General features: G+C 47.6%; 2 protein-coding genes, 1 long non-coding RNA gene and 1 pseudogene across 5 annotated transcripts; 1 reads left to right on the top strand and 3 right to left on the bottom strand.

Moving 5' to 3' along the window:
* Positions 1-2719: 2719 nt before the first annotated feature.
* On the bottom strand, positions 2720-3565 carry LOC131513077 (mRNA turnover protein 4 homolog; annotated as a pseudogene).
* A 31065-nt stretch (positions 3566-34630) lies between these two features.
* Positions 34631-60150, bottom strand: IL10RB (interleukin 10 receptor subunit beta). The gene is made up of 7 exons (XM_058732498.1): positions 59992-60150; positions 58462-58585; positions 54730-54887; positions 52068-52234; positions 47541-47688; positions 41668-41822; positions 34631-35315 (listed from the first exon to the last, which is right to left on the bottom strand). The coding sequence occupies exons 1-7, from the start codon at positions 60038-60040 to the stop codon at positions 35001-35003; spliced, it is 1116 nt and encodes a 371-aa protein (XP_058588481.1). The 5' UTR covers positions 60041-60150; the 3' UTR covers positions 34631-35000.
* A 1765-nt stretch (positions 60151-61915) lies between these two features.
* Positions 61916-92950, bottom strand: IFNAR2 (interferon alpha and beta receptor subunit 2). Of its 3 annotated transcripts, XM_058732489.1 has the most exons (10): positions 92743-92950; positions 85678-85785; positions 84466-84553; positions 83325-83366; positions 81073-81196; positions 79107-79279; positions 76529-76689; positions 71797-71965; positions 67638-67768; positions 61916-63722 (listed from the first exon to the last, which is right to left on the bottom strand). In XM_058732489.1, exons 3-10 carry the CDS (start codon positions 84518-84520, stop codon positions 63018-63020), a joined length of 1560 nt encoding a protein of 519 aa, XP_058588472.1. In that variant the 5' UTR covers positions 84521-84553; positions 85678-85785; positions 92743-92950; the 3' UTR covers positions 61916-63017. The 3 variants fall into 3 exon arrangements, with proteins under 3 accessions (XP_058588472.1, XP_058588471.1, XP_058588473.1); XM_058732488.1 differs by lacking the exon at positions 85678-85785; XM_058732490.1 differs by lacking the exons at positions 83325-83366; positions 84466-84553; positions 85678-85785; positions 92743-92950 and adding an exon at positions 82538-82656.
* A 104-nt stretch (positions 92951-93054) lies between these two features.
* On the top strand, positions 93055-118945 carry LOC131513080 (uncharacterized). The gene is made up of 2 exons (XR_009262452.1): positions 93055-93447; positions 118362-118945. It is a non-coding gene; the product is annotated as an uncharacterized LOC131513080 (long non-coding RNA).
* The last annotated feature ends 23919 nt before the right edge of the window (positions 118946-142864 follow it).

Genomic DNA, 142864 nt, shown 5'->3' with positions numbered 1-142864 from the left:
AAGACCAAAGGCTGGGGAGCCACGGTTAAGCATCCGACTTCAGCATAGGTCATGATCTCACCACTTGGGAGTTTGAGTCCTGCATCGGGCCCTGTACTGACAGCTCAGAGCCTGGAGCCTGCTTCACATACTGTGTCTCCCTCTTTCTCTGCCCCTCTCCCACTCATGTTCTGTCTCTTTCTCTCAAAAATAAATAAACATTAAAAAAATTTTTTTAAAGGCCAAAGGCTATTTTTTCCTTTTCAAAAGACCCACAAACCTGATGCTTGTGCACCGTAACTGATGTCTTATTTAGCAGGATAAATTGTGTGTCCGAGGCAATAAAAGGTCATCAACCCCAATAGTAGGCTCTTCTCAGTACAACTGCTGAGACCACAAAATTGTGAGCTGGAGGCACAAAGGAAGCAGTGGTGAGACATGCGTACCCATCTGTTTCTTATCTGATTTCGATCATTCGAAAAGCTTATTTGCTGCTTCAGGAATGAAACAAAATAAAACTCCGTCTCAAGCAGTGGCTCTTCATTTACCAGTTTTAGACCTGGATCCGACTTTATCGTTCGACCTTGCAGGTACTAATGCTATGGGAGATCAATCCATGACACCTGGGATCCCCTTTACTTGTCTGTGTACGTCAGGCAGCATTTTCTGGTGGCAAGTACCTGGACCTCTGTTGGACGGGCACCAGAAGTTCTTAGGAATGACATGTGGGGGTATAAATACCCCAGTTCCCTCACCCCTTGGCCAGTCTATTTCTGAGGAATGTGCTCTACGCCAGTTCCTTAAGCTTCGCCACGGGATGAAGATTTACTCACCCACCTTGAGAGCTGCCTTATTGGCAGTTTTCCCTTCCGGGTATCACTTCCCCTCCCATTCTGGTGCTGTCCGGCACCCCCCAGAAAAACTACGTGATCTCAACTGTCATCTCAGGATCTTCTTGGTTGTGAGGGGGTGGGGCGGTCATCCAATTAAGGTCAATGGGAATATGGGCCAAAGGTTGACACCCTTCCCATACCTCTTTAACACCAAAAGCCCTACTCTCCTCTCTCTAAAAGTTCATTAGGAGATATTGATCAAGAGGAACAAATTCCCACTCTTGTGCTTCTTATAATGTGTTCGATCTGGCTTGTGGCAGGAAGAATTCGGACACCCAGAACCTGCAGAGTTGTCTCTTAGACTGTTAAACCACAACAAACACAAATCTTCAAGACTAGTTGAAATGTAGGCTCCCGCTGTCACAAAGAATCTCTTCTGCTGATGATGGGGTTTCATATCTGTTTATCTCTACTATAACAAGGTACTTTTCTACTCCTGAAAAGCCAGAAAGCTGCAGTAACACAAAAACCTGCACATTTTATACTCGATTAGCAAAGTAGGTATATTTTCAGGCAGTGATTCTCAAAGTTGGGTATGCAGCAAGATTACCTGAGGGCTTATTAAAACACAGATTAAACTACTGGGCCTCACCCCAAGAGTCCCTGATCCAGCATATCTGGGTGGGACCAGAGAGTCTGTGCTTCTCGTAAGTTTCCGGGGGATTGTTCTTGTCCAGGGAACACGCTTCCGGAACAATTGCTGTAGGGCGTTGATGTTCTTCTTCCCCTAGCTTAGACGATTATATTTTACAGTCTGTTCTCTTCAAGGGATCTTCTAATACGATCTATGTAGTTTTCCATATAATTATATTGAAGCTAGTAGATTGTCAAGGTAATTTATTAGTGATGATAGGATATTTAGAGTTTTCTATCTATATAGTCATCTTTGGGCTAGCATATTCTACATTGGCTGCTCTTTGAACCTAGTGAAATATTAACCTAATTCATTTAGTTTTGAGTTTTCATGTTCATTTTTTGTTGTGGAACAGTTTTTATATCCACTCAGAGTTGCAGCAGTGGCTTACTCTTGTCTTTGTGGAAGCTTCCTGTCTTCTGTAAGACTCTTAGCCGTGGGGATGCCTGGGTGGTTTGGTGGGTTAAGCATCCAACTCTTTTTTTTTTTTTTAATTTATTAAATATTTATTTATTTTTGAGAGAGAGAGACAGAGACAGAGTGTGAGCAAGGGAGGGACAGAGAGAGAGGGAGACACAGAATCCAAAGCAGGCTCCAGGCTCTGAGCCGTCAGCACAGAGCCCGACGCGGGGCTTGAACTCACGAACCGTGAGATCCTGACCTGAGCCAAAGTCGGATGCTTAACCGACTGAGCCACCCAGGTGTCCCAGCATCCGACTCTTGATTTCGGCTCAGGTCATGAGCTCATGGCTGTGGGATACAGCCCGGTGTCAGACTCTGCCCTGAGCATGGTGTCTGCTTGGGATTCTGTCTCCCTCTCCCTCCGGCCCTCCTCTGCTCACATTTCTCTCTCTCTCAAAATACATAAGTAAACATTAAAAAAAAAAAAAGACTCTTGGCCCTGGCTTGGGAGGGAAGAAGGGGGGGATGGTAAGGAGTGTGGGGAGGAGGGAGAGAAAGCAAGGGGTAGAGGGGGCAGCCAGGGTTCCTGTATTTCTGGGCAAATGCAAACCCTCTTTTCCAGTAGGGTGGCAGCGTGGAGGGCCCAGGTAGAGAAGTGATGACTGTCACGTCCCCGGCCACCACGCAGGAGCCCAGTGCTGGAAGCTGGCTCCAAGCACACAGAGGGGAATCTTGGGAATCCAAACAAAAGCCCAAAGCCAAGGCCTTTATTCTAAGAAAAGTCCTCTTTGCTGTCCAAAGGGAGCCACCCTGCACTTTTATTTCTTGTAGAATAACAATCTGTCCCCTGCCCTCCTTTGTCTGCATTCACAGCAAAATAAACAGTGAGACAGCTGCTCCCCCAGCGGGGCAGTGGTTCCCTGCGTCCTGGCCTCAAGCCCCTGTCAGCCATAGTCTTACCCCCTCTGATTCTTCTGATTCTCCTGCCAGCTGGGACGCGCTCTCAGCCAAGTCATCTCCCGGCCGCTGGAACCTCCTGGACTGCACATCCTACGTGTATTTGATGGTTACCTTGAATTCAGCCATCTCACACTCAAAAAGCTTCAGCACGCGGGCCTGCTCTGGGGTCAGCACGTCGCCCTCCTTGCACACCTTGGACAGGCCCAGTTGCCTCCTCTGTGGCTCCATGGGGGGGGGGGGGGCTTGCTTCAGCCCCCCCCCCCGCCCCCCCCGGGGTCCAGGGTCATGGTGAAAGTTGCTTTGCTTCCAGCTCTGGCGAAGTCCATTTCCCTGTGTCTCCTGAACCACTTTCACCTCGTCCTGCGGTAGGTGAAAAGGGGACAGACGTCACCCCTGAACCTCTGGCTGACCTGACGCAGGGTGTCTTTGTACTGGTCAGATGGCCTTCATACCAAGGCAGCCATCATCACTTGTGTTTTTGCCAAAGAACGTCTGGCTATGTTGCCCGGCGTTCTGGATGTCCTTCCGCTGGCTGGATCCCTGGAGACCAGCCACAGAGACGCTGAAACGGTACTCGTGCATGTCCACACACTTCCAAAGCTCTCCTGTCAGGTTCTGGTTCAGTTCTAAGCCTTTCTTGGCAGTTTTGGTGAAGGAAACTTTCTTGTCGTGCTTGGATCTGGCCATCGCACCGCAGGTAGAGGCAGCGGAAGGTGGTCTACGTCATTTAATTTCATTTAACTAATTTTTAAAAAAAATTAAAAAGATTTTGTTTTTAAGGAATCTCTACAGCCAGTGTGGGGCTCAAACCTACAACCCCCAAGATCAAGAGTTGTGTGCTCCACCAACGGAGCCAAGAAGGTGCCCCCTCATTTAATTTAATTTAATTTAATTTAATTTTTGTTTAATTAAATTTACAACCTTTAATTTTAAACACCAAGGAGCAGTCTCATTCTTTTCAGATGTAACACTTAATTAGCACATCCGAATATTTTGTGCATACAGTGGGGATTGGTTTCCAGTCTTTTCACGACACTTTTTACACACGTAAAGTGACAGGCTTTGAAGCCAAAGCTCTGATCTCTTCCTTAATCCTGATGCATTTGCGTTGTATTTCCAGAATAAAGACGGAGGTCCCCTGAGGAGTTTCTGGGAAGTTCTGGGGACACTGATGCCAGGCAAGGACGGAGAGAGAAAAAGGGAACCATGTCAGCTGAGTGGCCAGCAGTCGATAGTCAAGAGGGCCACCCGAAAAGCCTAATCACATGGTGGGGACCTGGAGGGTCGAGGCTCTGGGCAGGTCAGAGAGGAGAAGGAAAGCAGGAGCAAGGCAGCTTGGAAGGCAGGGGGCTGGGGGACAAAGGGCGAGGGAAAGCAAAAAGCACGGCCTGAGTTGGAAGAGGCAAAGCAGAAGTCGCCTGCCATTAACCCTAATCATGCAATATCCTGCAGTTTTATGTAAGAAGAGACATCGTGGCATTCAGTTGCTGTGTTGAAGAACAAGGTACGAAAAAGAAGTTTAGAGCCGATTTTACATGAAACATTGTTAGATGGGTGGGGCACGTTCCTTATAGCTTATGTCACATGGGCCATTGTCCATGTGGCCTCTGTTACAAATCTTTTGCTTAGGTTCACTCATAAAAGGAGAAGGGGAAGGGAAGGAGGAGGAGGAGGAGGAGGAGGAGGGGGAAAGGAAAAGGAGAAGAAGGAGGTAGGAGGGGGAGAGGGAGGGGGGAGGCGAAAGAGGAGGAGAAAAACAGGACTTGGTGGAGAAATGTAATTTATCTCATGACAAATACACGATAAGGGATGCTTGTTCTTGGAAGCTGAACTTGCCCAGCGCATTGTAAAATGAACACACTTGTGATATTTCTCCCGCTTCCGGATCTAGGCAGCCCGTGCCACGACCGCACCAGTGTGTCTTTCGATCCACTATTAGCTTAGGGTCCTTTTGCTAGTCAGAAAGCACTGGATTCTAGTCTTAGATTTATCCTGCAAGCCTGTTCAAAAGAACATTGCCTACAGCTACCCAAATGTCCATTGGTGGATGAGTGGATGGAAGCCAGACGTAAGAGGTCACATATTACGTGATTCCATTCATGTGAACTACCCAGAATAAGTAAATGCATAGAGACAGAAAGTAGATAGGTGGTCTCCAGGGACGGGATGGGGGAGTACAGGAGCGATTACTTAATGTGTGGGGGTTTGCGGGGGGGGGTGACGAAAATGGTGGTACTCGAAATGGGTGGTGGTCGCATAACATTGTGAAGGTACTAAATGCCACTGAATTGTACACGTTTCAATGGTTAATTTTATGTGAATTTCATCCCCCTTAAAAAAAAGAGAGAGAGAATATCGCCCGTGGCACATCAGATTCCAATATAATGTGAAGTTCTGTTCCTCCGTGGCGGGCACTCAACCTCCCACTCCCAGAGCGCCTGGGGGTGAGTTTCTCAGATGCTTCTTCCAGCATCTCTAACCTCACAGCCAAGGAGGGAAGCCTGACTCATGGAATGAGAGCAGTCTCTTAATGGCCGTCTCTGCTTTGCTGTCTCGCCCGCCACTTCCTTGCAGTGTATCAATAGATTTCTGTCTCCTTTGTTCTACCTTGGGTGCGTTCTTGCACCGCCTGCCCGCGGGCTTCCACCCCGTTGGGTCACCCCACATTTGGTGGCTCCCATCCGATTGGGAGATCCCACATGAGTGGCCTCCCCCACCCCCAGCATTTGGTGGACCGCACATGGAGAGCCTTGGGCAGCCGGAGCTCTCCCTGGATTCTCCGGGAATTTCTCGGGACTGTCTCTCGGTGGACCGACTCTGGTAGTTCTTGGCAGTTCTTGGCGAACTGATGACCTCCCGCGGAGGTTGACTCCTCAGTGAGGATCCAAAGCGCCAGGGGGATCCAGCTGGCCACGCTTGCCGGAATGGATGAAGGATTTTGCCTTTTGCTCTTGGAAGGGATCCTTCCCTCCCTCTCCTCTCTCTCTCTCTCTCTCTCTCTCTCTCTCTTTTTCATTTAATGTTTATTTTTGAGAGAGGGAGAGGGATACAGAACACGAGCATGGGAGGGACAGAGAGAGAGAGAGAGAGAGAGGAGACACAGAATCTGAATCAGGCTCCAGACTCTGGGCTGTCATGTCAGCACAGAGCCCGATCTGGGACTTGAACTCACAAACCGTGAGATCATGACCTGAGCTGAAGTCAGCCGCTCAACCTACTGAGCCACCCAGGCGCCCTCCCGCCCCGCCCTGCCCTTTCTCCAGACAACTGGAGATCTCTGAGCAGGGCAGCTCTCCGGTGTGGTCTGAAGGTCTGAGAACGAATAAGTTGGACTGTCTACACCTTTGAGGGCAAAGGACCCCTTTGCTCCACTTTCTCCTTCCATCCCCTGAGGTCCATTCTGCAGGTGCGGGGAGGAGGGGGGGGGGGGTGGGCAGCTGGCAGGGGTGGCTCCCGGGAGAATTCGCACATGTTCCAGGCTCGCTTGGGACCCTTTCCTGCCACAGGCTGACTTTCAGCTGCCTTAGATCTTAAAACCAAAACCAAAACCAAAACCCTAATACAAGGTAGACTCCTGTGATGAGGGCAGAGGCAAAGGGGCATGGGCAGGAGAGAGAAAGGAAGGAGGCAGGTAGAACCTCAGCCACGAATTCTGCATTGTAGAACGAATGAAAGAGGATGGATGGGAAAGTGCTAACATTTCCACACAGGGAAGAAGCAGATGCTGTAAAAGTCCTAGCTGTGGGTACAGATATAATTGAGTCACAAATCGAACAGTTTAGGAGGGGTTGTATGTGTGCTGATTCCAAATCAGGTACGTGTGTTGTCCAAGACTCTGCAGATGGGAAATCCTAGAAGTAATACAGCCACCGGGAAAAGGGCCACAGAAGACTTTATCTCTGGATCTGAAGTTGCCACTGATTTACTGGATGACTCCGGGCATTCATTCATTCATTCATGTATTCAACAAGTAGATCTTGAGCACCTATTAAGTGCTAAGAAGCACCCCTCTAAGGGCTAGGGATCCAGCAGTGAACAAGACGCACAAAGTTTCTGCTTTCGTGGAACCTAGAGTCTAGCGTGGACCCAGACAAATGTGCAAAGACATATTTGTTGAACCGAAATGGCCTAATATCATGTCAAGTAGTGGTATGTGCTATGAAAAAAAAGGAAGAGCAGGATGAGAGACGGTGGGAAGGAAGGTCTCTCCCCAGAGGAGACATTGCAGCAGAAAGGCAATGAAATGAGTAGGCTGTATAAGCAGAGCGTGTTCTGGGCACAGAGAAGGCCGGGCGCAGAGGCTCTGGGACATACCCATGCTCACACATTCCAGGCACGGCCACGAGGACAGAGCATATGAATGCAGAGACAAGAAGGCCAGGCCAGTAGTGTGTAGGGCCTGCAGGCAATGAGAAGGGTGTGTGTTTTCAAGCCGCATCTCTGCCGTTGTATGTGTCAATCCTTCACTCCCCGTATTGCCAAACAACGTTCCATTGTACGCATATACCACATTTTACTCATCCATTCCTCTGTTGATGAATATTTGGGTTTTCTCTACTTTCTGGCTACTACAAATGCAAGCTCTTGTACGGACATAGGTTTTCCTCTCCCTTTGGCCACATACCTAAGAGTGAAATCACCCGGTCACATAGTGATTCTGCGCGATCTTTGAAAGACCGGCCAGACCGTTTTCTGAGGTGGCCGCCCCGTTTCACAACCCCGCCAGCAATAAATGAGGGTTCTGATGTCTCCCCATCTCTTCGAACACTTACTGGATGTCTCTTTCACTATAGCATCTTGGAGGGTATCCAGTGGAATCTCACTGTGGTGTGACTTTCCTTTCCCTGATGGCCACTGAGCAACTTCTCATGTGCACCTTGGCCATTGGTTCATCTTCTTTGGAGGAACGTCTATACGGACCCTTTGCCCATTTTCAAATTGGGTTATTTGTCTTTTCATTGCCTTTGAAATCCTCGCAAGCTCCAGTTCTACCCAATGCCACACAAAAGGTCCCTCAAGTTAAGAAGCTCTGGACTCTAGAACTAGACTCTGGGGCCAACCCAGGACAGGATCAGCAGGTGACCTTGGGGAAGAAGAGGTGTGATCACACCCGGTGCTTATGTCTCTCCCGGCTCACAGTGACCCTGGACTTACCCCATTTTAATAGTTTAATGTCCAAAGGGCTTTCGTACACTATGAGGAACCTACACTAAATTGTTATTTGTTTTTAAATTTAAAACAATGTTTTAAATTTATTTATTTATTTTGGGGGGTGGGAGAGAGAGGGAGAGAGAGGGAGAGAGAGAGAGAGAGAGAGAGAGAGAGAGAGAGAGAGAGAGAGAGAAAGCATGAGTGGGAGAGGGGCAGAGAGAGAAAGAATTCCCCGAAGGCTCCAAGCTGTCAGCGCAGAGACTGACGCGGGGCTCGAACCCACGAACCGGGAGACCATGACCTGAATGAACTGGGAGATCATGACCTGAGCCCAAACCAAGAGTTGGATGCTTAACTGAATGAGGCACCCAAGTGCCCCTGTTATTTGTTTTTAGACAGTTAATGGTTGTCTAAATACTCACATTCTGCTTAGATAACTATTATATCAAAAAATGATTTTACAGATTAGAGCTCCGCAAACATTTTAATAGAGATAAAAACGTAATGAATTAAACTCTTCCAAATGAAAACTTGATGCGAATTACAAACCAATACATTGATTATTCTTCCAAATGCTTTACACATCTCAAAAATCTGATACATGTGAAGACGATTATAAAATGTTAAGTATAAACCCTAAAAAGCCTTTTTTGCAAAAAAATGCCAATTGTCATGGATCTAAATTTGCTTCTTCATTATCTTTGCTCATATTCTTATCCTTTTTCATATGGCTTCCCTGGGGTGCTGGAGGCTTTCTATCTGCACCCCCCCCCCCCCCCCCGAACGCCTCTCACCTCATCTGCCCTGCCCTGTGCTCTGGGAGACTTGTATAAAATGCATCAACAGAGTCCTTTACCCCTGTCTTTGGATTTTGTCAGTGGAAGGCATCAGCTCAAGATTTGGGGGTGGCAGAACAGTGAAGTGGGCTCCTTTCCTGAAGGAGTCTCCGTGAGTTGGATGTGTCTCTCAACAAGAAGCCATATATCCTGCCACTGACCCCAACTCTCTGTGGGGTGATGGTTCCTCCTTTTCTCCTCCAGGCCTGGACCCAATAAGCTCCCCATGCTAGTTGACTTGGGGCATCCGAGTGACCTTTGCTGACCCAGTGAGGGTGATCAATACAGATTTAGAGTTGAAGGCACAGAACCAGGGACAGAAGACTTGGGTCCGCCATCCAGGGGATTCTGTTCAAGTAGAATAGGCTCTTTATCTTTTTTATGGCTAGCTTTTGTCCCTTACAGGAGGACCTGCCCAGGTTATTGGCTCTAACCAGTTTTGCTTTGATTTGTGTGGTGTGTCCTTAGTCTTATAATTCTTTGAAAAATAATGCTGTTTGGATGTCTCATCTTTGAAAGGAGAGCCTGATAGAAGACGATGTCTGGTTACATGAGTGTTTGTGATACAACCGACATAAAAGATATTTCATAATTGCTTTTGTCCCCATGGCACTTATGGCAATCTGTCACGTGACGTATTTACGTATGCTCATTGTCCACGGTGTTAGTCGGAGTTCTCTAGAACAGCAGCACCAAGCAGATTAATTGCAGGAATTATCTCACATTAAATCGTGGAGGCTGAGGAGTCCCACGGTCTGCTCTTGGCCAGCTGGAGCCCCAGGAAAGCTGATGGTGTAGGTTTCAGTTCACGTGCAGAGGAAGACCAATGTTGAAGCTCACAATAAATTCTCTCTTTTGTTCTATTTAGGCCTCCAGCGGATTAGATGATCTGCTTTCCTCAGTCTACAGAATCAGATGTTAATCTCATCCCCAAACACCCCACCCCCAAACACTGTGGGGTGGGGTTTGGCTAAACCCAGAATGATGTTTAGCCAAATATCTGAACACCCCCTGTCCCGGTCACGTTGACACGTAAAATTAACCATCACATCTTTCTCCCTTCACTGAAATGTAAGTCTCATGAAGGCAGGGACTCTGCCACAGTCATCTTCTGTTGTATTCCTGGCATTTAGAACCTCACCTGGCACCAAGTAGTTGCTCAGCAAATAGTTGTTGAGTGAATGAATGAAGCTAGCCCCTCTCTCACTGAATTGATGAGAAACCCGAGGTGCGGGACGGTGCATGGTCAGCGGGTTAATGGCTAAGTTGGGACTCCATCTCAGGGGGCTGTATCAGTTATCTGTTGCTGCATAACAAATAACCCCACACTCAATAGCTTAAAACAACACTCATCTCATAGTTTCTGTAGATCAGAATTCGGGCACAGCTTAGCTGGCTTCTCTGTTCAAGGTCTCCCAAGGTATCAGCCAGGGCTAGTGTCCCCTGGCGCAGAACCCATTTTGAAGCTCACACGGTTGTTGGAAGAACTCAGTTTCTCTAAAAAAACCTTTTTGTTACTGTTTTTATTTATTTTGAGAGAGAGAGAGAGAGAGAGAGAGAGAGAGAGAGAGGGAAACTATGAATGGGGGAAGGGCAGAGAGAGAGAGAGGGGGAGACAGAGAATACGAAGCAAGTTCCAGGCTCTGACCTTTCAGCACACGGGGCTCGAACCCACGAACTGTGAGATCGTGACCTGAGCTGAAGGTGGATGCTCAACCAACTGAGCCACCCAGGTGCCCCGAACTCAGTTTCTTTAGGGTTGTTGGACTGAGGACCTCAAGTCTTTGCTGGAGGCAACTCCGGTGCCTTGCCACGGGGGCCTTTCTCCCATGGCTGCTTGCTTCTTCAATGTGTGTGGGCCAAGAAGGCAATAGAGAGAGCCTCTTGGCAAAATGGAAACTACCATCATCTGTAACTAAAATACAGAAGCGGTGTCCCTTCGACTTGGCCACATTCTATCGAGGGATAGGTACCATCCGTACTCAGGAGGAAGGGATTCCTCAGAGGGGTGAACACCAGGAGATGGGGATCACAGGTGGCCTTCTTAGCCCACCTGTCACAGATGGGTACGAGCACAGACGCCAGAGCCAGACCACCTAGGTTCAGATCCCTGCTGTCGCTTCTTCCCTGCGTGATCTCAGGTAAGTTACTCAGTCTCTCCCCGTTTCAGTTTCAGCCTTTGAAAAGTGAGGCAAATAAGAATAACGGGTTCATAGGGTTGTTGTGGGAATTGAGTAAAAAACGCGAACATGCTGACAACTGGGCCTGCGCAAAGAGATTGCCGACTGGGGATTGGCTGTTATCCCGCGCCCCCCGGGCACGGGTGCAATGCGGGCCCCCAAAGGAGGGGGAGCCTCAGCTAGTTTCCTGTTTGTGCAGAATTATTGGATCCAATCTAGGGTCTGTCCCTATCATGGTTTCTCCTGCCCAGAGGCTTTACTCTCATTGTGTAGTCTTTTGGGTACATTTGTAGTCACAAATCAAGGGCAGTGAGTCTGGACTCATAAAGTGCTGGCCCACTGGTAGTAGGTGCTCCGTGAAGAGTTCTGATGGGCCCGGAAACAAAGGCATTGTTGGGGGTCTGCTCGGACTGGGCGGGAGCAGTGAAGCAGCCAGGAGACAGATGCGAACTTGACTCCGGGAGAAAATCACGTGAAGTCTCCATCGCTTGAGACAGACCTTTCATTGAGTTAATTAATTAATTAACTTATTTTCATTTTTTCAAGGAAGTGGCTTGGCTTGAGCATTGTCTGAATTAGAGAGCTCAGGATTTGAGACAACTCGCGGAAGTCTGCGGCTGAAGGGGGGGTATCAGGTTCCCATACGATGAATCGGGACCTCCTGCTCTCGCTCCTTCCCATTGTAAACGCTAAGAAGAGGCTATACCTGGTCAGCCTTTCACCACAAGGTTAGTTTCCTGTGGCCGCCTTAAGAAATCACAGCAAACCGGGGCGCTTGGGTGGCTCAGGCGGTTGAGTGTCCGACTCGTAATCTCAGCTCAGGTTATGATCTCAGTTTGTCGCATCGAGCCCCCCGTCTGACTCTGTGCTTACAGCACGGAGCCTGCTTGGGATTCTCTCTCTCTTTCTCTCCTTCTCTCTCTCAATATAAATAAACACTAAAAAAAAAAAAAAAAGAAAGAAAAAGAAAGAAAGAAAGAAAGAAAGAAAGAAAGAAAGAAAGAAAGAAAAAGAAAGAAAGAAAGAAAGAAAGATTACAGCAAACTGAGTGGTTTAAAATGACAAAAATTTATTTTCTCATGGTTCTAGAGACTAGAAGTCTGAAAACAAGATGTGGCAGGGCTGTGCTCCTTCCAAAGGTTCTGGGTAGGATTATACCTAGTTTCTGATGGTGGCCTGCAATCCTTGGCATTTCTTGGCTTGTAGAACATTTGTTCCAGCGTCTGCTTGCAAATTCACATGACCTTCTTCCCGTGTTTGTCTGTGTATCTCTTCTTAGAAGGACATCAGGCAATGCACTAGAGTCTACCCTCATCTAGTATGACCTCATCTTAAATCAATTAATTACATCTGCCAAGACGCTATTTTCAAATAAGGCCTCAGAATGTGGTTTTGGGTGGACATGAATTTTGGATGGGCTTTATTCAACCCAGTGCAATTGCCCATAAGTTTTATATATTCATCTTCGCTAGCTACAAATCATTTCTCATTATGGCTCTGAGGTCCTCTGGAATCTAGAGCCATGGGCAATTTATTGTATTCTAATTCTAGGATTCATTCTCTCTCCCGCCCATCATGATTTTTTAGCTGAAGTGTAGTCGACATGCAATGTCACGTTAGTTTCAAGCGTTCCACAGTTCTCTACTCTGCGCTCACCATGATAAGTGTAGTTACCATCTGTCACCTTACAATGTCATTACAATGTTATTGACTGATTCTCAGCGCTGTACTTTTCAACCCCATGACTTACGTATTTTATAACTGGAAGCCTGTACCTCTTTTTTTTTTTTTTCAACGTTTTTTATTTATTTTTGGGACAGAGAGAGACAGAGCATGAACGGGGGAGGGGCAGAGAGAGAGGGAGACACAGAATCGGAAACAGCCTCCAGGCTCCGAGCCATCAGCCCAGAGCCCGACGCGGGGCTCGAACTCACGGACCGCGAGATCGTGACCTGGCTGAAGTCGGACGCTTAACCGACTGCGCCACCCAGGCGCCCCAAGGAAGCCTGTACCTCTTAACCCCCTTCATCTATTTTGGCCATTCGCCCAATCCCCTCCCCTCTGGCCACCATCAGTCCGTTCTCTGTATTTATGATTTTGTTTCTGGTTTTTGTTTGTTCATGTATGTTGCTTTTTGGATTCCACATATAAATGAAATCGTATCCTATTTGTCTTTCTCTGTCTGAATTACTTCACTTAAGGGCATACCCTCTAGGTTCATCCGTGTTGTCCCAAATGGCAAGATCTCGTTCTTTTTTATAGCTGAGTAATATTCCATTGTATATATATGTACCTCATTTTCTTTATCCGTTCATCTATTGATGGACACTTAGGTTGCTTCCATAACTTGGTTATTGTAAACAATACTACAATAAACATAGAAGTGCATATGTCTTTTTAAATTAGTATTTTCATATTTATTTATTTATTTATTTATTTTTATTTTTTTATTTTTTAAATTTTTTTTAACCTTTATTGATTTTTGAGACAGAGAAAGAGAGCATGAATGGGGGAGGTTCAGAGAGAGAGGGAGACACAGAATCTGAAACAGGCTCCAGGCTCTGAGCTGTCAGCACAGAGCCCGACGTGGGGCTCGAACTCACAGACTGTGAGATCATGACCTGAGCCGAAGTCTGACGCTCAACCGACTGAGCCACCCAGGCGCCCCAGTATTTTCATATTTAAAACAAATTTTACAGAGAGAGAGAGAGAGGACATGAGCTGAAGTGAAGGGCAGAGGGAGAGAGAGAGAATCTCAAGCAGGCTCCGTGTGGATCCTGACTCGGGGCTCGATTTCACAACCCTGAGATCACAACCCTGAGCCAAAACCAAGAGTCGGATGCTCAACTGACTGAGCCACCCAGGATCGGTTCAGTGTTTTCATTTTCTTTGGGTAAAAACCCAGTAGTGGAATTACTGGAATTATTGAATCGTATGGTGATTCTATTTTTTATATTTTGAGAAACCTCCATACTGTTCCCACAGTGGCTATACCAGTTTGCATTTCCACCAACAGTGCACGAGGCTGTCTTTTTCTCCATGTCCTCGCCAACACTTGTTATTTCTTGTCTTTTTGATATTAGCCATCCTGACAGGCGCGAGGTGATACCTCATTGTGGTTTTGATTTGCGTCTCCCTGACGATGAGTGATGTTGAGCATCTCTTCATGTGTCTGCTGGCCAGTTGTTTGTCTTCTTTGGAAAAACGCCTGTGCAGGTCCTCTGCCCATTTTTAATCAGATTCTTTGTTTTATTGGTGTTGAGGCGTGTAAATTATGTATATATTTTGGAGACTAGCCCTCTAGGATTCATTCTCGATTAGGACAAAACTGTGGGATAAAGTGAGCTCGTCTGTGAGCACACAACCAGTGACCGTGAGTCTTGGGATGGGCCATCTGAAATTCTGCCTCCTCTGAGCATTGAAAATGGCTTTATAGACACCCAGCGAGGTAGGGTATCATATCTAAGGCTCCTTAGACGTCATTGCGTCCAGCTCAAACTGCAACCCAGTTCAGCCCTGACTGATCACCTTCATGCTGGAAGGAGACCATCACCTTCTGAGGCTGCTTGTTGCCTCTAAGGCCAAAGGGATGGATGGATGGATGGTCTTCCTTCCAGGAGCTGAAGTCTGCCTCCTCAAGCCCAGCTGCACTGTTCTGCCTTCTCATTAATCCTTCACAAGACAGCCGAGGACAGGTCAGCCCCCATCACACCTCTGTTTCTTTTAAAAACATCCCTATTCTCCCACCCTTTCCATTTTTTTTTTTTTTTGAGCGTTTATTCATTTTTGAGAGACAGTGAGAGACAGAGCAGGGACAGGGGAGAGGCAGAGAGAGAGGGAGACACAGAATCGGAAGCAGGCTCCAGGCTCGGAGCTGTCAGCACAGAGCCTGACGTGGGGCTCGAACTCATGAACTGCAAGATCATGACCTGAGGCGAAGTCAGACACGCAGCCAACTGAGCCACCCAGGCGCCCCAACTGCCACCCTTTTCACAGTGTGTGGCAGGTTTTCACTGTGGTACCAGGACCAAAATATAATTTTCCATATACGATCTGACAAAGGCCCTGTATACTTAGCGTTTCCTCTTTTTTTTTTTTTCAAGTTTTTATTTTGAAATAATTTGAAACTGATAGTGAAAAAGAACTCCCTCATGTCCTTAACCCAGGTGCACTGGCTGGCATTTCTCTAGAAAACAGGATGGGCCAATGTCAACGCTGTGGGGGGCTCAGCAGGTGGTCCTCGGCGCCCGCACACTGGGATTCAGAGAATGCAAGAACAGGTTACCTCGCTTTCTAGGAGACACACGGTTACCGCTGGATGAGTTTGAGGTCAAATACATTCCCTAGCTCATTCTCAATTCTTGCTTTCTTTGCAGCACTCAGTCATGAGAAACTTCAGTTCAGGGGCATCTGGGTGACTCAGTTGGTTAAGCATCTCGCTCTTGATTTTTGCTCATGATCTCTCGGTGCGGGAGTTCGAGCCCCGCGCAGGGCTCTGTGCTGACAGCTCAGAGCCTGGAGCTTGCTTCGGATTCTGTGCCTTCTTCTCTCTCCACCTCTACCCTGCTCACGCTCTGTCTCTCTCTCTCTCAAAAATAAATAAACATTAAAAAAAAGAAGAAAGAAAGAAAGAAAGAAAGAAAGAAAGAAAGAAAGAAAGAAACCTCAATTCAATGAATAACCCCTGGTAAGGGTATCTTGTTGGTTTTAGTCAACCATTGATTGTCAAAGTCTTGTTGAATATCTCATTTGACATGCTCATTGCTCACCTCAGCTTTGTCTTATCTGCACATTTGAAAGGAATGGCTTCCAGAACGTTATTCTATCTGTGGATTCTTTATGCTGTGTGAAGTCATTAACTATTTGCTTTGTTGGCCACAATTCCTTCTAATTAATTACTGCCTCGGCTATCTTTCCTCCTATTTTCCACCTGGTTCTCACTAACATGTCGTTACATGACCTGCCAAAATCCAGATATGCATTGTCAATTGTAGCAATTTCCAATCTCTGTTCCTTGACTGGCACCTGTATTTATGGGTCCTCTTCCAAATAAGGATCTTATGAAATGTTTAAAAATGATCTGTGCCATATTCGCCTTCTGGGACAATGCCCTGCATGAGTCAGTTTACTATATGCCCTGAAGAATCCCGCAATAATAATATGTTTTCAAACTCATTTTGTTTAACCCAGTGCTTCCCCAGTTCCTCAATGATCACTCCCCTTGTTTTGGTTACCATTTTAAGGAACACTAGTGTTGTGAGAAACCCCGTGAAGGACAAACTGAAAGATCTCACTAATTCACCGTATAAGTCACCTAGTCCGTGGAAAGGAACGAGGCCACGTTGACAGGATTCAAAACCGTCCATTCAATAATTCATCCTCGATATTAACTTTTTTTTCCTGGTGAATCAGACTTAATCTTAACGGTTTATCGTTTCCCGAATCTTTCTTTCCCCACCCCCCCCCACCCCCTTTCTGAAAATGTGGTAACTCTTTGTCTGCGTCCACGGTGTCGGCAACTTCTCACTCACTATAATTCCCCCAGTCTTGTTGACCAAGAGATCGGTCGCACGTTGCAAGTTCTGTTAGCCTGTGAGGCAGTGTCCGAGTCCAGACGTGTTGTCTTTGCCCTGGAGGGCTCTCTGAGCAACTCTTCTTGGCATCTCACGTTTCTCGGTTCGGTGCTGTGTATACAGCAGGCGCTTAATACATGACCTTCCTTTCCAGGCTTGTGCAAGACCTTCAGAAATCTGAGCTGGCTGAGCCTTCCCGATGATGTCTTTGAACTATAAGAAGTGGTGTGGCCGCCCCGGGGCCACCAGTTATTTTTTCCCACCGTGTGCCTCAGTTCGCCTCAGCTGCCACAGCCGAGTCCCACAGCCTGGGCGGCTCCGTCCGACAGCAGACATTTCTTTCTCACAGCTCTGGAGGTTGGAAGTCAGAGACAAAGGTGTTGACAGAGTCGGTCTCTCCTGAGGCTTCTCTCCTTGGCTAGCAGATGACCGTCTTCTCGCTGTGTCTTCATGAGGCCCTTTCTTTGCACACATCCGTGTTGTGTCTCTCTGCGTCCTGATCTCCTCTTCTCCTAAGGACACCAGGCGCATGGTATGGGGGCCCCACCCTGAAGACCTCATTTTAACTCAGTCACCTCTTTAACGGGTCCATCTCCAAACACAGTCACATTCTGAGACACCAGAGGTCAGGGCCTCAACACGGGAACTTTTGGGTAGACACAATCCGGCTTATAACGCGATGTGGTTTTGTTTTTTTCTTTCTTTCTCATTTTATTCCTTTCTTGAATCATTTGCACTTGAATCAGAATTCTGTACCTTGGGAACCCCCCCATCCTGCTGGAGTCAGTAGAATCCCTGATCTTGAAATCATCCCTCTTTCTCTCTAAACAGCCGCCTGCTTTCTTAAAGCCTTGAGTTCGTGCCCAATTGTCCGGTGTCCTGTCCGTCCCCGCTGTGAATTCCAACAAAACACGTGATGTGGGGTGAGCCCTGGAAGCTGTGTCTTAGCCGCCTCATCTGAATATAGGGGGAGTACAACGGGGCCACAGTACACAGGGGGTGGGGGGTTGGAAGGACTTAGAGCAACGCCCGACAAACGTGAGCCCTTGACATACATTAGCAATGATTATATTATTATTCTTATCATTTTTAAAGTTTATTAATTTTTTTTTTTTGAAATTTACATCCAAGTTAGTTAACATATATTGCAATAATGATTTCAGGAGTAGAATCCAGTGATTCATTCCCTACATCTAATACCCTGTGCTCATCCCAACAAGTGCCCTCCTTAATGCCCCTCACCCGTTTAGCCCATATTCCCACCCAACACCCCTCCAGCAACCCTCGGTTCTCTGTATTTAAGAGTCTCTTATGGTTTGTCCCCCTTCCCTGTTTTTATCTTATTTTTGCTTCCCCTCGCTTCTGTTCATCTGTATCATTATCATTAACGTGCATTGTCATCGTTATGTTCTACTAAAAGCTCAGGCCATGAAACATATTACCGGACATAAAATCTGACCAAAAAGGATGCTTTTCAATGATCTCGTGAATATAGATTCTCACCACTTAGCTGATAAACTCAAAGTTGTTCGTTTTTATTTCGGTAAGAAAACCCCTTACAAGAATGATTATGGATCAGATGTTATTTGATGCACTTCCCACATTGAATCCGTAATTATCTCCGAGATGGGCATCCTTTTCATCACCTTCCATGTTACAGAGTAGAAAGCTAGAGCGGCTAGATGTTAAGCATCTTGCCGAGGTCACTCAGCTAGTAATGGCAAAGTCAGAATTGGAACACGAGCCAGGCTGCTTCCCGAGTGAGGTCATTTCCCCGTGGGTATGAGTTTCCCATGATTGCTGTAACAGATGTGAAAATCCATACAAGGAAACCTCATTTCGAACAGAATCAGGAGGCAGGCAAGGGAAGCTCTCATGCCCAGCACTAATCTCATTGCAGACCCAGCAGAAAGGGAGGTACCTTGCCAGTTGATATTACTCAGTATCCCAGCAGGAGGAGGAAGGTTTTCTCCTCCCACCAGCAACAGTGCCACCAATGAGAGACAGCCTCAGCCTAGCCAATGAAAAGCCACTATTACTTCCAGCTTCCAGTTGACTCCAATGGGCTTTTTGTTTATAACGGCCCTTCCCACCTCCCTCCTGTCCTCTATAAAAGAGTGGTCTTCTTTGTTTTCCAGACTTGCCTATGGTTTTGCCACATCTTCCTTGTGCCTGATCGTGATTCTCTGCTATTCCCAAATCAACCCATCGTTTGCTGGTAAAATAACTGGCAGTTTTATTAATTAATTAATTGACTAATTCATTGTCTTTTAAAGCAGGCATGGTGTCTAGTAAGAATCCAATGTGGGGCTTGAACTCACAACCCTGAAATCAAGACCTGAGCTGAGATCAAGAGTTGGACGCTTAATCAACTATGAGGGATAAGCTTAGGAACCCCCCACCCCGAGCTTACACCAATGGGTTAACAAGGCCTAAAGAAATACAAAGTCATAAAATGCTCACACCCGAGTTTGAGTAAATCAGATCGGCACCCCAAGAATAGGGGGTGCAAAGACACCTTGAGAATAGGGAGGTCCAAAGGCACCCCCAAATAGGGGGTGAAAGCCCCCAAAATAGAGAGGGAGAGACAAAGGCCTAAAATAAGAATGGCACAAAGGTGCCCAATACATAGGTATATGAAATAAACAGGATTAGATAATCAGGGTGAAGTCACCTCAATTTAGTACTATAGCTGAAAAGGTGCTTTCACAGGAGGATAGGGCCAGGTTAGGTAAATTGGTGGACTATGGACCACTGCGCTGCAGGCAAAGCAGCCCAGAGCAGAGATGGTTAACAAAAGAAAAGGTGCCTTGTCAACCCTGAGGTTATTGCCGCTGTCTCATCCCTGAGGGTAAGAAAAACAGAGGTGCTGCCTCCTGTGCACTGTAAACAACCTTCCTCCCGCCTGCCCGGTGCCTGGATTTTGTTTTGTATTAACCCAAACCCCCAACCACAAATATCCTCAAGACTCCCTTTCCCTCAAGCCCACAAGTTAATGTTCACAGATTCATTGTCCCTTTGTGCACGTCCATCACCGTGTTAGTAAGCCTTCTGATCCTAATAAAAACGGGGCAAGGACCTTTATTCAGGGCTCTTGTCTTTTCCCGGACATTAGCCATTTCTTGCTTTCAATCCTGCATCCTGCTGTGTTACTAGACAAGAGAGAACTTTAGACCCAGAGTCTATGACAATCCACTGAGCCACCCAGGTGCCCCTAACTGGCAGTTTTATTTTTTGTTTTTTATAATTAATTTTTTTTCTTTTCAAATTTTAATTTAAATTCTAGTTAGTTAGCATACAGTGCAATATTGGTTTCAGGAGAATTCAGTGATTTAGCACTTCCCTATATGTCACACCCAGTGCCCATCATAACAAGTGCCCTCGTTAATACCCATCACCTATTTAGCCCATCCCCCCTCCCCACTTCCCTCCATCAATCCTCAGTTTGTTCTCTACCTTTAAGAGTCTCTTATGGTTTGTTTCCCTCTCTCTCTTTTCCCCCCTCCCATATATTCATCTGTTTTGTTTCTTAAATTCCACATATGAATGAAATCATATGGTATTTGTCTCTTTCTGACTGACTTATCTGACCTAGCATAATATACACTCTATCTCCACCCACATTGTTGCAAATGGCGAGCTTTTATTCTTTTCAATGGCTGAGTAATATTCCCATACACACACACACACACACACACACACACATATGTATATATATATGCCACAACTTTTTCTTAAATTTTTTTATAGTTTACTTATTTATTTTGAGAGAGAGAGTGAGAAGAGAGAGAGGGAGAGAGAGAGAATCTCAAGCACGCTGTCAGCATGGAGCCCGATGTGGGGCTTGAACTCACGGACCATGAGATCATGACCTGAGCTGAAGTCAGACGCTTAACTGACTGAGCCCCCCAGGCACCCCTACACCACCTCTTCTTTATCCATTCATCAGTTGATGGACATTGGGGCTTTCTCCATAGTTTGATTATTGTTGATAATGCTGCTATAAACATCAGGGTGCATGTACCCCTTCAAATCTGTATTTTTGGATCCTTTGGATAAATACCTAGTAATGCAATGGCTGGGTCATAGGGTAGTTCTATTTTTCACTCTTTGAGGAACCTCCACACTGTTTTCCAGAGCAGCTGCACCAGTTTGCATTCCCACCAACAGTGCAAGAGGGTTCCCCTTTCTGCACATCTCATCTTGATTTGTCTTTCCCTGATGATGAGTGATGTTGAGGATTTTTTCATGTGTCTGTTGGCCATCTGGATGTCTTCTTTGGAAAAGTGACTGTTCATGTCTTCTTCCCATTTTTTAACTGAATTATTTGTTTTTTGGGTGGTGAGTAATGCATTCTTCATGGATTTTGGATACTAACCCTTTATCAGATATGTCCTTTGCAAATATCTTCTCCCACGCACTGCCTTTTAGTTTTGTTGTTTCCTTCGCTGTACTGCTGTACTGAAGTTTTTTTTTATCTTGATGAAGTCCTAAAAGTTCATTGTTGCTTTTGTTTCCCTTGCCTCTGGTGACCTGCCTAGTAAGAAGTTGCTCTGGCAGAGATCAAAGAGGTTGCTGCTTATGTTCTCCTCTAGCATTTTGATGGTTTCCTATCTCACAGTTAGGTCTTTCCTCCATTTTGAATTTATTTTTGTCCACGGGGTAAAAGAGTGGTCCATTTGCATGTTGCTGTCCAGTTTTCCCAGCACCATTTGTTGATGAGACTTTTTTCCATTGGATATTCTTTGCTGCTTTCTCGAAGATTAGTTGACCATATAGTTGTGGGTCCCTTTCTGGGTTTTCTACTCTGTTCCATTGACTTATGAGTCTATTTCTGTGCTAGCACCATACTGTCTTGATGACTGAAGCTTTATAATATAGCTTGCAATCCAGACTCGTGGTGCCTCCAGTTTTGTTTTTATTTTTCAGGATGGCTTTGGCTATTCGGGGTCTTTTGCGGTTCCATACAAATTTTAGGATTGTTTGTTCCAGCTCTGCGAAAAATGCTGATGGTATTTTGATGGAGACTGCATTAAATGTGTAGATTGCTTTGGGTAGCGTAGACATTTTAACAATGTGTATTCTTCTAATTCATGACCATGGAATGTTTTTCCATTTCTTTGTATCTTCAATTTCCTTCACAAGTTTTCTATAGTTTTCAGAGTACAGATCTTTTAGCTCTTTGGTTAGGTTTATTCCTAGGTATCTAATTGTTTTTGGTGCAGTTGCAAATGGGATTGATGTCTTGATTTCTCTTTCTTTCTTTCCTTCTTTCTTCCTTTTTTTGGTTTTTGTTTTGAGAGAAAGGGCAAGAGAGAGAGAGAGAGAGAGAGAGAGAGAGAGAGAGAGCATGCAGGGGAGGGGCAGAAAGAGGGAGATAGAATCCCAGGCAGGCTCTGCATTGTCAGTGCAGAGCCAGATGTGGGGTGAAAATCCATGAAGCGTGTGAGATCATGAGCTGAGCTGAAACCAAGAGTTGGATGCTTAACCAACTGAGCCGCCCAGGCGCCTCTTGATTTCTTTTTCTGCTGCTTTATTATTGGTGCATAGAAATGCAACAGATTTCTGCACATTGACTTTCTATCCTGTGACTTTGCTGAATTCACATACTAGTTCCAGCAGTTTTTTGGTGGAGTCTTTTGAGTTTTTGGCATTGAGTATCATGTCATCTGGCAGTTTTATTTTTAAGGTTGACACAAAGTACTGCAAAACTGTGTGGCTTAAAACAATAGAATATTCTTCCACCACAGTTCCAGAGGCCAAAAGTCTAAAATCAGTACCACTGAGCCAAAATCAAGGTGTCAGCAAGGCTGTATTCCCTCCCGAGGCTCTGGGAGAGAGTCTGTTCCTTCCAGCATCTGGTGGTTCCAGACCCTCCTTGACTTGTGGCCACATCAATCAATTCAATCTCTGCCTCTGTGGTCACATGGCCTCCTCCTTTTCTGTCTGTGGAATCTCTCTCTGCATCTTTTATAAGGACACGCGTAAGGGCATTTCGGGCCCTCTACAATAATTCAAGACAATCTTAAGATCCTGAACTTAAGATCCTGATCTCAAGATCCTGAACTTAATCCCATCTGCAAAGACCTTTTTTCCAAATAAAGGCACGGTTCTCAGGTTCCAGGGATTAGGACCTGGATATCTTTTGGGAGTAGGAAGTTTTTAGCCCACCACGGTGTTATTCCCATCCAACAGCCTGATTAATTCCATGATGGAATTAATGCACGATGCTCTTGTGGACCGCGGGGAGAAACTATAGCCTCCATCATGGCCCGGTCATGGAAAAGCCAAGCGGTACAGAAATCATAGACTGTAGGAAGGTCAGTTGGAAATGTTTTAAAATAAATTAAGGCTGCCACCAAGGCACAGTGGAGAGGAAGAGGCCCTAAAAATGGAAATTCTGACTGTACAGTAACATGTCAAGATGTAAGCAATGCTTTCATAAATAAATATTTATTTATCACACATAAATGTATTTATTTATCATAAGGAAATATTTACCCAGTAAGGTTTTTGGAGCCCTGACTCAAATCTCTAAAGATTCTAAGCGGGCACACAGCCAAAGGCAATTGTTTCCAAGTGGCCAGAACCTTCTAACAAGAGTCTTACCAGAGACCGCAGCACCAGAATGAGCCGAGAGTGTTCTGTGAGCTCTTGAGAAGCCGGAAGAGCAAAGAGGGGCAGGCCCTTTCCTCTGGGCAGAAGGTGTATTGTAAGTGGAGACCCAGGAGGAAGCAAAACTATTCACCTGTTATTTTTGCTTCTGGCTTGTCATCACAGAAACTGGAGGGTGGGAACCACGTCAAAACCAGAGATGCGTGGGCGGGCGTAGTAAAGGGGCTGTTAGATGACTTTGCCGAGCCAGCCCCTGTAATAGCTGAGAAATGCCAGGGCTGGTGGGGGAGGGGTGGGGATGGGCTGCTGGACAAGGGCCGGAGGAAAAACCCAGGAAACTGCAGATCAGGGTCCTCGTGTCAAGAAATTCTCTGGTGTGATGCCTAAGGCGGGGAATCCACTCCCCAGGGGCCAGAGGGTAACTTTGAGTGCAGGGAGACCTGCTGGGGCTGGAGACTTTAAGCTGGAAAAGCACTCGTGAGATTTATAAAATACTGGGTATATTGGGCCAGCTCACCAGCCCGCCAGTCTCGTCTTGCAGGGTTTATCTTCTGCCCTTTTCAAGGAGAATCAAGAATTGTGTATCTCTTGAACCCATTGAATTCAATTTTGGGGAACTCCCTCCTACTCTTCCCCCGCCCCCTCCCCCCTTGTTTCTGGAAGCCAGCCTGGATGCAGATTGTCTTGTGTAACCCCCCCACCCATCACTTTTCCCCTTAGATGCAAAGAGGGGGAGCCCATAAAGGGAAGGCCCAGCAGACATCCCTTAGCACCTGTTAAAAAGAAACCACAGGCCCCAGAACTTAGACCAAGTTCCCAAAGTGGGTCTTAATACCTAATCTAACTGCAGTTTCAACCTCCCCCAGAAATGTAGTCTTAACTGGGCAGGGATTTTTCCATCCGTGGCAAGGGGTCTGCCACATGGACACTCTCTGTCCCCCAAAGGAAGATGAGGTAATTTCTATGATAAGACCCCTTGCTTCTCCCCCTTGGGGAAATCCTTGCCTGGAACAACCTTATTCTTCTGCTAATACCTTTCTTGCCCCTCCTCTGAAAACTTTCCATTTTGTACAACTCCTCGAGCTTCTTCTACTTGCTAGATGGGCGGCTGCCTGATTTCATGCATCGTTTATTTGTTTGTTTACGTAGGTTTCACGCTCGGGGCAGAGCCCAACGCAGAGCCTGAACTGGTGACCCTGAGACCAGGACCTGAGCTGGGATCAAGGGTAGGACGCTTAACCAACTGAGCTACCCAGGCCCCCTATGAATCGTGTAATAAAGCCTGCTTGGTCTTTAAAATCTATTCAGTTGAAGTTGTGTTATTTGACACGGCTTTGTGGTTCCAAGTGTTGGGGAGACAAAGATGAGACCAGAATATGGTCCTGCCACTCTAATAATGAACAGTGGGGACGGACGCTGCGGAAATGTAGCCGAACTAACGGGAGTTCGCTCCTTGGTGAGTTCCAGGTAGAGACTACACCAGGTGAAATTGTCGCGCAAAGGACATTTTATCTGCAGCACATAAGGAGATCGTGGGGAATAACTTCCAAAGCAGTGACTCCCTGAGTAAGGGTGGGTGGGTTTCTTCTATTTAGGGTTGGGATGAATCTTCAGAAAGCGGGGTTTTGTCATCGTGTGTAAAAGCGGGTGTAAGGTTCAACAGGCGTGCTTAGAAATCATGCCTATGCACGCATCCTATGTTATGTTAAAGAAGCTCGTGCTCCTTTTTGGGTGGAGATTTTTCCCCCCTATTCTATTCTATTCTAGGGTGCACGTGAGAGAGGGAGAGGAGGCAGAGGGAGGGATAGAGAGAATCCCAAGCAGGCCGTATGCTCAGTGTGGAACCTGACATGGGGCTTGATCCAATGACCCTGGGATTGTTACCTGAGCTGAAATCAAGAGTTAGATACTTAACTGACTGAGCCACGCAGGCGCCCTTTGGGTGGAGATTATAACATTATAATGAGGAATTGGTAACTGAGACACTCAGTTACCTGTGCAGGTGTGAGTCAGTGGTCGAGCTCAAAATGGTCCAGGCCACTGGAATTCTACTTGTTGTCCCCTAAAAGATGAGGTTAACATACCCGTGAAGAAGAAGAGGGGTCGGCGGGGGGTCTTGCTGGTGACAGGTTTAACCTCATTAACCCTATGGGGCATGGTTTCAGAAAGACTGTTACAAAGTGCAAAACTGCTCTGGAAAACAGTCTGGCTGTTCATCAAGCAGCTAAACATAAAACTGTGGTATGACCCAGCAGTTCCGCTCCTGGGTGTCTCCTGAAGTGAACTGAAAACACGCGTCCACACAAACACCCGTACGCAAATGTTCATAGCAGCTTTATTCATGGGGATCAAAAAAAAAAAAAAAAAAAAAAAGAATGGAAGTGTCCCGATTGCTCATCCGCTGGTGAATGGATAAGCAAAGTGGGGTCTCTCCATACAATGGAATGACAACCAAGCAGTAATAAAAACAAATGAAGTTATGACCACACACTACAGAGCTTGGAAGACTCTTGAAAACATTACGCTAAGTGAAAGAAGCCGGTTACAAAGGATCCCATACTGTATGATTCCTCCTGTATGGAATGTCCAGAAGAGGCAGATCCATTGACGCGTCAAGTGGATTAGCGGTTGCCAAGGGCCAGAGGGGAGGGGAGAATGGGGAGGGGCCGAGAACGGGGAGGGGCCCCCTTTCTTGGGGAGATGAAACTGTTTGGCCGTGGATAGTGGTGTTGGCTGCCCAACTTTGTGAATACGCTGAAAACGTTTGCCCTGTACGCTTAACGGGTGCAATGTACTGAATTACATCTCAGGAAAGCGGGTATTATTGTTATTTTTCAGAGTGCTGAAATTGCAGTACACACAGGATGCGGAGGCAGGACCGAGGGGAGCCAATGACTCCCTTGAGGGTTCACGGAGAACTTCCTGTGTTCTTTGCACTGATATTAGCATTGGGTGTCTGCGCGGCTTCCTGGAGGCCCTCCCAGGTTGTCATCAGCCACAGGTACGTCCTCCAGTTTCCAATAGGAACCCTCCGAGTATGAACGTTCCCTGGTTGTATTTGGCAAATGCAACCTGTTGTCCTTTCTTTTTTTTTTTTTTTATTACATTTATTTATTTTTGAGACGGAGAGAGACAGAGCATGAACGGGGGAGGGTCAGAGAGAGAGGGAGACACAGAATCTGAAACAGGCTCCAGGCTCTGAGCCGTCAGCAGAGAGCCGGACGCGGGGCTCGAACTCACAGACTGCGAGATCATGACCTGAGCCGAAGTCGGATGCTTAACCGACCGAGCCACCCAGGTGCCCCCTGTTGTCCTTTCTTAAGACTGAGTTCTACACAGAATGTCTGGAAGGCTAGAAAAAGAAAGGGAAAGCAGCGATTCTTGTTGAGCTTTTCTTCCGCAGTATTTGATCCACCCTCATCATAGCTCTGTTTTTGGCGAGAGTGAAGGTATAAGCTAAATGGCGTGTCTGAGGACTGAGGCTCGAGCAAACACCAGGTGATGATGGTCATCTCAGGATCCCGTCTTGGGAGGAAGCTTCAGAGCCAATCTTTGAGGAAAAAACAAACTTGTGAGAATAAGGTGTTGCTGTGCCCCCATCTGCCTCTAAGGATGATCAGAGCATTCGACGTGGCCTAAGAACGCCTGACTAAACACTGACTCTAGAGAACTCCTTGACGCTGGGCTCATCTTAAATGGCCAAAGCTTAAGGATGGCTTTTAATACTAAGACAGAGTTTACCATGGGGCGTCCTGGTGGCTCAGTTGGTGAAGGGTCCGACTTCGGCTCAGGTCACGATCTCACGGTTCGTGGGTTCGAGCCCCACGTCGGGCTCTGGGCTGACAGCTCGGAGCCTGGAGCTGGTGCCTCCCTCTCGCTCTGCCCCTTCTCTACCTACTTACTCTCTGTCTCTCAAAAATAAATAAACATTGAAAAAAAATTAAAAAACAGAGTTTGGCATTGAGGGCGTGGTTCCTAATGACTTTACCGCTTCTGACTACAATGCAGGCTACATTTTAGCCACAAGCAACAAACGGATGAAAAATGGGGAACGGAATGGAGCTGCTGTAAACTTCTGAGTGACTTCTGATATGCAGCTGGACGTGACCAACGACTCCGTTTAAAAGCAGTCGGGGTCCCCTGACAGAACACCACCCTCTTCTTTCACTTGGAAAATTTTCACTGGTTTTGTTGGGCTCTTTTACGTGTTTTATGGCGTCTTGTTAGCCTCTTTCACGTGAGCAGAGTCAGCTCTGTTTAACCTGCGTGTTTATGACACGTGTCATTGTCACGTATTCAAGAAGGCTTCAGGTTACCACTTTTTATTCGCCATTAAGTCGATAGAGGTCACTTGGTCCGAGGCTCCGTGATGGGTGCTGGCCCAAAGACAGGGGTAACAGCCCCAGAACTGCTTCCCAGGTGACCCCTGGCGAGCCGATCAGAAACCTGAAGTGGGGCTGGAGTGTGGGGCCAGGGTTAAGGTGTCAGCTTCCCAGAGATGCTCACGACCCCAGACCCCAGACGACTTCTGACCTGCCTATGAAAGCTGGGTAGTAAAAGCAAGATTAACCCTTTTGAAGGCTAGAGACCAGGAAGACAAAGGGAGCGCAGGTCAGCGGGTACGTAGGTCATACCGTTAAATAACAAGAACTCCACCAAGTAACTTGGAAGACCTAAGTGGTGTTATTAAATGATTCGTGAATGGTGCAGCATCCCATCTAGCGAGCAGGAGGGTGCTCTGGGGATTTTATAGAAGGAGGCGGGGCAAGACAATTATTAGCAGAAGCAAAAGACTGTTCCAGGCCAGGCTTTCCCTCAGCCCCGAGGGGGGAAGGGGGGAAGCATGGGTTCTTATCAAGCAGATTACCTCATCTTCCTTTGGGGGATGGAGAGGGCCAGGTGGCAGACTCCTTGGCACTTGGTGGGAGAACTCCTGACTGAACAGTTAAGACTGCGTTTCTGGGGGAGGTTTCTGCAATTGGGTCATGTATCAAGCCCCAGCTTGGGGACTTGGCCTAGGAGACGCCATTTTGGGCCTCCTTTTGAACAGTAGTAGCATAAATGCTCTAAGGGAGCCGCTCTTCTCCATCATGGTTGTGCACTGGAATAACCCAGAGGGGAGTTTTATAAAATAGAGACACCCGAATCCTGCCCCAGAGAGCTGGAAGTAACTGGTCAGGGCAAGGCCTGGGTATTGACATTTCTAAAGCTCTCCAGGTGGCCACAATGGGCAGCCACAGATGCAAGAGGGGAAACAATGCCTTGGACGCTAAGGGCAGCAGGGTAGCAGCCCCATGAGGAAGTGCAGTGAGTTCCTTTCCCACAAGGTGGGTCTCCCAGAAAGAGCTGGCAAGGGGAGGGATGGGGGTGGGGAGGGGAAGTGGGATGGGCTGGCTTCCCTCAGGGGAGCCTTTTCAACAAAAATAGGACACACGGTTCTGCCACAGGGTCTTAGAATTATCTTGGCCCACAAGATGATCTGATGAATCCCCTTCTGGTCTCAGACTTTTTGGACATTTTCCTCCCGAGTGGGATTCTTCCCTCCTTCCTGACTGTGAGGTTTGCAGCCTCAGCAGCCTGTCGGCCACATCTGCCTCAGTACAGCCGGGCTCCAGACCCTCGACAAGGCAGCAACCCCCTCCCCACCCCCCCGAACGACCTGCAGGGCTCAGGACACAACCCTTTCCATGCATCCTGGAGGAACTCCTTCTGTCACATAGTTTCAGAGGGTCCTGCTGAAGGCTCAACCACAAAGGATCCATGAGATAATAAATCACAAAGCCTGGCACACAGTAAGCCCTTAATACACGATGACTTGGTCAATATTATTTCTTCATTACAAAGAAAAGAAAAAAAAAAAAAAAGAAGGTTCAAGTCCGTTTGAAAGGAAGACCCCTCAAACAGTTCCATCACGGGAGAAAAAGAGATTTGAACAATTCTGGGGAGAAAAGCCTCTGGGGGCCTGAGCCAACAAAAAGCAAGAACGCAAGTGAAATGGAATCGACCAGGGGCGTCTGGGTGGCTCAGATGGTTAAGCGCCTGACTCTTGATTTCAGCTCAGGTCATGATCTCATGGTTTGTGGGATGGAACCCCGCCTCGGGCTCCATGCTGACTGTAGCCAGTCTGCTTGGGATTCTCTCTCTCTCTCTCTCTCTCTCTCTCTCTCCCTCTCTGCCCCTCCCCTGCTCACTCTCTCTCTGCCCCTCCCCTGCTCACTCTCTCTCTTTCTCTCTCAAAATAAATAAATAAAACATAAAAAAAGAGAAAGGAATCAACTGGACAGTTAGCTAGGACAGGACTCGGTTGCCCAGTGTCCACACCTGCATCCGTGTGGCGTGTGAATGTGGCGTGAATGTCAGGAGCCCCACTGTTTTCTGGGACTCCACCAGAAAGCCCAGAAGGCTCTGCCAGGGACCCCGGCTCAGCCCCTCCCCCTCACCACCAGTGTGGACCCTTCACATCCCAGGGTGTGGTATCCTCTGCTTTTCCCAGTTTGGGGGCCACCTCTCCATACAGGCAGACAGCAACCCCTCAAGGAAGGTCCCCAGCAACACCTTCCCTGTCAAGCCGCGGTGGAAATGTTACCTATCAGACAGGAAGATACTGGGACAGAGTCACTGATAAGATTAAAGCCTCCACAGATTTTTTTTTTTTTTTTCTGAGTCAAAGACGCATTACCTCATTCTGAGCAAATACTATGTATTTTGAACATATGTGGAAATCAAATACTTGATTTGTAAGTATTTGTATATTTATTATAATTTCCCCCAACTATGTCTCGTGAAAACTTTTAAACCTACAGAAAAGCCGAATGTCTAGGCACCCTGCATTCTATTAACACTTTGTCACATTTACTTCCTCTCTGTCTCTCTCTCTCTCCATGCACGCACGCGCGCGCGCACACACACACACACGCTTTTAAAAAAAATGTTTATTTATTTGGAGAGAGCGTGTGTGCACGAGTAGGGGAGAGGCAGAGAGAGAGGGAGAGATAGAATCCCAAGCAGGCTCCCCACTAGCCTGACACGGGGCTTGAACTCACAAACCGTGAGGTCATGACCTGACCCGAAACCAAGAGTTGGATGCTTAACTGACTGAACCACCCAGGCGCCCCCCCCCCCCCCCCCATCCTCTGACTTTGAAACTCCAATTATTATAGTTTGCATTTCTGGAGGGTCTATTTGCATGATGCCCTCCCCCCTCCCCGCCCCGTCCCCCCCAATCTGTTTGGTCATTTCTCAGTTTGTAGCAGATTATAATTATTGCTCCCAATTCTCTCCCTTCCTTGTAAGAGGACTGTGAATTCCTGCTTGTTGCTCTATGACTCACAGTTCCCCTCAGGAGGAGTCCTTCCCCAGTCTCTTGACCTTGGCTTTGGCCATGTCTTTGACCAAAGGAATGTGGACAGAAGTGACATGCTACATGTCCAACCAGAAGCTCTAAGAACTATTGTAGGGTTGGCATTCCTTTCCCCATTTGGCTCGTCCGTCAGCCTAGATCCTAGAATGAAGCCACTGAGATTGGAACGGACTCACAGTTGACCTCTGGCCACACATCAAATGAGTGAGAAACAAGTCGTTGCTGTTACAAGTCACCGAGGTTTGGGATTCATGTGTTACCACAATAAAGCGGAATGATCCAGCCTCTTGCGGTTCCTGATGTTATCAGTGCCCTGTTACTTGTATTTAACTATCCTGTAATATTCTCTGCTGTATATTCTCTGTTTATACGATGATCTGAATGGAGTCTTTGTGGGTCTGGCTCAGCTGCTTGTTGTGTCTGCTGGCTCTTGCTCATGATGCTTTCCTTTTGGGTTTCGTGATTTCTAACGAGTTTTCCTTGACCACCCAGACAGTGTGATTTGGGGCTGCAAAGCTTTGGTTTGAGATGATAACCTTTCAGGGAAGATGTGTTTTGCCCCTTCACTCAGAAAACACAACCAACACCCAAAAGGTTCCCTTGTAATCCCTCGTAGGGGTATGCGGTAGGCTGAATAATAACGCCCAAAGATGCCGGGTCCTAATCCCTGACACTTGCGAATGTGACTTTATTTGGAAATAGGGTCTTTGCAGAGGCGCTTAAATTAAGGACCTTGGGATGGGGAAACTGTCCTGGATCATCTGTGTGGGGCTTGAAGGCAAACACAAGCGTCCTCATACGAGAGAGGCAGAGCGGGGAGCCTGGGTGGCTCAGTCGGTTAAGTGTCCACTCTTGGTTTCGGCGCAGGTCATGATCTCACAGTTCTGTGAGTTCAAGCCCCACTTCAGGCTCTGCACTGCCCGTGTGGACCCTGCTTGGGATTCCTTCTCTGTTTCCCCCCCGCCCGCCATTCTCTCTCTCTCTCTCTCTCTCTCTCTCTCTCTCTATCCCTCCCCCCCACACTCTTTCTCTCTCTCAAAATAAATAAACTTAAAAAGAGAGAGAGAGGAGGAGGAGGAAGACACACACAGAAGGGGGGAAGGTCATGTGGACTCGGAGGCAGAGACTGGGGTAAGTCTGCCATGAACCAAGGGTCACCGGCATTTGCAAGAAGGAATGGATTGTCCCCCAAAACTCTGAAGCACGTTGAATTAGGCCTAGTGATACTGATTTTGGGTTTTTGGCCTCCAGAACTGTGAGAAAATACATTTCCGTTAAGTCACCGAGTTTGTGGTACTTTGTCATGGCAACCCCGGGGAAACAAATATGGCAGTGGGATGGGATTCATTTATTCCTAGTCACCCTGACACAGAAGGCTGGCTCTTTGGGATTTCAGATTCAGGGGAAGGGCTCCTTTAGACCCCACCCTGGGTAAGCCCCGATCTTTGTCTTCTGTCCCCTGAGGCTTCGTGAGGAGCTGATACCTAAGGGGTTTGTCAAACGCCCTCAAAGGGAAAGGTGGCACTAGGTCAGCTTCTGTGGGTTTTGGTCTCTGAATATTCCTTCCTTCCTTGTTAGGAAAACATTTGAAACGGTTTTTTAAAACATTACATCCAGGGGCGCCTGGGTGTCTCAGTCGGTTAAGCGTCTGACTCCTGATTTCGGCTCAGTTCATAATCTCACAGCTCATGAGTTCAAGCCGAGTCGGGCTCTGTGCTGGCAGCTGAAAGCCGGCTTGGGATTCTCTCTCTCCCTCTCTTTCTGCGCCTCCCATGCTCTCTCTTTCAAATACATAATAATCTTTAAAGAAATAAAAAGTAAATAAAATATATTAAAAATACCCATTACGTCCAGCATTTCAGTTGATTTCATCTGAGGGTCAGGGACACTGTACACAATGTATGACTACAGTCAGCCATATTGCAGGAAACAGAAGTCTAAATGGGCATTCCTTATCACCAAGATTGCCAAAGGATAGATGTGTCCCCTATTTACTGTTGCAGAGACGTGAGCCAACTGCATCATTAGCGAGGTGGACAAGAGATAAACGGAGTGCTTAAGAGGATGGGGACTATGTGGGAGGACTTTTCAGCACCAACCAAATATCGACCAGCAGTGGGGTTGGGGCGTGTGTGGAGGGTCCGGGGAGCAGACAACGGGGCTTTTCTCAGAGTGCTTAGAGTCCTCGGTCCCAGAGATGCCTCTGGTTCCACCGCCACCACACAAAATACCCGGGGGGCAGGGTGGGGGGCTCACCCAGAAGCATGGGGCAGAGGCTCCGTTGTTAGCTCCTGGCCCAGGAGGACCCCCACTTTGCTCTCCCTTTGTCCTCCCTCCCTGTGTCTCTCTCCCATTCGAGGTAGGAGGCTGATGAGCCCCCCAGACTCCAGCTAGCCAATCTTGGGCTTCAACTCCTTCCCCTGAAGCCCTTCAGGACCTCCCACCTCTAGAGGGAAGGTGTTATTACCGTCAACTCCCTCTGCTGAGAAGCCAGACAGAGAGAGATCTCATTCCCACCTGCCTCCTGCGCTTGCTCGGTGGATTTTCAGGACTGGGAAATCGACATCCAGTCCGTTTCACTCTTGGAGGCCCGCTCCGAGTCTTAGATGCGAACACCAGAAGACGATTCTGACCGATATAAGAAGGAAAGGAATTTCTCAACATGATCTAGAGGAGCTCACAGATTCTCCGGAAGGCTTGGGGGAAACAGACTTAGCGGGGACCCAGGCAGGAACAAGGTCCAAATCAGACCCAGTCTGATGGGCACGTCGCTGCTGATGGTGTCAGCTCCCCTGGCCACTGGCTACATCTCCCAGGGGCCCTGCCTCTTTCTGCTGCCCGTCTTCTAGGTCAAAGCTGGGCTGGAGCCTGGCTTGTGTGCCCTGTAGCCCAGCGGCGAGGGAACTAGGAAGCAAGCGTGCGGCATTTAGAGCCCCCAGAAAAGGGGAGGGGTTCACATTTGCAAGGTGAGGGAGATTCAGGTGTCCGGTGGGCAAAAAGAATCCAAGTGTCCGCAGTAAGAGAGGGTCGACGACGGGGTGTCTCATTTCTTCCCTCCTGAGCCAGATGCCTCCACCGTGCAGAACTTGGCAGTCGCCCCCTCCCCCCTACTCCACGTGTAGGGAGGAAGAACTCAACCGGGGAAGAGAATCAACATCTCCCCTGTCATGAGACTAGCCTCACACCAGAGGAAGATCTTTGGAGGCACCAAGAACTGAGAATATGGTGCTCGCTCCTTCACAAGGCTATTGAAAACAATGAAATCATACTGAAATGTCAAACGAGAGCCAGGAAGGTCAGCAATCCTCCGATCTCCCTCCGCCTCCCCCCTCCGAATGCTACCCATGATGTTTCTTTTCAAAAATGTCGAGTTATTTGAAGAGTTGTTTCTCCTACCTTTGTGGCCTTCGAGGCAGCTGTTTATTGGGCAGTCCGGCGCAGAGGAAGGGACATTTGTCGCTGACCTAAGTTAGGAGTTAAAGTCATACCCATGACTGGTTATGTTGCTGGTAAGAACAGCTACCATTTCCTGAGTGCCTACTATGTGTGGGCATCGGGAGCAGCACTTTAATTAAAAAAATTTTTTTTAAATTGTTTTTGTTTATTTTTGAAGGAGAGACAGGGCATGAGCAGGGGAGGAGCAGAGTGAGAGGGAGACATAGAATTTGAAGCAGGATCCAGGTTCTAAGCTGTCAGCACAGAGCCCGATGCGGGGCTCGAACTCACGAACTGTGAGATCATGACCTGAGCTGAAGTCGGTCCCTCAACCGACTGAGCCACCCAGGCGCCCCCCTTAGGTCTTTTCATCTCCATGTACAGATGAGGAAACTGAGGGGTCACAGGCTAGAAGTTGCCTGAGGTAGAATTTAAAGCTTTCTAGACTGATAGCTCCCAGATGCCATTAGACCCTCACACCCGGCACAGCTCCTGAATGATGGCAGGAAGGGACTAAGGATTACCTGGCGAATGAATGGACACCAAAAATGGCAGATGAAAGCCTCATTCAATATCTGACAATTACCCAAATGTAGTACCATTAATGCATACAAACAGAGAATAAAACTTTAATAGAGCACCAGCACTATAGAAAATGTATACAGTAGAAAAATAAATCCAGGCCAAGTATCTCTGAGAACCCAAAGTTTGCTGACCACATTTGAGTTGAGGCTGTTTTTCGGAGGCAGTCTATCGGCAGTCTGGTTGGATTTTACAGCACCTTGGTTTTTATTCCTCATTTAAAATATTTTTGTTTCTTATAATTAAAACTTATTCCTTATATTAGTGCCCTAAGAGGCTGAAAATTATACTCCCAGTGGTCAACAATTTTTTTTCTTAAAGTTATTGAGGTCTTTCTAAAGCAGCAAATTCCCAACGTGGAGTTATTTTTGCCAAGTGAGTCTTCAAAAATCTAGCTCTTTCATTGTTTAGATGTTGTCTCGGAATCTTCGAGATCCAGATTTGGGGTTTGCCCAGGTGGTTTCCCGCTCCATTTACCCTCAGACGCAGGCGAGAGAACCAGGGGGGTGCTGTACTCAGCTGGGTGCACTTCCCCTTCGGGGACCAGCCTGGAGGAGCCCTGCCCCGACAGGGTCCCCGGGGTACAGCCGTTGCCAGGATTCTGTGTGCCGCTTTCAGAGACTGGCGTAATGACGCTCAGTTTGTCAAAGACTTCACTGTCATCAGAGGGCGGGAAGGAGAACAGAAGTGTATTGTGATGAGGGCAGCCCAAAAACTGCAGGGAAAAAAAAAAAAAAAGATAGTTAATGATCAAATTTTCCCATTTCTTTTTCTGGGCTTACACAGATTTTATACAGAACTCCTGGCCAGAGAATGCGAGTTTAAAGGATGTGACAATCGCAGAGGAAGAGTTCCTCAAAACGTTAAAAATAGAATTATCATATGATGCAGCAATTTCATTTCTGGGTACATGCCCAGAAGAACTGAAAGCAGGGTCTCAAAGAAATATCTGCACACCCATGTTCACAGCGGTATTATTCACGAGAGCCAGGGGGAGAAGCAAGCCGAGTGTCCGTCAACGGTGGAATGGATAAGATGTGGTCTGTTCATACAGTGGAAAATTATTCAGCTGTAAAAAGGAATGGAGTTCCGACACATGCTATGTGGATGAACCTGGAGGGCATTACACTCGGTGGAAGAAGCCAGGCACAAAAGGACAAATGCTGTATGGTTCCACTTACGCGAAATCCCTAGAGTAGTCAAGGTCATGGAGAGCAGGAGGGGGGTGCCAGGGGCTGGGGAGGGGGGGATGGAGAGTTCTTGTTTAATGGGGGCAGAGACTCTGTTTGGGATCATGAAAAAGTTCTGGTGACGGATGGTGGCGATGGCTGCCCACCAATGTGACCCGCACTGTCAGAGCAGAACCTGACCCGGGGCTTGATCTCCCGAACCGTGACATCATGACCTGAGCCCAAACCAGGAGTTGGCTGCTTAACCGACTGAGCTGCCCAGGTGCCCCCGATGGTTCCTCTTTTAAACTGGGATTTAGAGCAATCACAGTGCTGTGGCACTAACACAGGCCTGAGTGTCATTCCCTCTAGGAAGCAGGATGTTGCAGGCACAGGATGAACGTGTCTTGGAATAACGCAGAGAATCTCCCGTCTGTCTTCAGGCAGGGTTAGGGGCTCTCTTTGGTGTTTGCCAGTACCCGATGCGCCCCTAGTCTGAGCCCTCAGCCCTGTGCCGCCTGACAGCCACGAGTCACATGCGGTTTCTGGCCACCTGAAATGTGGCTACTCGAATCAACACGTGAGAAATGCCACATTTCGAAGACGCTGTATGAAAAAAGAATGCAAATATTTCCAAAATTATAAAGACCATTGATGACCGGTTGAAATGATATTTTGTAAATACTGGGTTACAGAAAGTATACTGTCAGTGCTAATTTCGTCTGCCCTTTTTTACTTATAAACAAATAAACGACAATGTGGCTACTAGCCAATTTCAAATACACGTGGCTTGTGCTGTCTTTCTGCCTAGCGCATCGAATGCACATGGCCTTGTTTATTTCTCTCTCCTAGGGCATGGGGCTAGTTACGAGCAGGAACCCTAGTCTAACCATCCGGGGCTTTCCTGCCCTTTGAAGCATGAAAGATGCCCAGGTGTTTCCTGGAATATCTGCCGACTTCATGTTTGCCGTTTTCCTCCCAGTAGGTCCACCGATGCCCTTGGATCTTCAGGATGAGGTGGAGACAGTCTCAGAGCTCTGCAGTTTCCCTCAACCCTTTGATGGGACTTGGTTTAATGCCGCAGGATTTCCACCTCCCACCTGAGGGAAGGGAGGGGAGGGGCAAGAGGAATTACACCCAGATCTCAGTTTGTGCAAAGGAAGACACTGCGGAGAGGAGTAACTTCCCCAAACTCTCAGATCCAGTGGATTCGTAAGAATGGGCCAAGGCCGCTCTTGATTCTCCTGGGAAAGGGGACAGGAAAGAACAGAGGAAGGTGGGCTGAGTCTCAGGAGAGCACATGTCAGGCTGGTGTCCAGGCGGGACACATATAGAAACGCAACAGATTGGTGTTGGATAAGCCTCCGTGTTGCTCTAACTCAAAGTCCCTGTCCCTGCTGAGTCCCCCGAAACCCAGAATTGTTCTCTCGGCCGCGGTTGGCGAACCTTTACATCACACATCAGGCTGGAGCATCCCATGATGCAATGATCCCAATCTTTGTAGTTTCCCGGTGCTTCCTTCATCCCTCTCCCCGCTGGCCCCCTTCTCCAGCTACCCTGCCCGCATTTCTCAGCCATTACAGGGGCTGCCTCAGCAGGCAGGTGGGGCAAGTCTTCTAGTCTTAGAGCAGGGGCTCGTTCCAACAGAAGTGGCTTTGATGTGCCTTACGGCAGGTGGTCCCAGTTGTCCTTTCCTGTCTGACCAGTCTGTGACGACAAGCCACAAGCAAACACAGCAGGTGAATAGTTTTGCTTCCTTCTGGGTCTCCACTTACAAAATGCCTTCTGCCCAGAACAAAGGGCCTGCCCCTCTTTGTTCTTCCTGCTTCTCAGGAGCTCACAGAGGCCTCTTGGCTCTTTCTGGCTGAGGCGGTCTTGATGAGCTGATTAATGATCTTGAGAGAAGGTTCTAACTGCTCGGAAACACTTGCCTGTGGTCATGTGTCTCACTTTCCCTCCACTGTGGACGGCGTGCGGCCTGGACCGGCCCTCACGGTGCTTCTTCCGCAGCTTCTGGCAACACTGGGGCTGGCCTGGCTCACAGCAGAGTCCGGAAACTGCCCTACACAGAAGGGCGCGGGACGCGAGGGACCGCGTCCTTCCCAGGGGCAGTTGCTACCAACTGACCGGGTGGTGGGGGGACGGGGCCTGACACCAGCTATCACGACAATATGGTAACGGGACCAGAAGAGAAAGAGATGGCAAGGCCTTGGTAAGACACATGTACCTCGGAGCTTGGGAAACTCCCCGTGTGGACATTCAGGGACCTGCCATATCAGTGAAGTTTTAGGGGTCCCCTGGAGTAGGACCCGCTGGACATTTTCTCTAAAGTAAAGGACCAATGGCTGTGTCTCACCCCTCCCACCGCTAACAACTAGCACCATTGCTAAGTGGGCCTCTCTGGGTCTGGAGGCAGCACATTCCATACCTGGGAACCCAACTCCAGGGTGTTTGTAGAGGGACACAGGACAGCTGCCAAGGGCAGGAGAGACCCCGCAGGACGAACGGGCCGTAGAGCAAGCCGCCCTGGCCGCATCTCGTGACCGGCTGACGCAGAGGCACAAAGGCCTGGCATTATCTGTCAGTGACGACGTGTTAACTGGACCCAACGAACACGAGGTGCGCGTGGCCCGGCAGATCCTTGACGGGTCTGTGGTGGGGAGCCACGCCGGGTGGGGTGGATGGCAAATCCTACAAGGAGAATCGCTACGCAGATGACTGCCGTTTGGGGGCCAGGCCCGGCCACTGTCGCAGAGAGTTATGCCCGATTTGTAAGACGGCTCCTGGACGTTACAGGGACCCAGCGGGGACACGGCCCGTGGCGAGAAGCGAGGTCGGAGGCTGCACGTACCCGGGGCTCGGCCTCCCACGCCACCCACCCCCGCTGCACCAGCGCCCCCGCCTCGGTCCGCACCACGACCGCGCGGGGGTCCGGCCGAAGGAGGAGGAAAAGGCCAAACGCGGTTCACAGGGCGGCTGGCGTGGCACGTGGGCACACACCCAAAACGGCCTGTGGCGGCACTGCGGCCCGAACCAGGGGGCCCCGAATGGCAGTGGAGAGGAGAAAGCCCTCCGTCGGCGGAGTTTCGGGACGCACATCTGGTCGTCCTCTCGTGTTGGAAGAAAAGCGGCCCCGAGACCGGGCTCCCCGTGGACTCGTGGGCGGAGGTCGATGGCTGGTGGTCAGGGACCCATAAGGGGCGAGCGAGCCCGCGGGAGAGGCGTGTGTCTGGACTCAGGGGAGCGGCTCCAAGTGGCTCCGTGTCGTGTGTGGACTCTGAGACCGCCACGGGACCCCGTGCCAACCGAGCCCACGCTCTGTCAGACCTCCGCAGCGCTGACCCAGGCCCTGGTAGACAAGGACGGCAAATCATCCCTCCCACAAGCGTCCACTACGGTCAAGTGCTTTACCGCCCCTTCTGGTGTCACCACCGCAGAATGTGACCCAATTTGGAGACGGGGTCTTCACGGAGGTATTCAAGTTAAAATGACCTCCTCAGGGTGGGCCTCTAATCCGTATGCCTGGGGTCCTCATAAGGAGAGGCAACGCGGGCACGGGCACAGGCATGAAGAACACCACGTGACGATGAGGGCAGAGGTTGGGGCGACGCATCTACAAGCCAAGGGATGGTAACGATGGCCACAAACCACCAGAAGCCAGAGGAGAGCTGGGAACGGACTCCCCATCACAGCCGCAGAAGGCACCCACCTGCCGGCACCCCGATATCAGGCCTCTGGCCCCCACAACCGAGGCACAATGACCTTCTGCTGTTTAAGCCACGCAACCTGTGGGGCTTTGCTACGGACGCCCCGGCAAGTTAACAGGGCCCCCGCCTAGTATCGCGTGAGACCGGGGGCCCGCTGACAGCAAAAAAGGCCTGGAGCGGGCACACATCTAAGGGGCCCACTGGTGATACCATGCGGCACACGACCCAGCCGCGGCCAGCCCGGAGGGGCGGCGGATCGACCGGCGGAAGGTTCGGGTGACGCGCCAGCTGGGAAACGGTGCCCTGCGAGAACGGGGCATCGTCCCGCGTCACCCAGGGTGCACCCAGAAGCAAGGACCGTTACGTGACGCTGCACCTTCGATAGAAAACAAGGGTTCAGGAACCAAGGGGGAGAAACCGGAGTGGCCGCGCTTACCATCGCTCTCAGGGACCCACTTAGGGTGCGCGCTCAGTTTTAGGCTGAGTCTGGAGCAGGATCCGCCAACTGTGGGGAAGCCCACGGATTAAGAATGGTTTCAGGGGCGCCTGGGTGGCTCAGACGGTCAAGCGTTGAACTCTTGATTTTGGCTCAGCTCACGATCTCACGGTTTGCGAGTTCGAGCCCCACATTGGACTCTGTGCTGACAGCATGGAGTTTCTGCCTGGGATTCTCCCTGTCTCCTCTCTCTCTGCCCCTTCCTTGCTTGTGCGTGTGCGCACGCTCTTTCTCTCTCTCTCTCTCTCAAATAAATAAACATTAAAAAAACAAAAAGAGAGAGAGAATGGTTTAAAAGTTAAACCATTAAATGATTACCTATAAGTGGTTGTATAAATACCTGCATGATATCTTGATTTTTGCCTCCTGGCCTACAAGGCCTGAAGCATCTGCTTATCTGGTCCTTAAAGGAAAAGTTTGCTGACCTCTGGTCTAGAGAGTTCCCAAAGGGGGAGCCTTCTTACCGGGGGACACAGTAGGACAGTCCTGGTAAACTTACATTATGGCTGCCACTTCTTCATGTCAGGAACCCAGCTGGCAAGGAAAGGAGTCACCGGATGTCTCAGGGTGTCCCCTGCACAGTTCTTTTTTTTTTTTTTTTTAACATTTATTTTTGAGAGAGAGAGAGAGAGAGAGAGAGAGAGAAAGCACGAGATCGCGGGGGAGGGGCAGAGAGACAGGGAGACACAGAATCGGAAGCAGGCTCCAGGCTCTGAGCTGTCAGCACAGAGCCCGATGTGGGACTCAAACTCATGAACCGTGAGATCATGACCTGAGCCGAAGTCGGACACTTAAATGACTCAACCACCCAGGTGCCCCATCCCCTGTGCAGTTCTAACGGCAAGTGAGTCACTGGGTGTCTCAGGGTGGTCTCTGTGCCATTCTGATGGCAAGTGGACAAGTGCAGCCGCCCAGGCTTCTGGTGCCCCGTGACTAGAGACTCAGAACTTCTCAGGGCTGAGGGCCTGGGGCACCAATGAGACAAACAGCAGTCATGGGAGGGGAGTGGGGAGAGGGTCCCACAGGGGGACCAGCAGAGCTGTGAGGCCGTGTCACCTGTGCTCCTGAGACAGGCCCAGAGTGGCTCTATTAACCTTCCTCATGTAACTTTCCCCAGGAAGAGAGTGACTTAAGTCTCGGGGGCGCTGCTCTGGTGGGTTCCTCTATAAGGGGTGGACTGTATTAGACGCTGAGGTGTGTCCCTCCCGGATCTCCTTCTGGAAGGAGGCCCTCGCTGCCCTGGCCACCGGGGGCACTGCTGGCAGCTGTCTCACAGCTGAGTACCCCCCTAACTACTTGGGGCTTCAGGCAGGGAAGGTCAGAGAAGGAACAACGTCCAGGTTGGAGGGACGGTTTGCCTCCTCCCCGTGGACTGTTCCGTGACCACAGACTGCCCTGCGGTGGTGTCCTTCTCCAGGACAGTCCGCCACGTGGGACGAGATGGCCCTGACTTAAAAGGAAGTCCCCTTCCGGGGCACTTGGGTGGCATAGTCGGTTAAGCGTCCAACCCCTGATTTCATGATCTCACAGTTTGTGCGTTCGAGCCCCACATCGGCCTCTGCGCTGACAGCATGCAGCCTGCCAGGATTCTCTGTCTCCCTCTCTCTGCCCCTCCCCTGCGTGCTCTCGTTTTGTCTCAAAAATAAACATAAAAAAAAAGAGGTCCCCTTCCAGTCAGGCCCCCTCTTGGCCTACCTCTTTCAGGTGCTGAGGCAGACAGTTCCCAGGGGAGAAGGCGTGCTTGGCCTTCTTGTACAGGCACCACAGCAGGGCGGAGCAGCCGAGGAGCAGGAAGGCCACACACACCGAGGCGGCCAGGACGACGGCGACGGTCCAGGACGGGGCAGTCTCTGCGGGAACGGGACAGCAGGCTGCCTTACCTGCTGCTCAAGTACACACGGGTCACGTGACCTCAACACCATCCCACCGTCACCATCCAGTGGAAATCCCGGCAAGCAGGGCCAGCCGCTCATCTCGGAAGGGGTGAGAAGGCACCACAGGAAAGCTGCTCAAGCAAGAATCCAGGCGTTTCCAGCAAGGGTCACCCCCTCCTATCTGTTCCCAGGTTTGGTTTCTGGCAGGACCGCTGACACGCAGGGTAAGAGTAGGCAAGAACCCCGAGCAGTGAGCCTCCCCGTTCTGAGAAACCTCTTCTGCCTTGAAGTGGGAAATGGGACTCCCTGGGGCCCCAGAGCCCCAGTAAAACACACGCACTGCAGTGTTTTGTACTGAGAACAGCAAAAGGTCTTGGCATGACGTCTCCACCTGAGCCTCTGTGCCCAGAGACGCGCCCAAACTCCAACGTTGTCTCCTAGTGGCCTAAGGCCACGCTGCTGGGACGGGACGCCCCAGCACCTGCCTTGGGTTTCTGTCGGGGGAAACTCAAGGCTGCCAATACCCGGCCTTCCTTTCTTAGAGCGTTTACCATAAAAAGTTTATGACTGTGAATCCTTCCTCTGCCCCTCTGAGATGCATACGTATCTCGTGAAACCCAGGGGTGTCTTTCTCAAGGACCCACAGGCCATTCCTCTAAACTGCAGCCATCAGGAAGGCAGGCCCCTGTCCCCCAGCCTCCGAAGGAAGGTAGGAGCTGACCTGTTAATGCCAGTTAGCGATAGACACTGATGGCCTAACTGCATTGACTCTGACCGACCCTCTCACCTGCTTTTTGTAATTTTCCTCTTCCCTGATTCTCTCTTCTCTTCTCATTTCCCTTTAAATTTTTTAAAAATGTGTATTTGAGAGAGAGACAGAGTTTGAGCAGGAGGGGAGGGGCAGAGAGAGAGAGGGAGACACAGAACCCGAAGCAGGCTCCAGGCTCTGAGCTGTCATCATAGAGCCCGAGGCGGGGCTCGAGCTCGCGAACCGTGAGATCATGACCTGAGCCAAAGTTGGGCTGAGTCACCCAGGCGCCCCCTTGTTCTTCCTTTAAAACGGCCGGGCAGCTCAGGGCGCCTGGGTGGCTCAGTCAGTTGAGCGTCTGACTCTTGATTTCCACTCAGGTCATGATCTCACGGCTTGTGAGTTCGAACCGTGCATTGGGCTCTGCGCTGACATCACGGAGCCTGCTTGGGATTCTCTCTCTCTGCCCCTCCCCTGATCACTCTCTCTCAAAAACAAACAAACAAAAAAGATAACCTGTCCAGGCAGCTCTTTCTCTCCTGCAGTCCTCACTGAATAGGTTTTTACTGCTTCAATCAATGCCCAGCTTTACCTCTGACCTGGGTATCTGTGATCCTGGCTCCCCTCATGCAGCGCCAGGAGGCTTCCTCTGTCGCCCGGGGCCACCTACCCTCCCAGTGCCCAACGCCTGGCAACTGGCGCTGCCCTCCGATCAAAACCCAAAGCATCTGGTGCTGAGAGAGGAAAGCAAGTGAACCCTGCCCTCTAAGAGCAAGTCATTTTAAAGGGAGTCATTTTATTTGTCGAGAATATGCTCGCACGGGGCAGACCAAGCCTGCTGGAGCCTCATCAGCTGCTACCCTGCCCCCGTCCCCCCCGCACTTAGCAGGATGAGGCCCGCAGGCGCTGTCCTCAGATATCTGCTCCCGGGTGGCGTCTGCAGGGGACGCAGGGGCTGGGCCCAGCCTGCCTTCCTCCCTCGGCCCCCTGTGTTTTCATTCACAACAGTGGCCTCATCCTCCTCCTGGCCAAGGGGAACTCCTCCCAGAATTCCCTGGTGAATTCTCGCTTCATTTGCCGGACCCAGGGGTGGTGCCTTCCGGCCCCCAGTTTCAGCACTCAAACAGGTCCTTTCTCGGTGAATGCAGGGTCACGTGGCGATCGAGCTGGATGCAATGGTCCCGGGGCTGTACCTCAGTGAACGACAGGAGGCCGACTTGGGATCTGCTATCTCAGCTCTTAGGGAAGCCCCAGGCCCCTACTCGTCCACCTGTCCTTCCATCTAGCATTTTGGCAGTTCTCTGTGTGGCACGCAGCGGGCTTACTCACTGAGTGCTGACTAAACACTGCTGGCCTTGACCCCAGACCCTGCGCCGTCGATGACAGTGCCGAGCCCCCCACGCCCCCCCTCCGAGGGCAGCGCCTGGGCTCCTTGTGATCCAGCCAGGATGTGCCGGCATCTTATTGGAGAACGTTCCATGGGCACATCTGGTTGGTGGTGACAAAATTCAAAAGATGCACTTGTGACTCACCCCGAGAGAGAAGGGGTAAGGACAGGTCACTGTGTCACACGGGCTGAGAATTACAGGAGGATCTGTGAGTCAAAACCCTCTGCTCTCTGACCTGCTGCGGGTCAGGAAGGACTCCCTTCCTCTGTGTTACCTGCAGGGAAGTCATGCTTGCGCTCGCCTGCGGAATTCATCTGTAGGCAGTAAAATTACAGGGAAGATAACCTGCTCCATCCCTGGTCATTCACTGGCTGAGCGACCGACCGTGGGCAAGTTACTTCCTCTCTCTGAACCCTGATTTTCCAGTTTGTAAAAGGCGCAGGGCCCAAAGCTCTCAGGGAAAATCTGTCGTGAGGTTTAGAAGAGAAGACTGTGTTTGGGGGCGCCTGGGTGGCTCAGTCAGTGAAGCGTCTGACTTCGGCCCAGGTCATGATCTCGTGGTTCGTGAGTTCAAGCCCCGCGTCGGGCTCACTGTTGTCAGTGGCAGAACCTGCTTCAGATCCTCTGTCCCCCTCTCTCTGCCCCACCCACCCCTGCTTGCACTCTCTCTCTCTCAAAGATAAACATTAATTAAAAAAAAAAAAAAAGAGAGAGATAACTGTGTTTAAACAAACCTAAGATGATGTTTGACAAAAGCAGGTTTTCAGTGGGTGACACTTTTCTTTTATAAAATGTTTGGATTTTGTCAGTTCGTGGGTAATCACTTACAGTCACAAAATATTTGAAATATTTCTCTTGTTGGTCAAATTGTAGGCCTCACACTGTGTCTCATGACATAAACCTTGAGGAGCACCTGACAGTGTGATTGTAATAATGTCATTATTAGTAACCATAATATCTAACGTATTGAGGCCTCACTTTGTCCCAGGCACTGTTCAAGTCCCCCAAACCCTACGTGTGGTGGCAACATACTGCTCTCCCTATTTTGCAGATGAGATGACTGAGGCAGAGGGCAGTCCAGGACTTGTCCCATGGCCCATGTCATGTTAATGGGGGAAGGAGGGGACACCGGGTGATCCCGAAATGTACTCAAGGTTTTGGGAAAGCAGATGACAGGTGTTCAGAGCAAAGGATGATTCTAGACCAGCGATTCTAGTGATTCAAGCAGGATGGGGGCTCCCAAGGTACAGAACTCTAAATCAAGTAAAAATGATTCAAGAGGGGAATAAAATGAGAAAAGACTTAGAGGAGGTCTATAGAAACAATGTGTGGGCTAGCAAATAACTTGTAGCACACAGACAGGAGGCTTTTTATTATTTAAAGGCACTGCAGAGAGGCTCAGCCAGCTCAGACCATGGAAGCAGGGACACAGGCAGGTGGACTTGGGCACTGACCTTGGGCCTACAGATGCGAGGCACTGAATGGGGGGGCTAGAGAAAAAAAACAGAGTGACAGCGAATGCCCTTCAGGGAAACCGCAAGACTTTCATTCTCTGTGTGGCTCTGTAGGCCTGAGAAAACTTCCTACTACAATTGCAGATCTTTGGATGACACCGCAAAGATCATGGACCTGGAAGGTATGAAAGCATCCTGGATTCAGGCAGAGCGCGCCTGGGTGGCTCAGTTGGTTGAGCAGCTGACTCTTGATTTTGGCTCAGGTCATGATCTTGTGGCTCGTGAGTTCGAGCCCCGGATTGGGCTCCATGCTCACAGCTCGGAGCCTGTTTCAGATCCTGTCTCCCTCTTTCTGCCCCTCCCCCACTTGTGCGCACGCGTGCATGCTCTCTCTCTCTCTCTCTCTCTCTCTCTCTCTCTCTCAAAAATAAATAAGTGTTAAGAAAAAGAAAAGAATCCTGGATTCAGGCAATTTGTGCATTTAGAAAACAAAGGGAACAACAACAATAATAAGATTCAAGACACTACAGGCCAGCAAGCTTGATGCTGATCTCCAGAAAACAATAACAAACATTCCAGAATGGAAAATTAAGGGTTAGTTATCAACACTTAAAAAGGATAAGGATGGGGGCACCTGGGTGGCTCAGTCGGTTAAGCGTCGGACTTCAGTTTAGGTCATGATCTCACGGCTCGTGAGTTCGAGCGCTGCATCAGGCTCTGTGCTGATGGCTCAGAGCCTGGAGGCTGCTTCAGATTCTGTGTCTCCCTCTCTCTCTCTCTCTCTGCCCCTTTCCTACTCACACTCTGTCCCTTTCTCTCAGAAATAAATAAGCGCTGAAAAAAAATTAACAACAACAAAAAAGGATAAGGATGATAACTGAAAACAACATTAGGGCACCAAGAAGCAATTAGTTCAAAATGGCTGCCTTTCCTTTTTTGGGCACGGTAACCTGTTGGTAAATTACGGCATATGATGGGCTGGTTTTTCCCAGGCTGTGTTCCTCGGAATGCTAGTCCTCAAGAAAAGGTGGTGAGAGCTCAAATACGCTAAAAATCCTAATATACAGGGTGGCTTTTCTGACTGCGCAATCCAGCGCCCCATCGCTTCTAAGCACCCTCAAGACTACAGGGCTCTTGTTTTGAGAAACATTCATAAATAGTCCTGGAACACAGCTGATGAGGAGCAGAGATGATGAATCAATGAGACTGTTGTTGCATTGCAGTTTTGTCCGCTGCACCGTGACACGGAAGATGAAAAGTTTTGTTCTCTCTGGAGGGAACTCTTTCTGACTCTCCTTGGTATTTCTGTAGCCCCCAGATCAGCGCCTTGCTGCCAGGAGGGCCTCGGTAAATGAAAACGGCCAGGAGTGGACCTGCCTGTATTCACCCTTCCGTGGTCTGAGCTGGCTGAGCCTCTCAACGATGTCTTTAAATAATAAAAAGGCCTGCCGTTTGGGGGCAGACACACAGCCGCAAGTTTGCATGACCCCATATGCAATGTGCCTGTATGTAAATGATCACAGCGTCCGGGCCAATGGTACTCTCCCCTCTCCCTCTTTTCCTCCTTCCCTCTCTCTTTCCTTTTAAGAAACAGGGAGCATGGAGGCACTGTGAGGGACGGTGTTGCGATCCTGGTAGCCAAGACAAGTAGCCTTGCTGGAGACAGTGATAAAGGTCTCCAAACTCTCCCTCATGCATCTGGAGACATGCAGCCTGGGAAGGGAAGGCTCCTGGGGGTGGGGCTTGACCCTGCTGGGTGGTCTTGTGGGGGGGGGGGGTGATGAGACTCGCACCAGGAGGCCTGAGGGCACAGGATGGACACGCTGCGGGTGGGTGCCAGGGGGCAGAGCCCAGCTCAATGAATGGATAACGTGTCCATCCGTCCCTTTGGTCTCAGAGTGTATGAGTTGCCTCGGAAGGTGGTGTGGTCTCCTTCCGGCGGGAAGCAGATCGGTGAGAGCTGACCTGGGCTGCAGTTTGAGCTGGACGTGTTCCTGTCTAAGGAACTTTCCAACGCTAACACTCGGTGGGTGTCTATAGGCTCAGAGGAGGTGGAGGAGGCTCAGAGGAGGCAGAACCACAGACGGTGATTTTCCAGACTCACCGGCATTGGTTGTTGGCTCACAGACAGGCTCGCTCCATTCCCCGGTTTTGTTCCGATCAGGAAGAAACCCTTGAACTTGAACACAGTAAGTTGTCCATGGCTCAAGATCTCTGAGGACCTCAAAGTCATACTGACAAGTAATCGGCCACTAGGAATGAAGACAAAAATGAAAACATGCCTCCGCAGTGAAAGGACACCAGCTCTTTTTCCTCCCCTATTTGCCAGTTATAATCTTTACTTTGGGCTCGAAGCAGGCAGGTGAAGGAAGCGGGTGTTCCTCCCAGTTCACGTCAGGGGGCCCCGAGAGCATTTTAAGGCACGGGGCAAGGATTGACTGTGGTCCCGATGGAACCGCTTCATTTCCTGAGTCCTCTAGTTTAGATGCCATCTAAACAATCCTACTCCTTTTTTAAAAAGAATTAAGTTGTAGGGGTTGAATATGTGTAACCAACACATTCATATGCTGAACGGCTAACTTTCAGTACCTTGGAAAGTGACTTAGTGGGAGCCTGGGTCTTTCCGGAGGTGAAGTTAAAATGAGCTCATTAGGATGGGCCCTAATCCGGTGTGACCAGCGTCCTTACAAGAGGAAATGTGGACACAGACATGCACATGCCACAGAAGGACGGAGGCAGAGACTGGGCTGTCACTTCTACAAGCTAAGGAGCCAAAGAGAGCCAGCAAGCTGGCAGCTAGGAGACAGGCATGGAACAGAGGCTCCCTCATGTTCCTCCGAAGGACTGGCCACCACTGCTGACACCTTGATGTCACACGTCTGGCCTCCAGAACCTTGAGCCGACGCCTTCCTGTTCAATCTGTGGTACTTTGGTACAGCAGCCCCAGAACTGATGCCGCCGGTCATTTACAGTGAGACCCCGTGTGGTTTTCCTTCTAAGTCAAGGGCAGGTTGCCGACCCTTAGCTGCCCAGCCTTCTCCTTCGAATCGCTTCTCTGCTTGAGCCCCCGGGATGCTCTCGTCCAGCGGCGGCCTGCCTCCCCTGCAGGGCACACGTCACAGCCTGCCTCTGGAGGGACATCCCTGACTCAGCTTAGTTTGAATAGAAGGTATCATAATTGATATATTCCTGAATTTGGGAAACCAAGACAGTTTCCGGCAAAAGAAAGGAAACAAGAAGAGTATCTATCAGCCACATCTCCATCACGGTTATCATTTCTGGATAGAAGGCTCCTACTTAAAACGCGTTACAGGCATAGGAACTTCCACAGAAAGTGAGCACAGACTTTTCTTTTGCTTTAGTAATTGGTTCTTTTTCTTTTTTTTAAATTAAAAAAAAATTTTTTTTTTAATGTTTATTTATTTTTGAGACAGAGAGAGACAGAGCATGAATGGGGGAGGGGCAGAGAGAGAGGGAGACACAGAATCGGAAACAGGCTCCAGGCTCCGAGCCGTCAGCCCAGAGCCCGACGCGGGGCTCCAACTCACGAACCGTGAGATCGTGACCTGAGCCAAAGTCGGACGCTCAACCGACTGAGCCACCCAGGAGCCCCTGGTTATTTGTCTTTTAGGGTTGGGCTTGTTGAAAACTTGTCTCTATTCCTTTATTGTACGAGAAAGTTAAGCTCACTGAGGACAAGAACCGGATTATACCATCGACTAATGAAAAGCATGGTGTAACTTCCAATAATGAAATTTATTTTTTTTAATGTTTTCATTTATTTTTGAGACAGAGAGAGACAGAGCATGAGCAAGGGAGGGGCAGAGACAGAGGGAGACACAGAATCGGAAGAAGGCTCCAGGCTCCGAGCTGTCTGCACAGAGCCCGACGCGGGGCTCGAACTCCCAGACCGTGACATCGTGACCTGAGCCGAAGTCGGACGCTCAACCGATTGAGCCACCCAGGAGCCCCGTAACTTCCAATAATTAAAAATAAGAAAACCCTGGCTTTCATTTCTAGAACTCCAATACCCCTAAGACCTTACGGTGCTCTTTTTTTCAAAGACTAAACTCAGGGCTGACTCACAGTGGCAGGCAGGGAAGGACAGATAGGGAGGGCCCTGTTCAAGTCCCCTCTGACTGCTTTTTTCCGGTTGTCTTTCACACCTGGGCAACTTCTCACTTCATCTGCCCACTCTCTCCCCGCAGGAAGAGACAGAATTTCCCGAAGCCTTTTATGCGATTTGCTTAGGGATCTAATGTGGCAGCCTTTTAAGCCTGCATTCGAGAAGGGAACCACACTGTCCTATTCCTTGCAGGCTGCTGTAACAGAACAGGTGGCTTATAAGCAAGAAACACTTATTTCTCGCGGTCCTCGAGGCTGAAGAGTCCCAGATCGAGGCACGGGCAGATCTGGTGTCCGGGGAGGGCTGCTTCCTGATTCACAGCCAGCCATCTGCACGCTGGGTCCTCACATGGCAGAGGGGGAGAAGGGGCTCTCTGAGGTCTTTTATAAGGGCACGAATCCCAAGCCTCCTAAAGGCCCCACCTCCTAATACCTTCACTTTGGGGGTTAGGTTTCAACACATGTGTCTGGTGGGGGACGCAAACACTGAGTCTACAGCACGTATAAGCCAGTAACGGTGACAGGGTAGACACCAGCGAGGGAGGAGCAGGGGAGCAGGCAGCCTCCCCAACACTCGGCATGTCACAACAACAACAACAGGCAGAAGTGACAGGACAAATGTGCAGCCAGACGCCTATCCTGTGGGCACATCCTGGATGAGAAGCTAAAGATAAACGAGGTGTTGCATTTCATGCCTGGTGCAGGAGGCACTCAGGCACGACAGCGGTGGAAACTGATCCTTAATAAAGGTTCGATAACTCCTGTCTTATCTTTGCATCCCGGAGCTTAACAGAGACGCCTGCACTTGGTAAGTGGCTATAAAACTCATTATTCTGGGGGAGTTTGGGTGGTTCAGTCGGTTAAGCGCCCAACCCTTGGTTTCGGCTCAGGACACGATCTCCCAGTTGGTAGGATCAAGCCCTACATTGGGCTCTGTGCTGACAGCATGGGGCCTGCTTGGGGTTCTCTGTCTCTCTCTCTCTCTCTCTCTCTCTTTCTCCCTTGCTTGCGCATGGGGTTTTTTTTTCCTCTCTCTCAAAATAAATAACCTTAAAAAAAAAAACCCTTATTATTCTGTATTGCTTTCTAGGCATACATTTCCTGGGATCTTGACTATAAGCAAAAATCATCTATTCTGTGAAGAAGGCTGATATCCTACGCCATTTAATGGAGCACTTTTTGAGGGAAAAATTAACTTGAGATTCTGGGGGGCCGAGCAGTATGTACCTATAAATTTAATTACACAATTCCTAAAACAATACACATAGGTGACTCTTTCCTCCCAGACGCTTGAGAATTAAGTGATAAAAGCACCATTTAATATAGAAGGGATAACATATACATAATCTAACTTATATGACATATACATATGTCAGTTTAGGACCATGAATGGCATTCGGCTTGGAAGCAGTAAGTATAAGAACAAAACCTGACCAAGGATGAATGAAAATAGCCTAAATGCATCTACAGAAGGGGAAGGGAACCCCATGTATTGACCATATCATTGTTCAGGTAATGGGACAAGTTAATTTTTTTTCATTATGCCATTAAACTCCCCCAAATCCTGTGAAGGAGGTTATTAGTCCCACTGTATTAACGACGTGGGTTTTCATGCCCATTCTGCAGACAGGAAGGAGCTGAGGTACAAAATGTGACCGGAGTCACAATGGCAGGAGCAACATCCAACCAGGTCAAACTCCTAGCTCCTTTTTTTTCGTTTTTTAAATGTTTATTTTAATTTTGAGACAGAGAAAGAGAGAGAGAGAGAGAGAGAGCACAAGCAGGGGAGGGGCAGAGAGAGAGAGAGAGAGAAGGAGACAGAGAATCCGAATCAGGCTCCAGGCTCTGAGCTGTCATCGCAGAGCCTGACGTGGGGCTCGAACCCACAAACCGTGAGATCACGACCCGAGCCGAAGTCGGACGCTTAACTGACTGAGCCGCCCAGGCGCCCCCTCCTAGCTCCTATTTTTAAAGGAACCATCCCCTGGAGAGGAGGAGAGTGATGGGGAAAAGTGGGGTCAGATGGGTAACATGTGACACTCTTCATCTAGCATCCAGGGGTGGGGCTGCCGTGACCACGGCCTTGACTGTTCTGTGGTGTACATGGGGCACAGGGGTTCATACCGTGGAACAGCAGTTATGTAGCACGTCACCTGATTCAGCTGACTCCAACTTCTGTCAGGTGACTGCTGAGTCAGTTCTATCTTTTCCTACAACTTCCCTTCAGGGAGAGGAAGGTTTGCTCTCATTGAGCTAGCACCCTGGAAGTCATTTCCCTTGGGGCCCGGGAAGCAGGAGCCAGATACTAGGCATCCTTCAGACTGGGAAGCTTCTGGCGCTCAGAGGAACTGGCCTTAAACCCTTTGGACCATAAGGTGCTACCACCTTGCAAGACCCTGACCTGGATGGCCTCCTAGCTCCCTTTCTCCATCATCACGGCCTCAGACTAATACTGGGCAAAGAGGGGGAGGCTGCACGTGAAATGCATACGATTTGCCGAGCTTACCTTTTCGTCAGAGCCATTTTTCCAATATTGCACATTATAAGCCCACGAGTTATAAATATTCCTCATGGTCCATGTTTCAGGTTCATTCTCTATTTTGGGGGCTAAGAAACGCATATGTAAGGAATTAGCAAGTGCTTCCACTTGCATTCCAGGTGGTCCGATCATGGCTAAGGAAGAGAACAAAGCAGAATGGCTGTCAAAAATCACATTTAAAAACGCCAACATTTCTTTTTCATAACGGTGCAGACCAATGGTCTACGGAAGGACTCTGCTCTTTGATGTCAGATTGCTAGGACATTGACTGATGTGGCCAAGGAGGGTAGTTGGAGTTTGTTTGTTCCACAGTCAAATGTGTCATAAAGTATGTGTCTATTTACTGTCTGATTTCCCTCATTAGAGTGTATACCCCACGAGGGCAGGGATTTTGTCTTGTTAACTGCTACAGCTTCTGCACTAAGAATGTGCCTGACACACAGTAGGTGCCCATTAACAACTGTACCGTGAATAATAAATATCTCTCGGTGACCGTGCTATTTGAGTCATATCCTGTATTCTTCTCTGGCTGTTGTTACTTCTTTTGAGGCTGTTAGTGGGCCTGCTTCCAGCATTCTACTCTTGTTTTTAATCTGCCGGTAGCTGAAAACCAGATAAGAACATTTATCATTTTTTTTCAAAGCAAAATGTGTAAATAGATTCGACGTGACATCTTGCAGCACTTTCCTGTCATACCAACTTCAAGAGGCAAATACCCAGAGAAGGGCGGTTGTTGCTAAGAGTGTGAAGAGAGCAGCCTGGTTCTCATTCCTTGCTGGGCCACTCCTTACTTGCATGACCTTTGGGCAAGCTGCTCAGCTACTGTGTATCAGTTTCTAAAGGGAATTTCCACAGATGGGTCCCCAAACTGGAACTGGAACCAGTCAGGACCCGGTCAGTCCCTTAGCAATTACAGGAGCAGAAGACTGGACTATGTTTTGAAAACTTGACTACTGTTAAGCTGCTTGTTATTTTTTTTTTAAATGAGATGGAAGAGAAGGGAAGGGGAGGGAAGGGAAGGGAAGGGAAAGGAAGAGAAGGGAAGAAGGGAAGGGAAGAAGGGAAGGGAAGGGAAGGGAAGGGAAGGGAAGGGAAGGGAAGGGAAGGGAAGAAGGGAAGGGAAGGGAAGAAGGGAAGGGAAGGGAAGGGAAGGGAAGAAGGGAAGGGAAGGGAAGGGAAGGGAAGGGAAGGGAAGGGAAGGGAAGGGAAGGGAAAGGAAGGGAAGGGAAGAAGGGAAGGGAAGGGAAGGGAAGGGAAGGGAAGGGAAGGGAAGGGAAGGGAAGAGAAGGGAAGGGAAGGGAAGAAGGGAAGGGAAGGGAAGGGAAGGGAAGGGAAGGGAAGGGAAGGGAAGAAGGGAAGGGAAGGGAAGGGAAGGGAAGGGAAGAAGGGAAGGGAAGGGAAGGGAAGGGAAGGGAAGGGAAGGGAAGGGAAGGGAAGGGAAGGGAAGGGAAGGGAAGGGAAGGGAAGGGAGAATGAGCAGGGAGAGGCAGAGAAAAGAGGGAGATGGGGAACCCCAAGCAGGCTCCATGCTGCCAGCACAAGCCCAATTCGGGGCTCAATCTCACAGACCAAGAGATCATGACCTGAGCTGAAATCAAGAGGTGGACACTTAACCGACTGAGCCACCCGGGCGCCCCAAGCTGCTTGTATTCCTCAATGTTTCTTTTTCTTAACTTTCATAAAGATAACCTTTAGAAAAGATAATACAACTTTGATGACTTCTGACTCCGGAAATAAGAGTTCTGTTGTCCAAGGCTGGGACAGAACTGGGAAAGAGTGGAAGGGTGTCCTAGCTGCATTCCCCACCGGGGGTGGGGGGGGGGTGAAGGGGGCTGGGGGGGGGGCAAAGTTGTGGGAGCCCCGGGGGTCCAGAGCAGGGAGCAGAATAAAGGCCCCACCCCGCACAGACACAAGCCTTCCAATGCTTCTCTCCAGGACTCCTCAGAAGACTGCACTTGGGTCTTGTTAGTGAGGGTACCTGGCCCCTCCTGTCCTCCTGTCCTCTTACTCTCTCCATTGCTATGAAGTGGTTTAATTAGTTTTCAATTCCTGATGTTCTAATTATGTTCATCTTGTGACCTCTGGTGAGTCCCCACGACCCCCCAGATCTAACCTGGGAATATTCTTTTTGATGCTTACCAGCCTGCCTGACTCAATGTACCTGACATGCACCGAATCCGTTGCTCTGTCCTTCCTTCTGCGCAAGCTGGCTGTCTGCATCCGGTCAGCCTGTCTCCACACCTGCCTTGAATAACCTTTATTCTTCTGCCTGCCATGTCACATTTCCTTACGTCCTAACTTCTAACTGATTTCCTCCCAGAAAATGCACTACATTAATCCTTCCAGTTCTTTTCATTAACAACACTGGCCTCAACTCCTTCTTTACCCACAAGCCTTGACATCCTTAGATTTATATTTCATTATCGTGTTGACTTTGTGACTGTGCCTTCCTGTCTCTCTCATAAACTTCTTTATGACCATAGCCCTTCTTATATTCCCTAAGCTCCTTGCGCAAGGCCACCCACTTTGTGGGAGCTCAAAGAATTCTTGCTGATGGGCTACCCCATGGGGACAAAAACCCAAGGCATGATGATGGCATTGTAATGAAATGGAAAACAAAGCGACTTACTGTCATCCACAGGACAGAAGGTGATGTTCACCCAGTCTGAGTGCTCATCTGCAAATTCAGCCCTGACTCTCAAGGTGTGATCACCATACTTGGAAAGACTTGAGAAATCACATTCCATCAAGACAGTACTTGTGCACATATCTTGGAATTTCTTATAACTGTAAAATCAGAAAAATAAAATCGTGAAAGTTCTCACTCTGGTCTGAGTCTGACTGTTACTTTATTAATCCCCACTACCAAAGGATAATGGAGACTAACATGAGAAAAATACACCAAATTCGAAATCATCAGTTTTGATGAGTAGCATGCCTCGTCTATAAGAGCATTTCCCAAACTGTGCTCCATGGGACTTGGGTGATCCTTGAGATATCATAAGTTGTTTCAAAAATAATCTGTCCAAAGTCAAACGACGTGGGGCAGAAACTAGGTTAAACATAAAGAGGCATCTGTCTTCATAACAGAACTTCTCAGTGACCTTTGTATCTTAATGAGCACGTACCTCTCCAAAACAGGGTTGAGTATTCAATACATTTGAGGAAGAAAGCTTCCCTCCTTGATTATGTGGGACACAGTTTGTGAATACTGATATACCCAGAGTAGCCAAAGTAAGTATGTTACAATAATTTCAAACAATGTCCTATAAATGACTCTTGCTGCAATTCCTCTGGAAAAACCATAAAACAATTCATTTTTATACAGATGTCTTTTTTTTATTAATTTTTTTAAATGTTTGTTTATTTTTGAGCGAGAGAGAAAGAGCGTGAGGGGGGAAAGAGCAGAGAGAGAGAGAGGGAGACACAGAATCCGAAGCAGGCTCCAGCCCCGAGCTGTCAGCACAGAGCCCGACGCGGGGCTCGGACTCACGAACCACAAGATCATGACCTGAGCTGAAGTCAGACAGTTAACCAACTGAGTCACCCAGGCGCCCTACTCCTATTTTATAGATGAGGCACAGGTATGGAGGACCTAAGAAACCCTCCCAACGGAACTCAGATCTGTTGGACTTCACAGCCCACAGTCTTAGGAGCCACACCACACCTCGCCACATTCTTGGCGACAGGGCCCAGAACAATCTCCTGCTAAAAGTAGGCAGAGATCATTGGGATCATACTATTCTACAATCTGCTCTTTTCACTTAATATAGCACAAATCTTTCATCAATTGACTCTTCACAGTCGCCTGACATCCCACCATTTGGAAACTCCAGGGGTCACTGCATTAAGGGGGCTTTCTCATATGTTGCCACTTCCTTCACTTAAACTAATGCATCAAGATGCCTGGGTGGCTCAGTCAGTTAAGCATCTGACACTTGATTTCAGCTCAGGTCAGGATCTCACGATCTGTGAGTTGGAGCCCCACTTAGCGCTCTGCGCTGACAGCGTGGAGCCTCCTTGGGATTCTCCTCTCCCTCTCTCTCTGCCCTTCCTTCCTTCCTTCAATCTTTCCTTCTCTGTCTCAAAATAAATACATAAACTTTAAGAAAATATAAAAAAAAATAAACTAATGCATCAACTGGCTGGAACACAGGGTATTTCGAAAGCTGTTCTGCAACAATTTCTCCTTCACGAGTCATTTTTATTGCACTTAAAAAACATTTTTCTCGGGGCGCCTGGGTGGCTCAGTCGGTTGAGCGACCGACTTCGGCTCAGGTCACGATCTCGCGGTTCGTGAGTTCAAGCCCCGCGTTGGGCTCTGTGCTGACAGCTCAGAGCCCGGGGCCTGTTTCCGATTCTGTGTCTCCCTCTCTCTCTCTCTGACCCTCCCCCATTCATGCTCTGTCTCTCTCTGTCTCAAAAATAAATAAACGTTTAAAAAAAAATATGTTTCTCCCCGTGAAACACGTAATATGACCCATTCCCCATATTTACATCTAGTTTTCAAAGACGATTCCATATTCGAATCACCCATACATCCTCTGAAAGTGCCCCTCCTCTGGTCACCCCTACCCAGCGCACATATATGAGAGAGTCTGTGCTATCTAACCCCTCAGGCTAAGTTCGAACAAACCTTTCACAAGCCATGGAACAGTCATCAGATTTTTCAGGGTCAAATTTCTTCCCCAAGGGCGCCCCCAGCACATGTTGTGTTTTCCTCAGCACATCCCATGCTCGGTCTACACTTCCATGCTAAGAACACCTGGAGCCCAGGGACTGACCTTTGTTTACTGGGAAGCCACTGGGAATTCGCACCTAAAAGAGGAACATGGAAACCAAAAGCCTCTACCACAAGGGCACAGAACAGAACTCCAAATAATAAACTATGGGGGAGAGAGACAGAGGGAGAGGGAGGGTGATTTTTCCACAGTGAAATCTCTACCGCTGTCACCACCACAGAAACAGACATGAAATTATCAAACCACTGTCAGTGGGAGAAAATACACAGCAGGGAAAAAGGAGACACAGGACGACCCTTCCTAAATCCTTGAGAAAATGGACAAAGCTGGACTACGGACTGGAGGTCAGAGGGAAGTACCCGCATTAAAGCTGTCAACCTTGACAGCTGCCCTGATGTAAAAGATTATCCTTGCTCTTAGGAAGTTCACCGTGGAACATTAAGGGGCAAAAGGGCATGATGTACGATAGAGAGAGAGGGAGAAACCTTAAAGGAAGGCAAGCCTTAAAAAATGGTGAACTGGATGTAGGCTATTCGGGAGTCCTTTGTACTGAACTTGAAATCTTAAAATGTTCTGTGAGCTGGGAATTACTTGGGATTCACAAGTTACAAGTAAAGACCGTCTTGTCCATCTTCCTACTTCTTCTCTGACTTAGCAGGCCTGGGATAGGTTTGCAAAACAGAGCCGGACGAGAAGCGTGGGATGAATGGGGTCTGGGACCTGGGTTTCCTCCTGCTTCGCCGAAGGCGCTGTCTCCGTATGTTTCTGAGTCACACTGGAGGCAGGTGTGCCGGCTCATCACCCTTTGGCCTCCCGAGGTTATTTGCACTTGGCATAAAGGTGCGTCACCTGCAGTCCAGACTGTGGTGTGTGACGGCAGGCTGCTGAGGGAGGGCTGGCAGAGGGGAAAATCGGCGGGCAGGGCAGGTGCTGGGAAGTCAGAGCCCCACTGAGATAATAGTCTTGGTGACACTCACCTTTCCTTCATAAGCCTCTGTGCTGTTTTCAGAGGCCAGAGCTTTTAACAGTCAGTAGGTGGCTGACTTTCAATTTGGGGACACAGCCACAGAGTAACTGAGCACCCACTGTGCAAATGATCGGCACCCCATAGCACGGGAGTGTTCTGTTATAATCTGCTGGAGGGGGTGGGTGGTCGGATGGCCAGGGCTTTCCTGTTTCGCATACCTCAGTTTTCCTGGATGGCTTCCTCCTCCAAATGGCTGACTTCTAGCAATGCTACTCTAGTAAGTGGAGACGGTATTGGTGACATTTTTCTCTTAAAAAGCATCAAATGTGACAAACCTGATACATTCGCATTGCAACTGCTACCACTGTGGCCAGTGACATCCATAGCCGTGTGATATAAGGTCATCATCTACCGGTGGCCCCGTGATTGTCAAGCTATGGACCAACACGACAAGAAAAAGTAAAAAGGGCTTTCCCTGTCTTTTCTCAGAGAACAGAACTTTCATGAGAATTTCCCGGACAGAATGAAGGCCAGCCGGGAGGCTCCCTGTGGGATATCACGGTCATGCAGGTGACAGCAGTCAGACCCTCTCCTGTCGTCCAGCCCAGTGACCAGCTCAGGGCCTTCCTGCCCAAGGGTGCCCCAGACTCACCTTTGGTACTGAGCTGTGAAAGTCAGATTCCCTTTGGGAAAAGCAGGCACCTCCCACTGTAGAACGTTCTTGAAATTCACTGACTTCATTCTGACGTTTTCGGGAGGTGGCACCATTCCTAAGGCTGGAAAAATAAAAGGAAAAGCTTTGCAACCTGGTTCCTCAAAAGAGTTGCACAAGTAAATGACCACGTCCAACATGCAGGTCTCCCTTATGGCTCCATGCCTTCAAATGGGCACACAGGTGAGGGGAAAAGACACAGCAGGGAAATCACATCAGCTGTGCCGAGGAGTCTGGATTTTATCTGGGAGGTTGGCGGTGGGGTGGGGCAGAGAGTGACCACGAAGAAGGGACAGATGGGGGTGACCTGGATTTGGGTGGTAGGAAAACGGTGTAAGGGGGGGGGGTGGGTACACGGGGTTTTTTAGATATATTTCCAGAGGTATAGACTTGAGACGTTCTGATCCGTTTGGTGTGGAGACATTAATATTCATTCCTGGCTTAAGCACCTGATGCCCTGACTGGGGCTGGGGACAAGGACATCGAGAGTCCCATTTTTAGCTGCATTAGGTTTGAGATGCTGGAGAGCTATGCGAGCAGGGACGTTCAGGACAGCTGGAGGAAGGGGCCTGGTGCACAGAGGAGAGAGCTGGGCTAGAGACAGAAAGCATTTTTACAGGTGCTTGGGTGGCTCAGTCGGTGGAGAGACCACTCTTGATTTCGGCTCAGGTCATGATCCCTGGGTCGTGAGATTGGGCTCCTGGCTGAGCGTGGAGCCTGCTTACAATTCTCTCCCTCTCTCTCGCTCTGTCCCTCCCCCCCCCCCCCCCCCCCACCAAAGAAAGAAACCATTTTTAAACTTTTTAATAGAAAATATCAAACATACACAAAAGCAGAGGGAAGGGTATGATAAACTACCCCGGGCCCACCACCCAGCTGGTGCCAACAGAGATACATGTTTGCATCATAGGCCGGATAGCTGGTATCCAATGCCAGGCTTCTGCTGGTATCCCCTACAGGGATAGTGCAGGGAAGGGGGTAGAGGGCCTGGTTAAGAACTTGACCCGACAGGGATCTGGCAGAGGTACAGGATCCTAGGTAGAAACAGCCTGAGAGGCAGGAGGAAAACCGGGACACTGTGGTATCCTGGAAGTCCGGGGATGAGTTCATCAGAAAGGAAGGGGGGTGGAGGGGGGGGGGGTCCATGGTTATCTCAACCCGGGCAAGAAATCCAGGGGCGGGCACAAAAGGTTTCAGTGGATTTTGAACTCATAAGCCCCGCAGCTGTGAAGGTGAGGGGCAGAGCTCAGGTGCTGGGGTGCTGAGGACTGAATGGGAGGCCCGGACCGGGCACTCGGTCACTTCCAGGTCGCCCATGGGGTCGGCTCAGGGTTGGCCCTGGGGCCATCGCTGCCGGCGTCGCGGCCCGGCCTCCGGGTCCCCAGCGCACGTCGGGCCGCGCTGCGGCCGGGAGCCCCGGAGGGCGCGGCGCAGGGACCGGCCCGCGCCCCCTCCCCGCGGACCCCTCACCTGACACCAGGAGGCAGCCGCCCAGCCAGTTCCGCAGGCCCCGCGCCATGGCCGCGCCGGGAGCCGGGAGGGCGCTCGGGGGGCCGCGGCAGCCGCCGGGCCAGCGCCCCGGTGCCCGCCCCCGAAGCGCCCGTAGCTCCTCCTCCGCCCCCGCCGCGGCCGCTTCCGGGGACTGGTGGGGCGGGGCGACCCGAGGCCCCGCCCCCGGCCCGGGCCCCGCCCCTGCCCGCCCTGCGTCCTGCGCACCCCTGCGCCCCGGGGAGAGAGAGATGTTGGTGGGGCCTGGCGACGGGAGACGCGGAGGGAAGGGGACTTGCTACCCCCAACTCGTGGGTGGAAAACACCGGTGGTAAACCGTTTGCAAAACTGTACGTAAGGTACCCGGATTGGGGGAGACACCCCGCCAGCATTAAAGGCGTGCTCTTCCAAGTTATATAAATAGCTTACAACGCCCACCCAGAGGTTCTATCTGGGGTCATGGGTGGTGGTGGGTTTTCTTGACACCATTCCGTATCCCCCCAACTTTTCTCCAGTGCAAACTGCCTCCAGGGTTTCTCTAGAACCCCCTTTCCCTGAAAGTAAGCTGATTTTAAGGCGCTCTATTAGCAAAGACGGTTTGAAAGAGTCTACGTCACCCCCTCCCACCTAGGGGTAAACGACAGAGACCCAAGTTATTTATTGGGCAAAAACTGGTTTCTCTCACGAGATTGCTGAGAAACGTTTAATTTCCTCTTTCAAGGCTTGGGCAGTGGTGAGGTTGGAAAGTTCAGAGCAGGGTATAAAGTACGTGGTGATGTAAGGCGCTGCTTGACGTCTGACCCTAGAACGCCCCACCATGAGCACAGCAAGGGACGAGGAATGTTCCCTTGGTCCCTACAGGCCACCGCACACAGAGGGACTTCCGTGCAACCCTAGAGATGCCGGCAGAGCCACAAATCATCTGTGTATTTACCCCCTCTAATGAGAAATAACTCCGAAGGCATTACCCAGTTTTATTAAAAAGTATTTATTATCCTTCACCAACTTATGACAATTATACAAAACTGAAGCACACACACCTACATAAACACAGCCATAAAAAGTTTATCCCAAAAGATCACTCTGGAAATCTTTCAAAATATGATAGTTGCTTTAAGAGGACGGAGAAATGGACACTTTCCATCATAAAGTTCCTTTCCTAGGTGATTTCATTAGGTTATTAAATAACCCCTTCCCCTCTCACATCCCTCTCCTTTGAATTACTTTTGTTTTTGAGAAAGGGAGAGAGAGAGAGAGAGAGAGTGAGCACGCATGAGAGAAGGGGAGGGGCAGAGAGAAGGGAGAGAGAGAGAATCCTAAGGCTCCCTGGCCGGCAATGGAACCAGACACCAGGCTCTATCCCTTAAAACATGAGATCATGACCTGAACCGAAATCAAGAGTTGGATGCTTAACTGACCAGGCTCCCCTCTGAGTTACTTTTGAGCAGTTACAAAAATATTCTCTTCAAAGTCCTTGAACTAGGACTCATAATTGTTGTTTTCCCCCCCTTTTTTTTTTTTTGGAGGGGGCACCCGGATTTTCCCCCTTTTGGATGGACCTAGCAGATCTGAGAAGTCTGCTCTTGGGGTGAGGGGAGTGGGATAGGAGGTCCCGCACAATTCATTCACCTTGGGGGCCTCTCAGGGTTGCAGCACCTTCACCGGAGTCTTCAATTCCTGCGTATTTTCTAGTTTTTAAAAAATGTTTATTTTTGAGAGAGAGAGGGGGCAGGGAGGGAGAAGAGAGAGGGAGACACAGAATCTGAAGCAGGCTCCAGGCTCTGAGCTGTCAGCACAGAGCCCGACGCGGGGCTCAAACTCACAAACTGAGATCATGACCTGAGCTGAAGTCGGATGCCCAACCGACTGAGCCACCCCAGGTGCCCCAATTCTTGTGTATTTTCTACTATTTCTCCTAGCACCACAGGATCTTGGAGATTACCTAGTCCAATCCCCTTATTTCCTAAATGAAGAAACTGAGGCTCAGAGAGGCTCAGCAAAGTACCTGGGGTCACACAGTGAAATAGCAGAGTCAGACCTCAGAGTCCTAGTTCTTGTACTGTTCGCTACATGATGTTCTAGAACTTCTCTTCCCCTGCCCCCCCCCCCTCCTTCCACAGGAACTGTGGTCACACATAGGACAGTTGGAATCAGTGCACACAGCTCTTCTTAAATTGCTAAGTAGGACCTCCAGGAATTTTATTTCATACCTTATTTCCTCTGAAGACCTTGAAACGATTTTGCATTTGTTCTCTCGCTTTTTTTTTTTTTTTTTATCTTAAAATTTGGCACTGAGATTCTATCCCTCTCCCTCAGGCAAATATTTCCTAGTAGTCACCTGCCTGACACTAGAGTTATTTCTGTGTGCGAATGTGTCCTCCTCATTCAAATTGAGGACAGCTGAATTCTGAGTGTAGGTGACAGAATGTGACATCGGGGAGGAGCCCAAGACTGGGCTCCACTTTCCCCACTTCCAACTCGGAACCTGTGCTTCTGTTTCTTTGTGGGTCCCCTTTCTTTCCTTCTGGTGGCCTTCCCTTCCTGCTTTTTCCCTGCTGGCCCCTTCCTTAAGCCTGCTGGACCCACCACTGCTGACTGTACCTGCTAGGAACCCTGCTGAGTGTCTTCCTTTTCACTCTCCACTCCCACCCTGGCTAATTTCATTAACTTGCAGGGTCCTGGACCACCCACGAAAGATGCAGGGGACCCTGCTCCTTACTCTGGGAGACAGGATGCAGAAGCATTATAAATGCGGGAGGGTGAAGGAAATGGACAGGACACTTTCCTTCAAAGTGCATCCCTTGGGACATGTAAACAATACACTGCAGGATAGGAGGGTCCCATGTGGCCGTCCTGGGAATCTGCATAGATGACGTCACCAGGAATCACCCAGCAGACTGCAGTCTCCAGCACCTTCCCTCCGACATCGCTGGCAGGCCCCGGAGGGGCTGGTGACCGTACGCAGAGGGAGAACCTCATCGGTCCTTGTTAATTAACTATTCTTGGGATCATCTCATTATATAACCATCCCTGATGTCCGCATCTGACTCGGAACTGTCACTTTTGTCAGAAAGAGCGTCTTCAGGCCACAGGCACTCTGCAGAGGGGCTGGCAAAGGGTGGCCGTGTCCCTTCCCCACTGGCTGCCAGAAAGCTTATTTCCGTTTCATCTGAATCCTCTAGGTTGGCTGTCTCTTCTAGAAAAGATGGTGATGTCGGGGGTACTTCTGAGTCGTCATCGGGGATCCTCACAAACACAGAGTTTAAATTTACATTGAAGGTAATTTTGTCCCCAGACTCCTCGATGGAGCTGTCATCATCCTCGGAGACGGGGTCCTGTGGCAGCCTCCCTCTCTCCTTGTAGGCCCCACTCTTGCAGCATTCCGACTGCCCGGGGCTGGGCCATGCTGCCATCAGGTGCTCGGTGTCAGCCTCAGGTTCGGATTGATCCGGTTCCTCAGCGTCCGGCTGGATGCAGTCTTCCAAGGTGGCCGAGGAGGCGGAGGCCGGACCCAGAAGCCTGCCCGTTAGCCCGTGCATAGTATAACCACCTCCGCTTACCGGAGGGGCCACCTCCTCATTGCTGTCGCTCTCATCGTCGTAATTGTAATCCCACACTTTCTTCTTCCTGTTAACGTGAATCACCTCCACGAAAGCCACTGTTTCCAAGGGTGGCCTCTCGAGAAAGACCCAGGATGACAAGTTATTAAAATTCTTAAAAACAAGAGAGAGAGAGAGAGAGAGAGAGAATCAATTCTGAGTGTTTGCTCTTTATTTTTTGACATAATAAAACTCAGTGAGACGAACTGTTCAGTGACGAGGATGAGGAGGTGAGGCCGACGGCAAGAACAACAACAGCTAACGGTTACACAGTATTTCCCACCTGCCGGGCACTGGTCTCTGTGCCTCACTCGTGTCATCGTTCGTTTTACCCTCATGGCCCTGCCACGAAGCGGGCTTACTATTCTTTTTTTTTTTTTTTTTTTAATTTTTTAATGTTTTTGATTTATTTTTGAGACAGAGAGAGACAGAGTGCAAGTGGGGGAGGGGCAGAGAGAGAGGGAGACACAGAATCTGAAACAGGCTCCAGGCTCTGAGCTCTGAGCTGTCAGCACAGAGCCCGACATGGGGCTCGAATCCACGAACCGTGAGATCATGACCTGAGCCGAAGTCGGATGCTCAACCGACTGAGCCACCCAGGCACCCCGCGGGCTTACTATTCTTATCCCCGTTTCACAGATGACAAAAATGAGGCAGAGAGGTTAAGAAACGTGCCCGGGGGGCACGAACGCTGAGCGGTGGAGGCTGCCTGCGGTAGAGGCTATGTTCCGGCCTCCACTTCTTCCCGCGGGGCTCCCCTCACCGCTTCCTGCTTCTCAGGGGACTCCGGCCACTTAGATCCTGGATTGCCCTCTAAATCTGTCCATTGAGATTCTCCTCGGGCGTGTCCGGGAACCGTGGGTGGGGAGGGGCTCTGGGGAGCCCATTGTATCCGGGTCACAGCCCCCTGGACTGGAGGATCTTAAAGGTGAAGAGGGGATCCTAAAAGAGTTGGGAGGGTTAGAGGAATGGCAAGACCGGGGCTCATTCTATTCCGGCTCTCGGAAGAAAGCACCACCAGGACACCAGCCGAGCAGGGAGCTGTGGAGAACACAGGGGAACAAGGCTGGGTCTTGCCCCGTCGGTGGGTCTGTCTCCAGGTTAACTACGGTGGGGCGAACGAGGAGGTGGTCAGGAGACTCCTTTCAGGGACCTGGGATCGTCATCAGCACCGTCCTCCTATTTTCCTAAGGCCCCGCTGGGGCTGCCCACTTGGGCAAGCCTGCTCTCTTCCCCTACTCGACCCAAGCCAGGCGTAGGGACAGTTTCTCTGTTGGGCTGTTCGTCTGTTTTCCCACAGGATTCCTAGGGGCGCTTCCCATCACCCGGATGCTAATTGCTTGCTGATTATTTATGCCACATGTGTCTTCCCCTAGCCCGTGGTTCACCATTTTACTTTCTTTGTGAGGACACTCGACGACAAGAAATTCTCAGTTTTAACGTAAGAAAACGTAGCGATGTCGAGCCTCTATGGTGTCTGTTTTTTGCGTCTGAGAGAATCTTCCTTACCCCAAGGTCACATAGAATCTCCTACAGTGCCTTTCATAGGACAACCTTTAATATACCTGGAACTGGCATTTGTGTGTGGTGTGAGGTAAAGTTCCAAATGCATTTTCTCCCATGTAGATACACTTATTGACCCAGCCAATCCTGTCCCCATGGCAATATCTACTCATCACTAAACATGTTTCCACACGTGTGGGTCTGTTTCTGGGCTCCCTATTTGACCAAATCTTTGTCAATGTCTCTCAAGAAGCCATTTTCTCCACAAACGACCTGTAACATCCTCTGTTAGATTTATTCTTTAATGTTTTAAAAATATTTTTTTATTACTATTGCAATGGTATTTAAAATAAACTATATGATTCCACTTAACTGTACGATTTCAAGTTCAAAACCAGATAAAACTAATCTATGCTGTTAGTAATCAGGATAGTGGTTATCCTCGGTGGGGGTTAGTTACTCGAAGGTGGCAGGAGAGAGACTTCCAGAGAGGCCGATTATATTCTCTTTCTTGATTTAGGCATGGATTACATGGGTGCACTGAGTTTGCGAAAATTCACAGGGCTTTATACTACGAGTTGTGTACCTACTTAATTTCTTGGAGGTTGAAAAGCAGCTTCATGTTTGTTTTCTGATTATTGCTGGTGTATAAAAACGCAAGCATTTTTTATATTGACTATTTTGTATGTACCAACGTCACTAAACTTATTAATCCTAATCATTTATCTCTAGATTCATGTGAATTTTTTACTTTGCCAGCTATATCATCTATAAATTGTCACAGTCCCTACCCTTAGTCCTCAGACTTTAAGATCTAGGAGGGCAGAAGTTTTTGTTTGTTTTGTTCTTTTCTACATCCCCAGCACCTAGAACATTTAAACACATGGTAGGCACTCGGTAAATATTTGTTAAATCCAAAAAAAGAAAAAGAGAAAGAAAACTTTAACATCTGTTCTCGATGAAACACATATACACACAAATACACGAGGCCTAGAGTGTTCTGCTTTGCCATGCCTAGAGTTTTTACTTAAACACAGAGCAACAATTTTTCATGAAGAAGTATGAGAAAGACACAAGAACAACGCGTCCTCTCAGTACTTGGGGTCAACACCATAACAGGCGTATTTATAATTGGTGTGTAATTTGGACACGCCTTAGGGATGGGAGGAACCCCAGGGAGACCTGGCGCGGGGCGGGGGGGGGGGGGGGGATCAGTAACCATTTTAGGTAAGTCAGGCAGAGAATTTATCTAGAAGGGAGTAGGTGTGGTAATAAGGACCTTTATATCTCAAGACTACAGTGAGACATATCGGGGTAGGATTTGTCTAAGACCTCAAGGCCAAAGGAATAAACACTTGGCAGACAGGAAGAGGTGGATTAAGGCAGCGATAAGGCCGCAACTGACGGCTAACATAAAAGACTGAAAGATACGTTTACACTGAAGGATCAAAACTGTCCGTACTTGAAAGGCAGGGATCACAGTGTGGATGAAACCCAACACAGAGTCCTCTACGTCTAAGGCGTCTAAGGCGGGGCCAAATGTGGGCTGGGTTCAAACACCCATTGTAATTAAAATCTCCCCAAGCACACTCACCACCCCCTAAACAGCCCCCAAACCCAACCCGAAGGAGTAAAAACACAAAGAAAAAGAATAGTACAATTTTATCAACTGGGGAGGAATATTTAAATGTGCAGTTGTTTATAAAAATGAGAAGAAAAAGATGAAATGAGTTTAGAGAAAAATAAGATATCTCTGAATGGAAACTGATAAAATGAATATAGGAAGACAGCAATGGGATGGAGAAAATGACAAATGAGGGGCAAATTAATTCTTTTATCTTTTTATAAGATAAATCCAGGGGTGCCTGGGTGGCTCAGTCTGTTGAGCGTCTGACTTCGGCTCAGGTCATGATATCGCTGGGTTTGTGAGTTCGAGCCCCACGTCGGGCTCTGTGCTAACAGCTCAGAGCCTGGAGCCTCCTTCAGATTCTGTGTCTCCTCCTCTCTCTGCTCCCGCGCACCCCCCCCCCCGCCCCATGCTCATGCTCTATCTCTTTCTGTCTCTCAATAATAAATAAACGTTAAAAAAAATTAAAAAAAAAAAGATAAATCCACCTTGTGTATATGTTCCACTGAAGTAATCCAAATTGAAAGATAATCTTTATAAAATGTTAATGAAACATACTGCATTATTCATAAAGTCCGAAGAATAAAAAGGAAGGAAAAGAAAGGAAAAAGAAGTCAATTCGGATGGCCTACAGCGGGCAAATGATTAAGGGAAAAATAAGACATTAATAACAATGGGATACTATGTGACCATTAAAAGTAACACGTGGGCCAAGTATAAACAGAAAGCATCAAATGTAAATATATATTTATAGGGATGGAAAAGTCACCCAGAGTGATAATGCATCTTAGTGTTTTTAGAAAACGTTTTTTTTTCCTTCTGTGAAAATAGTTAAGAATATAATAAAAATTCTTAAGTTATAAAATAAAGATAGAAATTTAAAAAAAAAGACTACATACCAAAACTTTGGGGAAATCATTTCTTAAGCATATATAACCAACCCGTTTCAGTATTAATATGGTGCTTATGAAGACAGCTGCTATTAAAAACATAATGATTATTCCTCCTATTTTGGCGGATTCTGATGACTCTGTTGATGAAAAATGAAATGACTTTATTTCAAAATAAATTCAATAAATTATCACAGATGAGTGGAATAAGATATCAAAGAACAACAAACTTGGGAAAAACTATTGTTAACAGACAAAAGAGTGAAAGTAATCCAAGCATACATATTCTTAAATGATGAAAATGGCAGATTTATTTTTAAAAGTGAAATTTCTTCCAGTTTATAATGATGTTTTATGACTGCCCCATGCAATACAGTAGCCATCAGCCATATGTGACTACTTAAATTTAAATCATCAAAATAAAAAAAAAACAAACCTGTTTCTCATTCATACTGGCCATATCTCAAAGGCTCAACGGCCACCTGTTAATACGGTTAAAAAGAAAACTCAAGGCCCAAAAAGGAGTCATTTTATGCCTGGCCCACATCACCAAACTGTAATCTTCACTGGTCATTCTGGAATTTCCAACTCAGCACCATGAGGTAATCCACCTAATATAATAAGATCCTTTTGTCCCTCAAAGGGAGGTGACCTCACCTGAAAAGAATCCTATTTTTGGTCTGACTTCCTCGTTCGGCCTTTAAAAACATATCTCTTTCTGCAGCCCTTTGGAGCTCCTTTATATAGATGGGATGCTGCTCAACGCACAAATCGTTCAATAAAGCTAATTAGATCTTCAAAATGGACTCAAAAGTTTGTGATTGAACAGTAGACATGACGGGCAGAAAGAAGTGGAAGAGGGGAGTTTGTCTGAGAAAAACAGCTTGGTTATTCTGAGGCTGGACTTTGGCCACACCAGGGCTCTACAGAGACCACTTTGTCCTACTGAGTGCCCCTCAAGCTTCTTGTCAAAATTCCTTTTGGAGAATTGCAACCTTCTGACGGCAAGTAGCTTTTTAAATTTTGTTTTTCTGTCTCTCTATTGCGATGTGAGTTCCACGTGGTCAGGAAGTGTTATTTTTATTTGTTTTGTTCACTGCTGTTTCCCCAGCATCTACAAGAGAATCCAGCAGACAGTGGGGCCCCAATAAATATTTGTCAAATGGACGGGCACAGCTTTCCCTCAGGGCCTTAGCAAAAGAACCAACCGGTTAATTTGGGACTTGACCAAAGGGGAGACATTTCTCTCAATCTCTGGACTAAACTCCCCCCATACGAGTGATGCCCTAAGCTAGTGGTATTCACCACTGAGTCTGAGGAAGTTAACACTGGTCCCAGGTTGTCTTTCAAGCCCCGCCCCCCCGCCATCCTAACCTGTCTGGTTCCCAAGTTGGGCCAGTTGAAGGTAGTTCAGATGGCAAATCTGGACAGTGAGGAGTCCACATTATGTGAACCTGCTTGGTCCCTGAGTTTCAGACAATAAGAATTGAGACATCAAATATTTGGATAGCGAGGGGTACCTGTCCTTTCACTGTCTGGGGCAATGATACAAGAAGGGGGGCTGACTTCATGTGCAAATGATGTGTTCACACCACGTAAAGATGAAATGACACGACGCCGTGCTATTGCATGACTATTTCTTAGCAGGGGAAACAGAAAAGGCAGGGCAAAAACTGAGTAATCACAGCGCATGTCAGCCTCCAGGGAACGTGTGCCTTTGGTCAGTCTTACATTCATCTTCCAAGTGGGGGCTGAGTGTTAGCCAACCATCGTCTGTCACGTCACGTTACTAATCTGAGTTTTTATTGCTGCTGTTGTGATTTACGATAAAAAATATTTACTTATTTGGTCTTTGTCCCTGGTTCCTGCAGGGCATAGAGCTCTGAGACCCCTGACAACTTTGCCCTGCATGTGAAGTGGTGGTGGAGACAGTCTTGTGGGACTGAGCCCCGAACACCAGGTAGACAGTGCCAGACTTGAGTTAAATTGCAGGACCCCGAGCTGGTGTGGGAGAATTGCTTGGTATAGGGGAAAAGCCCCTCACCGGAGGCAGTACAGAAGTATTCCATGAGGAGACGAGAAAATAGTTCTCTATTCAGCTGGCTTTGCAGTTTCGTTTGTTTGTAAGATCGTCGTCTAATAATAATAATAACAATATAAATATAGTAACAACAGTAAGAAAAATAAAATAATAATAATAAAAATCTGGTCTTTGCCCCTGGTTCTTGGCACAGACCATTAAAAACCCTTGGAATTTCCTGAGCGACAGGAGTGTCTTTGGGGGACCATACCTGAGTTTATGCTAATGAACCAAGGGAGGGTGTTGGATAGCTCCAGGAAGGGGGCTGGTCACCAGAAAAACCAACCTGGTGTTTAGAGAGTGGGAACGGCTGGCCTCTGACTGTTGGGGAGTGGGGAGGGCTGGGGATGGGAGTTTAATCACTAGTGGATGACGATTTCATCAATCATGCCTGTGTAATAAAACCCAGTATAAACTCTTGGACGGCAAGGCTTGGGGAGATTCGGTGTCAGGGAACACACGGACGTATTGGGAGGGTGGTGCACCCTGACTCCATGGGGACAGCAGCTCCTGCACTTGGGACCCTTCCAGACTCTGTGCCTCTGCATCTGGCCGTTCATTGTATTCTTATGATAAAACAGTAATCCTGGGGCACCTGGGTGGCTCAGCCAGTTAAGTGTCAGACTGGCTCAGGCCATGATCTCATGGCTCGTGATTTCAAGCCTCACCTTGGGCTGTCTGCTGTTAGTGTGGAGCCTGCTTGGGATTCTCCCTCTCTCTCTGCCCCTCCCTTGCTCACGCTCTGTCTTTCTCTCTCTCTCAAAAATAAATAAACATTAAAAAAAAAAAAGTAATCCTAAGTATAGTGCTTCCTGAGTCCCGTAAGTCCTGGTGAGTTATTAATCTGAAGGGGGAGTGTGGGACCCTCTGAATTTGTAGTTAGAGTGCACAGAAGTTTGGACGGCCAGACTTGCAGCTGGTACCCGAAGAGGGGGTAGTCTTGAGTCTGAGCCCCTTAACCTGTGGGGCCTGCTAACTCCAGAGAGCGTCAGAAAGGAATCGAATCACTGGACACCCGGCTGGTGTTGGAGAATTGGTATTAGGGCATACGTATGTAGATTTGTTTGGGGTTCCCATTTTCCTAAGAGCTACAGGCATAAGGAATTTATAGGCAAGTTCAGGTTTGCCCATATTTGACCGACCCTACACTAATGATTCAAGCTAATGCCTTTTTCCTTTAAAGATACTTGAAAGGAGCTACTTTTTCCTTTAAAATCGCTCCGGGCGTCGTTGGACCCTGCGGAACACGGGAGAGTCAAATCACACTGAGCATCTCCAAGCACTAGGCGCCAGGCCTGTGTCCACTGAATCCCCAAGGAAGCCATACCATTGCGGTTGCTTTCTTCTGTCCCACCTGATCTTGTCTGTACTCTGGCAAGTGAGACCATTAAAGAAACTCTCGTCGGGGTTGGGAAATTCAGAAAGGCTTCTTTGGTGGAGATTTTCACTTTTGGCAAAACACTTAGGGGCCTCGTCACTTCCCAAGCAAATAATCAGCAACGAACGTCCCTAAGCCTGACTGTTCTCACTGCAGATTTCTCCACTCAGAGGAAGGTTCGGGGACTAGGCTGTTTCCCGTTCTGATGCCTTCGCAACAGAAGGACTTTTTAGTCTTCATGAGGGACTAGGTCATACGCACTGGTGAGGTTCCCTTCCATCTACAAGCTATAGAGAACTTTCCTGCAAGCTGGCCACGTCCGTGGGCCACACCCCACCTCCATAATTTGACCCTCTGATACCTGTGCGTGCAATTGGTCCCGGTAACCCTGCCTCCTCCAGCAGCTAGCTTGAATAATGGCCAACCCAAGGGCACCCAGAACTGAATTCGATCCCGACTCCCTGAGCTAAACTAAAAGCGTGGCACTTCAGAGGATCTGACTTTATAAAGACAGACACCTGATTGTCCCTCTGCTATGGCAACTTAAAAGTGACTTCACCGCATAGTAGAGACTGACCAACAGAAAGCATCTCTGTGATGGGCTTTTCGTGGAAGGAATACCTTCAGGGCTCCACGACTTTCAGATTCTTTTCATTAACCAGGTTTTCCCTCGGAGTGAAAGCAGAACATGACTTTTCAAACACTTATACCTGTTTCCTGTCCAGGTTGAAGGAAGGTACATTTGACTGGAGATCTATTTATCGCTCCCATATCTTTAGACTTAAAGTAGACAGACACACAGTAGTTTGTGTTTGGAATCAGCTTGTCGATGACATAAGTGACATTTCCAATGATGTTTCCATTTAGCTTGGGGTGATGCTGTAAAAAAGAAGCAAAAAAATCAGGAAGGCTTTGAGTGAGAATTTCATTTGCAGGCAGGCCCTTCAAGCCTCCTTGGGGATTTGTCCTCAGATCTTAAATGGGGATAGAAAGATCTCAGGCTTGGAAAGAAAAAGTATTTTTAAGTCATCTGGGGCCAGCAGTTTAGCACAAAACTAGATGCACATTTTTAAACCATGAAATCTACTCTAGCAACTGCACTTTATAACGAGTAGAAAAAGTTTCAATGAGGAATAAAAGTTTCCATGATGTTTGGGCACCTGGGTGGCTCAGTTGGTTAAAGGGTTGAGAGATCCACACTGAGCATGGAGTCTCCTGGAGATTCTCTCTCTCTCTGTCTCTCTCTCCCTCTGCCCCTCTCTCCCACTTGTGCTCTCTCTCTCAGGCAAATAAAATGAAAAAAAGAAAAAAAAAGAAAAAAATGTTTCCATGATGTCATTTTTACAAGATTATTTTGTCATGCATTAAGATAATCTTGCAAAACTAAGAACATAAAAAAGTGAGATTATCTTTTTTCATTAATGATATGTGTCTACTCTTCAGGAAGTGCCTTCATACATATTAACGAATGTGATTATGAAAACAGTCCACAGAGTTGCAATGATCTCCATTCTCCAGATGAGGAAACTACCACTCAGAGTGGTTAAGTAACTTTCCAAGGCCACACCTTGCCCCTTCTGTTCCTGGGTAGTTCTGTTCCATTTTGGAATTAGAGAGATGATATGAAGTTTCTTTCAAGAAAAACAACTTCAGGGCACCTGGGTGGCTCAGTCGGTTGAGCATCCGACTTCGCCTCAGGTCACGATCTCACAGTTTGTGAGTTCGAGCCCCGCATCGGGCTCCGTGCTGACAGCTCAGGGCCTGGAGCCCTGCTTCGGATTCTGTGTCTCCCTCCCCTCAGCTCTTCCCCTGCTCACGCTCTGTCTCTCTCTCAAAATAAATAAAGATTTAAAAAAAATTTAAAAAAAAAAGAAAAACAACTTCTGCGTGAAGTTTTATGGTTTTCAAAATACTAACAATTCTACGAATCAGGATTTTCCAGCAGTTCATATACGGCCTTCTGTAATAATGTTTTTCTGCAAATTTCTATTTGGAAGGAGGAAGAATTGAAAGAAAGAAAGAAAGAAAGAAAGAAAGAAAGAAAGAAAGAAAGAAAGAAAGAAAGAAAGAAAGAAAAGAAAGAAAGAAAGAAGGAAAGAAAGAAAGAGAAAGAAAGCTCTAACAAATTAAACTCTCATGCAGTGCCACTAAGCAGTGAAGAAGAAAAAGAGGGCAGAAGTAGAAACAGTGTCACGGAGGGAGGGCTCTTGCCTCCAAGAGAAATAGCCAAAAGTAGCTGAGAATCAGACTATCTGGGTTTCACACCTGGTGTTGCCATTGTGTGATCTTGATGAAGTCTGCCATACTTACTTCCTGTTTCACCAGGCAAACAGAAGCTCGCCTGAGTATTTCGCCCCCCGCCCCCGCACTCGCCTTGGATGCACAGTCCCTGCTCTGCACTAAGGTCAATCCCTTCTTGTGCTTATGAGATTCCATCCCTCCTCACTTCCTCAAGCACATGGTCCAGCAATCCCTTTGGAACATCCCATCTGCATATGAACATGCTGTAACTTCTTCCATTTTCTTTTTCTTTATTTTATTTTGAGAGAGAGAGAGAGAGAGAGAGAGAGAGAGAGAGAGAGAGAGAGAGAGGATCTTAAGCAGGCTCCACACCCAGCATGCGGCCCGATACGGGGTTCGAACTCACAACTGTGAGATCATGATCTGAGCTGAAATCAAGAGTTGAATCACCCAGGCACCCCATAAGTTCTTCCATCTTAAAATGTCCCTCTTATGGGGCACCTGGGTGACTCAGTTGGTGAAGTGTCTGACTCTTGATTTTTTTGGTTCGGGCCATGATCTCATGGTTCATGTTCCAGCCCCGACTCAGGCTTTGTGTGCTGATAGTGCAGAGCCTGCTTGGGATTCTCCCTTTCCCCTGCTCTCTGCCCCTCCCTCATTCTCTCTCTCTCTCTCTCAAAATAAATAAACTTAAAAATAAAATAAAATAAAATAAAATAAAATAAAATAAAATAAAATAAAATAAAATCCCTCTCTCTTGACCCCAGCTTCCCCTATAGCTACCACAGAGTATCTCTCCTCTTTACAGAAAAACTCCTTAGAAGAATTAGTTCTCCTCACTGTCTCTGATTTCTCTCTTCCTTCTCTTTCTGGAATCCATTCTTACCAGGTGCTCACCCCATCACTCCACTGAGATCACTCTTATCAAGGTCACCAGGACTTCCATGTTGCTAAATCCAATACCCAATCCATAGGCCTCAACTAACGTGTCCCATTTATAGCATTTGATTCAGTAGATCACTTTCTCCTTCTGGAACTTTCTTCTCTCAGCTACCAGGACATCATTTTCACCTAGTTGTTCTCCTACCATGCTGGTTGCTCCTTCCCAGTCTCTCTCTCTCTCTTTTTTAAGGTTTTATTTTTAAGTAACCTCCACACCCAACGTGGGGCTTGAACTCACAACAACCCCTAGATCAAGAGTTGCACACTGTACTGACTGAGCCAGCCAGGCACCCCTCTAGCCTCTTTTGCTGGTTCCTCATTTGCCAGATCTCTCTATTTTGGGCTTCTGGGGCTCTGACTTTGGACGTCCTCTTTCCTCTCTGCATATCCACTTCCAGGTGATCTCACCTTGTCTCAAGGTATCAATACGCACCAAGAAGCCAACAACTCCCCAGGACGTCTCTCCAGCGAGGAGCTCTCCCCTGAACTCCAGACTCAGAGCATCCAATTCCTGCTCACTATATCCTCCTGGATGCCTTATTGGCACCTCAAACTTAATATATCCAGATCCAAGCTACTGATACCCAATTATCCACCTCCTCCATCCGTGATCTTCCCCATTTAAATTTTTTTTTAATTTATTTTTGAGACCGAGAGAGAGAGAGAGAGAGAGAGAGAGAGAGAGACAGAGTGTGAATGGGGGAGGAGCAGGGGGAGAGGGAGTCGAAGTTGGACGCTCAACCGAGACACCCAGGTGCCCCTGTAATCTTCCCCATTTTAATTAATGGAAACTCCAGCCATCCAGACGCTCTGGTCTCTTTCTTCACCCCATGGCATATCCAACCCATCCAAAAATACTGTCAGCTCCACTTGCAAGATATATGCAGAATTTAACCACTTCTCATTACTGCCAAGTGGTCCAAGCCACCACCATCTGTCACCTGGATTATACCAGTAGTCTCTTCTTTTTTTCTTGGTCTAATTTAATCTAATGATTACTTTTCTTGGGGCACCTGGGTGGCTCAGTCGGTTGAGCTTCCGATTTCGGCTCAGGTCATGATCTCAAGGTCCGTGAGTTTGAGCCCCGCATCGGGCTCTGTGCTGACAATTCAGAGCCCGGAGCCTGCTTCGGATTCTGTGTCTCCCTCTCTCTCTGACCCTCCCCCGTTCATGCTCTGTCTCTCTCTGTCTCAAAAATCAATAAACGTTAAAAAAAATAAATAAAGATTACTTTTCTTTAATGAAGAAGATGCTTATTAACCGTCATTTTCCTCTCATGGTGTTGTCAATATCCTAATACCCATAACTTTATTTTAAAAATAATAATCTCAAACAGAGTTAGTAGCTCACGGGTTGAATATCAATGAGATGTGACTGGTTTATGATATTTAAAGAAGCTTCGTACAGTCTCTGAGCTACATAAGCTGATTTTTCCCCTCTGTTATTTTCATTTTGTTTTGATTAGGGCGTTGATTATATCCAGGTAGATATTACAGCGAAAATTGTAATTTGCCATTTCCTACTAAGCAATTACCATCTCCACAGCCTCTTAACTGGTCTCCCAACCTCCACCTTTGGCTCCTGTGGTTTATTCTCAATACACCAGCCAGGATGCCCTGTTGAAGCCTCCGGACCTCCAGCAGCTTCATGGTACTTCAAAGCCTCAGACCCACAAAGCCCAACAAGACTGGGCCCCACTGCCTCCCTGATCTCACCTCCTTCTAGTCTCCTGTCCCAGTTACTCCATTCCAGCTCCCTGCCCTGATTCTCAAATCTACTGGGTCCACTCCAGCCTCAGGACCTCTGCTTCCTGTGCCCTCTGCCTGACATGCCCCTGCCCCTGGTGACCTGTGGGCTGGTACTTGCAAGGGTTTCTAATCGGCAAAGGGCTATGCACATGTCAGCTGCTGTTCCGGGAGGGCCCACTTCCACTCATCCCAGCACCCTGGAATTTTGCCCTAGCGTGCTGAAATTAGCCTGTTCTCTTTGTCCACACCACATTCCCTCCCTGTGTGCCCCTCGATGTTGCGCATGTGGCCTCTTCTTTGAAAGAAGACCACACTGCTAGGCTAAGTCAACATATTTCCACAATGAATGAACTATAGAGACTTCTTTGCTTAAAGTCAGACCCCGCGGATGCAGACCCTTGAGGCTCAATTGCTCAAATCATTACAAATGTCTTTTTCCTTGTTTTGTTTTGTTTTTAAGAAGACGGTCAAATATATTCACTGCCAGCTCAGAACTGTTTCAGCCACTCACCTTCTTAACAATCTTCCCTGACTGTTCTTCGATGACGAGCGGTAAGTAATACTGTAAGATCTCGCCATTCAGTATCTTGGGAATGACTGGTGGAAATTTCACTATTACGTTGATGTGGTTGGTAGAGCCAACAATATCAAAGTCCGGTGGTTCCAAAGACACTGTGGAGGAAACGAAACCAGAAACAAACCCCAATGATGTCAGCCAATGACTGCATCGCAGCAACGCTCCCGTGGCTGTAATACAACCTGACCTCTTGACAACCACCTTCTCTCTAACCTACGGTCTTAGGTGAGGCATGGGTTGTATTCTTTTTTTTTTTTTTTATTGGTGAAAAACTGAGACTAAAAGCGATGTGATTTGCTTACTCTTACCACAAGAAACGGAAGGTTCCAGGATGGAAGTCAGTCCTTTTGGAATTTTCAGCCTGTATTCTAAACAAAATGACTTCTTATCATATCACAGTAACAATGATACCCAACCATTGCAGAAATATCAGAAAATACAGTAGGCAAGTGTCCCTGAATGTGGTTAATCATGTTTTGTCTATATCGTATCAGTGTAAATATATACACACACGTATATAAACTGAACTAGTGCATACACACACACACACACACACACACACACATCTCATCTAAAATTAAATCATTCTTACCTATAGCTTTGCATGGTATATATTTCACTTAACTCAATTCACAAACATATCCATGCATATTTGTCTACATCAAGGGGTGGAAAATGGGCCTGTGGGCTGGAGTTTTGCATGGCCTGCCAGTTCAGAATGGTTTTTATATTTTAAAGGGTTGTGGGGCGCCTGGGTGGCTTCGTTGGTTAAGCCTAACTCTTGATTTTGGCTCAGGTCATGATCTCATGAGCCATGAGTTTGGGAGCCCCAGCATTGGGCTCCATGCTGATGGCGTGGAGCCTACTGGGGATTCTCTCTCTCCCCCTTTCTCTCTTCCCATCAGCTGCTTGCTCTCTCTCTCTCTCTCTCAAAATAAATAAATAAATAAATAAATAAACTTACAAAATAATAAAAGGGTTGTAAAACAACTGAAAAAGGACAGCTGATATGGTGTATGATATGTGGCCCATAAAGTCTAAAGTATTTCTTTTCTGGCCTTTACAGAAAGTTGGTTGACCCTGGATCTTCATCGTTAACTTTTTAGGGGTGACTCTATTCCACTAAGCATCTGGCTGCACTATAATTTAACTGATCTGTTGCTTTGATTAATTTTTTTTTAACGTTTATTGATTTTTGAGACAGAGAGAGACAGAGCATGAACGGGGGAGGGTCAGAGAGAGGGAGACACAGAATCTGAAACAGGCTCCAGGCTCTGAGCTGTCAGCACAGAGCCCGACACGGGGCTTGAACCCACGGACCGCGAGATCATGACCTGAGCCCAAGTCGGCCGCTTAACCGACTGAGCCACCCAGGCGCCCCGATCTGTTGCTTTGAATATTTAGATTGTCTCTACATTTTCTGAATAGACCCACTGTGTCAATGAGCATTCTTAGAGCTAAATCATTACATTTGTCCACACTTATTTCTGTAGGACAAACCATTAAAGAGGAATTCTGGATGAGAGCAGGGACATGGCAAGATTTGAATACATCCTGCTGCAGATTTTCAGATATTCAAAGTACACTCTCCGCATTTCCCCTAAGCCTGGGTATTTACATGTGTTTGACATTTACCATTTTGAGTCTTGACAAATGACGTCTCATCCTTACTTTAATATACTTTCTGTAATCGTCTGAGCGCCACGATCTATAAGTTGTGCGTTTCTTTCTTTTCTTTTCTGGACGCACACATAAACATACACACACACAAATCCAGGGAATCTCGTCAGCACCTGAGTTGTCTGCGACAGTGGGATTCGGTTATTGTCACTTTGCTAAGCACGTATGTGTGAACGCACATCCACACAGCCTTTAACAGGGAGCTGAAACCAAATCTTTCTCTTGGAAACAGGTTGCAAATGAGGACATCGAAGAAGAGCTGGAGTCTGGCCGAGGGCCACCAGCAGCCACCCTGGAGCTGTTTAACACAAGTGCCACGGGGAGCTGCCTCCAGTCATAGGGAAAGAAAGATAGGCAGACCCACTCTCGGGCTCCGGTCTCCGAGTGCCCCGGGTGCACATGTGTTTTGGGAACTAACATAGATAAGAACTATTGGGTTATGGTCTGGGGGAGGGGGTACCGTATTAAGGAAAACATTGGCCCAAAGAGTTGGGACAGCTCAGATACAGGCCTTCTGGACCTCCCGGCCTACTTCCTGTCAGGCTGTGACAGGAAATAAACCGGAACAAACCAACCATTGCTGCCGGAACGCCTGCCTTAGACAGGCAGTGAGGAATCGCCGGCAAAGGACAGATTATCGTCCCACTTTTTGGATAAGAAAACCAAGGCTCCGAGAAGCAAACACTTCACAGGTCCAGGGCCGCGAAGGGGCAAGGCCAGCTGGTAAACATAGCCCTGAGTTTCAGACACCTCTGCAGACCTATGTCACGGGAAAGCAAATAATGATGATCTTGATGATGATGATGAAAATGATAAGCAGAGATGAACTCACCGTGTGTTGCCAGGAAGAAATCGCTGATACAGCTGACCAGCATTGTGTTTCCTCTGAATCCATCAACTCTGGGGATGTATGTCTCTGGCAGGACTTCCCACACATCGGTTAGGTCGCAAAATGATGCTGTGATATTTGAACAGTGCTCCACGATCTTCATATCGTCTGGTTTACTTTGAAAGGAAAAGACATGAGAAAAGGCAAACTTTAGTATTTATGTGACGGAGATTCCGTTAACTGCATGCCTCACTTCCTCATTTCTTTACGTCTCTGCTCAAGCATCACCGTATCAGGTCGCCTGTCCTAACCACCTTATTTAAAATGCAACACCTTGGAAGATGCCTGGGTAGTTCAGTCGGTTAAGCGTCCGCCTTCCCCTCAGGTCATGATCTCACGGTTCGTGGGTTCGAGCCCTGCGTCAGGCTCTGTGCTGACAGCTCAGAGCCTGGAGCCTGCTTCAGACTTTGTGTCTTCCTCTCCCTCTGCCACTCCCCTGCTTGTACTCTGTCTTTCTCCCTCTCTCTCTCTCTCTCAAAGATAAACATTAAAAAAATTAAAATAAAAAAATATATATATAAAATAAAATGGAACACCTAGGGGCGCCTGGGTGGCTCAGTCAGTTGAGTATCTGACTCTTAGTTTCAGCTCAGGTAATGATCTCATAGTTCATGAGCTTAAGCCCCGCATCAGGCTCTGCACTGACAGCACAGAGACTGCTTGGGATTCTCTCTCTCTCTGTTTTTCCCCCTGCTTGTGCCACTCGTTCTCTCAAAATAAATAAGCTTAAAAAAAAAAAAAAAGGAACACCTTACCCCATCATGTCCACCCTCTCTCTCGCTTGTCTTCATGTTCCTGCATTCCTTTACCATCACCTACCACGTTATATCTTTATTTGTTTTTTTGGTATTTCTGTCTATTTTCCGAATGTCTGCTCTAGGCTCCAGGAGACCAAGGGCTTTGGTTCATGGTTGGTCCCCTCGCAATGTAGTCGGTGCTCAGTAAATATTTGCTGGGTGAATAAATGAGCAAACATTACACTTTCATGACAGAAGTCCCAGATCTCTCTGCCCCTACAAGACCATCAGGAGTGTCCTCCCTGAGACACATTCTCTCTCCAGCTGAAGATCACATGGTCCAGGCCTAAATCAGCCTGTTCTATAGGGACAACACAGATGTCTGATTTCTTGAACCTCAGAAGGGTAAGTAGGTGATACACGTGACCACCTAACGCAGAGAGAAACTAAGACTTTGGCAGGCACCAGAGAAACTCACAAGAGGGCCAGTCAGTGGTAGTAACAGCTGTTAGCCAGATAAACAGCAAACAAAAGAACGCAGCTACTAGATCAAAGTGACAACTTATAAGGGTGATGTCAGACGTCGGAAAAAGAGAGCCATAGAAGGCTCCCTCCATTATGTCATTAATCTCTGCAGCAACCTATAAGTAGGATACTGAGCTCAGAGAAGCCGAGCTCTGTGCCTGAAGGTCACGGCTGATTAGTGATTAAGCCAGACCATGGACCTGGTCTGGGCCAGGCAGCTCTCTGATGTGCCACCGCCCGCCCGCCCCGCCCCCCACCACTGAGTAAAGAAAAGTGAACACCACATTGATATGGTCACCAGATCTTTGGACTCCTGTCCTCAGAAAACAGTGCTTTTAAACATTCAGACTTACTGAGTCAGAGAAATAATTATAAAAACCATACGCCGTAATTATTTTGCGTCTGAGGCTTTGACCTGTAGAAATGGTTATAAATACAAGTTTTGTTAGAAGTGGTTTTGGAATATGACAGTATTCAGCTTAATTAAAAATGGACTTGTGTCTTGTCTTTGGACTTTTAAAGCTGTGAATACAAACCAGAGAGAGGAGGAGAGAGAGGCTTTATCACAAGATGACGACTCTTCCCCACTCCCCAATTAGTAGAAAGATAAGACCTTTAGCAAGAAAAAAATTAAGCGTCAAACCAACCTCATGACTGTGTACCATAACGTATAGTGAGTTGGTGCAATCGAATGGTTTTTTAATTCCCATGACAAGATAAGCCGGAAGCTGCGAAATGTCACCTTTAAAGTGCAAGATTCGTCTGACAAATCTAAAGGAAACAGGAGAAAAAAAAAAAGAAAAAGAAAAAGAAACGGTGAATCTGGAACTCAAGGTATAGCTTGGCTCCTATCCCATCTGTTCCTTGGGATTTGGAGCCCACACTCCCAGCACAGAAGCCCAGGGGCCTTGGAACCACAGGAAGGAAATGGTTCTGGTGGACATGAAAAATAAAGTCATATAACTAATTGATGAACAACACATTGTTAGGGCAGGCAAGCTTAGGATGCAGGAACTCGGCACTGTGCAAACAGAATTTCGGCTCACGCTTAATTATCATGGACTCTCAGTGGCCCACTGAATCAAAATGATCTATGTTATCCTGTCCCGGGCCACCTCATTCTCTCAACTCCACTCCACCTCTTTCTGTAGTCCCCTAAGCAGCTCGCTCAGCCCTCTGCCTGCCTTCCCTCCACTGAATCTCCCACCGCACTTGTCCCCCAGTCATGGAAGGAAGGGACAGATAAATGTATGCCTAGACTGGCCCTTTCCAGGCATTGAATCTGGGCAGCAATGCTGAAGTGGGTGCTGTTAAGAGACTCATTCTACAAACCGTAAGGCTGAGAGTTGGGTTATACAATATTATGCAGCTGGGAAGAGGCAGCGGTAAATGAGACTCTGAAGCTATACCTGTCGGGCACCTGGGTGGCTCAGTCGGGTTAAGTGTCCAACTTTGGCTCAGGTCAAGATCTCACAGTGTGTGAATTCGAGCCCCATATTGGGCTCTCTGCTGTCAGTACCTGCTTTGGATCCTCTGTCCCCCTCCCCCTCTCTCCCGCCCCCACTCCCGCTTGCTCTCTCTCTCTCAAAAATAAATAAAAACATTAAAAAATAAATAAAGCTATAGTTGTCAAATCCTGTTTATTTTTTATTTATTTATTTATTTTTTTTCTTCAACGTTTTTTATTTATTTTTGGGACAGACAGAGACAGAGCATGAACGGGGGAGGGGCAGAGAGAGAGGGAGACACAGAATCGGAAACAGGCTCCAGGCTCTGAGCCATCAGCCCAGAGCCCGACGCGGGGCTCGAACTCACGGACCGCGAGATCGTGACCTGGCTGAAGTCGGACGCTTAACCGACTGCGCCACCCAGGCGCCCCTGTCAAACCCTGTTTAAATGCAAGTCTTTTTTTTTTTTTTTTCCAAATTCACTTTTTATGATTCTTGAAGCTTCCAGTAGTTAGGACCTAGGGCCTTTGCTTCTTGACTTCGAACTCTTCGTCCTCTGTGCTCATCACAAGGTTGGATATATAGTTAATGCACAGTGAGATTATGGGGGCGGATTTATATATGTAGGCAAGGTGTTTAGTTCAAAAAAATTATTTTCCTTTACCTGGCACCAGATAACAGGTGTAAGAATGCAAATTAAAGGGAAATTATGTCCGGGTTGTTTTTTGTTTGGCATAGTCTGTCTCCTCAATCTTCGATGAAGGGGTTTTAAGTTGAAAATTCCTTTAAAAATGTTTTTAAAGATTTTATTAAAGATTTTATTCTTAAGTAATCTATACACCCAACATGGAGCTCGAACTCACGACCCTGAGATCCAGAGTCACACGCTCTGCTGACTGAGCCAGCCAGGCACCCCTGAAAATTCTTTTAAGGAGTCTTAAAATGATCTCTGGTGTGGGGCACGTGGGTGGCTCAGTCGGTTACCGGTCTGACTCTTGATGTCGGCTCAGGTTGACCTTGCAGGTCACGGTCCCCTGGGTGGTGATCTCGCGGTTCGTGGGTTTGAGCCCTGAGTGGGGTTCTGTGCTGACAAGGTGGAGTCTGCTTGGGATTCTCTTTCTCTTCCTCTTTTTCTGCCCCTCCCCTGCTCACAGGCACTCTCTCTTCCACTGAATGTAAATAAACAAACATTAAAAAAAATAAATAAAATGATCTCTGGTGTTAACTTCTTATAAGAGTTTTGAGAGACAAATGAGAAAATGTGGCTACTGTTGGCTCCTTTGACAGAGAAAAGGAGAGTATTTGAGAAAATCTGGGAAAAAGGATTCAGACAAAAATGGGCAACAGATCTGGGATCAGAAATCAAGCTCCCCGCATTTTAGACTTCTGAATGGTCACCCCAATCCTCTGTCCCTTACACGAAATTCAGCCAAGCCAAGAAAATCTCTTACCAGGCCATGCCGATACCACACCAACCATGAGGCCGATATACACTAGGAAGAAGAAAAAAATATTAGACCAGCAAAAATACTCTCTCCAGGCTCAATTTGTAATTATTGCTCTGGGTCTGGCATTCTTTTGTACACATGGCTTAATTAACGTTGGATTGCGACATCCATGTGTTAAGAAAAAAAATGCTCCAGTAAAGGGTTCTTAGAAGGTCACTGTTTGTATCAGCAGCACATGGCCCAAGGCTTTCAACCTGAGTGAATCCAAAATAAGCTCTGTTTGGGAGCTGGTGCTAATTCCAGGGCTGGTTGGTTGAGAGAATGTCCCGAGAAGCATTTACCTGCCTGGAAAAAGTCTCAGAATATGAATTCACAGGCATGTTGTTGGTTAAGAAACGTTAAAGGTAAAGGTGTTTGCCAAGGCTGGTGTAGGAGGCGTAGGAAGAAAACTGATGGGATTTGGGGGCCCTCATTTGTTTTCGGGATGACACAGTGACTTGGGAGGGGAGGGGTTGCAGGCATTTTTAGGACGCGGAGGCCAAGGAGGTTACACGCCCCCGTGCCTGGGCCGTCTGCTCAGGGGAGAAGTATACCGCCCATGGATCCCCTACCTATGAGCTATGGAACAGACGACACGGTGATAGTGAAATAGAATCAAAAGAAAGGTAGAGAAAAAGTGGACCAGGATGACAGAGAGAGAAAAAAAAATCAATGATAGAAACACGGAAGCCAAAGTTCAGGAACGACTTCTCAGTCTGGTGACATGGTAGGAGATAAGGGGTTTGGCCTCCTCCTAAGTATGGGAGTCGAGTGATAAACCCCTCCCTGGATTAGAATGAGGGTATTAAGAGAAATTGCTCTTCCGGTTGCTCACGAGGATATTCTCCGTCACTGTGGAGCCTGAAGTCACTCTTATTTAGTTGTTTGTTTTCCTAAAATTAACAGTAGGGCAGGTGCTCCTACTGAATCCAGACCATCAATCAGCACAGGCTTCCTATCTACGTTCCATTTGGCTCTTGGCACCGGATGGGCTGATACTGGGCCCCTCATCAGGGAAAGCCGTTTGCTACCCCCAACAGGGCTCCGGGTGGTGGGGTGGCTGCTGGCTTGGCCCTAGGAGCACTGGGACAAAAGTGACACTTACCCACGGGATACAAATCATGGGGTCTAATCCAGGAAGTATTCTGGCTCCAAAGCATCTTTGGTATCAAGTCTTTTCTTTCCTTTCACATCTGAAAGGAAATAGATATCAGGTGATCCAAATGCTGAAGTGTTTACTTAAATTACAAAAGATAAAAAAGGACAAAGACAGGACAACGTGGGAGGAACAGGAATTTTCCTATTCCAGGCTTCCTCTGCCTTCCCAGGAGCTGGACCTGGGACCAGTTCCCTATCTAGCTCTGGGAGAAGTTTTAAATTTAATTTTTGAATGGGCGACAGAGTTACTCGCTTCCAAAAATACACAAAAGCAAAGAGCAAAGGTCTTGATTCCTTCAGAAAACTACTTCTATTAATTTTTTGGTGAGTCCTTCACATCTTTATGTATAAGCAAAACCAAATATATATTATTTCTCCTTCTTGTTTAAAAATGTTTTATTTTATTTTATTAAAAAAAATTTTTTTTTCAACGTTTTTTATTTATTTTTGGGACAGAGAGAGACAGAGCATGAACGGGGGAGGGGCAGAGAGAGAGGGAGACACAGAATCGGAAACAGGCTCCAGGCTCCGGGCCATCAGCCCAGAGCCTGACGCGGGGCTCGAACTCACGGACCGCGAGATCGTGACCTGGCTGAAGTCGGACGCTTAACCGACTGCGCCACCCAGGCGCCCCTAAAAATGTTTTATTTTTGAGAGAGAGAGAGAAGAGGGAGAAACAGAGCATGGGGGGGGGGGGGCGCCGGGGCGGAGGCAGAGAGAGAGGGAGACACAGAGTCTGAGGCAGGCTCCAGGCTCTGAGATGTCAGAGAGAGCTAGCGGGGGGAGGGGCAGAGAGAGAAGGAGAGAGAACCCCAAGCAGGCTCCATGCTGTCAGCATGAAGCCTGATGGGGGGGCTCAAACTCACAAACAGTTGAGATCACGACCTGAGCCAAAACCAAGAGTCGGATGCCTAACTGACTGAGCCACCCAGGCGCCCCTAGGTGTTCCATTTTATTTTATTTTATTTTAATTTTTTTAATGTTTACTTTTGAGAGAGAGAGAGAGAAAGACGGAGTGCAAGCAGGGGAGGGGCAGAGGGAGAGGAAGACACAGAATCCCAAGTTCACACATTAGTTTCATGCATTCGTTTCTGAGTTGTCTGTTTTCAGATTTAAAGGTATTTTCTTTCTTGGCATCCGCATTGTGAGTCCTAGTTACCTTCTCTGCCTCAGGGCTTTTGTCTCCATCCAAGCAACTGAGCCCCATAGGTTCTGGGTGTCCTGTCCTCCCAACACTTGTAGCAGGCATCAAGCCCCCGTGCTGAAACTGGAAAAGGGCCACGGGGTGGCAGACCTGAGTTCAAGCTCAAAACATGAAAAAGTCCTCTCGACTATGAAGTAACAGGTCCCATCCGGGTATTCTACAGGAATCCGAGAGATTCCAAGTCAAAGATGCCTTCCCTGCTGCAGACTCCCCCACCCATGAGCTATCTAGGCTCCTCTGCTTACAACCTGTCCCACAAGACTGCACCCATTTAGAGTGTCTACAGGGATCTTTGAGACACAAGACGTCATCTCCCACCATTACTCCCCGAAGGAGGGCCTGCAGGGCTGTGGACACTCCCTAGAAGCTGGCCGCAGCTAGAGTGTAGAATGCCACAGGGGGGTGGAGGGGGGGGGGACGGGACTCCCTTACACTTGAACATCTGCCCTGCGGCTTCTCAACCCTGTCTTTGCCTGACGGTACGTCTTCACCTTTGTTCTACATCTGTGGAACATTCGGGTTTATTCAATGGCTGAGACACACACACACACACACACACACACACACACACACACACACAATTACACAATTAGAAGTCCTCACCCCCTGTGGGCCAGGGGATGTCACCTCCCCTTTATTCCTGATGACCCATACTCTACTTCGAACCCAATGACTAGTAACTAGATTTCCTGCTTGCTTGGAAAATCTCATTTCCTGTCTTGGCATCCTGTCTGGGGTTGTTAATGAGGTGCCTTAAACCTCTCCCTGACTACAAATCAGCTTTCTAGAGCAAAGCTGTTGCCATTAGGAAGGGCTGGCTTTGCTCTTCCCCCATCTCTGTGCCCAGGTCCTACATGAAAAAGGGTCCACCCTCGGTTTACTGCTCTCCAATGGCTGCCTTGAAATTCTTAATAATTGTAGCGTTGAACTTATGTTTTGGTAGTGAAGTCTGATGGGCCATTGGACACATGGTGAGTTTGTAGTCTCAGCTCATGCTTGGTCTCACCCCCTGCCCCCCGCCGCCTCTGGACGCTGGGCACCATTGATGCCCTTCGTGTGGGGTGGCAGCTGGGTCACACTGTTGGAAAGTCCCACGTTGCACTGACGCCCTCCTGGTGTGTAAGCAGACAGAGAAGGGGCCAGGCAGAGTGGAATTTGCTCCTGCGCCAGGCTGGCAGGGCCCTGCTTTGCCCAGGGCGGTGGGGGGGGTGACTAGCTGGACTGGGGGTGGTAAGCATCTAGGTCAGCCTTGATCAGGTACCTAGCATGTCCAGGGGCAGAGGTTTAAAGACCTTTGGGCATTGCCAGTGAGCTATGGGTTGAGATAGCAGGTCCTTGGGAAGGAGAGATTCAGGGCTGGACTTCCCAGAGCCCACCCCAGGCTGGAGTGCAGGGCGGGTAGCAGAGAGCGATCCTGGCAACCTTCAGGCCCAAGTGCATGTGTGCCCAGAGTCGCAAGGGGCAGAGTGGCATCGGGCACCTGCAGGGAGCCTCACTGGCCCTGACGGTAACCCAGGGAATGCTTCTTGGGCTGTGTGCCTGGGGGGGACCTCTCTTCTCCTTGCCACCCTCCCTCGTCTGGCTTGAGTTTGCTTCTCCTGGCTAGTTCGAGGTACCCTCTCAAAATGTGCTTGAGTTGCCAATTGTGTAATTCGGTGACTCCCCACATGAACTAAACGTGCTTATGTTTGCATTTAGATCTGTGCGTTTGCACCATACAAAGCAGAAAGGTTGAAGCTCCTGCTGATAATTTCAAATTTTATTTATTTTTTTACTCAGGACGACATTTAAATGGCAAATACCAAAGTGACCAGTTGAGAGAGAAGGTGGAAGAAAAGAAAAAGCTTTGTATTTTAATGCCTTCGTGATGCTTCTTGCTTTTTAAACACGTGGGCCCTGCATTTTTATTTTGCTCTGGCCCCTGCAAATTCTGTGGCCAGCCCCGTCTGTAGCTCACTGTCACCTAACAAGGCATCAAGCAAGTGTCGCAGGTTGAATTCAAGGCTGTCATCAGCCTTTCTAGGTTTCCCTGGAAATCACTGTCCCCTGCAAGCCAGCTCTGGGTGCGGCTCGCCCAGAGCAACCCTTGCCTCTGACATGTCAACAAACACTGCTGACTTCCAGGGCCCCTTCTCTGAATTCCAGCTCCTCCTAGGCAGAGACAGACAGACAGACAGACAGCTCCCACGGAACTTGCTGCCTCAGTCTCCTGAAGGAGAACATAACGGTCTTTTCTTCTATCTGGCCTGACGCCTGGTATATCATTGGTCGTCAGGGAGTCATGAATGAACTGAATTCAGAAATACTACGCAAACACAATTACATAATTTTTTTCCTGGAAATCAGGGGAAAAAAACCCCAAAAAAAGCACAAAGAAGAAAGTAACAATCATCCTTATTTCTACCACCCAGCATGAACCACTGTTAGTATCTTGGCATGTTGGTTTCCAGTTTATTTTTCAAACGTCTTTCTTGTTTCTGTAAAATTTCTTTTCTGTGCTCATTAAGAAACATTAAAAATAATGTATGAAAGTGCAAATTCCAGCATCCAGATGTTTCCATCATTAAGTTTAGGTGAACATAATCCCAGACATCTTTCTATGCGCATGTGCGTGTGTGGGCGCACACACACACACACACACACACACAATTTCTGTCTAAATTTAATTGTACTTGGAACAAAACTGAAGGAAAGACCGAAGGGATGGTTGAAATTTAAATTATTCTCTTCTGTAAGACAGAGTAATTTCCTAAAATATTCTTCTAAGGTTTAGAAAAAACAGTTATGGAAGACATTGGGAAGTTAGGATATCATATGTTCCCAGCACTGCTTACTATGTTTTTTTATTTAAAAAAAATCCTTATTTATTTTTGAGAGAGAGAGAGAGACAGAGCGCGAGCAGGCAAGGGCAGAGAGAGAAGACGCAGAATCCAAAGCAGGCTCCAGGCTCTGAGCTGTCAGCACAGAGCCTGATGTGGGGCTTGAACTCACAAACTGTGAGATCATGACCTGCGCTGAAGTCAAATGCTTAACTGAGTCACCCAGGCGCCCCCAGCACTGTTTACTATTAAACCGTATTTATTGATCCGTGCTTTCAAAGATGAGAATGTTGCTACTCTCTTTTTTCCTCCCATCTGCCTCCCCTATTTCCTTATTCCTATTGTTATTTTTTTTTTGCTTTATTGTTTTTTGTGTCTAGATTTATATAACGATCACATTTTTTTCTACCTACAATTTTCAAACATGTCTGGTATTAATTCTACATTTAGATCAATACTCACCAACAATCCTTTTGAGTGTGAGTTCTCTACGTCTGGGGTCTTTAGTTTGATTTATTTCTTAACTTGTTATTTGCTGGATTTTTCTAATCCAGTAGTCCCTCCCTCCCCCAAAGAGAGTTCACTGGGTCTTGAATTCCCTTTGCTCTTATATATTTGAGAAGGCCTGCCTATTGATTACCTTGAGTGACATCTAAGCTGGATGAAAATACCCTCCTGGGGACAGTGTCCTCCATTTAGAATGTTTCTCTCAGAACCATCATATTCTGGAATTTAGCACTAGAACGTCTGAGATCAGCTTGATTTGGCTTGCCTTTCTTTTATTTACTTTTTCTTCCTGGATTCCTAAAAGAATTCTTCTTTTTTTAAAAAAAAAATTTGAAATCACTAAAGATATCTTGGGGCTCAGCATTCCCATATGAATATTTGGAAAATGGCAATTTCCTGAAAAAATGTTCTTTTGACCTACAGGCCATTTTTTCTTCATTTCAAGAAAAGTTCTTTTAACTTACTTTTATTTGCATCTTCTGTCCCATTTGCTGGTTTCTGTATGACAGGGATCCCAATTATCCTAATGTTTGACTGTTTTTTTTTTTTAATTTCCACATGGAGATTCTTCCTAATTGACTTGATCTTTTTTTTTTCTTTTCATTTGCATTCATTGGGCTTAAATCAAACCTTTCCTCTATTAAAAATGTCTTTACTTTCAAAAGTATCCTGTTCTTTCTTCTTATTTCTTCTGCAATTATGTTTCTAGGGTGCTCAAATTATCTGCTTAAGTTTGCAACTCCATCTCCATCACATTTTAAAATATTCTAACCTTTGAGTTTATTTTACTGAAATTCGTATTTTTACCAACTCGTAGGATATAAGGCTATTGGAAACAATTTTCTACCAATCTAGGAGTAATATTATTTTTTTAGTAAGACTCCTTGCGGGCTATGTTTTTGTTTTTGTTTTTCCCTTCCTTTTTATCCAGCCACCACACCCCACTTCTGTTCACCTTGCTGGTACTTAGATGGCTTTGTCATCGGTTACTGTGATGGAGTGGACTGAAATTTTAATCTCCTTGCCTTCCACACCAGATTCGAGTTTGTTCTGTAAAGACCGGGCAGTTTCTAGAGCCCCAAGGCCTGACGCTGGGATGGGGGAGGTGAGGTAGGGCCTCCCTCTGGTGGGGGTGGGGGGATGGGGAGGTGAGGCAGGGCCAACCACAGGGTCCTCGGAATGGTTTTGCTTCTGGCACTGCCTTTCTCCGCGACCCCCTCCCCTAGCTGACAATCCCCATCTCACTGCCTCTGACCACTGCCCCTTGCTCAGAAGGCCCTGTTTGCTTCTTTCCTGTGTATTAGGGAGCCTTTTTAAGATTGTTGTTGACTTACTAGGAAAGTTTCTGGTGGATGGGTACATTCAAATTAAAAAAAAAATTTTTTTTTAAACCCTCAGCATTAGAACAAGAATGATGCTTAAGCGTCTCTCTCCTATGTACCCTGGCTTATGGGGAAACTAAGTGCCCTCGTTTTCCTGCTGGCTCCAGAGACAATGTTCAGTGGCTCTCAACTGCTCCCTTCTACATTTCTCTCTCTTTTTTCTCTTCTTTGGACTTCTCATGACTGTTACTAAAGCCCATCTGCTCTCCCAGGGAACTACTGTTCTCTTATTCTTCCCAGATCGCGTGCCATTTAGAACATGCAGACAGACAGACAGACAGCCCTCAAGGAACTTGCTGCCTCCAGTCCCCTGGTGGAGAACATAACGGTCTTTTCTTCTATCTGGCCTGACGCCTGGCATATCATTGGTCGTCAGGGAGTCATGAATGTCTCCGAGGTTTCATTCTCGTTAGGAATGAAGAGCCCTCAGGGAAAGTACTGTCAGGCTCTGCTTTCGTGCAGATTACCTTTTACAGATTATAAAATGTGCATTTCTTTCTGACATCCAAACCCCTCCGAAATCAGAATGCATGTTTTTTTTTTTCTTACTTGGTTACATAAAAGCGCATCCTATACTCAGTGGCATTTAGGTTTAGTAAAATAGGATGACTGGTAGCCAAGAATATATATGCCGCTGGTTCTTTAATAGGCCGAGGGTTTATCAATATAATGGGAAAATGAGTTCACCACGGCTCTGTGTGCAAGTAGGAGGGATGAGGTAAGTTTCACTTCTAGGGGCGTCTGGGTGGCTCAGTCGGGTAAGCCTAACTTGGGCTCAGGTCATGATCTCACCGTTAGTGAGTTCGGGCCTCGCGTGGGTCTCTCTGCTGACGGCTCAGAGCCTGAAGCCTGCTTTGGATTCTGTGTCTCCCTCTCTCTCTCTCCCCCTCCCCCACTTGTGCCCGCGTGTGCTCTCTCTCTAAAAACGAACAGCCATTAAAAAAAAAAAAAAAAAGTTTCACTTCTAAGACTACTTGTGGGGCTGTGCTTCTCCTAAAATGTTTTTAGACAAAGCACCAGGAACCCAATTTCGGGCACATTTTAACTTTTTAAATAAATACAGGAGGAATTTGAGAGGAAATACAGCTAAGACCAAAAGGGCCGTGCAGATTTTTGATAATTTAAAATGAAAAACCAGCTTGTGCACTACAGAACTTAAAAAGTTCAAGCCATTTCCTGGAACAAACGGGTCAAACTTTATCAACGTGCGCATATTGCTAGGAAATTTTAAAAGATGTTTTCTTCAGAGCCCATCTTGGTGTGGCTTCCCCTTCTGAACCCCTTTGCTCCCCAAACCCGAACAGTTCGTGGCGGGGGGGGGGGGGGCGGGGGAGGGTGCTTAGAAACCTCGCCAAGGTGTGGGGCATGGGGCGGCCTGAGGGTCTTAGTCCCCGGGGGACAGTCAGTAGGACGCCTCCAGGGCTCCCGGGAGTCTGCACCTCCCGGCGGGCTCGTCTGGCTCCGATCAGAGCCCTCTGGCGCGTTATACTAGCTTCTAAGCCCTCTTCCCAAACAAAAGCAAGGACATCAAACAAATACTAAAAGAAAAAAAACAAAAAATGAGGCGGGGTGTCTAGAGTCTTTCAACAACGCCGCCGCTCACCTCCTAAGCGTGTTGAGGAATCTAACTTCTAACTGCACAGAACTGGCTGATCTCTCCGGGTTGAACTCCAGTATCGATTCGAACCGGGTTCCCCTAATTCCCCGGCCCTCCCCACCCCCCGCAGCGAGCCCGCTCCTCTGTCTCCCCGCCCTCTCCTCCTCCCAGCTTCCAAGCGGTGAGTCTGGAAGGGCGCCGGACACGCCACCCCCGTCGCCCCTCGGTGACCCTCTCCCGCTAGGCCACAAAGGCTGGTTAATTCCAGGGGTTCTCTTGGGGGGGTGGGGGATGGAACTCGAGGCCCGAGAGGGTAGCCCAGTTTCGCAAGGCCGGTGGATCTTGAGGCGTGTGACCCTCACACTTCACCACGGCTCACATCTTGCAGCCGCGAGTGCCCGGGTGTCCCCGGCGCCGTTGGTGGGAAAGTGGGGCGCAGGGCCGGGTGCAAAGAAAGAAGGCTCCCGGGGGCGGCGAGGAACAGACGACGCGGGGCACAGCGGCCGGGGCCTGGCACGCCCTGCGTGGCGGCGGGGGGCTGGGGGGGTGGGGGGGAGCCGGGAACCCGGCGGGAGGAGGAGGAGGAGCAGGAGGAGGAGGCGGGGCAGGCGAGGAGCGTGCAGGGATTCCGGGAAGCGGCTGCAGGGTAGCGGCGTTTGCCGGGAGGTCAGGCGCACCCGCGGTCCCCATCCCCCGACCCCGCCAGCCCGTTTACCTCGGCAGGGTCGCCTCGCCTCTCCCCGCGGGGGTGCCGGCCTCCGAGCCAGGCCCTGCGGCCGGCGCCCTCGCACCTCCGGACCCGGCTCGGGAGCCCCGCGGCCCGGATGCGCGCTGCGGGCGGCCCCGGCGGCGGTGACGGCGGGCGCCGGCGGGCCGAGGGGCTGCCCGCAGACTCCGCCGGGGGAAGACCCCGGGGTCGATCCGCGGGGTGGCGAAAGTCCCCGCGGTGGGTACGCGCGCCGAGCGCCGGCCTCCGGCCGCTAGAGGACGTGGAGCGCGCGGGCCGGGGGCGGAGCCCGGGATCGGCCACTCGCCTGACGTGCGCGGAGCCAGCTCTTACCACTCCCCCCAGCGCCCTCCCCTCGGGAGCTGCGTGGGGCCCGGGGGCAAGGGGTGTGCGCTTTGCTTTCCTGCGGGATCCTCAGGGGTTAGACCGGTGCTTGGCCCTGGGAACAAAGCCTCGCTAGCACCTTTTATTTACTCAGTAAAAGTGGGATGAATGAATGAGTGAACGAATGAAGGAGTGGATGGGTTCTCTCCTGGCTCCCGCACCTGCCGGTTCTCTAAGCCACTCCGATCACAGTGCTCCCAGCGATGAAACAGGAGTAAAAGTAGCCACCATCGAGCTGCAAAGGCTTGGTGTAGTTCCAGGTTGGAGCAGGCCTTTGCCGATATTGTCAATGCGCTTCCCTCCTCATCGGTGAGTCCTCCCCTCTGCGTTCCTGTTTCCCCAGTCCCCCACGGATCAAAGTGTTCAGGGTAGGAGAGGAAAGATAGTCCCCCGTTATTTTGCGTATCTGTGGTGTATATTGGCAATTTTCAAAATAGAATATAAGGTAACTTTCAGGAAAATGTATGTATGCTTGGAACATTAAAGCTACTCATATGGAAATGTTGGAAATCCCCTCAAAGGAGTGGGAAAAGAAATACACGAACCCCTTAAATTCTCATCGAGCATCCAATCTGACTTTCGGCTTTCTGGACTCTGAGGAAAGGGGGAGGAGGACGTTTCATGGTTTTTGTAGCTGAAAAAGGGGACATTTGCCCCCATCCAGTCAACTAATGTTTGCTGACCCTCCTCCCTACAATAGGCACCCAGGTGATCATGAGAGAATGTCAGTCTGCTTCATGTGTGACCCTCAGTCTTCAAGAGGAGAATTGTCACCAGCCCCATAAGACCTGAAGGGAACTCGTCACCGGGTCAGGGTCCCCACAGAAGACATTCAACATTGGAAATATGTTCAGCAGCAGTTTTAGAGAAGCTTCAGAAATAGTCCCTGACAATGGGGGAAAGACAATACAGAACTCCATCCTTTTATAAAAACATAGTTATGAATATAAATATGCCCACAAATAGAAACATGACAAATAGAAATATATAAAAATGTTAACAATGATTAATTATAGACTGGGCGGCTCAAGGTGATTTTTAGGTTCTTCTTTTCACTTTCCAAATGTGTAATTCCCAAATATTTTTACTTATATAATCAGAAAAAAGATTTTATTAAACATTTTTTTAATGTTCATTTTATTATTTTTGAGAGAGAGAGACACACACACAGCATGAGTGGGGGAGGGGCAGAGAGAGAGGGAGACACAATCTGAAGCAGACTCCAGGCCCTGAGCTGTCAGCACAGAGCCCGACGCGGGGCTCGAACCCACAAACTGTGAGATCATGACCTGAGCCGAAGTTGGACCCTTAACCGGCTGAGCCACCTAGGTGTCCCATGGAAAGAGATTTTAAAAAACAAACACAGTCCGTTCCAAGATATAAAGTGCTTAGAAATTGTCACTCCACATCTCACAAGAGAAAAGCTGAGCCAACTGGAAATCTCTTCGATCCAGCAGTGAATCTCTTCTTTGATCACAGCACAAACTGCAGCCAGAAACCCGGAGAGGCAGACCAATATAGAGAGAGAATCGGTGTGCAGGGAGAAGGGGTCTTGGAAACCGTAGGAAAAGTTAAACTGCACTTGACTCCTGCTGTTCCAAGGTTGTATCCTGTACAGTAAGCCAGCAATGGTAAGTAAAGCACTTTGGTGAGTTTTGTGAGTCAGTTTAGCGAATTTTCAAACCTGGCAGTGTGGTCATGGGAACCCCTGACTCTGTAGTCAAGTCGGAGAGAAGGGTGGGTGGACCGGGAACCCAAAACTTGTGACTGGTATCTGAAGTGAGGGCAGTCTTAGAGGACTGAGCCTTACACCTGCCAAGTCTGATGTGAGTTCTGGGTACTTAGTGTCAGTGTTGAATTGAATTCTAGGACACCAGCTGGCATTCGAGTTGGTTGGTGTTGGGAGGAAAAATACAACAACAACAAAAAAAACCCAGATGAGTAATGTAAGTAGAGAGATGAAAATTCTAAGAAAGAGTCAAAAGGAAATGCCAGAAATTTAAACAAAACAAAACACTGTAACAGAAGTGAAGAACACTTTTTGCAGACTTATCAGTAGACTGGACATAGCCAAGGAAAGAATCAGTGAGTGTGAAGATATGTGGATAGAAACTTCCCAAACTAGGGGCACCTGGATGGCTTAGTTGGTTAAGCATCCAGCTTTTTTTTTCTTTTTTTTTTTTTTTTTTTCAACATTTTTTATTTATTTTTGGGACAGAGAGAGACAGAGCATGAACGGGGGAGGGGCAGAGAGAGAGGGAGACACAGAATTGGAAACAGGCTCCAGGCTCTGAGCCATCAGCCCAGAGCCTGACGCGGGGCTCGAACTCACGGACCGCGAGATCGTGACCTGGCTGAAGTCGGACGCTTAACCGACTGCGCCACCCAGGCGCCCCTAAGCATCCAGCTTTTGACTGGGGCTCAGGTCATGATCTCACAGTTCGTGAATCTGAGCCCCGCATAAAGCTCTGTGCTGGCAGCATGGAGCCTGCTTGGGATTTTCTCTGTCTCCTTCTCTCTGCACCTCCCCCTGCTCATGCACATACTTGCTCTTGCTCTCTCAAAATAAATAAATAAATAAATAAATAAATAAATAAAACTTAAAAATTAGAAACTTCCCAAACTAAAAAGTAAAAATCAATCAATAAATAAAAAAAGGAACAGAGTGTCCAAGAACTGGGGAACAATTACGAAAGGTATCACATTCGTAGTAGGAAAGGAATATCAGAAAGAGAAGAATGAGAGAGAACGGAGTAGAAGTGTTTGAAACGATAATGGCTGAGAATTTTCTAAAATTAGTGACAGACACCAAATCATAGACTCAGGAAGCTCAGACAATACTAAGAATAAATACCGAAAAATCTACATGCTGGCATTTCGTATTCAAACTATAGGAAACCAAAGACAAAAAGAAAACCTTGAAAGAATCCAGAGGAATGAAACATCTTACCTTACAGAGGAGCAAGGATAAGAATTTCATGTTATTTTTCTTCAGAAACCGCAAGCAAGAAGAGTGATGTAAAGTAAAAAAACACACCAGTAACCTGAAATTCTATATCCAGAAAAATCATCCTTCAAACAATGGAGAAATAAAGACTTTCTCAGGCAAACAAAAATGGAAGGTTTTGTTGCCAGTATACCTGCCTTGCAAGGAATGTTAAAATAAGTTCTTCAGAAAGAAAAAAAAATATATAGGTTGGACACTTTTCCTGTATAAAAATGGAAAGACTGCTAGAGAAGGAATAAATAAAAGTAAAATAAAATCTTTTATTTTTCTTATTCTAAATTGATCTAATAGATTATTATTTAAAATAATAACCATAGCATTGAATTGGGTGATTAGAGCTTATGGATAAATGAAATGTGTAATAATAAAGTTTACGAGGCATGGGGAGGAGGAATTGGAAACATATTGTGGGTCGGTACCTGCACTACTCATGAAATGGTGTAGTGTTCTCTTAAAGTGGATTTAGATTAGTTGTAAATGTATATTGAAAACTCTAGGGCGATCACTGATGATTACACTTCTTTTTAATAGATATACTAATGAAGGAAAGAAAAGGCAATCATATAAGAGGCTCAGTTAAAACTAGAGAAGGCAGAAAAGAGTAAAAGATTAAAGGGGCTCCTGGGTGGCTCAGTCAGTTAAGCATCCAGCTCTTGGTTTCTGCCCAGGTCATGATCTCACGGTTTCATGGATTTGAGACTTATGTTGGGCTTTGCACTGGCAGCAAGGAGCCTGCTTGGGATTCTCTCTCTCTCTCTCTCTCTCTCTCTCTCTGTCTCTGCCCCTCCTGCTCATGCTGTCTCTGTCTCTCTCAAAAATAAGGAAATAAACTTAAATTTTAAAAAAAGAATAGAAGATTAAAAAAAGAAACAAAGAACAAGTATAAATAGAGTAGAAAGCAGCTACCAATATGGTAGACCTTAACCCAACTATGTGAATAATAACCTTAAATGTGAATGGTCTAAATATGCCAATTAAAAGACAGAGACCGAGTGTGTAAAAAAGTAAGACCCAACGGCATGTTATCTGCGAGAACTCTACTTTAAATATAAGGCACAGATGGATTAAATGCAAAGGGATGGAGAAATCTATGGCATGCCAACATGAATCAAAGGAAAGCTGGAGTAACTGTGTCAGTTTCAGAGTAGCAGATTTCTGAACAAAGAAAATTATCAGGGATAAACAGGACATTATATGATGATAAAGGGATCAATTCTCCAGGAAAACATAACAATCCTTAAGGTGTGGGTGCCTAACAAAGTGTCAACAAAGTGTCAAAATATGTGAGGCAAAATTTGATAGAATTGCAATGAGAAATAGACAAATCCATGATTAGAGAGGCTTCATGACCCCCTTACCAGTGATCGACAGGCCCAGTAGTCAGAGAATCAGTAAGCATATAGTTGAGCTGACCAACATCACCAATCAACTGGCTCTGATTGACATTTGTAGAGTATTTCATCCAACAACAGCAAAATGTACGTTATTCTTCATCTCGCATGGAACATTTGCCAAAATAGACTATATTCAGGGCTGTAAAACACACTGTAACAAATCTGAAAAAAATAGAAATCACACGAAGTGTGCTGTCAGTTCACAATGGAATTAAACTCAAAATCACTAATAGAAAGATAGCTAGATAACCTTCAGATATTTGGAGGTTAAACAACACATTTCTAAATAACAAATGGGCCAAAGAAAAAGTCTTAGAAGAAATGAGAAAACATTTGGGCCAAAGAAGAAGGCTTAGAAGAAATGAGAAAACGTTTGGACTAAATGAAAGTGAAAATACAACTTATTGAAATTTGTGGGAAGCAGTGCAAAGAAGAAAGATATCAAATCAATAAGCTTCCACCTTAGGAAACTAGCGAAAGAAGATCAATATAAGCAAGTAGAGGAAAAGAATGAATAAATATGAGGACAGAAATAATCAATGAGATTGAAAACAGGAAATGAATAGAGACAATCAACACAACTAAAGCTGGTTCTTTGAAGAGATAAATAAAACTGATAAACTTATAGCCAGGCTAACCAAACAACAACAACAACAACAACAACAACAACAAAGGATAAGACACTAATGACTACAATTAGAAATGAGAGAGGGACCAATCACTACTAATCCCATGGATATTAAAAGGATAATAAAGCACTATTCTGAATAATTTTCTATGCCCATAAATCTGATAACTTAGATGACTTAGACCAATTTTTTGAAAGACACAATCTATCAAAAGTCACACAAAGAGGAATCGATAATTGAAATCATGCTATATCTGTTAAAGAAATTGAATCAATAGTTGGTAATCTTCCAAAAAGAAAGCCCCAGGCCCAGATGGTTTCACTGTGCATTCTACCAAATATTTAAGGAAGAAATGATGACAATTTCTTGCAAACTCTTCCAGATGAGTGAAGTAGAAGGAACACTTCCTAGCTCATTCTGTGAGGCCAGCATAACCCTAATACCCAAACTAGATAAAGACAATACAAGAAAATAAAACCACATATCAATAGCTCACGTGAATACAGAAGTAAGAATTCTCAACAAAATATTAACAAATCAAATCCAACTATGATTAAAAGAATTATAGACCATGTCCAAATGAGATTTATTCCAGTTATGTAAAGCTTGTACAATCTTCAAAAATCCACGTACTCTAAAATGAATATACGCTATCATATCAACAGGCTAAAGAAGAACAATCACATGATTATATCAATAGATGCAGAAAAAGCATTTAATAAAATCCAAAATTCATTCCTGACAAAAACTCTTAACACACTAGGAATAAAAGGAAACTTCCTTAACTTGATAAAGAACATCTACCAACAAGCCTACAGCTAACATTATAAAAACTGTATTCTCCCACCATCGGGCACAAGGCAAGGATGACTTCTCCCTCCCGCCTATTCAACACTGTGCCAGAAGTCCTACAAATAAGGAGGAGAAGGGTTACAGATTGGGAAGGGAGAAATAAAATGGTGTCTGTTTGCAGATGGCATAATTATGTAGAAGATCCCAAAGAACTCACCAAAAAATCCCCAAACAAACAAACAACCCTCCTGAGAGTCATAAGTAATTATAACAAGGTTGCAGGATACTAGGTTAATATACAAAAGTCAACTGCTTCCTATACACAACAATGAGCAATTGGAATTTCAAATTAAAAGCACAGTACCATTGGGGCGTGTGGGTGGCTCAGTCGGTTAATCGTCCCTCAGGTCATGGTCTTGTGGTTCATGAGTTCGGGCTCTGTGCTGACAGCTCAGAGCCTGGAGCCTGCTGTGGATTCTGTGTCTCCCTCTCTCTCTGCCCCTCCCCTGCTCGCGCTCTGTCTGTCTCTGCCTCTCAAAAATAAAGAAACATAAAAAAAAAAATTGAAAAAACACGTATTAAAAAAAAGCGCAGTACCATTTACATTGTCACCCCCAAAGTAAAATATTTTTCTACGTGTAACAAAACATGCAGAAGATGTATATAAGGAAAACTACAAAATTGTGAAGCCAGAAAGTAAAAAAATATATAAATAAATAAATAAAGAGATTTCTATATTCATGGATAGGAAGAATCAATATTGTTAAAATGTTAGTTCTTCCCAATTGGATTTGCATTCAATCAAATCACAGCAGATTGTTTTGTGGACATCAAGAAAATGATTCTCAAGTTTATGTGCAAAGGCAAAAGGCCCAGATAGCCAACACATGGCTGAAGAAGACAGGCAGAAGACTGAAGCTAGCTGGCTTCGAGACTTACCATAAACTACAATAATCAAGACAGTGTGATTTTGGTGAAAGAACAGACAACTAGATCAATGAAACAGAACAAAGAGTCCAGAGAAAGACCCACACAAATACAGTTGCCTGATCTTTGCCAAAGCTGCAGAGACAGTTCAATGGAGAAAGATAGTCTTTCCAACAGATGGTACTAGAACAGCTGAATACACACACACACACACACACACACACACACACACACAGAAAGAAAAGAAAGGAAAAGAAAGAAAAAAAGAAGGAAAAGAAAAAAGAAGCTAAAAACAGACCTCGCACTTTTCACAAAAATTAACTCAAAGTAGATCATAGGCCTACATATGTGATGTGCAAAACTCTAAAACTTTTATAAGATAACATAGGAGAAAATTAGATGACCCTAGGTTTGCCAATGAATTTTAAATACAACACCAAAGATACAATCTACAAAAGAAAAAATTGATAAGTTGGACTTCATTCAAATTAAACACTTCTGGGGCGCGTGGGTGGCTCAGTCGGTTAAGCGTCCGACTTCGGCTCAGGTCACGATCTCACAGTTCCTGAGTTTGAGCCCCACATCGGGCTCTGTGCTGACAGCTCAGAGCCTGGAGCCTGCTTCCGATTCTGTGTTCCCTCTCTCTCTGTCACTCCCCTGCTCATGCTCTGTATCTCTCTCTCCCTCTCAAAAATAAATAAACATTTAAAAAAAATTAAAAACTTCTGCTCTGCAAAAGGCACTGTTAAGATCATGAAAAGACCAGGTACAGGCTGGGAGTAAATATTTGCAAAACTTATCTAATAAAGGATTTGTATCCAAATGTACAAAGAACTCTTAAAACGTGATAAGAGAACAACCAAATTACAAAGGAGGCAAAGATCTGAACCCACACCTCATAAAAAAAGATAGGTAGATGACAAGGAAGCATATAAAGTTCTCAAAATCATTTGTTAGCAATGAATGGCAAATTACAACAACAATGAGGTACCACTGTATACCTATTAATTTTTTTTTCAACGTTTTTTATTTATTTTTGGGACAGAGAGAGACAGAGCATGAACGGGGGAGGGGCAGAGAGAGAGGGAGACACAGAATCAGAAACAGGCTCCAGGCTCCGAGCCGTCAGCCCAGAGCCCGACGCGGGGCTCGAACTCACGGACCGCGAGATCGTGACCTGGCTGAAGTCGGACGCTTAACCGACTGCGCCACCCAGGCGCCCCCACTGTATACCTATTAGAATGGCTAAAATCCCAAACACTGGCAACCCGAAATGCTGGAGCAGTAGAAGGAGTCATTCCTTGCAGGTGGAAGTGCAACACAGTAGAATCACTTTGGAAGACAGTTGGGCAGTTCTTACAAAGCTAACCATACTCTTACGTCATATGACCCAGCAAACGTGAACTTACTACAATGAGTCGAAATCTTGTAGTCACGCATAAATCGACGAGCGCTTTATTCTGGAAGCCACCAAGATTTCCTTCCACAAGTTAACGTATTAACAAATGGTGGCCACATCCGTACAATGGGACAGTATTCAGTAATAAAAAGAAATAAGCTATCAAGACAAAAAGTCATGGAGGGATCTAAATTTACAAACCTGTCAGTCTGAAAAAGCTACATGCTGTATGATTCCAATGACCTGACATTCTGGAAAAGGCAAGACTATAGACACAGTAAAAAGATCAGTGGTTTCCAGTGTTTTGGTATGAAGAGGGTAGGGAAGAAAAAGTGGACCACAGGGGACTTGGGGGCGCTGGAACTATCCTACGTGATACTATAGTGGTGGCTACATGACATTATACATTTGTCAAAACCCGTAGAATTGGGTAACACAAAGAGTGAATCCCAATGTAAACTTTACACTTTAATAATATTGGATCACTATTGGCTCATCAATTGTAACATGTATCACACCAATACAAGATGTTAGCAATAAGGGAAACTGTATGGAGGAGAAGGGTTATATGGGAAATCTCTGTACTATATGCTGGATTTTTCTGTAAAGAAAGTCTACGACATTCTTAAAAATGCACCTTTGTTTATTCACTCAGAAATATATATTGGGCACCCACCCGTGTTAACTATTGTTGTGTGTTTTGGAGGTAGCACAGTGTATTACACAGGCCAAGTTCTGCTCTCCGGTGGGGCTTATATAACTAGTGGGTGGAGGGGGGCTGGGGGTGCAGACACAGACCATAAGCAAACAAGATACTTTCAGAGTGATGTGAGGACAAAGCGACGGGTGGTAAGCCGGAGGGGGGCCTGGGAGGGCTACGTGGGACAAGCTGGTCTGGGAGGGCCTCCCTCAGCTGAGAACATCTGGGCTGAGACCTGAACAATGGGAAGTCTGAGGTTAAGAGTTCCTAGAGGGCCAGGCTGGAAGAAGAGCTAAGCCCAAAAGCCCCCGGGGCAGGAACCAGCCAAAGAAGGAAAGGGAAGAGCAAGTCTAGTGTGGAATCACGGATGACCGTATCGAGGGCTGGAGCAATGCGCTGGCTACTGGACTCGTGAATTGACATGGGAAAGGCTGAGAGAAAAATGGTGTAAGGGTAGAGGATGGAAATCTAACATTCTGCCTTGTAGTGTTAAGTTTGACAGGCCCCCTGATGCTAAGGCAGGTAGAGTCCTAAAGTTGCTAGGTGGGACAGAGCAAGACAGGGACCATGCTGGTGAGTGATGGGGGAGCCGTGGAAACCCATCGAGGGGAGAAAGGGGGCATCCGTGAGGACAATCTTGCGTGGAGTGTCAGAGCATGCCGGAGAGTGAGGGTTGCACCCACACGGGAGTAGGGGGCAGTGTGAGGTACAAAAGGGGTGAGGAAGCAATTCTCCTGGGGACAGCCCAGGTGGGTTGAGGAGGGCATTCATGCTGAGAAAGGGGGGGGGGCAGGGGAGATTGGAGATTGGTTACATACTACAGGGGGGATCAGTCATACTATCAATCTATCAAGGCTAATGGGAGCTAAGGTTCTGTTGGAGAAACAGGTAGTGAGAGGAAGAGACTAGAATCAACTCTGCGGTGTTGGATTGGAATTGGAGGCGTGGATATGAACTCATGGTTTTCTCTAGATGGATGGGTAGACCCATAGAAAGATAGATATAGACATAAAATGTAAATAGGTATAGTAATATAATAGACACAATAGAATATATAAAAGATAATATGTACAATATAGAATGTGCACATGTGAATGTAAATATCTATAAGTAATATAAGTATGTGTGAGGCTATATATTTCTGTATATAATGGAAATATATAGGGGCGCCTGGGTGGCCCAGTCGGTTAAGTGTCCAACTTCAGCTCAGATTATGATCTCACGGTTCGTGAGTTCGAGCCCCGCGTCGGGCTCTGTGCTGACAGCTCGGGACTGGAGCCTGTTTTGGATTCTGTGTTTCCCTCTCTCTCTGCCCCTCCCCTGCTCATGCTCTCTCTTTCTCTCTATCTAAAATAAATATTAAAAAGAAATATATATATAATTATAAAATGAATATATCTCTATCTATCTAACTCTGCCCTCTGAGATATAAATGCATACATGTATGTGTGTATTTCCCCCCCCCTAGCTCTGCCCTCTGAGGGGCTTGGTGACATTCCAATAGTGATAGGCATACCTAGTTCCTAGATCTTTGATTCGAAATATAATTACCAGTAAAAGAAACTGGTTCCTTGGAGATTCCAGGGTAGGGGCAGGGGAAGCACAAGGCAGATCTGGAACACCTTATGCAGGAAAGCAAGGAAGCTCTCAAAGAATGATAGGGGCATGTCGAAGGGACTGGCCCAAACAAGGACAATGGGAGTATCAAAATAAATAATGCCAGTAATGGATTATAACCCACTTAATAAAAAGGGACATCATGAGGCCACACTGGTGTTTTCCTTGTTTTATATTGAGTAAGTTGAAAGTTTGATGAAGACTAGGATGTTTACCTCCTTTCAAAGCATGTCCCCACAAAACATACTTATTAATTACAAAGGTGAAAAGAGTAACTTTACGGTGGCCTATGTTGTCAGAGTTCATTTTAAATCGGATGATGTAATTGAACACTGTCAATGTTGGGACAACACTGCATAAATTGCATATGGCTCAGCAGGGAGCAATGTCTTCTTCAGATAGCAGACCACATCTGCGATGCTCCTGCCAAAGGTGTATAACCAAATATAATGATATTCTAGAAGATAATTGGCCAGTAGTCTTCTAAAGTCATGAAGGTCAAGGTCATGAAGGTCAAAGTCGAAGGAAAACTTCAAGACTAAAGGAGATTAAAGAGACATGACAACTAAAAGCAATTTGTGACTGAACTGGGTCCTTTTCATCGAGAGGACTTGACTGGGGACCCCTGAAGGAGGTCCAGGGATTAGATGGTATTAACTCATTAAAGTTAATTTCCTTATCATGAATGTTGTATTATAGTCATGTGGAAGACTGTCCTTGCTCCTAGGAAGTAAACATGAAAGTATTTAGGGGTGATGGGCCACAGGAAATGACTCAGAAAAAAAGCTCTTTGTCCCATAGTTCAACTTTTCTGTACCTTTGTGACTGTTTAAAAGTAAAAATGTATTGAAGATGTACAAAGAAGGTAGTGAGGTATACAGTTTTTGGCATTGGCATAAAGGTATAGTCTGGAATTCTAAATTTGCACATCGTCAGCATAGAGCTGGAGTATTAAGTCATCAGATGCGTCGGGTCATCTAGAGAACAGATGGAGAAGAGGGCTGAGGACTGGCCCTGAGTCTCGCCAATGTCTAGACATCCAGGAGAGAAGTGAGGCAAGGGAACTGCCATGCATGGTCAGTTGGATGGTAGGAAACCAAGAGATTGGATGTCATGGAAGTGAAGGGAAGAGACTTTCTCAATCAACTCTGTTGACTGTGGCTGATAGATTGAACCCGATGAAGGAGTGACCGTTGGGCTTTGCAACTCAGAGGCTGCCAGGAACCTCTTGCCAAGAGCTGTCTCAGTGGAGTCCAGTTAGAGAGTGTGGCAGGCTGAAGAATGGTACCCCCCTCAACCCAAAGACACCCATCCCCTGAACTCCAGAATTTCTGACTATGTTACCTTAGATAGTAAAATGGACTTTGCAGATGTGATTAAGGATCTTGAGATGGACAGATTATCCTGGATTATTTGCATGAGCCCAAGGTAATCACAAGATCCACATAAGAGAGAGGCAGGCGGGTCAGAATCAGAAGAGAAAGATCGAAGTACAGAGGGAGGGGCCATGTCCTTGAAGACAGAGGATACGGCATGCAGGTGGCCTTCAGAAGCTAGAAGAGGCAAGGACACGGATTTCTTGCTGCAGTCCAGAAGGAAGGGAGCTCTGTCCTTGATTTTAGGCCTTTTGACCTCCCAAACTGTAAACTAATACATTTATGTTATCTTAAGCCACTAAGATTGTGATACTTCCTTTTCCCAGCAACCGGAAACCGAGAGAGAGGAATATATATCTAGAAAGAGAGATAGGGTTGGGAACAAACATGGAAGGTGAGAAAGCAGCTTTGGAAAAGTTTTGGTGGGAAGTGAGCAGAGAAATGAGGTGGGAGCCAGGATGGCCCCTGGAGACACAGGTGAATAGTTTTATTTTTACTCTTTAAAATAAATGATTTTTTTTTTAAAACGTTTTTTATTTATTTTTGGGACAGAGAGAGACAGAGCATGAACGGGGGAGGGGCAGAGAGAGAGGGAGACACAGAATCGGAAACAGGCTCCAGGCTCCGAGCCGTCAGCCCAGAGCCCGACGCGGGGCTCGAACTCACGGACTGCGAGATCGTGACCTGGCTGAAGTCGGACGCTTAACCGACTGCGCCACCCAGGCGCCCCTAAAATAAATGATTTATTTTTTTTAGAGCAGCTGCAGATTCACAGATCAGTTGAGTGGAAAGCAGAGCGTCCCCATATCACTCCTTCCCCGAGTTTCCCCTGTTAACTTCTTGCACTAGTGTGGGACATTTGTTACAATGGAGCTATACTGATACATGATTATCAACGTAAGTCCACCCTTTACATTAAGGTTCACTCTTGGTGTTCTACATTCCCTGAGTTTTGACAAAAGAATAAAGCCCTGCATCCACCATTGCGGCATCTAGCTTGTGTCCTGTGCCCCACTTGTCATTCTCTTTTTCTCCTCTCTAACCCTGGCAACTATTAATCTTTTTACTGCCTCCATAGTTTTGCTTTATCCATCATGACATATAGTTGGAATCATACAGCACATAGCCCTTGATAGCTCCTTTCTTTTTCGTGCCGAATAATATTCCATTGTAAACGTGTACCACAGTTTGTTCATCCACTCACCTATCGGAGGACTTCTTAGTTGCTTCCAAGTTTGGGCAGTTATGCATAAAGCCTCTATAGACATCCGTGTGCAGGTTTTTGTGTGAGCAACTCATCTGGGTTTGTATCAAGGAGTGCAGTCGTTGGATCATATTTTAAGAGTATGTTCCGTTTTGTAAGAAACTGCCAAGCTGCCTTCCAAGGTGGGCGTACCATTTTGCATTGCCACCAGCGGTGAATGAATGCCCCCTGCCCTTGTCAGCTTTTGGTGGTGTCAGTGTTTTGAATTTTTGTCACTCCAGTTGGTGCGTGGTGGTATCTCACCGTTCTTTGAAGGGGTGGGTGTTGGTTTTTTTTTTTTTTTTTAAGTTTTTATTTAAATTCCAGTTAGCTAGCATCCAGTGTAATGTTAGTTTCAGGCATACAATGCAGTGATCCAACAGGTCCATACAGCTCCCGGTGCTCACCATAACAAGTGCCCTCCTTGATCCCCATCACCTGTCCCCTGTTTCACCCATCCCTTCACTCCCTGTCTCTCCGGTAAAAGGGTGGGAGATTACCAGGCATGTTCACAGTCTATTGAGGGTGATCTTATAGAGTGACAAGTTGATAATGGGGAAACAAGGAGATAAAGGCAAGAGTGAAGTTCGGATGGGAGGGGGATCCCAAACACTGAAGGGGCTGGTTTTGGGTAGAGGCAGGGACCTTTTGTCCTTTGCAACAGGACAAAGGAAGGCAGAAAGAGTGGGTAGATTTGAAAACGGAAGGGAAGAATGTATCTGACAGCTTCGGCACTTTGCAGGAAGCTGTATGGCAACATTTCTGCTAATGAGCTGAACAGAAAAGGTCTTGAAGGAGGTCTGTGGAGAAGGAACATTCTAGTCGTGAAATACCCTGGTAGATCAAAGTCTTCATGATGGGAGGTGACCCAGTGAAGGCATTTCTCTGGGCTGGAGAGAGTACAAGTGGGTTTGACCCTTCTTTTCATAAATGCAGAATCCCATGCCTTTCAACTCTTCTCGGGATCAATGGAAAGGAAACCGAATCAGGAGCCTGCAGGACAGGATCTGGCCTCAACTCTGGCATGAACAGTTTCATTAGTCAAGTTTACTTCTGGGGTGAAATGTTCAGCTCTAGCTTCCTCTTGGCAGTTCGTGGCTGAGGTTGTAGATGGCTGTGCCCATTATAAGCCATGAGGTCTTCCTCAAACCTGCATGTGTGAGGACAGTGTGGGCCAGTTCCCCTGTCCCCATCCCCCCCGAGTCTCAAACTGAGAAACCATAGTTAACCGCACCGAGTTTTTTTTCTCTCTGTAGCTGCCTTCTGTGGCCCAGGCAGGTGGAAGGAAATGGGCCATGGAGGGGCTGCTTCTTCCGGCTCAGCTGCAAAATGTCTCTGATAATAGTTCCGGGTGTCCCAGCCTTGGCATTTGGGCCATTTTCTGGCCCTGGGTGACAAAGAGGCCCCACCTCCATCACACCCAACCTCAACTCAGAGACTAAGCCATATGCACATGACCTCTGATTCTCAGAATTAGTCATTTCCTTCCTCTTCAACTCTCTTTTTAGGCTAACATCATTCTCTAGGACTTGGCTCTGTTCATGCCCTCACCCTACTAGGGTCTTTATGAGTAAGGTGTCAGGGTCCTGGGGCTGCTGCAGTGCTCTGGAGCCCAGATCATCCTCCAAGATTTCTTGAGAAATGGGTGTCACCGGGGCTTGAAGGGAAAGGAAAAAGGAAGTAATGGGATTTGAGACAGCATTCTTATCCAGAACATGCCAGCGGACCAAGTGATTGCTAAAGTCTCTTGAGCCAATACGATGGCAATGAGTTAGTTTTACCTATGTGTTATTGAATCTCAGCTAGTGAGTCACTATGGAAATGTGGATTCATTTTTTAAAATCCCTAAACCTCACTGTTTTCTCATGTACCTTGATTCTCTCAATGTTGCTGTCAGCGCAGACCCCGATGCAGGATTGTGTCTCACGAATGGTGAGATCACGGCCGGAGCTGAAATCAAGAGTCGGACGCTTAAGTGACTGAGCCTCCCAGGCGCCCCAGAGCTGATGGATTTCTGGAAGACCCTAGGATTTTCTAGAGGAGTGGCTCAGGAAGGCAGGCAGCTTGTGTGAGGCTGGCAAGAGCCTATCAAACTGCCTTGACTGGATCCTAGATCCTGGCATAAGTGCTGGGGAATGATAGTGTTTTTGGGTATGACAACGCTCCAACTCCCCTGATCTCACCAGAGAGGATTTAGTCAATGTCCCCCAGAGTGAAAGCTGTAAGGAACTCTAAGGTGAATACTAAGGAGCCCTCATGAATGACATTAATGACCTTATAAGAAGAGAAAGAGTCTCCCCGGGAGCTGATTGGCCAACACATTGATCTTGGACTTCAAGCCTCCACAGCCATGAGAAATAAACATCTGTTGTGTCAGCCACCCAGTCTAGGGTATTTTGTTATAGCAGCCCAAGCAGACTGAGACGGTATGGTTTTAATGCAATTGACTTTTCTAGAATTGTCACTGTTGTGTAAATTAGATTGCACGGTTTCCTTCCAAACGTAACCACCAGTTCTTCATTCTAGAAAAATTGCACACCAGTAACACCGCTCCTGGTATCTGAGCCAACAACAGATCATTCCTATATCAGACTGGGCGGCAACTGTGGTGCTCATGGTGAGTCTAGAGCAGGAAATGATCACAGGCCAGTTTAAGATCAGCAGATTCACTTTCACTGTGTCCAGCGAAGGTGAGACCGGAAGGGTAGAGGGCGGGGCCGAGCCTCTTGTCGTAGCTCAGATGTGATGGGGCCCTGGACCAGGACGTCTATGGGTCAGAAGCGTGTGGGAATGTTAGACAGTGGTACCATTTTCCAAGATGGTACGTGTGATGGGTAATTTCCTGAGTCACCTTGGCTAGGCCATTGGACCTGGGTTTTGGCAAAATGCCAGTCTAGGTGTTTTTGTGAAGGTATTTGTTAGATGCGATCAGCATTGACGTGAGCAGACTGTGAGTAAAGCTGATCACCCTTCTTGTGGGTGGGCCTCATCCAGTCATTTGAAGGTCGTACGAAAAGAGAGTGAGGTCCCTTGAGGAAGGAGAACTTGTGTCTCCAGACCGCCTTCGGACTTCAGCTGCAACTCTTCCCTAGGCTTCCTGCTTGCCGGCCTCTCCAATCTTGCAAACTAGTTCCTTAAAAGAAATCCGTCTCTCTCTGCGTATCCCGTTGGCTCTGTTTCTCTGGACAGCCCTGTGAATAGAGGACACATCAAGGAAGGAGCAGACGTTGGGGGTGGGGGGTGGAGGAAATGGCGAGCCCAGCTTGGGGTACAGAGAGTTCTAGGTACAAGGGTTTGAAGACGTTTCCTGCGGCTAGTTGGTTCTGTGCACCCAGAGTGAAGGAGGTTGAGCGCAAGGGAGGATCTGGAGACCGACAGTGTACAATTGGCAACGGTCCCTTGGCATTTAGGGGACAGTGGAGGAAAACGAACCCGTGGATGAATCGGAAAAGGAGCGGTCAGGGAGGTGACAGCTTCTAAGAAAAAAAGGGTTCATGGAGGAAGTGGTTGACAGAGTCAAAGGGTGCCAAAAGGCCGGGAAAATTAAATGCCAGCAGTGGTGGGTGACTTGGTGGAGGAGGGCAGGTTTTGTGCAATGGAGAGGGCGAAAGTCAGGTGGCCGTGGGTGTCTTGAGGACCGAGACTCAGATTGTAGGGGATGTGTTTGCAACATCTTTCGCTAGTGCTGCTGCTGGAAGGGTTTTGGGGGAAGAGAGGTCTTGCTTCATTTCCTGCCCCACCTCTCCCCCCCTCCCCCCCCCCCCCAGGAGAGCCTTGGGTATGTTTAAATGCAAGGGCACAGGAGCCAGCGGCATTGGGGAAGAGAGGAAATAGAAAACAGGGGTAAGAGAGTTCAAGGTCTGAGTGGGTAAGAGTGGTATCTGATCACTGCAGATATTTTCAGACGAGCCTTTTCTAACAAATGGCCATTTCGACTTACATTTTGGAAGTTTTCCAAGGTGGTGAGGTTGCCCTGAGGAAATCAGTCACTGCCTCTTTGGTGCTATCCGGAATCCAGCTGCCTCCCCAGCCACGGAGGGAATACACACATCCTTTTTTTTTTTAATGCTTATTTATTTTTGAGGGGGTGGGGGGGTAGCCGGGGGAGGGACAGAGGGAGAGGGAGACAGAGGATCCAAAGTGGGCTCTGGGCTGACAGCAGAGAGCCTGATGTGGGGCTTGAACTCAAGAACCGCGAGATCAGGAGCTGAAGTCGAAGGCTTAACAAACTGAGCCACCCAGGCGCCCCTTTAGTGGTTTTGAATTCGGGGTCTTTGGGACTCTAGTTTTTCCTTATAATATTAAATTGCTAAGGAGAATCCCACCAGTTGCTGGTGGCTGTAACTCATCTCATTTGAGCTACATAATACTCATCAGGTGAACAGACCATTGAGGACGGCAGAAGAGTAAGGTGGCCACCTGGGCCCTGGTACACACACCTTATTCAGTCAAACACTAATCTAAGTGCTGCTGTGATGGGAGTTTGCAGATGTGATTCCGGTCCCAAATCAGTGGATCTTAAGAAAGAGAACTTGACCTAATCGCACAAGCCCTTTATCTCTGGGGCCAGAGTCAGAGATTTAAAGTTGCGGTGAAATCTCCCGACTAGCTTTGTAGAGGAAAGCGGTCATGCTGTGGACAGGGCCATGTGACAGGTGGCCTACAGAAGCTAAGAACGCCTGGCCGACAGCTATCAAGAAAGTAGAGCTTCTGACCTCCAACCACTGGCAATCGATTTTGGCCAACGACTAGTGAGCTTGCCAGCAGACCCCAGCCTCAGACGGGCTGGCTGCCTGTCCAGCGGCTTGAGCCGGCCTGGGGAGACCCTGAGCAGGGAACTCAGCTACCGCCTGTCCAGACTTCTGACCTACGGAACTTTGGGGTAATAGATCGGTGTTGTGTTAAGCCACTAAATTTGTGGCAATTTGTTACACGGCAGGACAAAACAAACTCACCCATGATCTTTTCTCCTACTTTTCCTTGATGAGCTTTTAGGTTATTTCCAGGTCCACCCCCCCAGTAATCTCTACCATCAAGGTGGGGCTTGAATTTACAACCCTGAGATCAAGAGTCACATGCCCCACCGACCGAGCCAGCCAGGCACCCGCAGGTTTTTCTGACTGAGAGCAGTCCCGCTACAAACGTTCTTGTATATTTTGCCTGATTTACAGGTACAAGAGCTTCAGGTATGTTTCTAAGAGTGAAATTGTTGAATCGTAGGGTATGTGGCTATTTCGCTTTAGGCGGCCGTGCTAAACTTTCCCCCAGTGTTCTCACATCAGTTTATATGCCCACTGGCAAACGTGCAAATATTTCTGTTTATATTAGCTTCTATCTCAGTTGCGTCTGGTCAAGAAGGTCTGGTTTGTGTGATATTCATTCTCTGAAGTTTGTTTAGGGCCTTTTCATGGCTTGGTATATGATCAATTTTTGTAAATGTTTCATATGTGATTGAAAAAAACGCATTTTTAAAGCTTTGGATACATAACCCTGTATGTATTTTTAGGTGACATTCAAACCTTTTATATTTTTGCGCGAGTTTTTGTTTGTTTATTTGGCCCATCATTCACTGAGAATGGTGTGTTAAAATCTCCTATCATGAAGGTGGAGTTGAGCAATTTCCCCCTATATGTCTATCAAAAATTTTAAGTTGAAGTATGATTAACATACAGTGTTATATTGGTTTCAGGTGTACAACATAATGATTCAGTAATTCTGTCCATACTCAGTGCTCATCATGATAAATGTGGTCACCATCTATCACTATATGTTATTACAATATTATTGACTATATTCCCTATGCTGTACCTGTTATCTCTGTGACTTATTGATTTTGTAACTGGAAGTTTGTTCCTCTTAATCCCCTCTACCTATTCCACGCACCCCCCCCCCCCACCTACCTCCCCTCTGGCAACCACCAGTCTGTTTCCTGTGTTTAAGAGTCTGTTTTTTTGTTTGTTCCTTTTTTCTCTGTCTTATCGGGGTTTTTTTGCTTCATATAATATTGAGGAGTTAAAACTTTTATAATTAAAAAAAATTTTTTAGTGTCTTTTATTTATTTTTTGAGAGAGAGAGAGAGAGAGAGAGAGAGAGAGAGAGAGAGAGTATGAGCGGGCGAGGGGCAGAGAGAGAAGGAACACAGAATCAGAAGCAGGCTCCAGGCTCTGAGCTGTCAGTACAGAGCCTGATGTGGGGCTTGAACCCATGAACCACAAGATCATGACCTGAACGGAAGTCAGACGCCCAACCACTTGAGCCACCCAGGTGCCCCAAACCTTTACAATTTTTAGAAATCCTTCTTATCCTTAATAATACTTTCTGATTTATTTCATATTGCATGACTGACCATCCATCTTGCTTTGCTTAAGACAGTCCCAGTTTATTTCTCTTTTCCAGCTGTAATTTTTTTTTAAGTTTATTTATTTATTTTGAGAGAGAGAGAGAGAGAGAGAGAACCAACCAGCAGGGGAGATCAGAGAGCGAAAGAGAGAGAGAGACAGAGAGAGAGAGAGAGAGAGAGAGAGAGAATCCCAAGCAGGCTCCATGCTGCCAGCGCAGAGCCTGATGTGGGGCTCCATCCCACCAACCACGAGATCATGACCTGAGCCAAGATCAAGTGAGTCGGAGGCTTGACCGACAGAGCCACACAGGTGCCTTCCTCTTGCTGTCATTCTTAAGAATACCTTTTGTTCTCAAAGATATGTTGCTTTAGACAATAAATTATGTATGGTTATTCTAATCTCATATGATATTAATATTGCTATATACAAACTGTCTTTTGGCTAGCATTTGCCTGGTATGTCTTTTTCCATGCTTTTGCCTTCAATCTTTGTGCGGTCTCGTGTTGCAGGTATTCAGATATTATAAGACAGCATACATCTTGATTTTGTTCCCACTCACTCAGCAATCTGTATCTTTCACTTGGTGCATTTTGTTCATTTACGTTTATTGCAGTTATTACTATATTTGGGACATTTCTTCTGTCTTAAGCAGGGCTGGGACTAGTGTGGTGAGGCAAACATGCTTCCCAGGCACAAAATTCAAGGAGGCACTCACTCGGGATCAGACGAGTTCAAGGTCGGCACCTGAGAGTGAGTGCTTCTTTAAATTTTGCACCCTGGGAACCATCCTGTGTCCCAGTTTGGCTCTTCATTTATTAATCATTTTGTCCCACATTTGTAATGTCTTTAAATATTAGAATTTGTTTCCTCCATCAAATAAGACAAATACTTAGCACACTCTCATAGTTCTTGGTGCCCTTCATGGCTCACGTGGCATTTCTGTTGGACAGTTCTGATCTAGACTTCTGGGTAACTATAAATGTGTTTTCTTTCCTGTTCTTAGGCTAAGACAACAACTGACTTTTCTAAGGTATTCAGTCACTTGTATTTCTATGTTTCTTGCAGCAACTTCTTTTTTTTGTTGTTTCTGCTTTTTAACGTTTATTTATTTTTGAGACAGAGAGAGATAGAGCATGAACAGGGGAGGGTCAGAGAGAGAGGGAGACACAGTATCCGAAACAGGCTCCAGGCTCCAAGCTGTCGGCACAGAGCCCGACGCGGGGCTCGAACTCACGGACCGCGAGATCATGACCTGAGGCGAAATCAAGAGTTGGACGCTCAACTGACCCAGCCATCCAGGCGCCCTGATAGTTGCATATTTTAAAATGCTTTTATTTATTTATTTATTTATTTATTTATTTATTTATTTAGTACAAATGGGGGAGGGATAGAGGGAGAGGGGGACAGAGAATCCGAAGCCGACTCTGTGCGGACAGCAGAGACCCCGATGTGGGGCTCAAACTCATGAACCGTGAGATCGTGACCTGAGCTGAAGTCGGACGCTTAACCGACTGAGCCACCCATGTTAGCACTTACACATAAATCAGCCATGTTTCTTTGCTTTCCTCTAATGGTTTCCTTTTTTTTTTTTTGGCCCTTCTTTTTTTTTTTTTTTTTTTGGGACAGAGAGAGACAGAGCATGAACGGGGGAGGGGCAGAGAGAGAGGGAGACACAGAATCGGAAACAGGCTCCAGGCTCCGAGCCGTCAGCCCAGAGCCCGACGCGGGGCTCGAACTCACGGACCGTGAGATCGTGACCTGGCTGAAGTCGGACGCTTAACCGACTGCGCCACCCAGGCGCCCCGTTGGCCCTTCTTTTAAAGAAGTTCCTCAGGCTGGATTTCCAATTCACCAACTTGTTCTTGAATTGCATCCAGTCTGCTATTTATTTCCATTAACATGTCTTTACTTCAACTATTTTTGTATTTTTATGTCATATGCTCAGTTCCTTTTTTATGTTGTTTTATTATTGTTTCATTTCCCCTTCGTCCTTTCTTTTTTTTAAAGATTTTATTTTTAAATTTTCTTCTTAACGTTAATTTGTTTTTTGAGAGAGAGAGGCAGAGCATGAGCAGGGGAGGGCAGAGAAACACAGAACCCGGAGTAAGGCTCCAGGCTCTGATCTGTCTACACAGAGACTGATGTGGGGCTCGAACTCACGAACTGTGAGATCATGACTGAGCCAAACTTTAGACGTTTAACCCACTGAGCCACCCAGGCTCCCTAAAGATTTTTTTAAAGTTTATTTCTTATTTTGAGAGAAAGAGTACAAGCAGGGGAGGGACAGAGAGAGAGGGAGAGAGAGAGAGAGAGAGAGAGAGAGAGAGAGAGAGAGAGAGAATCCCAAGCAGGCTCCATGCTGTCAGCACAGAGCCCAATGAGAGGCTCAATCTCATGAACTATGAGATCATGACCTGAGCCAAAATCAAGAGTGAGACACTTAACCGACTGGGTCACCCAGGTACCCCTCCCCTATTTCTTAATGATTTATCAGGTCAAGGTTTTAAATATAATTTATTTTTTTAATTTACATCCAAGTTAGTTAGCATCTAGTGCAACAATGATTTCAGGAGCAGATTCCTTAATGCCCCTTACCCATTTATGCCATCCCCCCTCCCGTAACCCCCTGTTTTTATATTATTTTTGCTTCCCTTCCCTTGTGTTCATCTGTTCTGTGTCTTAAAGTCCTCATATGAGTGAAGTCATATGCTTTTTGTCTTTCTCTGAATGACTAATTTCACTTAGCATAATACCCTCCAGTTCCATCCACGGAGTTGCAAATGGCAAGATTTCCTTCTTTTTGATTGCCGAGTAATACTCCATTGTATATATAGACCACATCTTCTTTATCCATTCATCCCTCGATGGACATGTGGGCTCTTTCCATACTTTGGCTATTGTCGATAGGGCTGCTATAAGCATGGGGGTGCATGTGTCCCTTCGAAACAGCACACCTGTATCCCTTGGATAAATACCTAGCAGTGCAATTGCTGGGCCGTAGGGTAGTTCTGTCTTTAGTGTTTTGAGGAACCTCCATACTGTTTTCCAGAGTGGCTGCACCAGCTTGCGTTCCCACCCACAATGCAAAAGAGATCCTCTTTCTCCGCATCCTCGCCAACATCTGTTGTTGCCTGAGTTGCTCACGTGAGCCGTTCTGACAGATGTGAGGTAGTATCTCAGTGTGGTTTTGATTTGTATTTCCCTATCAGGCTAATTTCCACTTCTTGGACTTACAAACATTTCTGCTTCCAATGGACTCTGTAACCTAGTTTTTGTTGTTATTTCCTTGCTTGTTCGTCTTGAAAATGGTTATGACTCTCTAATGCTTTTTGCTACTTTGACCTGTGAGCTCATTTTCCGTGGCGGGGCTGCGGGGCACTGGTGTCTCTCTCAGACAGTGCCTAGGCTACCACTGTCCCAGGGAGATACGGTGGTGGATGCATCAGTCCCTGCAGTCACTCCATACTCAGCCAGACAAACTCCTCAGGTTGGCTCCCCATCCTTTGCCCCAGGGAGAAACTATTCAGGAAGAGTTTTAGATTGTGATTCCTTTGGCATGGAGGTTTGAAAAGGGAGCTGTCAGAGAAGGGAATCAACTGTGTGTGTGTGTGTGTGTGTGTGTATGTGTGTGTTTCCCTACGTGTTTTTCTTAACTCCTCACAAGCACAGAACTACTGAGATTTTTCTCCCGGGGACAACTGGACCACAGGTCTTAGCATGGGTCTTAGCAGGGTTAGCATGGGTCTAGGGAAGTCACTGTTTGTCCCTGACATTGGTTGGGGAGGAATAAGCACAGAGCCCATGGTTTCTGTTCTGAGTGTTTCCATAGACGGCCTGCCAACTCCTGCCTCTGGCCAAATCCCGACCCCCTGCCCCCATTCCTTTCACAACCATGTTCCCCCAGGGCTTTCGCATAATTTTATCACTTTTCTCCTGGGTTTATCTCCGGGAAAATCGGGAAAATCGGCACTCTTGCTGGGTCAGCATCTGAAATTAGATCTGGAATCCGTGTATTGGCTATGTCCTGAGTGTCCACTCTGCTAGGTACTGTGCTGGGAGCCACAGGACCCTCACCGAAGGAGGCTGGCTCATTCCTCATCCCACAGGGCTGCTTTCAGAGCCGCAAAGAAAGACATTCAATAAAGAGCTGCACAACCAAGTAATTCATAACAATGATGATCAGTTCTGGAAAGGGACAGACTAGGAGCCATGAGAATGTATGGGAGCGCTCATCCTAGGGAAGGCTTCCTGAAAGATGTGACATTCGAACCAACACTAGATAACTAGGCAAATGTTAGCATTAGCCAGGGGTGGGGGTGGGGGGGGGGAGGTTGGTGGGGGAGGAGAAGAGAAGGAGCATTTGTTAAGGTGGGGGTGTCTTAGGATTTTTTTGTTTTTGTTTGTGTGATTAAAATTTAAATGAATTGCTTGTGTAATTATGGAGTAAAGATTTGGTTAACAGAATAAAATGTTTTTTGTTAAAAAACAGCGATTAGAGGGGTGCCTGGGTGGCTCAGTCGGTTAAGCATCTGCCTTCGGCTCAGGTCATGATCTCTCAGTCTGTGAGTTCGAGCCCCGCGTTGGGCTCTGGGCTGACAGCTCAGAGCCTGGAGCCTGCTTTGATTTCTGTGTCTCCCTCTCTCTCTGCTCCTTTCCCGCTAACTCTCTCTCTCTCTCTCAAAAGTATATAATAAAACATTAAAAAAAACTTTAAGAAAATAGTGATGAGATGGTTTATTTATTTCATGAACAGAAGCAGTAAGTGTATATTTTTTCACCGATAAGTGTCAAAAATGTTTCTTGGCACCAAAACCGTTATTTGAAGTGACAAAAGAGTTATCATAGCAGCCAGTATGTAGGGTGTCATGGACGAGTGGCAGAAGGTGGCTCAAGTAACTCAGCAAGGGTGAGCGATGCTGAAGAGACGTCTTCCTCACCGGCAGTGGTGAGGGTTTGGGGGCCGCGTTCTGAGAGCAGCGGGACCCGTGGGCCAGGTTGAGCCGGGGTGTGGGAGGACTGGAGCTGCTGTTTCAGAAGATGATTCCAGTTGCTAAGGACGAGGACGCGGAAGCACTAAAGGCTGCTGATGCAGCCTCCGCTCCATCAGTGTGACGACCCCAATCTGCCCTCACACATGTCCCACGCCACCTCCCCATGACCGCCTGTTGCCGAGACAGACCATATAGAACAAAAAGGGAAAAGGACCCAGGATGGGACGTGCCCATTGAGGTTTCGTAGAGGAAGCGGAGCTGGCAAAGGAAGCTGAGAGGTGGCCAGAGAGACGGAAGAAATGCCAGGACTGTGTGGCGTCAGGTGGGAGCCGAGAGAAGGGTGTGCTTTAGGAAGAAGAGGGAAACAGATTGTATTGGACGATGTCAAGATGTCAAGCAGAGAACCAGAGTGTGTCTGTTGCATTTTAGAGCCTGGAGATCGGTGAGGATCTTGGCAACGCTGGGTCAGCGGAGTGTGGGCGAGAAGCGCAAGCCGGGGGGTGGGGGGGGTGGGTGGACCAATGGGGGGGGTGAAGACAGCAAGGGGGGCTCCGTGCGCCTTCCTACACGTGTGCACCTACATATGTCCAGACGTGATGGCTCCGCGTTCTGGATTTTTCTACCGTGGCACCCTTGGAAAAAAAAAATGTAATTCTTCCTCATGAAGGTAATTCACAAAAAAACACACTTATGTAGACTTGAACTTTGTGATTTTCACATAAATCGTGTACATCAGAACAATTAAGTTAAGACCCCTTGTTGTGGTTTTTAGTTGAGAAAATGTTGTTTTTTTCTTTTGTTTTCAAGACACAAATCCAACTCGTGCTGAATAGTCCAGGAGCCCTGCTATTTCTCTGTAAACTCCTGACACACCGAGGACCGAGCTGCGACTTGGTGGGAAATTCCTGAAGCGGGTTCCCACATGTTGGGAGCCGTGACCCGTAGCTGGCAGGAGCATCTGTGTGGAAGAGAAAAGAATGATCCTGGCCTGAGGGCTTCTGAGGTGACTGGTAGGAGGGTGAGTCACTCCAGTACCGGAGGCCCCTTCCTACCCAGGCCCCTGGGATGCAGGAGGAAGGACGGCTGGATTGAACAGCAACGAGGAAAAAAGTTGGCCAAGTGAAGAAACTGCTCAGCTTTCACTGAGTCATCATCTGGCAGAGTCCGACACATCTGTGGGGGCTGGATCTCTTCTGTATTTCTCGGTCTGGACTTTCTTGAGTTGCTCCATTCTGTAAATTCTGTGTCTGAATCACTGGACATGATTGATTTCCTCTGCCCTGCATTTACAGCTTTACTTATTTAATGGCCGTTTGGAAGTAAAAGTTACACACAGCACATGCATGCACACACACACGGACACACAACAAATAAATCAGTACTTAACCTTACCATGTGCTCTGCCTGTTCTATTCTCTATTCTATTCCATCCATTCCATTCCATTCCAATCCATTCTTTCTCTTCTCTTCTCTTCTCTTCTCTTCTCTTCTCTTCTCTTCTCTTCTCTTCTCTTCTTCTCTTCTCTTCTCTTCTCTTCTCTTCTCTTCTCTTCTCTCCTCTCCTCTTCTCTCCTCCTCTCTTCCATTCCTTCTTTCTCTTTAATGCTGTATGAGGCTCACCAAAGTGATTTCATGACCCACCAATAGGCTCCAAACTGCAGTTGGGAAAACGCTGATTTGGAGAGAGGCACAGGAAACCCAAGGCCACCGTAAGCAAAAAGGTGATTCAAATCAAAATCTTCTTAGGGTCAGATTAGCCATGCAGCGAGGGGCCCTTTCCTGCCAGCTGTCCCGGCAGGCTGCGAGGCCCTGTGTCTCCGCACATGGGGAGGTGGCTGTGCGTCATGTGTCCGAGCCGCAGCCCAGGCTGTGGCCCCACCTGAGCCGAACACACCCTGCCTCCCGCCCGCTCTGTTTCAAAGCCCCACTTCGGGACTTCCTGTGCCTCCCTCTAAGCCAGTGTCTTCCAAAGGGCAGCTTGGGACTTATTAGTGGGTCATGAAATCACTGTAGTGAGTCACAGACAGCCTTAGGGAGAAATGGAATGGAATGGCATAGAAGGAAAAAAGCACAATAGAAAATAGCCCGGCACTTAGTGCATAATATGATAAATACTGACCTGTTTCAAGTGTGTATATTGTGTATGGTGTGTGTGTGTGTGTGTGTGTGTGTGTGTGTGTGACGTGGCTGTAATCAAAAGTGGCTTTATCCCGAGGCTAATGAAGCTTGGACTTCAGGGCCACTAGCCCCTTGCAAAGCCCTGCCCCTGTTTCGGTATTTGTAATGCCGTTTCGTGTCATTTTTGTTAAAGACGAAGACAGTTGTGGTGCCGCTTCGCTCCCCGTGGGTCACAGGCAAACACAAAAACTACAAAAGCCCACGCTCTCGCTCACTTTCCACACAGCAGCCAGCCAGCGCTGTTTGGCCAAAATGCAAATGCCATCCGTCTGCTCTCTTGCCGGAGGCTTCTGGGCTCCTGTCATCCTTGGAATGAAACGCAGACTCCTCCCCGGGCCGAAGGAACCTGCTCGTGCCTCGTTTCGTGCTCCAGTCTTTGGGCCACTCCTCATGCCCACGAGGCTAAATTAGTGTCCGCCCTTGACCTCTGTGTTCCTTCCTCCCTGTGGGAGTGTGCGTGCAAATGCTGTTCCCTGTCCCCCAAAGACCCTTCAACTTCCTCTTTTCTGGCTCCTCCTTCCCTTCTTGGACTCTGCTTAGCTGTCCCTTCCTCCGGGAAGCCTTCTGCTCCCCAAATGTGGGCCAGGTGATCCCCCTGTAAAGCCCACGGCACCCTGCACTTCCACCATCAGGGCACTGTGACACGCTGAGGGTTTACTTGCCCTGGGCTGTGGTTCCCTGGCTCATCCCGTGCCCACCACACAGCGTCACTGACCACGCTCTTACTCATGCTGGTGTTGCTGTGTGCGCCCCACCTCCTGAGTCACGTGCCCAGCCCAACCCCGAGGGTCGGGAGCTGTTAGTACGTTCCCCACTTCATAGGTGAGAGAACAGAGGCCCAGAGGGGACAAGCAACTTGCTCAAAGTCACACAGTAAGTGTGAATCCAGGATTCTACCTTTGGGGTCTGGCTCCAGAGCCCCCTTTGTGACCACCTTGTAGAAGGCATTCGGTGAGAACAGGTTAAACAGATTGTTAAGAAAACAGAAAACACGAAAGCTATATGCAACCTTAGCTGATCTTTGAAGGTGGCTTGGGGCACCTGGGTGACTCAGTCAGTTAAGTGTCTGATGCTTGACTTTGGCTCAGATCATGATCTCGTGGTTTGTGAGTTCGAAACCCTGCATGGGGCTCCGTGCCGACAGTGCGGAACCTGCTGGGGATTCTCTCTCCTTCCCTCTCTCTCTGCCCCTCCCCTGCTCACTGTCTCTCTCTCTAAATAAATAAAGAAGCTTAGAAAAACAAAAAGGGTGGCTCTTGTTAAAAAGAAGGTTCAGGTGAGCCCCTAGATGGGGTTGGAAATAAGAGGTGGTGAGAGGGCTGGGGGAGAGCTGGATTCTCTGCGTGTGTCCGCCATAGTGATATGTGGGCTGGGGGTAGCCCCGGGAGTGGGGAGGTTGAGGATTGAGGGGGGGGACTCCAGTGAAGTGGACACGATGTGGGAGAAGGGGAGAGAGAGAGAGACAACGCTCAAGAGTGAGAGAGCTATTCCCCACCTCCCCTTGCAGGACACGGGAAGAACCAGGGTATCAAAGCACATACTGTGAGGTTGTTGGCTGTGGATTATATAATGTAACCATTGAGTACTACCTTCCCCCCCCCTCTGCCCCAATAGGTTATTTTCCAAGTGCTCATAATGTATTTTGTGTGTGTGTGTGTGTGTGTGTGTGTGTGTGTGAGTGGATTCCTTTGGCAGAGCTTAAAGAAGCCTCGAGATCATACTCAGGTGAAGGGAGGGAGATTCCAAGAATACATGTCCAGGGAGCACACATTCTGGGTCATGATAATGATTATGATGGGCCTGGGCCAATCACGCTTTAAGCTCCAGAGGGAAAGGGGCCCCAGCTGACTTCTGGGATCTGGAATGAATGGCTGAGCGAACCATGTTGATTCAGAGCTCCTCGTACTTCATGAGAACTGCCCCTGTCCTCCAGACCTGAGGGTGCGGAAAGGCTTGCTTGCCTCTGGATCCGGACTTGGGCTTTTAATCTTTTTCAAAAATTAAACTCTACCCCAACTGTCCTGACATGTGCAGTAAGTACAAGCAGTTTTCCAGGAAAGCAGGTGCACCGTAAGCAAAAGAATCCTACTTTAAGCAAATACGTGTCCTTTCCTGGTCTTATTTACTATATGAGCGGTAATGGTGCATTTTGCATAAATCCTCTAATACATGGATGTATAAGGAAGTACATACAATAATTTTTGAATGACATTTATTTGCAATGAACTGATTGTAGGGTAAGACAAGCGGTTACTATTTAGATGCATTTGTTCACCCTTTTTTTTAAAAAGTTTATTTATTTGTTTTGAGACACAGAGCGCATGCTCACGTGAGTTGGGGAGGGACAGAGAGAGAGAGAGAGAGGATCCCAAGCAGGCCTCACACTTGCGAGCCTGACGTGGAGGTTGAACTCTTGAACCGTGAGATCATGACCTGAGCCGAAACCAAGAGTCGGACGCTTAACCAACTGAGCCACTCAGGTGCCATGATGCATTTGTTCATCCTTAAGACAACTCTTCAGATTGGGTAGACCACATTTTAAGACGGCTGGGTGAGATACGTGGAGAGTCTAGGGGCCAGTTAACTTGACCCCTTAAGACACCTCTAACTGCCCGTGTCCAGCTCTAAGGCTCTAAGTCAGGGGTGTCTTAGACTAGGCTCTTTGCCTGGGGAGCAGAGAATGCTTCTCGGTCAGATTGCTGTTGTCTAACTGAAGGACTGATCCGGCACCCCAGGCCGTGAGGTGTCCCCGTGCAACTCTAGGCCAGCCAACAGCAGAACTGCCCCAGCCTTGATTGAGTGTATGAAGCTTCAGGGAGAGAAGGGGAAACCAAGAGGGAAGAGAGAGTTTTCGAGACTGGATTTGCCGATGCCTGGGGTAGCTCTTATTGACCTGACGTGGCCTCTTTAGGTGGCCACTGTGTCCTCGCCTCACGGACTTCCTTCTGTGTCTTTAGCTATGTGAACTTGCATGACTTTCCCTAGAGGTGGCTGCGTCTGCCCTTTCTGTCAATCTGAGCAAACCATTGATGTGTGCCAATATGGCGGCAGACAAAGACCTTTGAACCATGGGTTTATCACTACGGGAGTTAAAAAGAGTATAGGTGAGCGAATGTTTAGAAAACAGTGGAGACACATTTAAAAATATACAGCTTTTTAAAAGTTCACAAAATTGAAAAGAGCGGGGGTTGTGATGAGGGAGCCTAAGGCAAGCTGAGGACAAAGCACAAACTAACACCCCCGCCCCCCGCCCCAGGGGGATATGTGTGATATTCTGGCTGTTCAAGAACAAAGGAAAGAGGAAAACAAATGTTAACAGGACACCAGTCTCCATCAGTTTACAAATGTCTTGGTAAATTATAAGAAGAAACGATAATTATAAGAAGAAATATATATATATATATATATATATATATATATATATATATATAATTATAAATTATAAGAAGAAATGATACCTTATTAATAGCCTCATCTCCAGAAACCTATAGACTCAGTTTCCTGGAGCCCCAACATCACCCTCCCCTCCATAGTGATGTGGGGAACAAAGACAAGAAGGAAATGGCAGGTAAAATTAAATTTCTTTATAACCTGCAGCCCATTGACAGATACTTGAGGCAAATACAGAGTATACCATTTCTCCAGGACCCCCTACTTTCTTTTTTGTTTGTTTTTGAGAGAGAGAGAGAGAGAGAGAGAGAGTGCATAGGAGGGGCAGAGGGAGAGGGAGAGAGAGAATCCCAAGCAGGCCCTGCACTGTCAGTGCAGAGCCTGATGCGGGGCTCAAACTCACAAACTGTGAGATCAGGACCTGAGCCCAAATCAAGGGTGGGATGCTTAACAGGCTGAGCCACCCAAGCACCCCTCCCTACTGTCATAATAGTTAATGCCTTACTTGAGGGAAAACAACCTTAGCTTGACAGTATCAAGGCTTCTGGTATGCCAGAGTCCTCTTTAGCATAAGAAAGTCCTTCTAGAGGCCTCTCTTTTGCCTCTACCTCCCCAAACTCCATAGTATATAACCAGTCACTCTTTACAACCCCAGTGCAGCTCTTTCTGACTACAGGTCCTGTCCCCATGCTTTAATAAAATCACCTTTTTTGCACCAAAGTCGTCTCAAGAATTCTTTCTTGGCCATCAGCTCCAGACCCCCACCGCTCCAAAACCCCATTGTCTGTTACAGGCTAAATTGTATCCGCCACCCCCCCCCCCCCCAATCCATATGTTGAACTCCTAATCCCCAGTATCTCACAACGTGACTGTAATTGAAATAGGGCCTTAAAGAGGTAATTAAGGTCAAATGAAGTAATTAGGGTGGGTCCCAATCCAAAATGACCGGTGTCCTTATAAGAAGAGGAAGTTGGGACAGGACACACACAGAGGGAAGACCAGGTAAGACAGAGAGAAGTTGGCCATCTGCAAGCCAAGGAGAGAGGCCTCAGAAGAAATCAACCCTGGTGACAACTTGATTTCGGACTTCTGGCCTCCAAAATGGTGAGAGAGAGTATGTTTCCAGTTCCCATTGTTTAAGCCTCCCAGTCTGTGGCACTTTGTTATGGCGGCCCTAACACAGCGGCCATCTTGTGTTTCATAGCAACTTTTATGCTGGGAAATGGCTCCCTCTGCTGGGTCTTCATGCTACAGCCAAATGCCCTGAAAACAATGAATTTCCTGTTCAGAATTAAAAACAAAGTACTTAGGTGCTACTTTATAAAATGCTTTATAGAATCTTTACAGAATTCTTCGCCCGTAATCAGGGCTGATATTAAAAAATATACAGCAACTGGGGTGGGTCCCTACTGTGCCAAGCAGAGGATGCTGGTCTGTGAGGACGGGGTGGGAGGTCTTGGGGGAGGGCTGCTTGGCCAGGGCCCCGTGGGGAGGACAGGGGTTGGAGGAAAATTCTGCACCAACCTGTATGGGAGATGCAACTTCCCAAGCTGAAGATCAGCTTGTAATAATATAACTATAGTTTCCTAATGCCTCCTTATGAAACTGTAGATCTTTGGGGGCTCCTGGGTAGCTCAGTCAGTTAAGCTTCTGACTCTTGATTTCGGCTCAGGTCATGATCTCACAGTTTGTGAGTTCGATCCCCACTTCAGACAGTGTGGGGTCTGCTTGGGATTCTATCCCTCCCTCTCTCCTTGTCCCTCCCCCATGCTCTCTCTCTCAAAATGAATAAACTTACAAAACCACCACCACCACAACAACACCCTGCAAATCTTTAACCTCTTCTAGTGCTTCCAGAAATAGTCCACAAAAAATACCCTTTTGTGAGCAGGAAATCACTGTCCTGTTGGTCAACACACATCCTTTGTAAATTGGATTGTTATTTATTTTTATTTTTTAAACATTTTTTTAGAACGTTTAATTTTACTTTTGAGAGAGAGAGAGAGACAGAGCAGGGGCAGGGGAGGGGAGAGAGAGAGAGGGAGACACAGAATCCGAAGCAGGCTCCAGGCTCTGAGCTGTCAGCACAGAGCCCGACGTAGGGCTCGAACTCACGAACCGTGAGATCGTGACCTGAGCCAAAGTTGGACGCTTAACCCCTTAAGCGTAACCGGCTGAGCCACCTGGGTGCCCCAATCAGATTAATGCTATTAACCGCACTCTCCTTGTCATGGTCAAGTTGCACTGCTAGAGCTGTGAGCCGGACAGCAGGTCTGGACCAAGTCTGGTGCACCACAGTCAAGATGTCAGGCTTTCCACCACTCTCAGCCTGTGCTAAAGCTGTGAAACAGAAGCAATCCACACAGCTTGGGCTCCAAAAGCTCTCTCGAGCATGGAAAAATCAGCCACTAGAATTGTGCTTGGCGCACCTAGGAGGCACCCCAGTTAACGTTTGGGAATAAATGAGGGAAAGGTGACCAGACACCATGAAAAGAAAACACCGGCAGCCGTGTATTCCAAATGTGGGTAGTCCCTTGCCTGTTATAGTTGGCCTCTATGGCATGAGGATTTTTCTTCTCTTGTACAGTCTGGGAAGCACGTTTTTGTAGCATGCACAGAGTCCATGTCTTCCGGAGGCAAACGAGAAAAATAGGGGTGTGAGCGCCGATGAGGCTGGCCCATTCGGCCTCAGTTTCTGCCACCCAGCCCGATAAGGGGACCCAGCATGTGATATAGGACTTTCCTGATATGTCCTGGCTGCACGGAGTGGGGAGTGGGGTCAAACCATTCCCTTTAGAAGGATAAGGCAGCTTCTTCTGACTCCTCTGTTGAACCTTCCATTCATTCCATCATGCACGTCTTCTGGAAGCATTTACTGAGTTGTATCACCTGTGCCTGGCACGCATAGGGCTTCAGGCAGTGAGCTGGGGGGGGGGGGGTACACGTACCCTCCTCTCTAGGAGCTTACACACTCATCAGAGAAAGACACTTCCACAAATGCTGCGATTGTGATGAGGCTAATTAAGGAGGAGCACAGGGTGACGTGCAAAGGGAAAACGAGCAAGTTCAGCTGGGAGAGGCTGGGGAGGCTTTACCCGGGTCAGTCACCTGCAAGGTGAGACTCGTGGCGGTGGCGTGGAGAAGCATTTCAGGGAGACCAAACAGCCCGAGTAAATGCCCAAGGAAGCTGGCGCCATCAGGACAGGGCGGGGTGGGGGGGCGGCGGTGCATGGGGGCTCAAGTCCAGCCTGGCGGCCATTTTACCCAATTCCCACGGAGGCGTCCTTTTCACGCCAAGCCCACAGCGGGGCTGTCCTGGCTCAAAGGACACCTTTTTCCTTCACGTGCCTAAGTGGCCTTGTGGGCCGGCAGGTCCTGAAGTCTGGCTCACTCAGGGACCTGAAAGTTTGCCCAGTCATGAAGAGCTAAAGCCTCTTTGCCAGCTACCAGTTGCTTCCCATAGAGGACGGTCCTCCTTCTCACCTGTTCCCAGTCCTCGGCTCTCCATTCAGGTAAAACCAGTTTCCATCCTTTGGGCCCTCAGGGAGATATCACTGATTCTCTGTTGTCCTAGGCACCTGCAGGTCAGTGACTGTAAAAAGGAGGCAGGGGTCACTGAGGGGGGGGGGTGGAAAGGAGGAGAAGAGAAGGCTAGCAGGGTAAGACACATGGAAGGCATGGACAGTTGACAACGGGCTGTGAATCCACCGTCATCACTGGGTCTGGAGAGGGGTCTCGCCGGATTCCAGCCAGGATGAGCTAAGCCACTGCTGCCATTGTTGAGGCTCGTTGCACAACACTTTTTCCAGGAATGTGTGCCATGTAGACACTTCTGCTTTTCTGCTCCTGTTCATGCTCGGTGGTTGCCTCCGTGGTGTGACCATCAGTCCCGAGCCGGGCTGGCTTCCTCCCATTTGTTTCCTCCTCCTTGGCCTTGGCTTCTGAGACAGTGCGGAACTAACGCTGTTGCTTCTGATCACATGCAAAAAAACTGGATAACCAGGGTCAGGCCTTTCTTTCTCAACTTCTAACTAGCTTCAACTACGTGGTCATCACTCAACCCTGAAAAACATGATTTCCTGAGTATGAGAAGATACTGTACTTAAAATTGAGAAATTCCTTGCTTACACAATATATTATTATCTTTTTTCTTTTTCTGGCAGCTGCCTCGTGGTTCAGATGTCAGATCTTAACTTTTCCTTCCCCAAAGGGTCAAGCCAACTCTGGTGTCTTATTCCATCTGGGTCTTTTCTGACTGCTACCCAGAACCCAAAGTTCACAGACACTTCCTCCCATCCCCCTTGTATCCAGGCTCTTTCCTTGGGCTCTGTCCTAAAATAACTCAGCTGTCATCTCGAATACGTCTGATCACCCCAGCCAGTATCATTCCTGTTTTCCGTACGGAGGCCATACTTTTTCCCTTGACGCATCAGCAAGTATTTATGTGCCCAGTATTCTGTTTGGGGGGGCGGGGGAACAAAGACTGGAAAATTGATCTTGTCAACTAAAATCAAGTAGGCATATACGAATATAGGGAAGCGTGAGTTACGCAGCCCAGAGCCCCTTGGCACTGAACAGTGGCTCCCCACCTCTTTCCTCAGTGATGCACAGGGCACCTTTTTCCGGATACGATACATTCCCTGGGCTAGCACTTTCTCTGTGCCTTTGTCCAACCGAGAGAACCTATGGAATTTAGGGAGTGGTGGGATATTATCAAAGGGACAATTTTAAATGTTCTATACTCTATTTGTAGGAAGTGTCATCATTTCGAAATGGCGATGCTTAGTAACACATCGCCATATCACACCTTATCCTGGGCCTCATCCAACAGCGGCTTGGGTCACGGCAACTGAGGATGGCTGGCAAAGACAGGGCCACTTTCTGCCTACGGCTCACGCTTCAAAGAAATGAGCCATGTTCTCAGACTGCCTTTGCTTCCAATCTGCTGATTGCAACCGGCAGAAAACACTGTGCTGAGACATGAGCTCTCGAAAAGGGGCCGTCGCTATCATGTTCGTGGTTGACCGAGGCCCATCCCTACTCAGGAGGACCGTGTGAATGTGTGCGTGTCTGCATATTCAGGCTTGGAGGCCAGAGCTGTCGTTCTGGGCCTCTCTGACTCTCAATTTCCTTGTGCTGAAATATGTGGATCTTAATTCCTATCTTGCAAAGGCTGTTGTGGGAATCGAAGAAGAATACTTCTGTGAGAGCCCTCAGCACTGTGTTGGCATTGAGGGCACTGAGCGGTTGGTCGCTCGACAAATATTTGCAGTGTGGAAAAAAAAAATAAACATTATTAACTTAAAGAGTCTGTTGTGTAATTTTCCTTAGCAAAAGTATACAAGCACCGTCTCCAAATGGTGTCTTACTAAGATAAGAACAGGTGGAAACTGTCTCAAGTGGAAGTGTCGAAATAGGTATCATTGTCTGATGGGCTTCAGTTAATCCTGTATGTTCCTTGCTTCCTTTCCTTCCACTAGGAATCGTTCTGTGGGTGAGCTCTGTTGGCTGGGGGCTATGATAATTAGGCCAAGGTCATGCATCTGTCCCCTGTGGGCCAGTTAGCTCAGCTTGGTGCCATGTCCGTACACATTGATCTTAACCTAGCTGGCCGGCTCACAAATGTGTGGCCACATCCCAGAGGACATGAAGGGGACGGGTTTCTGTGAATCTGGCAAATACCTCTTGCCTGCTGGAGAAGCAATGCCCCAACAGCTCTGTTATGGTCATTGTGACCTGAAGGTGGCGCTGTTTCCCAAGGAAGAACCGCCTGTGGCTGCTGGAGCCTTAGTTTAAAGGACGTGGGAAGTGATAGACCGTCGTCGGAATTGGAGAGAATCTGCAAAGTAATTTGATTCAATTCTCCTTTCTTAAAGGTTTATTTTATTTTTGAGAGAGAGAGAGAGTGTGCAAGCAGGGGAGGGGTGGAGAGAGAGGGGGACGGAGGATCTGAAGCAGGCTCTGCTGACAGCATCGAGCCCGACGTGGGGTCTGAACCGACAAACTGTGAACTCATGGCGCGAGCCAAAGTTGGACGCTCAACCGACTGAGCCACCCAGGTGCCCCTCGGTTCTCTCACTTTCTAGGCAAGGAAACTGTGACCCAGAGATGTAGGATTCTTCCCTGCAGCCAAACCACAGAGGTGAGGCTAAACATAGGTCTCCCAGATTATAAACTTTTGGTGATATTTCCAAAGAATTCAATCGTCATTGAATTTTAAATGCCTATTATTCCTAATCACAGGCCAGATTTAAGCTGTTTATTTTATATTTAATTTTTTTTAAAACACATTTATTTATTTTGAGAGCAAGAGAGTGACAGCACCCTAGTGCACAGGCATGTGCAAAGCAGGGGAGGGGCAGAGAGAGAGGGAGAGAATCCCAAGCAGGCTTCGAGCCATCAGCACAGAGCCCGATGTGGGGCTCAATCCCACAAACCATGAGATCATGACCTGAGCCGAAATCAAGTCAGATGATTAACCCACTGAGCCACCCAGGCGCCCCCCCTCCTGCCCTTTTTTTTAGAGAAGGGGAGAAGGGGAGAAGGGGAGAGGGAGAGGGAGAGAGAGAATCTTAAGCAGGCTTCATGCTCAGCACAGAGCCTGACATGGGGCTGGATCCCATGACCCTAGGATCATGACCTGAGCTGAAATCAAGAGTTAGAGGCTCAACCAGCTGAGCCACCCAGGCACCCCTGTTTCAGTTTTTATTATAAGAAGCATTTGTATATATCTGTGCCTAACAGATGATTTATTTTCCTTTTCCGTACTTCCGAAAGAAGAAAAACAGCGGGCATGGGTGGAAATTTATTCTAGTCTACCTTTTTTTTTTTTTTTGAAATGGCAGTAAGCATGAGTTCTGTTTAAATTATCACACCCGAGACTGCATGTAAATTTTAAAAGGTGTTCACGGATAGCAGCCTGATCATGAAAAGGACTCCGTGGTAGCTATTTTCAGCTCCTTTCATAATTCGTAGAACATGAAGCATATTAGGGATGGGGTGTCACAGGTACGTTCCCACATTCCCAGACGCTGAATTCAATCTTTTAGAAGGCTTCTTCCGAGAAAACAATTTTTTGTTTGTTTGTTTGTTTTGGCGAGCTTTTGCTTACTTTCTGGGCATAGAAGTGAGGAAAGTGTCCTATGCTTTCATGGTGAGCACCGTCAAGGCGTGGTCAGTGAGGGTCCTCCAGGCGTTCAGCACCTGTCATACGGAATTCAAGGCCACCAAAAAAGGCAGGCACCGCACCTCCGCTCGTGGCACCTGTTAACACTTGTGTCACCGCGCTGATGAAATCATCTCTGTGCCAGCAGGTACCGTTTCCTCTCTTCTGCGGGGAGAGGTGGTTTTTATTATCCTTGTATTCGTTTTTGTTTGTTTGTTTGTTTCCTTCAGAGGTAAGGGAGCTTTAATAAGAACAGTTTCTGAAATACGGGCCTACTAGCTTCAGGATGACTGGCTTTCTATTTTCTGGAAAATATTGTTTTATCAAGTAACTTAGATCCCCCCGCCCATTGGTACCTTCCTTTGAGATCACAGAATTGCGGGATCTTCAGGTTGTGATCTCTTTATTTTTACCTTTATCTTAAATACTCCCTTTGCCGCGGGAGCTGGTTAGTTAGGAAGGCAGAATCTGGAGCCCGCCTCGCACCTATGGGATGAGCAGGTGAGTCGAGCGCCCGTGAGCATCCGGGGAGCACCTGCCGGCGGATCTACTGGGCGAGCCACTCAACTGCGCCAGGTTCCCTTGGTTCGGTCTCCACTCTCAGGTCAGAGATTTGCTTTTGCCCACGTGGTCACTGCTAGTCACGCCATGCCACAGATACTTCCCGAGGCCCGTGGAGCAGCGGGCACTAGTCTGAGGGCTGGGAGTAAAAATAAAAGTCCTTGGCCTTGTGGAGCTCATGGGGGGGGGGGGGCGGAGAATGAAACTAAGCTTTACTTCTTTGAAAAATTTTTTAATGCTTATTTGTTATTTTTGAGAGAGAGAGAGAGAGAGGAGAGAGAATGTGAGCGGGGAAGGGGCAGAAAGAGAGAGACACAGAACCTGAAGCAGGCTCCAGCACAGGGCCAGATGCGGGGCTCAAACCCACGAACTGTGAGATCGTGGCCTGAGCCCAAGTCAGAACACTTAGCCGACTGAGCCACCCCGGTGCCCCTAAACTTTACTTATTTAGAATGCATGGCGTGTCACACAGTGATAAGCTCTGGAAAGGAGGCAGGCAGGATGAGAGTGTGGGAAGGGGTGAGGCGGTGTATGCATGGTCAGGGAAGGCCTCTTCAGTGCGGGGGGCCTCTGAGCAGGGAGGGGTAGGAAGTGGAAGGGGGGCCACGTGGAGGGCCTGGGGCCATCCCCCCACCCTCTGAAGTCGCTTTATGCCGGGGTTGCCAGATTTAGCCAATAAAAAATACAGGACACCCCATATTTCTGAATTTGAATTATATGCTGCATTTCAGATGGACAATAAATGAGATTTGGGTATAATAAACTTGTGTGTAATATTGTAAGTATATACAATCTAGAATATGTCCTGGAGCACAGTACGTGTACCAAATTATAGTACGATTTTCCGTTTGTTTGTTTTCATGTTTATTTTTGAGAGCCAGCCAGCGAGCCCAAGCGGGGGAGGAGGGGCAGAGAGAGAGGGAGACAGAGGATCCGAAGCAGGCCTTGCGCCGACAGGAAGAGAGCCCGACCCGGGGCTTGAATTCACAAATCACGAGATCATGACCTGAGCCGAAGTTGGACACTTAACTGAGTGAGCCCCCCAGGTGCCGCTCTAGTGTTTTAACATTTGGGACACATTTATAACTAAGAGATTACATTACTCAGCTGAAGTTCGAATTTAGCCGGGTGTTCTGTATTTTATCTGGCGAGTCTCCAGGTGACCAATGGCACTGGCGCAGGCCATGGCCGGAGGAGGTGGCTTTCTTAGCTGAATCACCATTACACTTCTCGGTCAACCTTCACCTGGCTCCTGGTGCCCTGGGCAGGGGCACCAGGGACACCGTGGCCGCCTGTGGTCTTGTGGCGCCTGGATGTAGCTGTCCTGAACCTGTCAGGCGAGTCAGGCTAGAATTTCCTGAACTACATAACTCCTAAGAAAGCCTTTGCAAGTAGAAACCATCTTAGCACACATCTAGGTAGCCACTGCTTTGTGAATGTATCATGCCTCGGCCACTGGGGGGAAAAATGCTAATCATTCCTTTGTCTCATGTGTCCAGGAGAAACCCATCATGTATTTTGCAGGCAACCCCAACACCATGCAGTGTCTGCAGTTTTCCAAGTGCCCTTCTTGATGTGGGATGGGCAGCCCCTCCCGCCTCTTCCCGGAAGAGTCTCTGGTGGAACATCTGTGGGTCTGTGCTCAGAGTCAAGCCGTTAACCTTCCAAATTTAAATACGGGGAAATCCCCCCCCCCGCCCCCCGCCTTCATCCTACTCTGTCTTATTTATTTATTTTTTTAAAAAACCATACCAGTTGCAGCGATGTGGCTGCTGCAGTAAAAACAGCGTTACATCACTTTTTGGTAATTACCAGGGGAGCCCAGACTTGGAGGGAAGGTTCTAGAACTGGAAGCTTTTGTGTCTTCTAATTAGGGAATGATGACGGTCAACAGACCCCCTGGCCTAGAGAAGATAACCTGAGGGGCCACTTTGCTGGCTTCCCTCTCTTGTGCCTCCAGACACCTGCCATTGCAGGTTAAAATAATCAATAATCCCCAATAAAAACAAACGTCCGCTGCATTTCGCGAAAGCAAGCCCCGCCAGTGAGGGGTTACAGCTGAGTTCAGGAATAGCCCTTCCTCTTCGCATCCTGACTTGGGACCTCCCAGCTCAGCAGCCGGCAGCAGGAACTCTGTGAACCTGTCGCCATGAGTCTGTAGGTCTGGAACCGCAAATGTGACAGTTTCCTGGGGCTGGAGGGGTGGGGCAGCAGACTGCGTCTGCAGAAATATTGTGTACAAATAACACCAACATTGTGAACTCAGCTTCACAACAGTCTTAAATACGTTGATTTCTCAACTGCCCCTGGAGCCAGCAGTTTTTCCCAAGTAGTTGGGAATATACTTTATCTTGGTTTCTCATGCTCTGTTTTCAGTGCAAAAGTAAGAAGGTTGCTGTTTCCAGCAATTGGTGGCTCCACTGGAGATGTACGTGAATGTAGACTTTTCTGCTGTTCTCTCCTGCGCTAGGGGCATATTTGCTGAACTGGCTTGGTTTGTGATTTTAAAAAACGATTTCTAAATTTGGGATCGTGAGTACACTGTACCTTCCGTGTGTGTGTGTGCGTCTGTGTCTTGCATTTGTATTTTTCACATTCTGCAGGCTTTCCTACTCATTAGTTAGCACCTGGATTTATACAACCGGGACCCTTTGTTAGAAACGTCAGGATAACAATATAGTCAAATGCTCAATGAAAGTGACGAACAGGAAATCCTACCACCAAAGATCAAATGAAACCGACCGGCTGACCAGCTAACCGACCAATAAGTACATACACACAAGAAGGAACAGCTACATTGTCATTCCTCACTGGGATATATCAGGGTGAATTCGAAAACATTTAACATAAAAGCAAAATTTAAAAAAAAATTTTTTTTCATGTTCACTTATTTTTGAGAGAGAGTGAGAGAGACAGAGAGAGAGCAGGGCAGGGGCAGAGAGAGGGAGACACGGAATCCGAAGCGGGCTCCAGGCTCCGAGCTGTCAGCGCAGAGCCTGACATGGGGCTCGAACCCACAAACCGCGAGATCATGACCCGAGCCGAAGTTGGATGCTCACGGACTGAGCCACCCAAGCATCCCAGCAGATGTTTGAATATAAAATGTAAGTAGGAAGATTGATGGCAATATTAAATATTTTGTTTACAAACATAGTTGTCACATTAAATATGTAAAGTGAAATTACATGTAATTTGCACATGAACTACAGACGTGATGCTATTTGTTGCTTTAAAAAAAAAACAATTGTTTCCTTATTACAGTCATGATACACACACAGTGTAGGAAATTGAGGACACAGAGATAAGCAAAAGAAAGACAAAATCACAGGAATCGTACAGTAGACGGAGAGGACCTTGGGGAATTTCGGTGTACATCTTTCCAGTTTTTGTCTATATGCATGTGTTTTTAAAAAGTGGTGTTGCTCAGATCATTTAATTTGTGTATGACACGAGGAAGGGCAGGACAGCCGAAAAGACGGGAAGGAAGACGAGCTCTCTCAACGACTCTGATAATGACATACGAAACAAAGAGCCCCTGGACAGACAGAAAGCAGAGTGCCATAGTTCTCTGGTGCTTTTATTGATGTCACGGTAACAGTCCCTGAGACCCTGAAATTTCCATCGGCACAGCCACTGATACTTTTTTTGCGTGGGCTTAAAAGCACACCTCTGCGTGATTTCAGAACGAAGGAGTAGGATTTCTTTTTTAGCTGTGATTCATCACAGAAACCTCTGAAAGTTCCATCCTTGTCCTGTTTCAACCTTGCAACTCAATCCCATGGAGTTAGGGGTTAAGACGCTAGCACGCTTTCCTCTGTTTTTCACAGACGAGAGCACCTGCCAGGAAATGTCTAGCTTCCGGCCTCCTGCACTGGGGGCGCGCACGATGAAGGAGAGGCTAACGCGGCATCAGGACATTTCCACCCAAGCCAGAGGCACCCCCGCCACGAGAGCCCTTCTAGGTTAAAACCCCGCTGAAACAAAATGTGCGGCAAAGAGAAAGTGAAAAACCTCACGCGTTCGCTCACATCTTGCAAATAACCGGGTAGCAAATGTGCTTCCCAGAAGGGTCTGCAGCGGCCGGCACGCAGACAGAAGCCGGCGTGGAAGCCAGCGAGGACAAAAATAGCCCTGTGTTCCAGCTGGGTGTGTCACCATATTGTGCGGATATTAATTTCACAGTTTTCACAGATAAGTTTAAACATAGGAACATGTCACAAATAAGCAGCAGTCTCTGGGAGGCTCCATCAGCTGGGATTTCACAGTCTGCAATTTTTACATTCAGCCGGGTCCCCAAGGGCCAATCAATATTGGTGGCAATTATTCTTAGCGCACAGTCCAAGTGAAATGGGTGTGTTTTTTCTTCTTTTTTATCAAGGTGGGAGGCTGTGATATAGAAATAAGCAAAGTCCCTGGTGGATGGCAATTGGGCCTCCTACCAGCTGCAGCAAGGTGGGTGTGGGCGTCTGCTTCCTGGTCCTCGGGAATAGCCCCATAATGACCACATTATTTTAACCCTTCCGCGTGAGCCGTGTTTGAGAGTTAGGCTTGGAAAAGCCTAGCATGTGTCAAACAAAGAGAGGATGAACAATAAATAAATAAATAAATAAATACATACATAAACAAACAAACAAGCCAGGGGCACCTCCCCAAGCAGCTGCCGGAGCATTGCTTTATACACAGGTTTTATTCTCCTGGGTGGGGGTGGGGGAGGGTCCAAGTTTGGGTCAGTTGGCACTAACCTTGAGGTCTCTGGCTAGCCCTACGAACAAAACCCAAGGCATCGACGGAGAGAAGAGGGGTTGGAAAAACGGTTTCCTCCGTGGCAACAAATAAGGATTGCGTTTGAACTTCCTAATTCTCGGACAGGGACTTCTTCCGTCTTCAGGCCTGTCCCCAGTTGGGCTTTTCATCCAGTTTGAGTTTTTATCTAATTTCTCACGTAAAATGTCAGGGTGCTAGGGATCTAAAATTTTTCTCAGGTCATTTTCTGTTAGCTGATAAAAACCAAACAAATCAAAACTGTCTCTCCCTGTGTGTTCAAACCACCAGGTCTCCTAAGAAAAATGTCACGGGGAATGAAAATTTCTGGAAAAAAGACCAAGAGGTAAGCAGAAGAGGGTCCATAATAAAAACAACCCGGTGGTTCTTTCTATAGACCCCATAGTCGATTCGCCATCTTGGAATTAGGGATTTTTCTTGTAGAATTTGGTTATTTTTCTCTCACATTGAAATGAAAACAGAAATGAATGAAAGGGAAATTTTAGGAGAGCTGAAGATCATAAAAATTGGGGCACCTGGGTGGCTCAGTCGGTTAAACGTTCTGATTCTTCATTTCAGCTCAGGTAACCAACCATCTCATGGTTTGTGAGTTTGAGCCCCGCATGGGGCCCTGTGCTGGCATTAGGGAGACTGCTTGGGATTCTCTCTCTCCTCTCTCTCTCTCTCTGCCCCTCCCCTGCTCGCTCTCGCGCTCTCTCTAAAATAAATAAAATAAACTAAAAAAAAAAAAATCATACAAATCTATTTGCCCTCTAAAAGTTTTAGGCACATGTGGGGTCTTATCTTTAACTTGGGGGCGGGGGGCTCAGGAGGGAGGTGGGGGTCAACGTACGAACAGAACTGAGCGCCATTGAATCTAAGAGGGTATGTCATTCTTTCTCGCCTGAAACAAAGGTATGGATGTCTTCATTCACCTACTATTCTCTGTTGCCTTGTCAATCACAATTCTTTCAGTTTCTTAGAGGGAGTGGATCAAGGTTGCTCGGAACTGGTGGTTAGAAGTCGGTATTCTAAAGCTCAAAACGACTTTGTCTTCCGCTCCTCCTCCCCCACTTTGAAAATGTGTGAGAATAAAGGTTCCTGATTGCAGTGGTGATTTGTGGTTAATATCATTAGACTTCTGGTTTGGATTAATGCTGCTAATTAGTTTCTGTCCTTGACTTTTTCCAATTAAAGCATAGAGGCCTCGGTGCTAAACACCTGGGCAGATTACCTAATTAGATGACAGAAACATAGACAATTGTTCTCAGGTAATTATTTTAACTTTCACTGCTTGTTTGGTATTAAACACACCCATGAACAGGGCATCGTTTCTACTCTGTGAACCACAGAACAGCTCCTGGGCTAAGAAAGTGGTGCTGCCTTCCAAACAGAAAATGTTGAGTCCTTTTTCTTTTTGGTAAATATGTGCAGAGGGGACAGATTTGGATTGTTTTTCACCCAGACATAGGAGAAAACGCACATGCTTGTGGCTCCCACTCTTTTCCCCACGTGGTCCTTTGAGAAGGCAATTTCCTTTGAGGAGTCAAGTAGAACTTCAAACTCTTTGGGTGCACTGTGCTCTTGGGCATTCTGGGAAGCGTGCTTATCCGTCCCAAAGCTGAATAATATTTGGGGACCCCCACTGTGCTCTAAAGGTGGGATATGTTCGCTGTCTTAGAATTCAGAATTGAAAACCCAGCTTCTACATTCTTTAAAAAAAAAAAAAAAAAAGACAAAAAGCTACTGGGATCTTTTCCACCACGAGTGTGGACCCCATGGACCATTCCCAGCACAAGCGTGCTCGAGGGAAGGGTCAGGCCCAGATGCCGCTGAGCAGGAAGCACCTGCACTGAATCCTCCTGGGACCCAGGGAATAGTTTACCCTTGGAAGCGCACTGAAAGCTTGTCGCCACCAACCTTTGTAATTCATGGAGCAGCCCAAGGACCCCACTGGCCACCTGCGAAGCATGCTCTGCCTTTCCCTACCTCGGCTTTTGCTCTCACTAACTCCCCCCTCCAGCCACACCTTCCACCCCATCTTCATCCCTTGAGACTCTCTTCCTCCTCAGAGACCCCTCTCCCAGGGTATTCCTTCTCCCAAACCTTTCTGAGAACTCTCAACTGATTTATTTCTCTTCCCTTTTTTTTTCTTTCTAAATTTTCAATGTTTATTTACTTTTGAGAGACAGAGAGAGACTGAGTGTGAGTCAGGGAGGGGCAGAGAGAGAGGGGGACACAGAATCCGAAGCAGGCTCCGGGCTCCGAGCTGTCAGCACGGAGCCCGATCATGACCTGAGCCGAAGTCGGACGCTTAACCGACTGAGTCACCCAGGCGTGCCTATTTCTCTTTCCTTTGAAGCTCTGTGGCTTTGTGTACCTTTCCTATGGAGTTTAGTATTCTGTTTAGCATTAACGTTGTTCGAGGCCCTCTTTTAGCTCTCTGGTATTAGCAGCCTCTGGACTCATTTGCTAAGCAAGTATTGACCGAGTGCTTGCTACGTGCTAGGTAGGCACCCTTCTAGACACCGAAGACTCAGTGATGGCAGAACAAATTCCCTGCCCGCATTTGAACTTGCAGCCCGGGAGGAAGCAGCCCAGACAGCAAACCCACCATAGCGAACCCACCAGAGATGTAATACGGTCACACAGTGATAGCAGCTGGGAAGGAAAGGATATCACTAGGTAGGGTGACGAAGGAGCTAATTCAGAAAATAATAACAAGCGCTCACGGAGCAAGCCCCGTTGTCGTGATCGCTACCTTTAATTTGTCGGATCCTCACAATAACGCTATGAGTTAAGCACCACTAGTAATCCCATTCTAGCGAAGAGAAGCCGAGGCCCAGAGTAGTTAGGGAGCTTGCCTGGGGTCACACAGGAGTCAACAGCAGAGTCTTGCAGTCTGGCTTCTGAGTCACGCTCTCAGCAAGCACCACCTGCACTCCCAAGGTCCGTCCTTCCCTCTCCTCGCGGCCACAACCATGCCTAGAGCAGGACCTTGGTGGTGGCAGGCCCTTGATGGACTATGTGGGTCACACGCCCGTGGGCTTCTTCCTCTAAAATGACTCCGGCGTCTGTCCCTTTTCCCCTCCCAACCCGCCACCCTAGATGAAGTCTGTAAGATCTTGGACTGGGACACCCGGCTTCTGCCTTTCTCAGTCTGGTCTTCCTGGTTTCCTGCATTTGAGCAGGTGCCCAGGCCTTGGGGGGGATTTGACTCTATTGATGAGATGAAAACTAATGGGATACCCCCCCAGCCCTTAGGCTGATTCCAGGGAACCCCAGCAGGGTGTGCGGGGGTCTGGTCAGAGGGGAGCCGGGCTGCTCAGCCTGGGGGCAGCGCAGGAAGGCCCAGCCAAGGCTCCGATGCAGGCAAGAGGCTGCAGGGCCCGTCTCTGCCTGGGAAGCTCATGGAATTGGGCTCTGCTGTGACCCTTGGAGTCCCTGGCTGCCACCTTGGACCCAAGTGCCATCTGACCCCGCCTTGTCCTACCACCCCTTTTCATCCTGCCCCGTCTCACCTAGATGTCGTGAGCCTTCCTTATTTTTGCCATCTGGTAACGTGGATGGATAACCCCGAGGACCAGACAAGGGTTGAGGCTCCTCTTGGGCCAGTGATTCCCCGGTCTAAGGCTTCCCTGATCTGTGAAATAGGCCAATAATAGGGCTGCTGTAAGGATTCAACCAAATGACCGAGTACTGAGCCAAAGGCCTGGATCCCTGTAGGTGCTCAATAAATGCTAAGTCCATCTCTGCTCCAAGAGTTCTCCAGGCTGGCACGTGCATGGGCTTCTAGGCCAGTCCTCCTGACACAAGTCCTGATCACGGTCACCGGTGCAGCAAACCCTCTTCTGGCCCCTGTGCACTCGAGAAGACGAAATGCAAATAACTGCCGTCGAAGGTTCCCATCAGCTTTCTCCTACATCAACCCCGCGGTCAGCGCCTCATTGTTCCCCCTCGTAAGGGGTCTGAACTTTGGTCCCATCACCCGTTCAAGAGGCTCCCCACGCAATGGACTATTTTTGCATCCCGCTAACGGGATTTCACCTGTCTGCAGGACACGCGCCCCAGGGATCTGCATCCCTTCCAACCACCCACCTTTCGGGCCACAGCGCAGTCCCGGGAGCTGGTTTGGAGGGGTGGGCGCTCTGCGCATGGGTGACCATGTGACCCAGGAGAGCCAATCGGATTTGCTTCCCCAGGAATTTGGTCCTGGGGCTGAGTCAGGCGCCCCTGGGGGCTGTACTTAAACCTGGTCGTGGCTGCTGTGGACAGTCATCGCCTGCCGTGGGAGAGGCAAACCCAGCCCAGCACCTCCCTTTCCTCTGTTGCACAACACCTGTTCTCTTTGCCAGCGGTCTTATCATCCGTGCTGCACATATGAATGGGGCTCACCAGCTTCCGCCCCCCACCACCCCATGTGGATGGTTGCTAGTTCTTCTCTTACTTAGCACGGCCCTGGGCTCACAGGTGGAGGTCAGTTGTTGAATAAATGCACGAATGAATGTTGGGGAGAGACGTCCTAACACTAGCTCAGGGAATCCCTTGGAGAGTATGTTACATGCTGATTCCCTGGCCCCAGCTTGATTTAGCAGATCCCAGGTGGCACCCGAGAATCTGCTTTGTAACAAGATGTTGCAAACGTTCTGCTAGGGATGGTCTGAGGATCACGGAGACCAGGCAGCTGTGGACTCCCGGGTGTGGTAACGATACCGGGTCTCGCCGAGCATCGCATGCAGCCCACGCACCAGGTCCCAAGCCTTTGTCCAGGTCCTTCCACACACTGTCTCACCCTGCCTGAGAGTCCCGTGAGGTGGCTGTCCTCTGCTTGGGCAGTGTTGAGCCACGGGCAGGTTAAGGGCTGGTCTGAGCTTTCTGGCAAGGGGTCCACAGAAATGCTCTGGCCCTTGGGCTCCTTTGAGCACCCTTTGGTTGTTGGGAGAAGTCTCCATATCTTGGGTCGGCTTCTCCTCTGGAAGCACCCAGGCCTTTGCCTTCCCAGCCTTCTTTGCCAATGGGGCACGTTTGCGGGACCCGCCAGTCAGATGTCCCACTCGGGCTTTGGTTTAGGGCTGGCAGACTCCAGGAAGCTGAATGCGCACAGGGCGCCTCTGGTTGGGAGGTCAGCGGAGACATCCGGCTCTCAGGGCACAGCCATGGCAGAAGCTCTAGAACCACATGCAGCGTCTACGCTCCCGGGATGGAACTGGGGGTCTCTGCCCGGCAAGAGTGGCACAGGGTGTTCACTGCGGCACCCCGTGGGCCGTGCTTTTGGCTGCAGAGCTGATGTTCTGGTCATTTGTTACTGTATGAGGAACTACCCCCAAACCCTACAGGCTGAAAACAATGGCAAAATTTATTTTGCTTGTGAATCTGCCGTTTGGGCAGGACTCCACAGAGACGGTGGTTTTGCTTCCACCCAGCGTAGAGTGACTTGAAGGTGGGGGTCTGGGACCCTCTCAAGCTTGCTCACCTGCACAGCTGGCCGTTGCTGCCGACTTTGGCTGGGCCCTTAGCTGGGGCCAGGGCCAGAACACCTACGTGTGGTCTCCCATGCGGCTGCCTGGCTTCCTCACGCCATGGCGGTGGGGCGGGGGGTGGGGAGAGAGGGAGCAAGCAGGGCAGAAGCCCTGTCACCTAGCTTCAGATGCCATGCAGCCACTAAGGCCCACATTCGGGGAGGGGAATTAGACTCCGCCTCTGATCAGACAAATATCCAAGAATTTTCAGCCAGTTCTTAAAACCAGCACAGCTGACATATCTGGTTTCCTACCTTTCCTGGAGCTTCCAAGAAGTAACTAACTAATATATATATACATATATATATATATATATATATATATATATATTATATATATGTATATGTATATATATATGTATATATATAATATCATATATATAATATATATATTATGTATAAGAATATTATATTATATTAATATTATATATACATAATATATGTATATGGTGTGTGTGTATAATGCGATATATTATATAATTATATATAGTATATATTATGTTCTATATATTTATATATTATTGTATCTATGTATACAATATGTATATAATTATATATATAATATATTATATTATACTATATATAATAATTATTATACTATATAATAAATTACATATGCTATATACGATATTATATATAGTATGACATATAACTAATATAATTAATATATCTATATAAATATATATTTATATTTAAGCCATCTAAAGTGGTTTCTATTATCTTTATTCATATAGCTGGTATGGGTGGGGTCAGGCTGCACACCACGTCTGTCTGATGCCAAGATCTGTTCTCTGAAGCCTACATTGTTGAGCTCCAGGAGGGCACAAGAACAGAGCTCTTTAATAATAGAGCTATTAATGGAATTAATAATGGCCAATTAATTAACCAATCAAAACTCACACATGTAACGAGCACCTCCCATTTGTCAATCCCCGAAGATACCACAGTGAAACGCTTCCCTGCATTATGTGCACAGTCCGACGAGAGGTACAACAGGCAGCGGGGCTACCTGTAGTGACGGGTGCTAAAACAGGGAAATTTCAGAAACATACATTAAGTGATATACCTAATCCAGATGAATTGGGGATTGAGGAAGTTGTCTTAGGGAAATAACATTAAATCTGGGACTTGATGAATGAGTATGAATGAATTAGGCTAGCGGTGGTGGGGGTCATGGCAGTGGTAAAAGAAAGCTCCAGCAGAGAGAGCAAGATGTGCAAAGGCCCTGGGGCAGGGAGAGCCCTCCCCCCTCCCCCCCCCCACACACACTTAGAGGAGTGAAGGGAGTTCTATGTGGCTGGAGCACCATGGGTGAAGAAGGGAGAAGACAGACATGAAGTTGAAGATAAGAGTTGGGAGCAGGCCAAAAAGGGCCTTCAGTAGCCTGTCCCTAATTTAAGGGCAACCATGATGTTGGACGTCAGAAATACTTAAGGAAAAAGTAGAATTATTTGATAAAGTCAGGGACCCACATTTAAATTCCACATATTCAAATCATCATATCGGAATATCATTCTTTTTTTTTTTTTTTTTAATTTATTTTTGGGACAGAGAGAGACAGAGCACGAACGGGGGAGGGGCAGAGAGAGAGGGAGACACAGAATCGGAAACAGGCTCCAGGCTCCGAGCCGTCGGCCCAGAGCCCGACGCGGGGCTCGAACTCACGGACCGCGAGATCGTGACCTGGCTGAAGTCGGACGCTTCACCGACGGCGCCACCCAGGCGCCCCGGAATATC

Source organism: Neofelis nebulosa, chromosome 5 (assembly GCF_028018385.1).
Source record: "Neofelis nebulosa isolate mNeoNeb1 chromosome 5, mNeoNeb1.pri, whole genome shotgun sequence".
NCBI lineage: Eukaryota > Metazoa > Chordata > Mammalia > Carnivora > Felidae > Neofelis > Neofelis nebulosa.
This window is presented reverse-complemented; position numbering and strand designations above follow the sequence as displayed.

Coding starts and splice junctions, on each gene's coding strand:
- IL10RB (XM_058732498.1), bottom strand. CDS start 60,040: ATGGCGCGGGGCCTGCGGAACTGGCTGGGCGGCTGCCTCCTGGTGTCA. Junction 52,235..54,729: donor CTTCTGTCCTGTGGATGACA/GTAAGTCGCTTT, acceptor TCTCTTCCTTAG/CCATGATCGGACCACCTGGA. Junction 47,689..52,067: donor AAAATGGCTCTGACGAAAAG/GTAAGCTCGGCA, acceptor CTTCATTCCTAG/TGGCCGATTACTTGTCAGTA.
- IFNAR2 (XM_058732489.1), bottom strand. CDS start 84,520: ATGCTTTGGAGCCAGAATACTTCCTGGATTAGACCCCATGATTTGTAT. Junction 71,966..76,528: donor CAGGGAAGATTGTTAAGAAG/GTGAGTGGCTGA, acceptor TCTTTTTTACAG/CATCACCCCAAGCTAAATGG. Junction 63,723..67,637: donor ATGATTTCCCCAAAGTTTTG/GTATGTAGTCTT, acceptor CTTGTTTTTAAG/AATTTTAATAACTTGTCATC.